At 46.9% G+C, this 143,829-nt stretch overlaps 2 protein-coding genes and 1 long non-coding RNA gene across 7 annotated transcripts; 2 read left to right on the forward strand and 1 right to left on the reverse strand.

Annotated features, from left to right (window-relative positions):
- Window positions 1–4,677: 4,677 nt before the first annotated feature.
- GRXCR2 (glutaredoxin and cysteine rich domain containing 2) lies at window positions 4,678–12,675 on the forward strand. The gene is made up of 3 exons (XM_029051365.2): window positions 4,678–5,153; window positions 9,501–9,728; window positions 12,394–12,675. The coding sequence occupies exons 1-3, from the start codon at window positions 4,710–4,712 to the stop codon at window positions 12,574–12,576; spliced, it is 855 nt and encodes a 284-aa protein (XP_028907198.1). The 5' UTR covers window positions 4,678–4,709; the 3' UTR covers window positions 12,577–12,675.
- A 10,260-nt stretch (window positions 12,676–22,935) lies between these two features.
- Window positions 22,936–87,984, forward strand: PRELID2 (PRELI domain containing 2). 4 transcript variants are annotated; one of them, XR_003754591.2, is made up of 8 exons: window positions 22,936–23,056; window positions 36,012–36,069; window positions 41,305–41,378; window positions 43,210–43,370; window positions 57,924–58,029; window positions 82,273–82,342; window positions 85,204–85,309; window positions 85,858–87,984. XR_003754591.2 is itself a non-coding variant. In XM_029051613.2 (7 exons), the coding sequence occupies exons 1-6, from the start codon at window positions 22,982–22,984 to the stop codon at window positions 82,330–82,332; spliced, it is 534 nt and encodes a 177-aa protein (XP_028907446.1). In that variant the 5' UTR covers window positions 22,936–22,981; the 3' UTR covers window positions 82,333–82,342; window positions 85,204–87,984. The 4 variants fall into 4 exon arrangements, 3 of the variants coding, with proteins under 3 accessions (XP_028907446.1, XP_028907447.1, XP_028907449.1); XM_029051613.2 differs by having other exon boundaries at window positions 85,204–87,984; XM_029051614.2 differs by lacking the exon at window positions 85,204–85,309.
- A 27,307-nt stretch (window positions 87,985–115,291) lies between these two features.
- Window positions 115,292–120,053, reverse strand: LOC114806383. Of its 2 annotated transcripts, none has more exons than XR_003754413.1 (3): window positions 119,898–120,053; window positions 117,833–118,022; window positions 115,292–115,496 (listed from the first exon to the last, which is right to left on the reverse strand). It is a non-coding gene; the product is annotated as an uncharacterized LOC114806383 (long non-coding RNA). The 2 variants fall into 2 exon arrangements; XR_005659468.1 differs by lacking the exon at window positions 119,898–120,053 and adding an exon at window positions 118,381–118,423.
- Window positions 120,054–143,829: the final 23,776 nt, after the last annotated feature.

The raw sequence follows: 143,829 nt of genomic DNA on the forward strand, positions 1-143,829 counted from the left end.
ACCACTGACGATGAGGAGGAGGATAAATGCCATTGATGATGACGACGAAATAGCACTGATGATGAGTTTTCCGCTGTGTGTCATTTAGCGAGAAAGCAACCCTTGCTTTATAAGATGAGTAGGTATGCCCCAACAGGGCCCAGAAAAATGACCAAACAGTTGTCGCGGAACCGTGATAACTTCCTAACACAACATCCGCAGAGTTCATTTTTAGCATAATTCAGTTCCCATCTGGGTTGGAAGCCCATAAATCTCATTTAATGGAAGTCATGTATTTGGAGAAGAGGAGAAAGCAGTCATTAAAATCATGTCCTGCCCATTCATGTGTGGAAAACGCATCGAGGATTTTTAAGGGAGCCCGTTAAAGCCATTTCTTGTGGGTACTTGTTAATCGACTAAACTTCGTGGGCGATTGGAACTCCGCATTAATTGAGGGAGCATCTCTGGGACTCAAGCTCGGATAGCCCGCGGGCTCCAAATGAATTGGTAGTCATTCATCAGCGATCAGTCCCCAGAGTTGGCCTTTTCAAGTTTCTAGGAAGATGTCTTTTTAATAAGCGTATGAGAAAACCCATTTTCTGAGATCATCCGATTCCCAAAGTCCCATTTTCCTTCCAGGTGGGGAAGAGGACAAGCAGTGGAATGACATCCAGTTCCAAAGGCTGAAATGGCAGCCCCTCGATGGAAACACAGAGACGGTCCGGTGAATCTTCAAGTTGCACGGGGGAAGTACAGATGTCCTTCTGGAGGAGAAGGAAGAAGAGGTAGGAATGCGAATTGAACGGGACACATCTTTACGTATAGCTTGTGGTCCTCTCCAGTGCTAATACAGTGCCTGGCTCCTAGAAAGCGCTTAACAAATTCCAATTTTTTTAAAAAAACAACTTTGAAGATGGGTTGTGGGTTCTAATCCCAGCTCTGCCACTTACCAGCTGTGTGACTTTGGGCAAGTCACTTCACTTCTCTGGGCCTCAGTTACCTCATCGGTAAAATGGGGATTAAGACTGTGAGTTCCACGTGGGACGACCTGATTACCTTACTATGATTACTGATTACTATGATTACTACGTGCTTGGCATATAGTAAGCGCTTAACAAATACCATCATCATTATTATTATTATTATTATGCCGCCAATAAAGAATGGGTGTGTGAGTGGGTCACCCAGATCTGATCAGCCTCATCTACTTAAGAGGATCATCTTCTATTGTGTAGTTGTGTTAACTGTTGGCAGTGCTCTGCCCCATGTCAGTTTGGGCCTTTCTTTCTCCTTTCTTTTAAAACAAATGGTATTTCTTAAGTACTTACTATGTTCCGGGCACTGTACTAAGTGCTGGGGTAGATACGAGCGAATCAGAATGGACACAGTCCTTGTCCCACGTAAGGCTCACGGTTTTAATTCCCATTTTACAGATGAGGGAACTGAGGACCAGAGAAGTTAAATGACTTGCCTGAGCTCACACAGCAAACGTGGTGGAGCCGGGATTAGAACCCAGGTCCTCCTGACTCCCAGGCCCAGGGCTCTATCACACTTCGCTGTTTATCAATCGCTGCTATTTATTGTCTACTGAGTATCCGGTGCTGTACTATGCACTTGGGAGAGTACTTCAGCAGCAAAACAAAAGTTCCCTGCCCTCGAGGACACAGACTACCGAAGGAGGAGGTGGACAAAAATTATTTACAAATCATATGTGTTGGACGATCTAACAGGATAGAGCTAGATCGGGGTGAAATAGAAGAATAAATAATTGAATATACAAATAAGAGTCCAGATAAAAACCTAAAGCGTTGAGATCAGGGAAGCCACTGACAAGGGATGCTGGGGTTCACAGTTAATGGAAGAAAAGAGTCTAATGACAATTTTAGCAAACTGGAAGACAAAAATCCAGGGCATACTGAAGCTGTGGCCCGCTGGCTTCCCAGGAAGAAAAAGGGCAATCTTCCACATGTAATTGGAAGGACAGGGCACATTTGTTGGGGTTCCAAATTTCTGACCTCCTTAAAGCATCCCCTTTAAACGATCCGGCTTTCCTGAAAGCTGTGAGCCACTTGACCACTTACCCGATGGTCTTGGCCCCCTGAAAACCCACCTTGGCCCAGGAGACAGGCTGCCTGCTTTGCTTTCTATATTTCTATCCGAGGACCTACCCTCACCTGCCGTACAACCTCACCTTTTCACCTCAATCTCAGCTCAACCTGCTTTCCTTACACTTAGTAGGTCCTCAAATGGATCTTTTCTTCCCTACCAGAACCTTTTCTTCTTGCTAACTTTCCCAGCGTGGCCTAGGAAAGCAACATGGCCTAGTAGAAAGAGCTCGGGGCCCATGAGGCAGAGGATCAGGGTTCTAGTCCCGGCTCTGCTGCTTGCCTGATGTGTGACCTTGGACAAGTCACTTAACTTTCCTGCTTAAGGGGGATTCAGTACCTGTTCTCCCTTCTCCTCCCCGCTACCAGTTAGGCTTGAGCCCAGTGAGGGAAAGGTGCAGTGTGTAGCCTGATTATTTGTATCTACCCCGGTGTTTAGAACGGCACATAGTAAGGGCTTAACAAATTCCATCATTATCTTGTCTTATGCTGTCAGGTTGTCTTCGACCCATAGCCACGCCATGGACGCATCTCTCCCATAACGCCCCGCCGCCATCTGCGATCCTTCTGGCGGTGGAGCCATAGAGTTCTCTTGGTAAAAATACGGAAATGGTTTACCACTGCCTCCTTCCACGCAGTAAACTTGAGTCTCCACCCTTGACTCTCCCACGTCGCTGCTGCCCAGCACAGGTGAGTTTTGAGCTAGCCACCGGCCAAGCTAGGGATGGAATGAACAGGCCTCCGCTCGACTCTCCCTCCCATTGTCGAGACTGGTAGAGTACTGGAAACTCTCGGGGTGCGAACCTGAGAGGAAATTCCATCATTATTACGGTATAATCACTGGTGACATCAATGTCTTCTTCCCTGTCTCCAAGGCCTCCAACATTAACACTATCTTTTAATTTCCCCTCCCACCCCCAACTCCCGCCACCCCCTCTCATTTATCCCTCACAGTCAGGCTGGCTCTAAATCCTGCTGGAACGTCCTCTTTAATATTTCCAGCTCTGCCCCTTCCTCTCAATTCAGTCTACCACCACCCTGGATCAAGTCCTCATCATCTCCCTGCTCTAATAATAATTATTATGATGGTATTGGTTAAGGGCTTACCGCGTGCCGGACGCTGTACTAAGCGCTGGGGTGGATACGTGCAAATCGGGTTGGACACAATCCCTCTCCCACGTGGGGTTCACAGTCTCAATCCCCATTTTACAGATGAGGTAACTGAGGCGCAGAGAAGTGAAGTGACTTGGCCAAGGTCACACAGCGGACAAGGGGCAGAGCCGGGATTAGAACCCGTGGACCTTCTGACTCCCAAGCCCGTGTTGTATCCACTGAGCCGTGCTGCGGTTCCCACACAGATTTCCCACTGATTTAGCCTCTCCCGTCTTGAGTCAATCCTATGTTCGGCAAATTATGGAAATGTTAATGTCTGTGGGACTGAGGGAGGGGTGAATAAAGGGTGCAAATCCAACTGTAAAATATGCCTGTTTACGTGTATTCTCTTGTGACTCGTATTTAGATCTATTCTCTCCTTCCTTTAGCGCTATCTAGATTGTCAGCTCCTTGAAGGCAGGTAGTGGGTCCATTCGTTCGCTTTTATAATAATGATGGTATTTGTTAAGGGTTAATGAGATGTCCATCACCCTGTTTCTATTTATTTGCTATTGTTTTAATGAGATGTTCTTCCCCTTGATTCTATTTATTGCCATTGTTCTTGTCTGCCCGTCTCCCCCGATTAGACTGTAAGCCCGTCAAGGGGCAGGGATTGTCTCTCTCTGTTGCCCATTTGTGCATTCCAAGCGCTTAGTACAGTGCTCTGCACATAGTAAGTGCTCAATAAATACTACTGAATGAATACTATGTGCCAGGCACTGGACTAAGAGCTGGGGCGGTTACAAGCAAATCAGATTGGACACAGTCCCTGCCTCACGTGGGGCTCACAGGCTCAATCCCCATTTTCCAGATGAGGGAACTGAGGCACAGAGAAATGAAGTGGCTTGCCCAAGATCGCACAGCAGACAAGTGGCGGAGGTGGGATTAGAACCCTTGACCTTCTGAGTCCCAGGTCTGTACGCTATGCCATTTTAAGCTCCCCAAGGGCCCAGAAGAGTGCTTGGCTAACAGTAGTGCTCAATCAAGCATGGCCTAATAGAAAGTGTTCTAAACCCGGCTGTGCCTATTGCTTGCTGTGTGGCCTTGGATAAGTCACTCAATTTCCCTGTGCCTCAGTTTCCTCACTGTAAATTGGGGATTCTATGCCTCTTCCCTCTCCTAATTAGACTATGAGCCCTGTGTGGGAGAGACACTGTGTCCAACCAGATTAACTCCTCCGTATCCCAGCGCTTAGAACAGGAAGGGCTTAACAGATGCCATAACAGAATAGAATCAATGCTGTGTTTAATGAGTCTGTCGATTTCCTCCCATGCCGAGTTAACCTTTCCTCGTGTGTAGAAGCTGCCCCATCCTTAGGAAAGCCCAGAATATCTGGTCTCCATCGCCTTGACTCAGTATCCATAGCCCTTTCCATGGCCTCCTATTAATGCTTAATGGACGGGTGTCCGTTTCAGTGTAACGCGAGAGTGCCCCAGCCCCAGTCTGAATTATACATAGAAGGGGAGCGATGGAATGACTCTTCCCCCAGCTCGGTCCAGAGTTTCACCGGCTAAGGTGCGCGCTGGATCCCAGAGTACGGACTCTCAGCGGATGGAGCCTCTTGAGGAGCAACTGAGCCAGAAGGGCGAGGCAAGGCCCCGGAAGGTGAGATTCAAAATCTCCTCCTCCTCCAGCGGCCGGGTCCTGAAGCAAGTCTTCGAAGATGGCCAGGAACTGGATGTCCCACACGACGACTCGCCTCCCCGCGGCTGCCTCCGCCCGTCCTTTGGTCCGGCGGGCGATTTTTCTGAGGCCGAACCAGTCCCCGAGCCCCGACTGTACTCGTCCACTAAACTGACGGCTCAGCGGCTCAGCGCGTTCAGAGAAGGCGATTCCTATTCTCTGGCAGGACGTGATCCCCTCTTCCACGATTTCCCGGCCAGCGACCTTGGAGATTGCCCAGCTAGAGAGCACAGGGTAAGTACAGAGAGGCCAGCCGAACTGTAGATTGGTAACAATAATAATAATAATAATAATAATAATGGTGATGGTATTTCTTCAGCGCTTACCAAGTGCCAGGCACCCCGATGATAAGCCTTGGGAGTGGATACAAACGAATCGAGTCGGACACAGTCCCTGTCCCAGGTGGGGCTTCCGGTCTCAATCCCCATTTTACAGATGAGGTAACTGAGGCACAGAGACGTGAAGTGACTTGCTCAAAGTCACACAGCTGACAAGTGGCAGAGTAGGCATTAGAACCCTGACTCCTAGGCCCGAGCTCTATCCCCTGTGCTCTGCTGATTCTCATAATGATAATAATAACTGTGGTATTTGTTAAGCACTTACTCTGTGCCTGGTACTGTTCTAAACTCTGGGATGGATACAAGCCGGTCGGGTTAGACGCGGTCCCTGTCATTCATCCAATCATTCGATCGTATTTAGTGAGCACTTGCTTTGTGCAAAGCACTGTACTGAGTGCTCGGGAGAGTCCAATCCAACAGACATTCCCTGCCCACAACGAGCTTTCAATTCCCATTTTACAGATGGAGTAACTAAGGGACTTACCCAAGGTCACAGAGCAGACACGTGGCAGAGCAGAGATTAGAACCTACGTCCTTCTGACTCCCAGGCCCGTGCTCTATCCACTAGTTGGTATTTGTTAGGTTCCTACTAAGTGCCAGTCACTGTACTAACAACTGGGGTGGATAGAGGTTGTTTCAGAGTGGATGAAGTTCATGTCCCTCATGGGTCTCACTCTCGGAGCTGACTGTCCACAAAAGGGCATTCTGAAAATGCTCCCCGTCATTCCTTATTCCAAATGCCACCTAAACATCCGAAGCGTAGACTGAGGGAAGATTCAGTTCCTGACTGCTAATTCTACTGTACTGTACTCCCCCAAGCACTTAGTGTAGACAGTAGGCACTCGATAAATACCACTGATTAATTAAAAAAATAAATAAAATAAAGTGAGTTGAATGAGATGAGCCAAAACCACATTTGGCAGGTGAACACAAATATTAACCTGCTGTTTGACTAACTGAAAGCCCATAAGTAGATCATCACATTCCACTGAGGGGGAAAAAAAAATATTGCTGTTCTTGTTCATGCAGATTCCCTTGGGTTTGGGAGGTGCGTTTTCTCCTCTGCAGGGTTACTTTTAGAGGATTACAGAAATGGTGGTCTAGCAGGCCCGGCGCCTTATCCCCGCGAATAAAGCCCAACTCACTCCACTCTACATTCGTGACTCAGGAATGGATAATCCAATTCATGGATTATCCGGGTCTCCCCTGCCACTCCTTCTCATCCATCTTTTCTGCTCAGCTCCGCCACTCGTCTGCTGCGTGATCTTGGGTAAGTCATTTAACTTCTCTGTGCCTTGGTTACCTCATCTGTAAAATGGGGATTAAGACTGGGAACCCCACGTGGGACAGGGACTATGTGTAACCTGATTATCATATATCTACTCCAGTGCTTAGTTTGGTGCCGGCACATAGCAAGCACTCAACAAATACCACTTAAAAACAACCACAGAAAACCCCCACCGACTTTTGAGCTAGATAACACCTCCACCAGAGACTGGGTGGAGTGGAGAAAGTCAGCGTAATTCGGGTCAGACCAGTCTAGTATCAGCTAGCTGCCCTTGGGAAAAAATTTATTTGGCAAGGAGGTTGACCCTAATGCTGAAGTTAGAGATTCTGGATGATTCAAGAATTCCAATTATTCATTCTATTCCTACCCTCATTGCCAAGGATAATTGGATTTTTCCAGGCTCCAGGGGATATGCCAGCTGCCGAGAAGAGCACCCAAATCCCAGTGAGTATTTTGTTTGCTTTGGCGTATATTAGGATGAAGCAGGGTGCAAAATGGAAGTGAAATACCTGCTCTCCCTCCCTCTTACACTACGTCCCGTATGGGACGGGGGCTGTCTGACCTGATCGTCTTCTTCACTGTATTGTATTCTTCCAAGACCTTAGTACAGTGCTTTGCACACGGTGAGCGCTCAATAAATGCCACCGACTGATTTGCTTGGCACGTAGTAAGCACTTGACACAGACCGCAATTATTACTGCTATTGTTATGATACTCAAAGAACAGCATTTCAACATCTACCTGTTAGTTCAACAAATTAAATCTAATGTTTTCTACCCGGCTTGGTGCCCGGGGATAGACTGAGATCACCGAGTTTTACCAGGGTCCCCAGAGACTGCCTTTTTCAAACGAACTGCCAACTGGAAAGAACGTCAGAGAAACAGAAGCCCTCGCGTTTCAGCTGGAAGGGTAGGCGCAACCTTCAAAAACGCCGCAGGTTAGCTCGGGTTGGTGACCATGCTTAAAACTGTAAAATGGTGAATCCAACTTGGATGAAACCTGGCCTGGGAGTCAGAAGGATCTGGGTTCTAATCCTGGTTTTGCCACTTATCTGCAGTGCTCAAGTCACTTCGCTTCTCTGGGCCTCAATTACCTCATCTGTTAAATGGGGATTAAGACAGTGAATCCCATGTGGGACGTGGACTGTGACCAACCTTCTACCCCAGCCCTTAATCCAGTGTCTGGAACGGTGTAAGTGCTTAACAGATACTATGAAAAATTCAAATAAAACGATAAGAAGTGAGAGCTGCTACAAGATCCCTCAAGAAGAGCTAGTGGAAACTGAACTAAGAAAGCCACTTTGTGGTTTTAATAAGTATTCTTGGCATGCTCAGGGTAGCTATGAAAATCATTCCAAGGGGATATAGAATCCGGGAATCCCTCTCCTAAAAAGGGCTGGTTTTAATGTACGGCCTCTTTGAATAGATCAACTTCATCGAGCAATCGAAATGGGTCTTTTCAAAGAGCAATGTAGAAGACCAAGAGAAATATTGAAGCAGCGTGGTCTAGGGAGATAGAGCACGGGCCTGGGCTGATCCACTTGCCTGCTGTGGGACCTTGGGCAAGTCATTACCTCGCGTGTAAAATGGGGATTAAGATGTGAGCTCCTTGTGGGACACGGACTGTGTCCAACCCGATTAGCCCGCATCGACCTCAGCGCTTTGAACAGTGCCTGACATCTAGAAAGCACTTAACAAATACCATATTACTACTACTAATAACAATAAGGAAGGTTTTCTTAGATTGGCATTTATATTACGGAGCAAAATAATGATGATAATAACTGCAGCATTGGTTAAACACGTATTACGTGGCAAGCCCTGACACAACTCAGACCCAGTTCCATCACACATGGGATTGACATTCTAAAGGGGAAAGAGAACAGACTCTGGGTCTCTATTTTACAGAGGATCGAACTGAGGCCCAGAGAAGTCAAGTGACTTGCCTAAGCCCACACACAGACTTGCCAACCTCTTGCTCTTTCCACTAATTCAAGCTGCTTCTCTATTAGAGTTTCAAACATAACGGACTTCTGTTCCAGTGAGTTTCACTAATGTCGTATTTATCGCTGTCCCCGGATTATCTCCGGGGCTAGCACAAGTTCAAAAAACTCACTCCACTTGGATAAACAGCACCAAATGGGCCTCTATGACCAAATCCAAAGTTTTAGCTACAAAATCACACTGAAGTATCAGTTCCCCGACGAACAGAAGAATCTTTCCTCCGGGACCCCTGCTTCTCTTTCTGGTCAGGACAGCAATGAGAAAATAAGTTATTCCTCCTTCTGTGAACCAAAAAGCAAGGAGAGTTTAAGCTTGTGCCTGTTTCCAAAGCAACTGCTCGCTGTCACAAGAGAAGCAGCATGACCCAGTGGATAAAACAAGGGCCTGGGAGTCGGAGGACCTGGATTCTAATCCCAGTTCTGCCACTCGTCTGCTGCGTGACCTGGGGCAAGTCACTTGGCTTCTCGGTACCTCAGTTACTTCTTCTGTAAAATGGGGATGAAGACTATGAGCACCGGAAGGGACAGGGACCGTGTCCAATCTAATTACCTTGTATCTATCCCCGCACTAAGTACAGGGCTTGGCGCAGAGTAAGCACCTAACAAACCCCGTAAAAAAAAAAATTCTTAAAAGGAATTGTGACTTCCTTAAGCTCTGCAGAAAAAAGGGTCAGGGGACCTGGTTTTCTTGGTTTGGGAGTCAAGCTTGTCTTGGGCAAGGAACACGTTTCCCAACTCTATCATGTTGTACTCTCCCAAGAGCTTAGTAAAGTGCAGTAAGTGCTCAATAGATACGATGGATTGATGAACTGAGAGTGCAGTAAGATATCTCCACCTGTTTTTTTAAAGTCCGCTGCTCTACAGTTTTCTCGTGCCAAATTTGCTCCTTCTGTTGCTCCCTTGCTGGATGGTGGTCTGGTGCTGCCGGGGCCCTGATGTTGTTCTTTTGATAGCCCGCTCCCATTCTAGATTTCGGCAAGATCATCATCTACACGAAGAACCTGAAAATCATCCGCGCTCCAGTGGACAAGAGAGACTTGATGAGAAAAATCCTGCAGAAGGGAGAGGACGCTGAGGATTGGTCAGACGGGAATCCAGGAAAGCCGGCTGGTTGCAGTGAGGAGAACCAGACGTGCCTGCTCAAACCGGAAAATCCCTCCTCCCTCAATCACTACATCCAGGTACGGCCAATGCTGGGGAAATGGGGCTGGCTCTTCCACCTACGACCCTTCGGATTCCCTGGATTCTTCTCATTTTCTGTATTTTGGACCTCTTGTGTTTTTTTTTAAATATATTTGTTAACCGCTTACTGTGTGCCAGGCACTGTATTAAGTGCTGGAGTAGAAACAAGCCTATCAGATTGAACACCTTCATTCATTCAATCATATTTATTGAGCTCTTTCCGTGTGCAGAGCGCACAGAGTTCCGTATAATAATAAGCAGACACATTCCCTGCCCACAGTGAGCTTCCGGTCTAGAGGGATGAGCTTACAGTTTGGAGGGGCTCATAGTCCCACGTGGGGCTCTCGGTCAATCCCTACTTTACAGATGAGGGAAATGAGGCCCAGAGAAGTGAAGTGACTAGTCACACAGCAGATGAGGGGCGGACCCGGGATCCGAACCCAGTTCCTCTCATCCGTGATCGAGTCATCTGAACGAAAGCTTTTTCCGGGGATGGATCACATCCAGAGTCCAGAGGGGGAGACAGATTAACTAATAAATAATGTATTTAGATGGATAAATAATCTATAATATATGTTTCATTTGAGATATTTGACTCAGAGGTCAATGCATTTATTCAACACATTTATTCTCGTTTTCCATAAGAGGAAAACTAAGAGATAAACGAGCCGGGAAGACTGCTGTTTCTTCGGTGATTCGCTCGGCCCCCGCAAGCAAGGAAACCAGGTGGAAAATGGCTTCTAAGAAGAGCTTCTTTCTGTAACAGAGCGGACTGCTTCCTGAGCTGGATTTCCCTGGGTCACCAAAGGCCGCTCGTACATCAGACCGTAACCTTCACTGAGCGCCGAACACTGTACTAAATGCTTGCACTGCACTACGCAGCAAGTATCGAACCACTGTTTACCCCCAAAGAACAGGGCGGATCCCTAGAGAAGGGTGAGACGCACAGGGGCACGTAGGAGCTGGAATGTTTTCTTTTAATTCTTTTTTAGTTCCTAATCCTTTCCAGGTAACAGGAGATGAGTTTCTTTTAGACAGGCAAGACTTCTGGCAGGAATAGACGGAAAGAGAACGAACCGTTGCCGAATTGTCCATTCCAAGCGCTTAGTACAGTGCTCTGCACATAGTAAGCGCTCAATAAATACTATTGAATGAATGAACTGAAGCCTCAGAGAGCACTATCTGAGGGGGAGGTGGTTGAAAATTTGGAAGTGACCGTCTCCAAGTCAATCAGTCGATGGATGGTATTTATTGAGTGCTCACTGTGTGCAGAGCACTGTATTAAGCGCTCGTGCAATATAACAGAGTCGGTCGGCACACGCCCTGCCCCCAACGAGATTGCAGTCTAGAAAGGGAGACGGACTTTAATATAAATACGTCCATAAATGAAATAAAACAAAATAAAAATAGATTCCCTAAAGAATCCCACGGGGAAGTGGGAGAGGAACCCAAAAGCTTTGGAGCAAGGGTTAGGGGGAGCGTCTGGGTTGACGCCTCTGCCCCCAGAGAAATCCTCGAGGTTTGAACGTACCGGCCACCGGCAAATCACGTTAACGTACTGATGTCATTTAGAATGGGGGAGGGAGGTGTCAAATTGTCCCCCCACCCACCCTCCACGGATGGTCAGACGTCTGAAGGCGGTTCTGCCTCCTTTGGGCCGAGTCGATCAGACTGTAGGCCCGTCACTGGGCAGGGATCGTCTCTATCTGTTGCCGAATGGTCCGTCCCGAGCGCTCAGTGCAGTGTTCTGCACATAGTAAGCGCTCAATAGATACTATTGAATGAACGAATGTCTAATAAGTTACACTTGTAAGTATATAATATGTTAGGTTACATTAACTTATAAGTTAATAAGTCATCATCGTCAACAGTGGTATGTATCGAATGCTTTCTGTGTGCAGACCACCGGACTAAGCACGTGGGAGCAGAGATGGTAGGCGTGTTCCCGGCCCACAGTGAGTTTGGAGTGGAACTGGACGTACTATTTTCTGTGCCTCTTTCTAAAATAGCCACTCGGCGGTTGAGGGCTGGGATAGGGCCAGAGAACAGTGGCACAGGCCTGGGAGTCAGAAGGGTCTGGGTTCCAGTCCCGGCTCCGCCACATGTCTGCTGTGTGACCTTGGGCAAGTCGTTTTACTTCTCCGGGCCTCAGTTACTTCATCTGTAAAATGGGGACTAAAGCGGTGAGCCACAGTGGGATAGGGCCTGTGTTCGACCTGATTGACTTGTACCTACCTCAGCGCTTAAAACAGTGCTGGGCACAGAGTAAGCGCTTAACAAGTACTATTCTTATTATTATCAAGTCCTAGACGGGGGTTCAAACCCATCTCTTGCAGGCAAAATTTTCCACGTAGATCGATAGAGCAATTCTCCTGAATCCTGGAACTGTTGAACTCAGTAGCGTAGCGATTCCCTAGTGTCCTCCTGAATCCTAGAACCGTTGAGCTCACTTACTGAGTGCCCCCGAGGGCCGTGTACTATACTAAGCACTCGGGAAGCTCACCAATCCGAGTTACCCGTCCCCGAGGCCGCTCGCCACCGAAGATAACAAGGAACGCAGGTGCCCGTGTACTCCGTTAGGAATTTTGGAAGGGGCGATTCCGAGGGGCGCGTACTAGGCGCTTGCACGGCGGAGCCGTGAGCCATTCCGATTTTCGTTTGCAGGGGGAGGATGGCGCGGAGCACGACTGCTTCCGGTGCAGAGGATCCGGCCGGGCCCCCTGCTCCTTGTGCCACGGAAGCAAGTTCTCCATGTTGGCAAACCGCTTCAGAGAGTCCTACCGAGCACTGCGATGCCCGGCGTGCAATGAGAAAGGCCTTCAGCCCTGCCAGATCTGCAACCAGTGATCTGCACCTGGACCGAGGCTGGCTACTGGTGGTGGTGGTACCCTCCTCTTTCTCCTCTCGGTCCTATTTATTGAGTGCTTACTCTGCGCAGGGCGCTGTTCTAACCTCTTGGGACAGGACAATACAACAGTTGTAGGAGACAGAATGACTCCTTCTCCTCCTCCTCCTATTATTACCACTATTCCACGAGTGTTAGTGGTTAGAGCCCCGACGGGCCTGGGCGTCAAAATGATGTGTTTTCTAATCCCAGCTCCGCCACTCCTCTGCTGTGTGACCTGGGGCGAGTCACTTAACTCCTCTGCGCCTCGGTTACCTCATCTGTAAAATGGGGATTAAGATGGTGAGCCCCACGTGGGACAGGGACCGTGTCCCACCTGATTAGCTCGTATCTACCCCAGCGCTTCGGACAGTGCCTGGCACGTAGTAAATGCTTAATAAATACCTCGGTCATTACTGTAGTTCTTATTGCTCCTTCTATCACTGCTAACGGTGATGTTTGTCGAGTGCGTACTAGGTGCCGAGCGCTGGGGTAGATGCATTACAATCAGAGAGGCGGTGTGGCCTAGTGGAAAGAGCACGGGCCGGGGAGTCAGAAGGACCTGAGTTTTCATTCATCCCGGCTCTGCCATTTGCCGCGTAGCAAAAGGGGGAGGAAACGTGGATTAAGCCCGTGAGCCCAGTGTGATTTGCTTGTATCTACCCCAGCACTCAGTACGGTGCCTGGAACATAGTAAGCGCTTAACAAATACCACAGTTATGATTATTAGCTCGGACTCAACGGCTCCCAGTCTAAGAGGGAGAACGGGTATCTTTCCCTCTCTTTCCACATGAGGACACCGAGTCACAGGAATGATCAGTGACTTGCCCAAGGTCACGCCGCAGGCAAATAGTGGAGCTGGGATGGGGACCCAGCTCTCCTGACGCTCAGCCCCTTGCTCTAGGCCTCACTGCTTCTCCAAGGGATTCCCTGAGGGGCTCGTGCCCTTTGGTGAAATTTTTCTTTTTGCCAGTGCGCGTCTTGGTTTATTTTAACTGGCAGGGGGTCCTGTAGTTGTAATCCTCCGTTGGACCGGTTAGGCTACGTTTCCCCGACATCTCCGGCCGGGCAACAACTCCGCGTGAGCCTAAGTAGCCCGTCCGTTTGCAGATTACCCTCTGTTTGGAAACTCGTTCGGAAACGATCCCCCTTCCCGTGACATACGCATTTCATTTGACTTAGCTCAGCTCTGCCCCTGAGGTAGAGAACAGACAGACGCACACTTCAGGTAGCAGCCGGTCGAAGCCATCTTCCGGTCGGGAGCTGTTTCGGAAAATTACGCAGCGCCGAAGGAATAGAAAGCACCGCGTTTTGATGAACGCGGCTCCCGTTGCTTATAACGTATCCCAAATTGTTATTGGTGAAATTGAAATTCTAATTAGCTAGAAGAGGCAGGGATGCTGAATGCCTAGCGGGCTACAACCAGGAACACAAGAGTTGCACAAATAAGGCAAGCAAACAGAGGACACCGCTTTTTCCCCGGCCATTAGATTATTACATCTATTGGGCTTGGGTAATATCCATATAGGCGGCGTAAACACAGACTCGAAAGGCAGCAGAGTGGATTACTTCGGAGCAGGCCTGGCCCCTTTTCCGCTTGTCTTTCGGGGCTCGTCTTCCTCCCCCAACCTCACTGCACCCCTTTCTTTCTCCCACTTTCCTACCTTATCCTCTCTTTCTCTCTCTCTCACCCAATCAATCCTTCAGTGGTATTTGTTGAGCGCTTACTACGTATAGAGCACTGCAATAAGGATTTGGGAGAGTACAATAAAACAGAGTTAGCAGACACGTTCCCTGGCCACAGTGAGTTTACAGTCGAGACCCCTCGGTCCCTTCCCACCCTCTCCTTTCCTCAATCCCTTCCCACTTTTCTCCTTTCCCCTTCCTTCTCGGCCATCCTCCCACGATAACTTCAATCGATCAATCAGTGGTATTTAAGGAGAAGCCCAAGAAGCAGCATGGCCTAATGATAATAATGTTGGTATTTGTTAAGCGCTCACTATGCGCAGAACACTGTTGTAGGCAGGTTGGCCCACGTGAGGCTCACAGTCTTAATCCCCATTTTACAGCTGAGGTCACTGAGGCCCAAAGAAGTGAAGTGACCTGCCCACAGTCACACAGCTGACGAGTGGCAGAGCCGGGATTCGAACCCATGACCTCTGACTCCCAAGCCTATGCTCTTTCCACTGAGCCACGCTGCTTCACGCTGCCTAGTGGAGAGAGCCCGGGCCCGGGAATCAGAAGGACTGGGGTTCTAATTTCAGCTCCACCACTGAGCTCCTGTTGACCTTGGGGAAGTCACTTCCCTGTGCCTGGGCTGCTTCATCTATAAAATGGGGATTTAAGACCGTGAGCCCTACGTAGAACATGGATTGTGTCCAACCTGATTCACTTCATTTACTCCAGCGCTTAGTACAGTGTCCGGTACATACGAAGTGCTTAACAAATACCGTTAGAAAAAGGAAATGAGGATGATCGTGTGGTCTGGACCGAGGAGAAATTTAGAAGACGGAATCTGGTTGGGAAGGAAGACGAGGACTTCAAATAGAAGGCTGAAGTGAAGCGTATTCGTTCTTTCATTAGGCCCGCTGACTGTATTTTACTGAGATCTCTGTATCATTATCTTTCTTTCTGTTTCTTCTGAGGCTCGGGTCGCAAGGTCTGGGATTAATTTCCATGGCTGCTCTAACTGTAAGTGTGTAATTGAGGTAGTCAATGCCACAGCACTATACGTAAATCCAACGCAAATAGTTTCGCAGAAGTTGCCTTTGTAACTTATCATTATTACAGTTCTTCATTTTCCAATTCAGCAGGATAATTACGAGTGCACATACATGCAATTATGTTAGAGGGGAATGGAATCATGTCAATGTTATAATTATGGCATATAATTACAGTGTTAAAGAACCTGTGAAACAGTGAAGAAATATCTCGGAAAGACAATGTGAAACGCTGATCATTTAGATGGAGTTTATTGGTCAAGTAATCAAAGGCACTATGAGTTCCCACATAATCACATTTAGAAATATTTGAACGCCTGTAATATAGAAAGATATAGTGTCCAGAGCCAATTTAGTGAACCCATGGAATTCAAAACTCAAATCGGTGATTGTAGGGGTTTGCGCTATTATAGGTATATACTGAGTACAAAGTATTTTGACTGTGACTGATATTATAGGTATATACTGAGTACAGGGTATTTTGACTGTGACTGACAAGTTACAGTTCCTAATCACTCGTTTACAGTCGATTCCCAGACTAGAATCTAAATCTCTGACACTCCAGATGCAATAGACTGAGACGCAGTGTGGTCTAGTGGGTAGAGCACCGGCCTGGGGAATCAGAAGGACCTGAGCTCTAATCCTGGCTCTGCCACTTAATAATAATGATGGCAGTTAAGTGCTTACTATGTGCCAAGCACTGCGGTAAGCGCTGGGGTAGATATAAGGTGATCAGGTTGTCCCACGTGGGGCTCACAGTCTTAATCCCCTTTTTACAGATGAGGTCACTGAGGCCCAGAGAAGTGAAGGGGCTTGCCCAAAGTCATACAGCTGACAAGTGCTCCGCACATAGTAAGCGCTTAACAGATACCGACAGTGTTATTAAGAGGCGGAGCCGGGATTAGAACCCACGACCTCTGACTCCCAAGGCCGTGCTCTGCTGAGTGACTTTGGGGAAGTCGCTTCACTTCTCTGTGCCTCAGTGACCTCATCTGTAAAATGGGAAACGAGACTGTGAGCCCCATATGGGGCATGGACAGGGTCCAAGCTGACTAGTTTGTATCTACCCCAGCGCTTAGTATAGTGCTCGGTATATAGTGAGCGGAAGAAGGAAATGGCAAACCACTTCTGCATTTTTTTACTGAGAAAACTCTACGGATATGCATAACAGAACCACTACAGACGTGGCAGAAGATAGGACGTTCTGGAGAAGATGTGTCCGTAGACTCACTGTGGATAGGAAATGACTCAGTGGCATTGGATGATGACGATGACAAATACCATTAAAAACAAAATAAAAAAGATACACTTAGAAGAGTGAACTCCCGGATCTGCCACGAGCCCTGGGTACAAGCTCTGGTCAGCTAGAGATGGTCAATAAAATCACTTCCTCTCACTTTTTTAGTGCCCTTTTTAAAGAAAGTGTAAACTAGTAGACAAAATACATATGGCTTTTTGAAAGACTTTTCATTATTATTATATCATGTTATATATCATTCCATATCATATTATATTACACACAATCACAATCATATATTATTATATATTATACTATAATACGAATATACAGAGAGCGCAATACTATTTACTGCTCTATAAGTCTGATTTAATAATAATAATAATAATAATGTTGGTATTTGTTAAGCGCTTACTATGTGCAGAGCACTGTTCTAAGCGCTGGGGTAGACAGAGGGGGATCAGGTTGTCCCACGTGGGGCTCACGGTCTTCATCCCCATTTTACAGACGAGGGAACTGAGGCACAGAGAAGTGAAGTGACTTGCCCACGGTCACACAGCTGACAAGTGGCAGAGCCGGGATTCGAACTCATGACCTCTGACTCCCAAGCCCGGGCTCTTTCCACTGAGCCACGCTGCTTCCCGATATGATATAATCTAATCGATTTGTCCATTCCAAGCGCTTAGTCCAGTGCTCTGCACATAGTAAGCGCTCAATAAATACTATTGAATGAATGAATAATATACTATGATATAATATGATACAATATGATATAATATGATATAATATATAATACCATATGATATAATAATAATAATAATAATGTTGGTATTTGTTAAGCGCTTACTATGTGCCGAGCACTGTTCTAAGCGCTGGGGCAGACACAGGGGAATCAGGTTGGCCCACGTGGGGCTCACAGTCTTCACCCCCATTTTACAGATGAGGTCACTGAGGCACCGAGAAGTGAAGTGACTTGCCCAAAGTCACACGGCTGACAAGTGGCCGAGCTGGGATAATGTAATGACATAATATAAAATAGTCAGATTTCTCTCACTTGGCTTGTGAATTCCTTGTAGGGTCCAGGGCCGGTGGTTTTTTGATTTTCCTGTCATTAACCTAGCACTTAATAAACATCAGTTAGAATAAGAAGAAACCAAAGGACAGGCGGATCATTTTGGAGGTGAAAACGGAGCCCCCCTAGAGTCGATCTTTTTTTAGCATCTTCAGAGATGACCCGGAAGAGGGATATCGCAGTGATATCTGTGAAGTCTGCGGATGACACCAGGCTCTCCTGTGAGTGAAAAGTTATGCGGAGGGCGGTAACTGCTGGATAGAGATCCTGTCCAACCTGATAAATTTCTTTCTACCCCCAGCACTTAGTGCATGACACACAGTAAGTACTTAAAAAATACCATACCATAAAAAAACTGCTGGTGAACTACATAAAAGAGAATGAGTCAAAAACCGGAAAATGATTTTCAAAGCAAAAACCTGAGATTACCGATATTTCTAACAATAATGACAATGATAATTTTAGTGCTTGTTAACGTTTACTGCGGGCCGAGCACTGTACCAAGCGCTGGGGTAGATACGAGATAAATATCATGGATTGATCGACTGTGTAAAGTGACTCTCTGAGTTCATCGTGCTCAGTGAAACGTTACAAAATGGGTGAGGGGCAGAGGACCCCGGACCCAATCAATTAATCCATCAGTGGTATTTATTGAGCACTTGCTACGTGCAGAGCACCGTTCTAAGCGCTTGGGAGAGTACAAGGGAATTAGCAGACGTGTTCCCTGCCCATGCTGAGCTTACAGTCTAGAAGGGGAGACTTAAGCACCTGTGGACAATCTAATAATCTCCCATTTCCTCTGTGTGTAATTGATTTTAATGTCTGTCTCCCCATCTAGGCTTTAAGTAATAATAATATTAGTATTTGTTAAGCGCTTACTGTGTGCAGAGCACCGTTCCAAGCGCTGGGGGAGATACAGGGTAAGCAGGTTGTCCCACGCGAGCCTCACGGTTAATCCCCATTTTATTCATTCATTCAATAGTATTTATTGAGCGCTCACTATGTGCAGAGCACTGGACTAAGCGCTTGGAACGGACAAATCGGTAACAGAATTTTACAGATGAGGGAACTGAGGCCCAGAGAAGTGAAGTGACTTGCCCACAGTCACACAGCTGACAAGTGGCAGAGCCGGGTTTCGAACCCACGACCTCTGACTCCAAAGCCCGGGCTCTTTCCGCTGAGCCACGCTGCTTCTCCTGTGAGATGAGATAACTGAGGCACAGAGAGACTGCAAGCCCGTCACCGGGCAGGGATCGTCTCCGTTGCCGAATTGTCCCTTCCAAGTGCTTAGTCCAGTGCTCAGCCCATAGTAAGCGCTCAATAAATACTATGGAATGAAGTGACCCGCCCAAAGTCGCACGGCTGATAGGTGGCGGAGCCGGGATCAGAACCCACGACCTCTGACTCCCAAGCCCGTTCTCTTTCCACTGAGCCACGCCGCTTCACGCGGGCTTTACGTATTTCAGTCAATCCATCCACCAGTCGATCCATCGTATGTATTGAGTGCACGCTGTGTGCGGAGCACTGTAATAAGCGCTCGGGAGAATGCGGCCTGGCCGAGTTGGTGGGAACGTTCCCTGCCCTCAACAAGCAAGAGAGGGAGACGGATATTAAACATAAATCAAAAAATTTCGGATGCGTACTTCAGGGCTGTGGGGATGAGGGCCGAGTAAATAAAGCGTGCAAATCCAAGAGCCCCCTTTATTGTATAGAGTATTTCGAATTCCAGACTCATTTGATTTTACTCATATTTCTCCGGAGGTGATTCACTATGCTCCGGCTTTATTATTATCCACGGGGTAGGCGTTTGGTAGACTAAAACTGCCATTTAATAACCGCTGACCTTCAGGGCCGGCATAAAACGCATTTTTTCTTCCAATCGGTCGTTCCCTTAATGGAGAGCATGTAATGATGATGACTTTTAGGGAAAAAATGCCTTCAATTGCTATCGCGGCTGCCGCTTCTGCTTCTGTGAGTATTTTCAGGCTCGTTCTTCCACCCCGAGGGGGGTTGTTCATGGAAGGTGCACTTTTACGAATGGAAATATGAGATCGACGGATTGGACCGTGGAACTGCCAAGGCGGAGGAGGCAGAGTGCGGCTCGAAACGCAATATAGACGGCAACCTACCTCAGCGTTAAAGCTGGAGCTCTGAGGAACAGAAGGTTCCCGAGACTTTGGGCCCTCTGTCCTACCCCGGTGCTTAGAACAGGGCTTGGGACACAGAAAGTCCTTACGGAGTCCCCAGTGATTATACCTCAGACCTCGGATCATACCAGAGTTACCTCAGCCGATCCGCGATGTCACCGTTTTCCATCTCTGCCGTAGCGTCGGACCGTCTCGCTCAACTTCCCGGGAGAACGTTTTCCAGCGACCCTGACCCTTGCCTCTGTCAAAGCGGTGGTGGTGGATGGGTTTAGTTTCCACGACGGGCAGGAAGAAACGCTACTACTAATAACGTTGGTATTTGTGAAGCGCTTACTACGTGCCGAGCACTGTTCTAAGCGCTGGGGTAGACACAGGGGAATCCGGTTGTCCCACGTGGGGCTCGCGGTCTTCATCCCCATTTGACAGATGAGGTCACTGAGGCACCGAGAAGTGAAGTGACTTGGCCACTGTCACACAGCTGACGGGTGGCAGGGGCGGAATTCGAACCCGCGGCCTCTGACTCCCAAGCCCGTTCTCTTTCCACTGAGCCACGCTGCTTCTCATATAATAATAATAATGATAATGTTGGTATTCGTTAAGCGCTTACCATGTGCCGAGCACTGTTCTAAGCGCTGCAGTAGACACAGGGAAATCAGGTTGTCCCACGTCAGACTCCCAGTCTTCATCCCCATTTTACAGATGAGGGAACTGAGGCACCGAGAAGTGACTTGCCCACAGTCACACAGCTGAAAGGTGGCGGAGTCGGGATTAGAACCCGTGACCTCTGACTCCTAAGCCCGGGCTCTTTCCACTGAGCCACGCTGCTCCTCTAAGAAAGCATTTCTTGTGCAAGCCATGTTCACCTGCAGTGTGGCCTAGTGGAAAGAGCAAGGGCCTGGGAAGCAGAAGGACCTGGGTTCTACAGGGTACCGTGTTGTCCATTCCAAGCGCTTAGTACAGTGCTCTGCACATAGTAAGCGCTCAATAAATACTATTGAAGGAATGAAGTGCAACACTGGAGCCCGTCGCTGGGCAGGGGTGGTCTCTCTCTGTTGCCGAATTGTCATTCCAAGCGCTTAGTACAGTGCTCCGCACCCAGTAAGTGCTCAATAAATACTATTGAATGAACGAAGGAACGAATGAATGAATGAAATGCGAGGCTGGAGCCCGTCGTCGGGCAGCGATGGTCTCTCTCTGTCGCCCGATTATCCATTCCAAGCGCTTAGTCCAGTGCTGTGCACACAGTAAGTGCTCAATAAATGCTACTGAATGAATGAGAGAACGAGGGACAACCCGATGACCTTGTATCTCCCCCAGCGCTTAGGACAGTGCTCGGCACAGAGTAAGCGCCTACCCAGTGCCTCCGTTATTATTACGAAGTGAGGATTTTCGACATCTGGGGAGGGCTGTGGTTTGCCAAGGAACTTTTCCTCTCAGGCCGAGGACCGGCTTCCCGCCCAGGCCGGGGGTGAACCCGTCGTTGGGCAGGGACGGTCTCTCTCTGTTGCCCAATTGTCCATTCCAAGCGCTTAGGGCAGTGCTCTGCACACAGTAAGCGCTCAATAAGTACGATTGAATGAATGAATAGATCTATGATTCTATTTATCTATTTTGATGGTCTTGATGTCTGTCTACTTGTTTTGTTTCGCTGTCTGTCTCCCCCTTTTAGACTGTGAGCCCGTTGTTGGACAGGGATTGTCTCTCTCTGTTGCCCAATTGTCCATTGCAAGCGCTTAGTCCAGTGTTCTGCACATAGTAAGCGCTTAATGAATACTATTGGATGAACGAATGAGTGAATTGTCCATTCCAAGCGCTCAGTCCAGTGCTCTGCACATAGTAAGCGCTCAATGAATACTACTGAATGAATGAATTGTCCATCCCAAGCGCTCAGGACAGTGCTCTGCACATAGTAAGTGCTCAATAAATACTGAGTGAATGAATGAATGACTTTTCCATTCCAAGCGCTCAGTCCAGTGCTCTGCACATAGTAAGCGCTCACTAAATACTGAGTGAATGAATGAATTGTCCATTCCAAGCAGTTAGTCCAGTGCTCTGCACATAGTAAGCGCTCACTAAATACTGAGTGAATGAATGCATTGTCTTTTCCAAGCGCTCAGTCCAGGGCTCTGCACAAAGTAAGCGCTCAATAAAGACTATTGAATGAATGAATGAATGAATGAATGAATGAATGAATGAATGAATGAATGCGGCCTGAGGCCGGGCCGCAGGGGCCTCCCGCCTGTCCGCCTCGCTGGCGGAACAATAAAGTTTTCAGTGGTTTAAAAAAAAAAAAAAAAGAAAAGAAAAGCGCCCTCTCCCTTCCCCTCCCCCCGCCCCGCGCTGAGGCCGCCGCCCTTCCCCTCGCTGTCCGCCAGGGGGCGGGGACAACGACGGACACGCCCCCTCGGGCCCCGCCCCCGTGACGTCACCGCCGCTCCGGCTCCGCCCCCTCGCCCGGCCTACGTCACTCTCCGCCCCCCGGCCCCGCCCACGTCAATCACCGCCCCTGGCCCCGCCCCTCCCTCATTCATTCATTCAATAGCATTTATTGAGCGCTTACTATGTGCAGAGCACTGGACTAAGCGGTCACGCTCCGCCCCTTGGCCCTCCCCCTTTCATTCAGTCGTATTTATTGAGCGCTTCCTAGGCACCGTACTGAGCGCTTGGAATGGGCAATTCGGCAGCAGGTAGCCCCGCCCCTTGCCCCGCCCCCGTCAATCACCGCCGCTGGCCCCACCCCTTTCCCCGCCCGCGCCAATCATCAGCGCCCCCGGCCCCGCCCCCTCGCCCCGCCCACGTCAATCAGCGCCCTCGGTCCCGCCCCCTGGGGCCGCCCACGTCAATCATCGCTCCTTGTCCCGCCCCTGGGGCCGCCCACGTCAATCATCACCCCTGGCACCGCCCCTGGCCCCGCCCACGTCAATCAGCGCCCCTGGTCCCGCCCCCGTCAATCAGCGCCCCTTGTCCCGCCCACGTCAATCAGCGCCCCTTGTCCCGCCCCTTGCCCCGCCCCCGTCAATCACCGCCCCTGGTCCCGCCCCCGTCGATCAGCGCCCCTCGCCCCGCCCCCTGGGGCCGCCCCCGTCAATCAATCAGCGCCCCTCGTCCCGCCCCTCGCCCCGCCCCCTGGGGCCGCCCCCGTCAATCAATCAATCAATCAGCGCCCCCGGCCCCCTCGGTGCCGGCCGGGCCATGGGGGTGACGGTGGACGTGCGGCAGGTTTACCGTTACCCCTTCGACCAGGTGGTCTCCAGCTTCCTCCGCAAGGTAGGGCGCCCCCCGAGGGGGAGGGCAGGGGAGGGCAGGGCAGGGGAGGGCAGGGGAGGGGGCGGGGGTCCGCCCCGGCCCCGGCCCCGGCCCCCTCCACCCCCCGGCCCCGGCCCCCTCCACCCCAGCTCAGCCCTTCTGGCCGCAGCCCCGGAGGCTCCGTGTCCACACACCCATCCGCACACGCCGATTCACACAGACTCGGACAGACGGTGTCTGCCGGGGACAGGTCGGACGGCGGGGACGAGGCAAGATGGGCCGGGCCGTCGGGGAGCCCCCCGAAAGACCTCTAGGGAGCTTCTGCACATTCGCCTTTCTGTCCCTTCTCCACCCCTTCTCTGGCCCTCCTCCTCTTCTCCGCCTCTCCACTTCCTTCCCCCTTCTCTGGCCCTCCTCTGCTCTTCTCTGGCCCTCCGATTTCCCCTCCTCCGCCCCCTCTTCTGTCCCTCCACTTCCCCCTTCTCTGGCCCTCCTCCGCCCCTCCCTTGCCCCTCCAATTCCCCCTTCTCTGTCCCTCTTCTGCCCCTCTTCTGTCCCTCCAATTCCCCCTTCTGCCCCTCCAATGAGCCCTCCAGTTGTCTTTATTAGGCACTTACTGGCGCTTAGTGTGCTCAGAGCACTGTACTGAACACTGGGAAAGTACAATTCAGCAACAGAGACGATCCCTACCCAACAATGCCCCTCTCTGGCCCTCCACTTTCCCCTCTCCGTCCCTTCACTTTCCCCCTCCCTGTCCCTCCGGTTCCCCCACCCTCCCCCTCCGATTCCCCCACCCTGTCCCTCCAGTTCCCCCTCTCAAGCCCCCTCCTCTGCCCCCATCCCTCCCCTACCCCCCTCTGTCCCTCTTCTCCCACCCCTCTTCCACTCCCTCTCTCCCTTCTCCCCCATCCCTCCTCCACCTCCTCTCCGTCTCTTCTCCATCCTTCCCCACCCCCTCTGTTTTTTAAAAATGTGTTCGTCACGTGCTTAGTATGTCCCAGACAGTGTACTGAGTGCCGGGGGTAGATGCAAGAAAGGCGGGGTTGGTGTCCCACGGGGGGCTCACAGTTTTAATCCCTGTTGTATCCGTGAGGGAATCGAGGCACCGAGAAGTTGAGTGACTTGCCCAAGATGACCCGGCCGACAAGTGGCAGAGCTGGGATTAGAACTCAGGTCCTTCCGACTCCCGGGCCTGTGCTCTTTCCACTAGGCCCCACTGTTTCTCTTCCACCCCTGGCCCCCGCCCCCATTAACCTCCTCCGCTCCGCATCTCTCTCCTCCACCCCCACCCCCCATCTCTTCCCCCATTTTTCATCCCTTCTCCCTCTCGTCAAGTCGCCTCGACCCTTCCGGGGCCAGACCAGGGTGGAGGCTCCTTGGGGAGGGATTTCAGGGTGTAAACTGAGTCACTTGGAAATAGGATCGACGCCCTTCATTCAGTCAGAATTTCCAGTGGGTTTAAGGTGATCTCATAGAGTTAGTAGGATATCCACCCCCACCTCCACCCCCCGCTTATGAAACTCCCACTTTGCCCGTAAGGACGCACAAGTGACTAATTGCCACCCCTTGGCCTGCCTTCGTCTCAGAGCAGAGGCGGTGAAGAGCGTTTTAGGAGGTTTCTAAAACGGAATCATTTCCGGTTATTTTGGGAGTGGACCTTTTTAGGCCTGGAGTCATTTCGTCCATGAAATCTTATATTCCCGCATCCTCCAGGTAAACGGAAAGCGGTTGAACCATTGAAAAATGGGTGCTAGGAATCTGCCTCTTTGTGAAATGATTATTTGAAGTATATTCTGGAGCCACACAACCCCAGACCTTGTATCTATAATGTAGACTATAATTCTACCTTCTCCTTGGACGCCGAGTCCCCGCAAGAAACAGTGTGGCCTGTTGGATAGAGCACAGCCTCGGGCGTCAGAAGGGCTTGGGTTCCAGTCCCACCCCCGCCACTTGTCTGACATGTCACCTTGGGCAAATCATTTCTTTTCGGTGCCTCAGTTATCTCATCTGTAAAATGGAGATTAAGACTGTGAGCTCCAGGAGGTAGATGGACTGTGTCCAACCTGATAACTTGTCTCTACCCAAGCGCTTTGTACAGGGCCTGGGACACAGCACGTGCCTAACAAATACCGTTAAAGGAAAAGGGATCTGCCTTTTGCTTTTATACTCACGCTGTAATAACGTTGGTATTTGTTAAGCGCTTACTATGTGCCGAGCACTGCTCTGAGCGCTGGAGTAGGTACGGGGTAATCAGGTTGTCCCACATGAGGCTCACAGTCTTCATCCCCATTTTACAGATGAGGGAACCGAGGCACAGGGAAGTAAAGTGACTTGCCCACAGTCACACAGCTGACAGGTGGCAGAGCTGGGATTCGAACCCTTAACCTCTGGCTGCCAAGCCCGTGCTCTTTCCACTGAGCCACGCTGCTTCGTAACTCAGACCTCGTTCCCCTCCTTCTGCCGCATCCTCTTAGAATTTTATTTGTTGTGGGTTGGTCCTACGTTGCCTCCAGCCCGACGGCAAGTGGCGTTTGGGTTTAAGGGTGGGAATCGGGGGGAAAAAAGCAACTCAAACTGCCCCCAGTGGGGTTTATGTGTCAAGTGGTCTGGGAGAAATGGTTTAGGCCGTCATATAAATAAAGTTGGAGTAGTCTTGGGCGAGCTGTTCCTGACCTAAAGTGCTTCAGATGGAATAAACTGGTCTTGGGCTCTTGGGCCTCGCCCGCCATGGCCACATTTCCGTAGGTAGATGGAGTCTCAGAACACAAAACCCAGCTCCAATCCACCCGTTCGTCACCCACCGTGGACCATTCTGGGCCCAAACTATGGCAGCCCCCGCCCCAAATTAAGCAGGGCAGATAGATCCACGGCCCTTCCCAGCCTGCGGCCTGGTGGCCGGACAAAATAAGTTGGTCGCCTTTGGACTTCGTACCCACCCCGAGGTTTCCGAGGAACTCGTAATGGTTGGCTTGGTGGTGCGCTCCGTCGTCTAGGCAGTAACGTATCAGACTATCCAGCGGCTCCCAGCGATCGTTTAGACATACGAGATCGTATTAGTGTGTCATTAGAAGAGTCTTGGGTAATTGAAACCTTTTCCTCGAATGCCTTCCTCCCGCCAGCCTGTTCTATTTTGTTTTCCTTTTCATTCAGTCCAAGGAGGGAGCCTCTTATAACTTCCTCCTTTTCCTGGTTTACTTCTGCGATCCAGCGGGAGTTTCCTCTGGCCTCGCCTCTCCGCTGTGCCTCTAAGTTCTTGGTTTAGCGGTTTTGCAAATTGCAGATTAGCCGAAGCGGTAATCGTACGGCAGGGCTCGGGATCGTACGCCTTTTGTGTTTCTTGATTGAAATAATAAGGATCCAGGGGCACGTGCAATAGAAATGCCGCGATTTCAGACAGAGAATCAATCCTCTTGGAGAAGCAATTTTGTTCACGCTTTTCGCAGAGCTTCATTTTTTTTTTTTTTAAAGGAAAGTTTTGGCACCCAAGACATTCATTCACTGTCATATTTATTGAGCGCTTATTGTGTGCAGAGCCATGTACTTATGCTTGGAAGGATACGCTATAACAGTAAACAGACTCATTCCTTGCCCACAAGGAGCTTACAGTCTACTTACGTCCCTAGGAAATTAATTGGTTTAATTTAATTTTTTTTTAAGCCTTTGGCTCCGTTAAGATGGAGAGAGATCGATTGAAAATTAAAATGGACCGTGCACTAGCTCCTAGAATTCCGTCTCTCTTTCCGAGTCATAATATACTACTATTTTTAAAACCTGGGTGGAGGGTAGTTCTCCCCTCTCCTGCCTGAATCGTGTCACTGACAGAATCGGCCGCCTACATCGAAACCTTAGTGGTATCTTTAAAAAAAAAAGTTATCTGTCCCCAAAGTGCTGTGTCTCTGAACTAAATCTCATTGTAAGGGAGGAATGGAAGCGTGCTACGAAATCCAGAAATAACTTATTCACTGAATGCTAAACTGCTCTTTTCATCGACCCTGGTGTCCGGGTATTTGACGAGTGTGCTGCGATCTCTTCTTTTTGCTGACTGTCCCTTCTCTCTTTTTCTTTCTGTCATCTACAGCTGTTTCCTTCCCTAACAAAAATCACCTGCAAAGCGATCTACAAAGTTGGGTAAATGAATATATGTACGGAAGAAGGCTCTCGGGCTCGCTCAAACGGCCGTATTTAATAAGCTTCTCTTTCAGGAGTTTGCATCCCGGAGGATAAATAAGAAATGGATATGCATTCAATTATCTGTGTCTCCAATCTTTGGTTACTTCAGGCATGTCAGCCGAGGGTCAAAGTCCTTTGGCTTGTTTTCTCAAATCAGACAGGGCCACGTATAACTTGTTTTCTAAGAAGTTACTAGTGTTGATCGGTTCGAGTTGGAACTAAAGAAACATTGTAAATGGAGTATTATTTTATATGGGGTAATACACTATCTGGCTTAGATTAGTCCGAGGGTAAGTAACATGTATTTAATTTGGGGAGCCTTCTTAGAGTAGAAGAAAGGTTAAAATAATTCCTTTTCTCCAACATAATGGCTCAGAACATTATTTATTCTCGTAATTGTGAACCTGATGTTCTCCAGTAAAGTGTTTGAATGATTGCAGCTAAGCACATAAATGGGATTTATGAATGGCATTTCCATTTAGAGTAGAAAGTTGATTGGATGCCTAGGAATGTTTTCCTTTTTCCGATATTCCTTTTCATCTTGCAAATACGACACCTCTATGCTACAAAGAGCTTTTGAACCTTACTTTGAAGAACAGGGCCTGCAGCTGTAATCTCGGCTCTGAGAACCCCCGAGAGTCCAGGGATTCCCCAAATCCGAGACTTGGAAAATAAAAAGACGTTGACCCCCATATTGGCAGTATGGTTTGTGTTTTCTGCCCCATTGGTCGGGTACAATTTAATCAATGAGTGTTCAATCGATACCGTGTAGTTAGGGCTTACGGTGTGTGAATAGTAGTAGTATCGTCGTCAGTGGTAGTTATTGAGCGCTTACCGTGTGCAGGACACTGTACTAACCGCTTGGGAGAGTACGGTAAAACAGAGTTGGTAGATACGTTACTTGTGCAGAGCACTACGCTGAGCACTGGGAGCACTGTATTCAGTATTGGGGAGAATACGTGGACATTAGGCCCCTCTCCCTTTTCTTATTTTTAGCTTGTGAGCCCCCCCGCCCCCAGGGACAGGGGCCATGTCTAGTTCCCACCTAGGTATTCTTTCCCAGTGCTTAATACGGTGTCCTGCACAAGATAAGCGCTTAATCCATATTATCGGTCCTATTCACGTATCGTAAATCCTGGGTCACGGAAGGCTCACGGTCAAGGTGGGAAGGACAAACAGACAGGGGACAAATAAGCTAAATCCAACAATTCAAAAGCAGCACCAGGTAAAGCGTCAGTTCACACCGGGGAATTGCTATCACTTTTTTTTTATGGCATTCGTTCAGCACTTACCGTGTGCCAGGAACTACTAAGGGCCGGGGTCGATGCAAGTTAGTCAAGTAGGATGCAGTCTCATCCCACATAGGGCTCACAGCCTTAATCCTCACTTTACAGATGAGGTACCTGAGGCACAGCGAAGATGGGTGACTTGCCCAAGGTCACCCAGCAGACTGGTGGCAGAGCCGGGATTAGAACCCAGGTCTTCCGATTCCCAGGCCTGGGCTCTTTCCTCTAGGTCACAGCGCCTCTCTTGTTCCCACCAACCTTGCCTTCTGTCCCACCATTCTGGCCCTACATTCCGTGCCGGAGCTCCCGGGGCGTTGTTCCACTAATCAATCAATGATATTTATCGTGTGCTTACTATGCGCAGAACACTGTACTGAGCACTTGGGAGAGTACAATACAACAGAATTAGACTTACCATTAGATGCACTTTCTAACTCCTGCCCTGCCTAGATCCAACCAGATTTGGAAGCCGGGAGTCTAGCGGATGGACTTTCCGATCTCACCTCCTCCAAGAGGCCTTCCCTGACCGAGCCCTCATTTCCCCTCTCCGTTTCGCATCCCTTTTGCCCCGGATCTGCACCCTTCGAGCACTAGATGGTCACCCTCCCCTCAGCTCCACAGCACCTAGGCATACCTTCCTATTTGATATGATTCCAGAGAAGCAGCGGGGCTCAGTGGAAAGAGCCCGGGCTTGGGAGTCAGAGGTCATGGGTTCTAATTCCGGCTCCGCCCCTTGTCAGCTGTGTGACTTTGGGCAAGTCACTTCCCTTCTCTGGGCCGCAGTTACCTCATCTGTAAAATGGGGATGAAGACTGTGAGCCCCACGAGGGACAACCTGATCACCTTGTATCCCCTCAGCGCTTAGAACAGTGCTTTGCGCATAGTAAGCGCTTAACAAATACCAACATTATTATTATTTTGGTTTTATGCCCATCTCCCCTTCTAGACTCTAAGCTCTTTGAGAGCAGGGATCGTGTCTACCAACTCCGGCGTATCGTACTCTCTCAAGCGCTGCATAGCGGCGTGTACACAAGAAGCACTCAATAAATACCATTGATTGCTTGGTCGATTGAAGTGGTCTCTGCATTTTTCCTTTGGCTGTTCTCAACCCCAACCGTCTGTGGCAGGAGCAGGGAACAGTCACCTCAGCACTGTAAGTTCCTTGCGGGCAGGGAATATGTCGGTTACATTATTCTATGGTACTCTCCCAAGCGCTTAGTACAGTGCTCTGCACGCAGTAAGCGCTCAATAAATACGATTGACGAACAGTCACCTCTGGACTGTAAGTTCATTACAGGCAGGGAATATGTCGGTTATATTATTCTATTGTACTCTCCCAAGCGCTTAGTACAGTGCTCTGCACGCAGTCAGTGCTCAATAAATAGGATCGACTGACTGAATGACTAAACTGTGCTCGTTAGCTTTTGGGCAAGCGGCAGGCCCGAGTATTAATGATTTGAATCATAATAATAATAATAACGATGGTATTTGTTAAGGGCTTACTATGCGCCAAGCATTGTTCTAAGCAGTGGGGTAGATACAAGGTTATCAGGTTGTCCCACGTGGGGCTCACAGTCTTAATCCTCATTTTAATAATAATAATGTTGGTATTGGTTAAGCACTTACTACGTGCCGAGCACTGTTCTAAGCGCTGGGGTAGATACAGGGGAATCAGGTTGTCCCACGTGAGGCTCACGGTTAATCCCCATTTTGCAGATGAGGTAACACAGATGAGGTTACCGAAACACAGGGAAGTTAAGTGACTTGCCCAAAGTCACACAGCTGACAAGTGGCAGAGCCGGGATTAGAACCCACAACCTCTGACTCCCAAGCCCGGACTCTTTCCATTAAGCCACACTGCTTCTCCAAGTCACGCTGCTTAGGTTCAGAACCTCAGTGGTGAGAAATGGTCTGAAACGCTGTTCCAGGCAGTTTCTTTCTTCGGGTGTGTACCTTAGGTCCACCGAGCTGAAATCATTTCATCAATTTTCACCTCCAAGGTTGTAAAAAAATTAATAGAAGATTTAATGCCTCAGGAGGGCACGAGATAAAGATCGAAGCCTTAACCGTATAAATTTTTTTACTCCTAAATTGCTTGGAGCGCCGATTCTAAGATAGCAGATCTCCCTGGCCTCCGCTTAGGTTGGAAGCATCTTCTTCTGTTCAGACCGGCCCTGGCCGCCCTCTGCCCTCACTCTTCTCTGCTGGAGATTGAAATGGTATTTCTTCCGTGCTTACTATGTACCAGGCACTGTGCTACACGCTGGGGTAGATACAAGCTAATCAGGGTGGACACAGTTCACGTCTCACGCGGCGCTCACCGTCTTACTCCTCTCGTTTTGCGGATGAGGGAATTGAGGAATAGTGAAGTGACTTGCATCAGGTCACACAGCAGACAAATGGCGGAGTCGGGATTAGAACCCAGGTCCTTCTGACTCCCAGGCCTGTGGTTTGTCGGCTAGGCAAGGATTTGCTTCCCTCCCCTTTTCCCTTGATGTAGCCGCCAGCCCTGGGGCCTTCTCTAGGCCACTGGTGTGCACATCTGCCACACGGCCAAACTCGGGCCTACCCAGATTTTTATAGGTGCATTTACATATATAATAGAGATTCATTCATTCAATCAAATTTATTGAGCCCTTCCTGTGTGCAGAGCACTGTACTAAACCCTTGGAAAGTACAATTCGGCAATGGATAGAGACAATCCCTACCCAACAACGGGCCCACAGTCTAGAAGGGGTAGGCAGACAACAAAACAAGTAGACAGGCATCGGTAGCATCAAAAAAGATAAATAATATCAGTAATAATAATGTTGGTATTTGTTAAGCGCTTACTATGTGCAGAGCACCGTTCTAAGCGCTGGGGGAGATACAGGGTAATCAGGTTGTCCCATGTGAGGCTCACAGTCTTCATCCCCATTTTACACATGAGATAACTGAGGCACAGAGAAGTCAAGTGACTTACCCACAGTCACACAGCTGACAAGTGGCAGAGCTGGATATATACACATCATTAATAAAATAGAGTAATATATATATTCATATAGACACAACTGCTGTGGGGCGGGGAGGGGGGCAGAGAAGTGGGAGGGAGTTGGGGGATGAGGAGCAGAGGAAAAGGGGGCTCAGTCTGGGAAGGCCTCCTGGAGGAGGTGAGCTCTCAGTAGGGCTTCGAAGGGGGGAAGAGAGTTAGTTTGGTGGAGGTGAGGAGGGAGGACATTCCAGGTCAGAGGTAGGACGTGGGACAGGCGAGAAGGAGGCACAGTGAAGAGGTTAGTGGCACCAGAGGAGCCGAGTGTGCGGGCTGGGCTGAAGAAGGAGAGAAGGGAGGTGAGGTAGGAGGGGGCAAGGGGATGGACAGCTTTGAAGCCAAGAGTGAGGAGATTTCACTTGATAGGAAGGTTGATAGGCAACCACTGGAGATTTTTGAGGAAGGGGGTGACATGCCCGGAGCGTTTCTGTAGGAAGATCATCCGGGCAGCAGAGTGAAGTATAGACTGAAGTGGGGAGAGACAGGAGGTTGGGAGGTCAGAAGGGAGACCGATGCAGTAATCCAGTCGAGATATGATGAGTGATTGTACTAACAAGGTGGTGGTTTGGATGGAGAGGAAAGGGCAGATCTTGGTGAGAGAGATCTTCTCTCGCTCTCTATTATATATATATATATGCATATATTTGCATAGAAACAGCATGGCTTAGCGAACAGAGCACGGGCCTGAAAGTCAGAAGGACCAGGGTTTTGATCCCGGATCTACCACAAGTCTGGTGTGTGACCTTGGGCAGGTTACTTCACTTCTCTGGGCCTCAGTTACCTCATCCGTAAAATGGGGATTGACTGTGAGCACCATATGGAACAAGGACCGTGTCCAACCTGATTAACTTGTATCTACCCCAGCGCTTAGAACAGTGCGTGGCACGTAGTAAGTGCTTAACAAGTATGATAAATCGTTAATTATTATTATATATATCTTCAAACACAAAATACACCCATCGATATGTCTGCATCCATATTTCCAAACTGTTGGACAAATAGACTCCTCGTTAAATTTAGAGTCCTTTTTAACTCCCTTTATAATGAATGACTATATGATCTCATCGCACCTTTTATTTATTTGAAAAGCAAGGAGAGAGGTGGCTAGCTGGTTTGTCATTGAGGAAGCTTCTCGTCTTCCAGAGAAAAGCTGCTGCATGTACTAATTTTAATGCAATTTTTAGGTCTTTGATCTTGCCGTTTTGCAGACCCATTTGATTTTAACATTAAATCAGCTTCTCTTTTAAATTGAAATCCCCTTCATTGAATATTTCCTAGAAATAATCCTGCATCGATTTCTTTTGGCAGCTAAACACAAAATCTGTTTTTAGTAGCCTAATCTTCCTGGGTTGACTACCTTCCCCTAATGTTGCTAAAAGATATTTTGGTACCCTTCACTCATTTTACTTCCTTCACATGCTGTGCCGGACTAATAAGACAGATAATGGATCGGCTACTTTATGATCTTTCAATGATCCATTTGACAGTGGATAAACAATGATTAGTTCTAGGAATATAAACGGGGTTTTGCTATTTATGGAAGGCAGTGGATGGATTTCAGTGGCTTCGGAAATGCTGACGCTTAGTAACTGTCAGGTTCTAATAAGTGCCGACTACTTGAAAATACATGGCTTGTTTTTTTTTTTAAAAAAAAAGCACCACATAATAAAAGAAGGCTGTTATATATCTACAGCAGTTCACCATGTCTCCCAATCCGGAACTGAAATGCTTGGCGAGGGGGAGAGAAGAGAGAGAGGGAGTGCTTTACTGTAACCAGACTATTGAAAATAAAGTATGTCAGACTGAAAGATTCAATTTTCTGGATCTTTCCCATCCATTTGTAAAAACTCTTTACATTTGTCCCAACAGCATTAAAAATCCGTTTAATCCCAAAGTTTGTATTGGTGGTTGTACCTGAGGTATTTAACTCTTACCGAACAGAACCGCACATGTAGGCATTGCCTGTTGACACCCCGTTTTCCCTTGAAAATCTAAAAGTACTCTCGCATCTAGCCAGCTCCAGGAACACAAGATTCCACAAGATGGCATCAGATCATTTCAAGTATTACTAGCGAAAGACTCACTTTTAACTTTTTGTAATGAAGATGATGTGCTTTTCATTTCATGGTTTTTAGCCATCAGTAGATACATTTGTTGAAAATAAGCCCCTAAGCCTAATTTTTATTTTTAACTCTACTGGGTGGAAAATTAGGTCCATTTTTGCTTAATATCTTTGGCTCTTCAGTGAAAAGATGTGTGTAACTAAATTACTTTTATCTTTGAAGTGATTGTGCTGGAGCTTTGACTTGGGTTAGCTTTGGTTGCTACGTATTAATATTAAAGCTAATTTTATTTCAAAGTAATTTGCATGAGGTTTAAGTATTTCATTTTATATATCCTCTGTTGTAAAAACTCACCTGAAGCTTCATTAAGCACCCACTAAAATACACCCACGCAATTAAAATAGTATCCTGTTTAGGAGCTTGATGCTAGCACAGGCTTTATGTCAGAATTTGAACAGTCTTGTAGGTGATCACTGAATTACTGTACTGCTCTGTTAGACTGTAAGCTCGTTGGTGGTGGGAAACGTGTCTACTAACCGCGCTGTGCTCTCCCAAGCGTTCAGTTCAGTGCTCTGCACCCAGTAAGCGCTCAGTAAATACCATCGATTGAGTGGATTTGTTTTCCAAGACCGATTTTTACTTACATTCTTCTCTAGCACGTTTAGTGTTTCCTAAGTACTGTGAGCGTTTGGCCCCACTTTGGAGAAAGACTCCAGAGTTCAATCAATCAGTGGGATTTATTGAGCGCTTACCATTCATTCATTCAGTTGTATTTATTGGGCACCTACTATGTGCAAAACACTGTACCGTGTGCAGAACACTGTACTAAGACCTCGGGAAAGTACATAGAATTAGTAGACACATTATCTGCCCGTAACGAGTTTACAGTCCAGAGATTCTTAGGGAAAAGAAATTACTCTTGTTTAACTTTTTGAAAAATTGTACTTCAAGGAAACTGTGGGGCTTAAAATGTCTTCTTTATTTAAAGATTTGCCCTATTTCACCAGTTTGATCATTAAGGCTTTTTTAAGGCCTTTAGCGTGTGTCTCAAAGGATCAGACACTCACCTTTGTGTTGAGCATGTTAAATTGCTCATTCTTTGTTACCTGACTTTGAATATTAGGTATTCACATAATAATAATGATAATAATGGTATTTAAGTGTATATTATGTGCCAAGCACTGTTCTAAGTGCTGAGTGAGATTCAAGGTAATCAGGTTGTCCCACGTGGGGCTCACAGTCTTCATCCCCATTTTACAGCTGGGGTAACTGAGGCCCAGAGAAGTTAAGTGACTTGCCCGAGGTCACCCAGCAGACAAGTGGCACAGCTGGAATTAGAACCCACAACCTCTGACTCCCAAACCCGGGCTCTTTCCACTAAGCCACGCTGTCCTGCAGTTGGAGCAAGTGCCTTCTCCTTGGATTATCAACCTATCAGTGGTATTTATTACTTAATGTGGGCAGAGCTCTGAACTAAGCGTGAGTACGAAAGAATAGAGGAGTGGACGCAATCCGTGCCCACAGGGAGATTTACAGATTAAAGTTGACAAGTCACCACTCCTTTAGTAATAGTAATAATAATTGTGCTATTTGTTAAATGATTGCTTTGGACCAAGCACGGTTCTAAGCAGTGGGGAATGATATAAGAAAATCATTCATTCATTCATTGAATAGTATTTATTGAGCGCTTACTATGTGCAGAGCACTGTACTAAGCACTTGGAATATACAATTCGGCAACAGATAGAGACAATCCCTGCCTAGGTTGGACACAATGTCCATCCCACATGGGACCCAGAGTTCAAGTGGAGAGAACAGTAATTGAATCCCCTCTCCACAGTTGAGGAAACCGAGGCCCAGAGCAGTGAAGTGACTCTTCCAGTAGCTTTCCACTTCTTCGATTCCTTCGCCATTTACTTGAAGGAATCCTTCCGGCCTTGAGTTGAGGAATTTCCTTGGGCCAAAAAATATACCTGCCGTCCTCCTCTCAAGTGAGACTGGAAAATTTAGCTCTAATTTGCTTGTGGCTGGGGTTCCAAAGCCACGTAAATACAAAGATGTCAGGTTGGAGAATACGTACCGCACCCGAAACAGAATGCAGAATGGGTCTCCAAAGGGGAATTTTCACGTATCCACTTTTCTGGAGGTAGACTCTTTGCACAAAAACTTTCGGAGCTTCGATAACTCTAAATGTCGTGGAGACTAAAAGGAGTCGTTGCTAAAAAGGGAATAGATTTAAGTCTGTGAGGGCCCGGGCCATGCATCTCCTCATTTTCAGCTAAACAGTCCATTTGAGACCCTTGATTTAAAACTGGCCATTGCTGTGAGACTGCTTTGAAAATGCTTATTGATTCTGCAAGCAGGAATGGTTACTAACATTTCACTTCGGTATGCGACAGACAGTAATTCTCACCCTCTGCTCTTATTTAGTATCCCAACCCTATGGATAAGAATGTTATCGCTGTCAAAACCGTGGAAGAAAAAACAGGTGAGCCCGATACTACTTCTAAATTCAAGGATTGATTTCTTTTCTTTTTGGGATAGACTTGTGGCTTAATGGTCTGAAGTGTTTTAAAGTTGGCAGATGAAATGTTTAATTGAAAATAAAAATTCTAAAGGCTCTATTTTAACTCTATACTGGTAGGAGCAGGGGGAAAATGGAATACTTTTCTTCTGATGTTACATTCAATCAGAAATATGGATGGAGTGCTTATTAAACTCTGCAGAGCACTTTACTGAGGGCTTGGGAGAGTACATATAGACTCAGTAGACACGATTCCTGTCCTCCAGGAGTTTACAACTTGCTACATTTAAAGAGCTACAATAGAGTGTTTTATTTTTCAGGACACAAGACAGAGAGCACTCAGTGGTGGATAATTCACATTAGTCCCCTTATTTTGGACTACCACATTTTAATGGAGTTTTCTTGCACCCAGTGGAGAGGACAGGTTGTTTAATCAGCCAGTCAATCAGTGGTATTTATTGAGCGTTCCTGTGTGCAGAGCATTGTCCTAAGCATATGGGAGACTACAATCTAATCGGTTGAAGTCTTTACCGCTCTTACAGCAAAATGTATTCCCAGTGCAGGAATGAAGGAAAAAACCCAACTTCCTTAGCTCAGTGACATGTCCTTCATCTTTTGGAGTTAAAGTAAAAGTCACCCAGTTTATATTGAAAACTCCTTGAGGGCAGAGGATCATCAACCCTGTTGTGTTGAATTTTCCCAAACACTGCCTTTGGTGAGTGCTCAGTAAATACAACCGATCGATTTTGGTTTAAGTTTTTCTGTTCTGGATTAACTTTATTCTGGATTTAAAAATCCCGGTATCTATTTTGTGGAGGCACCACCCGTGCTTACAGAATTACACGTTTCAAATAGGTTTTGTATGCAGTAGTAACAGCATTTATTGAGCTCTACGTAGCAGTGCTCTGGACTTGTCCCTTAGGAAGTTCGGAGAAGCAGCGTGGCTCAGTGGAAAGAGCACGGGCTTTGGAGTCAGGGCTCATGAGTTCGAATCCCAGCTCTGCCACTTGTCGGCTGTGTGACTGTGGGCAAGTCACTTCACTTCTCTGCGCCTCAGTTCCCTCATCTGTAAAATGGGGATTAAGACTGTGAGCCCCACGTGGGACAACCTGATTCCCCTATGTCTACCCCAGCGCTTAGAACAGTGCTCGGCACATAGTAAGCGCTTAACAAATACCAACATTATTATTACAGAATAATAATGTGGCAGATTCCCTGCCCACAGAGAGTGAATACTCTTCCTGGGGAGACAACCACAACAATAGTTACCACACTGTCAAAAAAACCAAAAACTGACCAAATACAGTCACGTGGACACTAAGGAGGGTGTCTATCAATTATTCAATCAGTGATATTTATTGAGCACTTACTAGGTGCAAAGCACTGTATGAAGAGCTAGGGAGAATAAAACAGTAGATATCCAGAACAGAATTCCTCATATTCCCACCCAAACCCTGCCCACCCCCTGAATGTCCCATCACTGGAGACACCAGAACAGAATTCCTCATATTCCCACCCAAACCCTGCCCACCTCCTGACTATCCCATCACTGGAGACACCACCACCATCCTCCCTGTCTCACAGAGCTGTAACCTTGGCATTTTTCTGGGCTCCTCTCTCTTATTCAACCCTTATATTCAATCTGTCACCGAATTCTGTTGGTTCAACCTTGACAACCTCATTGAAATCCACCCTTTCCTTTCCATCCAGACTGCTCCCACGTTAATCCAAGCACCTGACCTTTCCTGCTTTGACTACTGAATCAGCCTCTTTGCTGACCTCCTTGCCTCCTGCCTTTCCCCACTCCAGTTCAATCTGCTGCCCACATCATTTTCCTGCAAAACCCTCGGTCCATGTTTCCCCAATCCTCAAGAAACTCCAGTGATTGGCTGTCCAACTCTACATCAAACAGAAACTTCTTACCATAGGTTTTAAAGCACTCAATCAGTTTGCCGTCTTCTGCCTTACCTCCCTGATTTCCTACTACAACCTAGCTTGCCCATTTTGTTCCACTAATACCAACCTACTCCCTCCACCTCAGTTTCATGTATCTTGCTGCCTACCCCTTGCCCATGTCCTGCCTTTGGCTTGAAATGCCCTCCTTTTTCATATCTGACAGATCACCACTCTCCCGACTTTCAAAGCCGTATTAAAAGTGCATCTCCTCCAAAGAGGCCTTTCTTGACTAAACCCTCATTTCCTCTTCTTCCACTCCCTTCTGAGCCATCTTTGCATTTATTTGGATTTTCTGCCTTTATCCACCCCTCCCTCAACCCCACAAAACTTAAGTGCATATCTGTAATTTATTTTACTTATGTCTGTCTCCCCCTCTAGACTGTAAGTGCATTGTGGACAGGGAATGTGTCTAATAATAATAATAATGTTGGTATTTGTTAAGCGCTTACTATGTGCCGAGCACTGTTCTAAGCGCCGGGGTAGACATAGGGGAATCAGGTTGTCCCACGTGGGGCTCACAGTCTTAATCCCCATTTTACAGATGAGGTCACTGAGGCACCGAGAAGTTAAGTGACTTGCCCAAAGTCACACAGCTGACAAGTGATAGAGCTGGGGTTCGAACCCATGACCTCTGACTCCAAAGCCCGTGCTCTTTCCAGTGAGCCATGCTGCTTCCCGTGTCTAACAACTCTGTTGTACGGTACTCTCCTAAGCACTTAGTACAGTGCTGTGTACACAGTATGTGTTCATTTAATATGATTGATTGAGTACAGAATAACAGAGTTAGTAGATGTGCTTCCTGCCTAAAAAAAGGAGCTTACAGTTTAGAGGGATAACTTCAAAATTTACTCCCTCAGAAACCGTACAGTTGTATATTTGGCCTGGTGAATATGTCTTCCTGAAAGGAAGGGTTTCTAGATTTGAGGGAGTAAATGTTGAAGTTATTCCTCTAAACTGTAAGCTCCTTGTAGGCAGATATATATAATATATTTTTTTTTGCAGGGGTGGGAGGGCAAGCTTTATGCCAAATACCTACCTGCTGTTCTGTGGTGCTTGAGCTATGTAGACAGAATCAGTCAATGGTATTTATTGAGCACTTTTTGTGTGCAGAGCACTATACTAACTACTTGGGAAAGCACATTGGAGTTGCTAGACAGGGTCTTTGCCGTCAAGGAGCTTACCAGGTTTTTGGAGCCGGTACCGCAAAGCTTGATCTCCAAGCTGGTTGTCCCCGGAATTGTGCTTTCCCTACATCCACCTAACCGATAGGCAGAATTTCAGGTGTGTCGAATCCCCAGCCATCTCCTTGCCTGGGTGGCCATCCCCGCACACGGTAAGCGCTCAGTAAATACGATTGAATGAATGAATCCCTAAACTCCAGGGTGGTTCATTCTGAAATGCCCGTCAGCCAGACCCTAGGGCACCATCTGCTTCTCACACTGGTCGAACAGAAGACATCAATCAGTGGGATTTATTCATTTCTTAATAGTATCCGTTAAGCGTTTACTACGTGCCAGGCATTGTACTTCACCCTGGGTAGATAAAAAGTAATCGGGTTGGACACGGTTCATATCCCTCTTGGGGTTCACAGGCTTAATCCCCATTTTACAGATGAAGGAACTGAGACCCAGAAAAGTTAAGTGGCTTGGCCAAGGTCACACAGCAGAGAAGCAGCGGAGGGGGGATTAGAATCCACCAGGTCCCTCTGGCTCCCAGGCTCTGCTCTTCCCAGTAGGCCAGGCTTGTTTATCGAGCGCGTACTGTGTGCGGAGCATAGCGGCACATTCCCAAGGATGGCCTGAAATTTTTCAGTTCTCCAGGATTTGGCTTGATGAAAAATACTAATGCCTAGCAGCCCTGTCGGCTAGCCTGCCATTAGCTCTGTTAAGATACTTTCTGCAGCCAACCATCAGGTTTGCCTGATGTCTAAGTTGCAGGAATAATTGCTGCCGGGCTTCAGGCAGTTGAGTATTAGCAGGGCTCCGCTCTTGTTGGCTTCGTTCCTGAGCCACACAAAATTTCTATTCCTGGGATGCTCCTTGCCTCTGTCCGCCTGTATTGTGTTTGGCTTAACTATTTGTTTGTTTTTATTTGTGTGAGCTTATCTCAACACCTCTCAGCCTGCTGCTATGTTTGCTAAATACTCACAAGATTAGTGTTCATCGGTCCTGATTTTTTGCTTCAGGTATATTTCGAGTGCTTTGGGTGGTAGTCAGATAGCAACCTCGGGGTCATAAAATGCCCATGGAACTAATTATAGCTGTAAATGTTCAGAGCTTCTTCCCCAAGGAAAACATTTGTTTCCAGAGGCAGGATGGAGAATCGAATGGAGTTTGGGTTTTTTTAAACTGGATTTTGTCTTTCTTGCTCTGGTTCTGTTAGACTCCGTCAAGTTAAGGCTGGTGGTTGGAGATATGGAAGCTGGAAGCCCAAGGCAGAGGTTTTTATCCCCAAGACCGCCTTTTGCGGAGTCGTCGGGTGGCGTTCGGGCCATGAAATAGCTGTATCCACCTCAGCTATGGTTCCTTTTCAAACTGGGGTGGTGTGAGTTAGATTTTCTGAAGTTTGGGTTGGGGGTGAGGGGCATGGCCCAGCAGGAGGAACACGGCAGGGAAGAGAATGCGAGGAGTCCCGGGGTACCCAGTCACTTTAATCGATTTCTCCGTGTGGATTCTCAGTCCTGAAGCATCAGAACCGAGGTTCATCCACCATCTCAGGCGGTCCACATCATCATTATTATCACCATGAGGAAATTGCCACCGGGAAACCTCTGTTCAGCTCCCCTTTAGACTGGAAGCTCATTGTGGGCAGGGAAAGCATCTGCCAACTGCATTATATTGTACTCTCCCAAACGTTTAGTTCAGTGCTCTGTGCACAGTAAGCAGACAGGGAACACGATTGATTGATTAGGAACAGGCTTCAAGCCGACATTTAGCCAGTCTTGCAGTTAGACCTATGTTTGGAAAGCAATAGGCTGGTCCAGAAAGAAATCAGTTTGGGGCCCAGATCGAATTTTACTAAAAATAGACAGGAGTTGGCCCTGCAGAGATTCTTGTGCTGTCTTTTTTCAGCGTAGGATTGGCCCTTTTCCAGGCCGATGGATTTCTTGGAACGTTGCTCCAAAGTCGGTAAGTTAGGAGGTAGGATCTGTTCCGCTCTTATTACTGAAGTGGGAAAACTCCTTGCAAAAACACATATGATTTAGGATTTTTAAAAATGAATCTCTGGATGTCATTCTTTCAGATGGCTCAACCGGCATCATCTACAGAAAGAGGATAGCAATCTGTAAGAATGTGGTTCCGGAAATTTTGCGAAAGGTACGTTACTTTCCATCTAGGCTGGCGTTCTAGTCGGTACGATCAGGGATTCAGAGTTCTCGATGGGCCCTTGATGTCTTTAGATCCAGTCTCCTGCCTCCTGACAGGATTTGTTCAGACCATTTCAGAAACACAGGTGTCCATCCAACAGCCAACTCTTAAAGTTCTCCAAGTTGGGAGCGACACCCAATCCCTTGGCCATGAACTCGTGCAACTCACAATCCTGACAGCTAGGAGAATATTCTTTGGGTCTAACCTGAATCCCTCCAGTCATGTCTTGAGGCCATTTCCTCTGGTCCTGCTCCCTTTGGAGTTGGTTTGGCCCAAATTGATCGTGAGAAGACATAATGCATGTACACGAGTGAAGCCAGAAAGTATTTATTTTTAATGAGTGGGGGAAAAATATGGAAAGATTGTACAGATTGGCCTGAAATTTGGCTAATGATGTTTAAAAAATGAAACTGATCGAGGTCCAGGGTGACCCAGGATGATTTCAAGAGGCATGATTCTTCTTGCTAGTATCTTTGTTTCTGTAAGTTACCGGATTTTGAACAACGCCTTCATGAAAGCAAAATTGTTTTCTCTCTTTGAAACCCCTCAAAGCCCCCTATTGCCACTTTGTCAGAAAAAGGTGAGTGGACTTTTGGGTTTTGTTGTTGAATGACTTAAATATGCGTGATGTAGATTTGTGTGTGATGTAGTTATCAGACATAGTTTGCTAAAAATAAATTGCTGGCATTAGGTGATCCACATCCCTTAGTACTGCACCCCCTCTTGAATGCCATTTAAAATCCAAATCGACTGTGTGGGATTAAAAAAAAACAAAACAGCTCTGCGCCCTAAATGATCGGTATAAACATTGAATTACTGTGTTGTATAAGTGGGTTGAGAAGCAGGGGCAACGTCGTTTCTTAATGGCGTATTCTGTCCTGAAGGGAACACAAGAACATTAAGTAATTCCAGTACTTGGTCAGGAAGATGGTTCAGCCCGTCAATATTCCATCCCTGACAGGGATAACGGGATTATGTATGATGGTTGTCCTCCTAGATATCCACCCTGGTGGGTTAAGGATGGCCCATCTCACATCACTAACTTTCCTCTCTCCCTTCTTCACTGCCCACCTCGAGACCCATTTTGAACTGCTTGCCGGTGGATTTATCCATACCTGCCTGGACTTCCTGGGGTAACAAATTCCATGTGCTTAATACACTCACTGGGTAATGAAAGTGAGCTTTCCTTTCGTTTTGTTGGTGCAGCATTTTGGAGTTGAGGACTACAGGGAATGCCAAATTCAGTATTCAGAAAGGCATATACCTTCATCTTCTAGCGCGACCTTTAAATTATTTAAAGCTTTCTTTCCCTTCTCTCTATTTTTGTCTTTTTCCATGTCTCCTTCACCTAAGAAGGCATCTATTTTCAGGTACGGGGCAGAGACTGAACCGAAGAAAAGATTTTACCTGATAGCATCTTGCGTGCAGTGGTCTAAGTAGGTTCTATTAGAATCCATCAACTTAAGTAGGCCATCACCAACTAGAGCTGAAACATAAAATTGCCAGATAATTTACTTAGTGTTTAGCAGTTAAGCAAATCTGGCTGGAGACTGCACAGCTTGCATAAATCTTTGAACATTTGCATGTTCCCACCAGCATTCATTAAGGTCAAAGTGGTTTTGATTTCAAGGGCCAGCAGCACTTGGGATGGTTGTTATCCTTATCAGCTGTTATTCCTATTTAACAATCAGCCTGCCTCTTAATTATCCAAGGCTGAAACTGTTATTGTCTTTGAGGAAGACTGACTCAAGTGACCCTGTCCCATCCCTTTGCTTGACAGGTGAGCATCTTAAAGGTGCCAGATATTCAGCTGGAAGAAGAATCGTGGCTCAATATGCAGGAGAGAAATATGGCTATTAGAAGCCAGTGCTTGACTTGGACACAGTATGCATCAATGAACGAAGAATCAGTCTTCAAGGAAAGTTTGGAAAATCCAAACTGGTAAGGCTGCCCGGGTGTTGGGGCGGGGGAGGGCAGGGGATGGGTGGGAGAAGAAAGCACAGACCTCGTCGGGGGTAGAGACAGAGAGAAATGATTATCCTCATTTTGCAACTGAGAAAACAGGCTCAGAGAGGTTGAGTGATTTACGGACGGTCAGGCGGCACGCCTCTGCCAGAGTTGGAACTTTGGCCTCTCAGACCCGTGTCTTCCTCTAGATCGGCCCGGTGCAAGTGCCGAGGGTTGAACTCTTAACACTCAATTAAAACTTCTTTCTTGCCTACTACTTGATTTCTCTGTGGCCTACCGTGAATCTTTGTTCAAGGCTGAGCCCTAAGGGGCTGGGGCTGGGATAATTTCCCTGCCCGAATTGGTGACCTTCTTCATTTAAAACCGTCAAGTTTCTACCCATTAGCAAGAATGCCTTTGCTACTTTACCTGAAATCCTGGGGAAGAAAGGGAGTTTTCAGGCTTCTGATTCCTTCAGTCTCTCACTCTTTCTATCCTGGAAAGACAGACATTTTTTCTACTTAGTCTGGCTCCCTTCCTCTTCCTGGCCTGAATTATTTGGTTTCCCATTGCCCATCGAAGTGTAATAGCTCCTACTGTTTAGTCTCTGTTCATTGGCTTCGGTGGCCTCTACTGGGAAATGTGAAAAGCCATATAAGGGTTCCCGAGGTCCATTACAGCTCTGAAAGTGCTGGCCCTAGTGATTCTTTATGTGAAACAGCGAACTTCTGCCTCCACCAGGCTCAGGGAGGGAAAATGGTCAAGAAAGCAGCAGCAAAAAAGGAAATTTAATCCTCTTGCCCAAATACAGGACGATTGACTTCTAATTCATATTCCTGGGTTCAAAATGAGAGCTCTGTAGCACATGGATTTCTATGGTTTGTGTGTTTTTTGGTGTATGGATCTTGTGAACGGTGAAAATAGTTGTTGGGGGAAGAAGCGTGATCGCCTTTATCGATTCGTGGGAGGTCGAGGCCGATTTAGCCCCTATCAAGACATTTGTCTAGATGCTTTAAATGTGATATTCCGAATTACAGATTGGAAGCCAGGGACCATGTACCCACTCCTGCCTTTTTTTTCCCTGGACTTGTGAGAGTAATGACTAGTCGTTTCCTGGGACCAGAGGATAAAACATGAACTTTAAAAAAAAGAAAGGGGGGTAGGGGGGAAACTGTCAAGGCTGCTAAGCCTAAAATTAGATTTACAAGCTGTGTGTTGGTTAGCAGGTGTGGGTTTGTGACTTGAAACCAAATGTCACCCTGTCCCTGCGCTCTGCCTGTCTCTTTGAGTCAGAGATAGATGTGAAGTGGGTTTCCACACTTATTAGGCCCATCCAGGCCCAACTTACTTTGGTAGAGCCAATCCCGAATCTCTCCTGCCAAACCCCTCATTCCATTTTTGGATTCACTCCAGTTGTAGTACGCCCCCCTAGCGTATAAATCTTTCCGCTTCTCTGTCCCATCAATTCTTGCCACCTAAATACTGCCTTCAGACCCAGTGACTTCTCTTCCTCGCCTTTCCTTCCCTCCCCTGACTAGGAAGATGATCGAAGCTACTTTTGGATTGATGAGACACTGTTCCTAATTTGGGGGAGCACCCAAAGAGACCAGAGAGCTGTTCTCAGAACAGGTTTAGTCAACATCACTAACATAGATGGAAAGATTATCGATCAGGGTGGTGTTCTTGCCTCCAAAATGTCCAGCGTTAGGGATTTTGCTTGCTGGGGTGCCATATTGACCGTTCAGGAGAAAGCTGCTATTTTCCCTGCCTGTGGCGGTTGTGTTATGATTCAGGAAGTTTTCTTTTTTTCCACCCTGTAGTTAGGGTTAATGAAATTGGCAGAAGTTGAACTTCAGGCCACCCTGAGCATATGGGTCTTGAAATCCACTTCTCTTCAATTAGAGGTGTCTATTCTTTTATGCCATCCCTACTTTCCCTTTTCAGACATTCCTCATTTTATGTGTACCGGACATTTTCATTCGTTTACATTTCCCTCTCATTAAAACATTGAGAGAATGGCTTAGTCCACATCACACTGTTGAACTTTTGGAGGATAATTTTCCAGAATAGATTCCGTTTTTTATGGTGTTTTTAAGTGCTTACTATGTGCCAGGCCCTGTTGGACATAGACCGTGTCCCACATGGGGCTCACAGTCTTAATCCACATTTTACAGATGAGATAACAGACACAGAGAAGTTAAGTGACTTGCCCAAGGTATCGCAGCAGACAAATGGCAGAGCCAGGCTTGAATCTGGCCATCACTCTCTTAATGCTAAACCCCCCCAAAACTCTAGTGAGGATCACAACATTTAGACAGGAGAAATATTTTTGAAGTCACCTCTCACGAGCACCCCTTCACATCCACCCTAACCTCCCTGATGTCAACACATCCGCTGGATTGTCAGAGAACTCACTAAAGGCCCACACTCTCAGGCCATTGTGTTTCTCCCCACTGCCCCCCTCCATCCCCAATGCCCTCGCAGCTGTTTCCAGAGCTCAAGGAGACTGGGGGTAGTGCCGCCAGCTGCCAATCAGTCAGATTCTTGGACCCCCAGCATCATATCCTAATGGACAGAGCATGGGCCGTGGAGTCAGAAAGACCTGGGTTCTAATCCCGGCTCTGCCACGTGTCTGCTGTGTGACCTTGAGCAAGTCACTTAATTTCTCCGGGCCTCAGTTACCTCATATAGAAAATGACGATTAAGACTGTGAGGCCCGTGAGGGACAAGGACTGTGTCCAACCGCATTTGACTGTATCCACCCCAGCGCTTAGAACAGTGCTTGGCACATAGTAAACATTTAACAAATACCACTTGCTAGCCCGATTGCACAGCAGTCCCTAGACTCCAGTATCCATTACCTCAACCTAATGTGTCAAAAGACACTAGAAGCTGTTCGTTTCAGCACATGCCACTATCATTAGACAAAGAGTCAGATAGTGTTAACTCAGGCAGATACGCCATTTTGTTTGCCCCATGGAGATTCAGCTGACAAATCACCACCTCAGCTGAGGAAACTGAAGCGTCATTTTGTCCCATGCCCTAAATGGTCTTCTGAATGACTCAAGAGACTTTTGTTTTGTTTCGGACCTCTACCTGACTATTAGGGAAGGCCGTGGGCACTGGAGCAGAGGAAACTCATTATAGATCTTCTTGCCCTTTGAGTTAATGGAGAAAATGGGATTTGAACTCCCAATACCCGTCTTTCTAGTTCACCGTTCGCCCCAATGAGCCTCGCTAGAACACCCAGGCTCGGTCGGGAAGGCCTTTCCGAAAATCATGCCCAGCTTCCCGAGTTTGTCAAACCAGCGAACCGTGGCTGACTTGCTCCGTTGCCCGAGGGTACTTTGTCAGACTCGGGAAGTAGAGCAGAACTTTTACATTTAGATAAAAACTTAAAAGAATAGCACCGGGAAGGATGAGTTGCAGTTTGAGGTAGCAGACAGTAGTTCTATTTGCATATGTATAATGAGAGGGAATTAACTGCAAAAGAAATCCCAAACTGGGCTGAACAGTTGCCCCTGGAACCCAAGATTGTGTCTCCCTAGAGTAGCACTAAAGGATTTGGAGGAGCAGAACATACAATAGAATAGGAATGAAACATTCAACATGCCTAGCACATTTACTTAATTAACTTGTATCTACCTCAGCACTTAGAAAAGGCCTTGACACATACCATAATTATTATTATTATACCCTCCCTCAGCACTTATATATCTGGTAGATTGTATGGTCAATTATTTATAATTTCCCCCACGTGTAACTGTTTCCTACGCCTGTCTCTCCCTGTTAGGATTGCTAGCTCCGTGAGGACAGGATACCTGTTAATCACGGAACCACTGGATTAAAGAATTATTATTTTTCACCTCACCTATAACTCTTAACTTCTCTGACCTCAGCACTCCCCTCAATCCCCTCCCTCTGATCAGCCTATCCCTGTCTACCCTTTACTGCACTCCTTGTCTTCCCCCGCCATCCAACCTCTCCTCATCTCTGTGTCTCAGTTACCTCATCCGGCTCTCCCCAGATGGAGAGCCACTCCATCTCTCCTGCCACTGTCTCTAGAGGGGGCCTCATTTTCCCCCACTCTTCTAGACTCAGTGGGAAAGGAGGACTTGGCTTCCTTTTTGTTCCTCAGTGTTGTTTTCACACCATTCCACTTCCCCTAACCCTCTCTTTCCCTTCATTTAAAGCCCCATACCATCTACCTTTACCATCTACTTCAGTTACCAGTCAGGGTCATGTACCGCATCAGTCTTGTCCATCTCGCTGCCGACTCCTTGCTCCATCCCGCCTCTGGCCTGGAATGCCCTCCCTCTTTATATTTGACCGACTATCACTCTCCTCGCCTTCAAAGCCTTATTGAAGGCACATCTCCAAGAGGCCTTCCCTGACTAGGCCCTCATTTCCTCTTCTCCCATTCCCTTTCTCTATCTCCCTTATATTTCGATTTGCACCCTGTATTCACCCTTCCTTCAGCCCGACAGCACTTCTGTAAATATCCATGATTTCTTTATTTATATTAATGTCTGTTTCCTCCTCTAGACTTTCAGCTCCTTATGGGCAGGGAATGTATCTACCAACTGAGTTGCCTTATACTCCTCCAAGCGCCTCGTACAATGCTCTGTACACAGTAAGCTCTCAATAAAAACAATTGATTGGGTCAAGCGCTAAAATAGATATGTGATAATCAGTTGAGACCCAGTTGCACATGGAGCTCACCATCGAAGCAGTAGGGAGAGGCAGGTATGCCTATTTCATAGACGAGGAAACTGAGGCACAGTAATTTGGTCAAAATCTCCCAGCAGACCAAGGGCAGAGCTTGGTTCTAGAACCCAGTTTTCCTGACTCCCACGCTACCTCCTCAGCTGACTTACAGTTGCAGAAACTCTCACAATAATGCTTTAAAGCTCTCTCCGAGTAGTTGACTGGTTCTCTCTCTCGCATATGTGCTGAGTTTAGTTAGTGGCCAGATAACAGATAATCTTGTTTCGGACTTATTTCTCCATAGGAGATGTGAAACTTGGCATCGGGGATGAAAAAGACATCAAACCTCTGAGGACTTGCTCAAACTCTAGTTTACATTTCCAAATGCCAGAAAGCTTTCCGTTTCTTTGCCCACAGCTGATTTCATTTTTTTTTCCTCAAAAGACTGCGAATACTTTGGCTGTGGAAGCTTCACTCTGGATTTGTTTTCCTACCTTGATGCGGAAAGCTCAGCGGGATTGATAAATGCATAGTGGGGTGATCTAACACCTCTTTTAATACCTCCAAATCTGCGACTAAAGCAGTCTTCCAGTAAATCACGTCGCTGGTGAATCCCCACCAGAAGACACGTTGCTTAGTCTCCCACACCCATTCTGACCTCTAGATCCTAGTTCCCAGCAGTGGCGCTGTGATTAAAATATCCTGCGGCTCCTGAAAGCTGAGAACAGGACGTATTTGTGGAAATCAGAAACGAGGCTTGAAGGCTTAATTGTTCATTTACCGCCTGCTTCATTGGTATTTTAAGCTGACGTTCCCATTTCGTCAGAGGATTTTCTGTTTGGCTCTTGGTCCGTTATTCTGTCCTCTGGCTCCCCTCCTCCGCTGCTCTATTTTTATTCCGCAAACAAGATTTAATAAAAGTTTGTCCGATTGATTTAGACTCGGGATCCAAAGCGCCTAGAAACCTTGCGATTGGAAGTTAGACTAGACGGTAAGCCCGTCGAACGGCAGGGACTGTCTCTATCTGTTGCCGACTTGTTCATCCCAAGCGCTTAGTACAGTGCTCTGCACATAGTAAGCGCTCAATAAATACTATTGAATGAAAGTTATCGTCATGTACAGCCCATTTTTTCCTGACATCACTGGGACGAAGCTCCTTCATTAGAGTATAAGTTCCTTGTGGGCAGGGAAGGGGTCTCTCCTTTCTGTTCGTATCTTCCCAAGAGTTTAATCCAGTGCATTAATGCACCCTGTGTTTACTCAATAAATACCATGACTCCTATGATGACCTGAAAGATTTCAGTGCTGCTGGAGGAATGATGCCCTGATCTCTAAAACCGATCAGAAAACAAACTTCCGCTGGTTAAACGCCAGCCTTTCCCATTCTCTTTACAATCACTGACACGCTAAGAATGATCAAACCCCTAGCCCTTTCCCTAACTATAGGTAGCGGTAATCAAAGCCCTAGCACACTTTGGTGGGGTGGGGGAGGAGATCGATCTTGTTACAGTTGAGCTTGGAGTTTTAAAATTGCAGACGAAATGTCCTTGATAATACTTGATTTTCACAGCACATCGTTAGGCGGTAATTATGGCCACCCTCTTCTTTCTAGTAAGAATGGCCTTTTCTCATACTGTCGTTACATTTCAAAGTGAGGTTTCTCGATCAAGTGTTTGAAGAGTACACTCGGTTCTACCATAGAGCGTGTTTTCTGTAAGTGCCTGGGGTAGGACACGATCAGGGAATGGGGACCGCCCTTCTGACCTCATGAGAAGCAGCGTGGGTCAGTGGAAAGAGCACGGGCTTTGGAGTCAGAGGTCAAGGGTTCGAATCCCAGCTCTGCCACATAGCTGTGTGAGTTTGGGCAAGTCACTTAACTTCTCTGTGCTTCAGTTACCTCATCTGTAAAATGGGGATTAAGACACTGAGCCCCAGCTGGGACAACCTGATTCCCCCGTGTCTATCCCAGCGTTTAGAACAGTGCTCTGCACATAGTAAGCACTTAACAAATACCAACATTATTATGAACCCATTTGGGCTCGGCAGGCCGTGTTATTGAAAAAGGCACCCGTGGACTTTTGTACGGTGTAGGAAGGGATGAGTGTTATAGCGCAAGTTTTCTTTAGCACGGGGCTTGGCAAGAATTCAGCGTTCATGTTATAGAAAAGCCGAGTGAACCCATTTTTAAAAATAAAGCAGTAGTAGTGACAGTAAAGGTATTTATTGAGCACCCAGTGGGTGTGTTGCACTATGCTAAGCACTTGGGGGAGTACCAAAAAAGTATTTGCAAGAAGCTTACATTCTATAGGAGAAACTGATATTATTGGCAGTGTGTGGAAGAGCCCGGAGTTTGCAGGCAGATACTTGTGCTTAGTGTACTTAACGGTCAACGTGTGAGAACTTTTTTTAAAGATGAGCGATACTGATTTTATTTCGATCGTATTTATTGAGCGCTCACTGTATACAGGGCTCTATTCTAAACACTCGGGAGAGTAAGCACAACAGTGTAAAAGACACACTCCCTCCCCAGTCAATCCATCAGTGCCGAGGACCGTACTAAGTGCTTGCAAGAGTACAATATAACAGAGTTGGTAGACACGGTCCCTTCCCGCGACGAGTTTGCAGTCTAAAGGGTAAACAGACATTATTAGAAATAAATTATAGGTATGTACATAAGTATACATACGTGCGTAATTATGCTGAGGAGATCTTAAAAACGAATTAAATTCAGCACATTTTTTTCAAATTCTGGTGTCCGCGTTCCATTTTCCTTTTCATTTGAGTGTTCTACAGTGCTAATGGTAATTACCTTTAATTTCCTTAACTACAGTAAATTCCTTCCCTAATTTTACATTTTTTTTTTTTTGCAAAAAGCCGAAACAATCATTTTATTTATTTTTTTTGCTGCCCACCTTCCCCCACAACCCCCAGAAAGGAGAAGGGCTGGAAAACCACCGTCGAAAAGTTTAGAGAAGTCGAGTGGTGGCACTCTTGAATCGGTGCAAAAGGGAATTTATTGGTGGATGCGATAGGTACGGAAACATGATGAAGAGAAAACCTTAAGTGATCCCGATGAGTAACAAAATTGCACAGTGTCCTAAAGGGGCATGATATATGAGATTGAGACTGCAGAATAGAGATGCCAACCTCCAATTTTTTTTTTTTTTCAAGTATAGAAAAATTTACTGAGGGGTTGATTTCTTGTGCAATATCTAGAAACTCCTCAAGACAGTAAAACGGTGAACATAATGCCAGTGCAGGAAGAAATGGAATCATGGTCCTCAATCAAGTCGAGAATCTGTGTCTGGTAGCTAAGACTGCCAGCTTCGTAATCAACATTAATGCCAGGAGGAGTCAGGAGATGTGTAGCAGAGGGGAGAGATAGAGTTCAGCTTTCTAATCTGCATTGGGAGCAGAATTTGTAGCCTCCTTAGGTCCCCAAGGCCACAGCGGCCATTTCCCGGAAATGACCGGCCGCAGAAGTCCAAATGGAAAAGAAATTACACACTTGATGCTATTGTATCTGGATTGTGTCTATATATTGTAGTGTCCCAAGCGCTTAATACAGTGCTCTGTACACAGCAGGCAAGTGGAGGGGCCGGGGTTAGGACCCAGGTCCTTCTGACTCCCAGGCCCGTGTTCTGTTCCACTGGGCCATGCTACCTCTCAATCATCGTAGCACTTACTACAGTGTTCTCCACCCAGGCAGCACTTAATAAATGCATTCTTTCATTCAATAGTATTTATTGAGCGCTTATTATGTGCAGAGCACTGTACTAAGCGCTTGGAATATACAGTTCGGCAACAGATAGAGACAATCCCTGCCCAGTGACGGGCTTACAGTCTAATCGGGGGAGACAGACGGACAAAAACAAGACAACATAATCACGATAAATAGAATCAAGGGGATGTACATTAACAAAATAAATAGGGTAATAAAAATATATACAAATGAGCCCAGTGTATGTCCTCCCATCCTGCATTTTGACTGAGCTGGCTCTTTTGCTCCCGCTATTGAGCGTTTTTCCATGGGTTTTCTAGCAAATTGTCCCCGTGGAGGTTTCTAAAGGGTGGATAATGTGACAGCATTTCCAGCTCAATCATTTTTCCGGGAACCAAAGCTACCCTTCAGGATAGATGGGCATTTTAGTCAAAACAGCCAGTGGAATCTAAGTATGGAAATGTACCTGATAGGGAAAATCTCGCTAAAGGACCTTGAATGAAAAGCAGAAATAAAAGCTTTACTCCATATGGGGCTTTCATAAGGAACAGGAGTGCTAAGCAGTCTCGCCAGAATTTGAATCGCAACCCTGAGTAGATATCCTGGGCCACTAAGAAGCTTCTGGGGAATATTTATGAGAGGAAACTCACAGACACAACAGAGTAGTAGCAAGCAATATAATTTACTCAGAGACTATTTACTTCTGGCAAGATCTACTTAGTGAAGGTCGGAATTAAAGAGGGAAAAGCTAGAATTTTAATCTAGAAAGCGGAAAACCAGCCGGTGATTGCTACAGCTGATCTTCCCACAAGATTGTTTAAGTGATAATTACGCAGTTTACCCATAGCGGTGTTGGTTCCAGGATAAGCAGCGTGGGCTAGTGGAAAGAGCCCCGGCCTGGGAGTCAGAAGACCTGGGTTCTAATCTCCGCTCCGCCATCTGTCTGCTGTATGCCCTCGGGCCAGTAACTTCACTTCTCTGTGCGCCTTAGTTGTTTCATCTGTAAAATGGGGATTAAGACCGAGCCCTATGGGGGACAGGGACTGTGTCCAACCCGTTATCTCGCATCTTCTCCAGTGCCCGGCACATAATAAGCACTTAACAAATACCAGAAAAAAAAATGGCGGGGGTAGGAGTAGAAACTGGCAGGAGAAGAAGAGGCAGAGGGACAATCCCAGGCCTGGGCAACACCTTTTAAAAGCTTGGCTCTATGGGAGCAAAGTGATCTGGGCCTTGCATTCATACTTTTTTTTTTCAGACTGTCCCCTCTGAGCTGTTTTGCTTCTAGACCAGCTCGATCGCCTCATAACCATCTTGTTTAAGTGAACGGAAGTAACACCAGTGACTAGAATCCCTGGAATGGTAGGATCCCAAGGGGTGGAGCGCGATGGGCCTTTCTGTGTGGACTCCATTTTGTCTGGCCAAGCCGCCATTTACTCAGAGTGGGCACTTCCCTTATTCTCCCCTCCTTTGTTTCATCCTGTCCAAATGTCTGCTTATCGGGAAGCTTGGATACCTGGGTCTTGAGACAGGATGGAGCCATTCCTCCCTTAGAAGAGGCAGGACCCCTGGCCAGCTAACCGAGTAAAGATTTACTGCTGCTGTGCTTAGAAGCAGCAGTACTGTGCTTGCATAATGCTCTTGGGTCATGCGAGAAGCTCAGATGCTTACCAACTATAGGCAAAGAAACTCTGTATTCACTCATTCATTCATTAGTATTTATTGAGCGCTTACTATGTGCAGAGCACTGTACTAAGCACTTGGAATGGACAGTTCGGCAACAGAGACAATCCCTGCCCAGTGACGGTCTCACAGTCATGGAGTTGAGCTGGTTGAGCTGAGCAAGATAGAGGAGACCCTGTCAACCTCTGTACCCTACTAGCGCTAGTAGAAATAAACTTGTCTCTGACTTACCCACTTAAGCACAATGCAGAGTCCATGTAGTTTTCTTCGACAGCTCCTTTCCCAGAGGGTGGCATAAACTGCGTCCCCAGTGGCCTTTGGGTAATGGAGGCAATTATTCCCGTGGCCATATTGGGAAATGTGGTTTTTACCTTCCCTGTAATTCCTTATCTCCAATCCCCTTTGCCTAAATCTAGTGTGGATGCTCTTTATGGGGAGGGACCGTGTCTTCTAACTCTGTTACATTATACTCTCCCAAGTGCTTAAAACGATCCTCTGCATAGGGTAAGCACTCGGTAATCGCTTTTGATTTGTTGATCTCCATTATGAGGTGTGATTGGGTATAGCTCTAATAGGAGATTTAATTGGCTGCTTTGCTATACAGCAGAATCTTACATATATACATATATGTATATATACACATATATATGTATTTGATGGTACTAATCACTTACTAGGTACTATATACTGTGCTAAGCCCTGGGGGAGATAGCAGAAAATAGATCAAACAAGTACCTGTCTCACTCAGAGCTCTCAATTGAAGAGGTAAGGAGAGCAGGTGTCCTTTTCCCATTCTACAGATGAGGGAAATGAGGTTAAATGATGTGGTCAAGGTCACACAACAGGACAAAGGTCTCCTGACTCCCTTTCTCATGCTCTTTCCAGTAGGTCATGCGGCCTCTTGGTATGGTAAGATTATGCTTCATCTGGGCAGAAATCATCAGCAGCACACATAGAGATAGCTGGAATTATTTTGGACCGTGAATGGAAATATTTTCTTGGTGGTTTTAAAAAAAAATTTAGCTTGTTGAAATTTCATTTTATTGAGCATTTCTCTAAGCTGTCTGCTGGCATGAACCTATCCCGTCCTTTTCAGTAAAATTTCTACCTCTCTGTGTGCCATTCAAGAACCCAACTTGGTGATAATTCTGCTCACCAGGCTCTGCCTCCGGTCCCTTTAAAGCTCTCGGGAAATTCAGGGGAGAGGTGTCAGTTCCGCAGCCTGGTTTCCCGCTCCATTTCTCGGAGAAAGGAAAGGAACTTCTCCCGAAGACTGTGAGCCCTGCCCAAAGACCGTTAGCTCCTCCGGTAGCCTGGGAACCCCTCCTGTGGATAGAGAGAATCTCCCACTGACTGTGAGGAACTTCTGCCGACTGGTAGGCTGTGATCCTTGGATATTCCCTTCCCAGGTCTGTCCGCTGCCTTCCGAGAGAAACTGCCTTTCACCGTTCCCAGACAAATAAGAAAGTCCCCTAGAGAAGGCGACTTTTTTTTTTTTGTATTTCTTAAGTGCTTACTATGTGCCAGGCACTGTACTGAGCACAGTGGTAGATAGAAAGTTCTGCAGCAACTCTGGAGCTCCTTCATATTCGATTCATTTTCTCAGTTAGGGGCCAAGGGGCACCCATTTTTTGCCATATCTCAGGGGGACAACTGAGGGGGAGGAAAAATAGTCCCGTCCCTCCCGTGTCCTTTCTTCCCCAGATTTCTCCTTTGCCCTCTTCATCACTGACCCATGACTTATCTTGGAAGCTCACTGTAGTGTCAGGAGTGTGAGCTTTGCTATATCATCCCCAGTAGACAAGTAGGCAGTGGAATGGGCCCCTGAAGCAACTCTGAACTTTTTGAAAATACTTCTCTCCCTTTGGAGCGCCTCCGATTATTTATAACTTCTGAAAGCAAACCCAGTGAAGGCAGCATGAAAGATCCCGGGTATTATCTGAACAGGAATATTGCCAAGGCTTTTAGAACAAAGACCCTTTAATTAAACCCCTATCACGGAAACAATTAGACCAAATTTGCCATACTTAATTTGTCAATAATTTCGTAATGAACTCTCATTAATAGATTGTTTTTTTTTCCTCCCTGAATTCTTTACTCTCCATATCCGTGCAAGAATGCAGACAGGCTGGCCTTGTCTTCTGGAGATCAATCGGCAATCAATATTTTTTTCACGAACTTTTTGTCTTTCAGAGCTCTGGAAAAGAAACAAGGCTCTAATTAGGTGCTGCAAAGTTAGATGCAGGCTGATTCTTTTTTTTTTTTTTTGCCCCACAGCTTGCTGCCTCAAAGCCATTTCTAGGGCTCAGGATGTTTTGTCTGCTTTGGTCTCATTTTGTCTTATAATTGCACCAGTCCGGTACAAAACAAATGGATATGACACAGCTACTAATGCTTGGGGAGTCGGTCTGACTAAGAGGGTTGGCTCATACCCCGTCTCTGTGAGGCCATAGCGTTTATCCTTGAACTCTTCAAAGTCGTACTTTCTCAGGCTCTGGTTACCTGCAGTGGAAACCCGTGGTACTATTTCCAAAGAGACCGAAGATAAAAAAAAAAAAATCATCAGTGGAGAAAACCGCACAGGAAAAGACCTTGGGTATCTCTGTGATTCGGGGTTTCTGAGGGTGAGCAATAGAGATTTGGACGATGGGCTGGGATGCAGGCTCGTCGAGGTTCCCGACTGGACCAAACGATGAGAGGGCGGGGGGTGGAGTGAGAGGACATTTACAGGGAGTACCGGTGATGGAGAGGACTGGAAATTGGAGAGGCCACAGACAGAGAGACTGGAGAGTCAAAAGAACAGATATGGTCCTTGGGTAGTACTTGATGAAAAAAGACAAATTCTACCAACTTGAGATGGAAAGGAACTGGCCAAGCATAAAATCCTTTCGGTGGCCAAATGGATCACCTGGGTCAGCAGTGAAAGCTACTAAATTCAAGGTTGGTTTTGGAGCAGTACGTTAAGTACAAGGATTATATCCATCAGTCCTCCGGATTTAGCTTGGGGCTTAAAGAACCTCTCCTCATCCCTCCAATTCAGTTATGGAGACGTCCTTGACTACATTTGGAAATTATGCTGAATTATATGGGTTAAGAAGAAATGCTCAGTGTCGGGGGCGGGGGGGTGATTTGAAATAATCAAATTATTTTCAATGAACACTACAATTAAGAAACTCAAGTCATTTTGCGTAGCCTGTGATAATGTTTTTTGGAACATAGACTGGGATGACCGGGCTGTTTTTGCATTGTGTAGGTATGCAGAGGTTTATAACGAGTTTCCGAACCCCATGCTTTCTCCTTACATATCTGAATCCGCCATTCCGCCAGAGGAAAGAATTCGGTCCAGGCAAGGCCACAGCAGTGCAGACCACGAGAACCCAGCTGTTTTGATAGAAGAGAAGATACTTTCCACAGAGACTTTGTTTTCCATTTTCTCCCTCCTGCTTTTATTCACTCAGCTGTGTCTTTGATCAGGATGGAGGCGGTGAAGCAGAAAACCCTTCTGCCCAGAGTTCTCCTGAGAGAAAATAGAATGGTTGGAGGAGGTTGAGGGGTGCTTAGTGGCTCCCACAATTGGGTATGAACTATTTCGTCTTGTGGGACGTAAGCTTGAAGCCAGCTGCTGCTGCTTCCTAGATATTGGTGACCAAATCCAAGCACGTCAGTCTTCCCTCCAAGTGCCCAGATGCTCCAATTTCATTTAATGCCGATCAGGGCCTATTGACTCAGTGGATCAGGCCACAGGCAGAAGTGTCATACAGATGAGTTGCCTTTGATCCCTCAAAATGCTCCTTCTGGGATAGAGCCTCGTCATATTTAGGGTCCAGGGAATGGGGTTGTAGGGCAACCCCTCCCCTCTGGATTTAATAATAATACTACTACTAATAATGGTACTTATTAAGTGCCTATTCTATGCCAAGCACAGTACTAAGCACTGGGCTGTAAACAAGATGATCAGGTCCCACGTGGGTCTCTCAGTTTAAGTAGGAGGGAGAACAGGTACTGAATTCCCATTTCGCAGAGAGGGAACTGAGGCACAGTGAAGAGACTTGCCCAAGGTCACGCAGCAGAAGAGTGGCGAAGCTGGGATTAGAACCCAGGTTCTCTGACTCCCAGGCCTGTGCTCTTTCCACTAAGCCACGCTGCTTCTCGTACGGATTCCAGGCTTTGGGTCCGTCCAGATTTATTTAGAATTGTATTTGGGAGAGACAAAGTGTAGCGTTTCTTGTTTCCTTCTATCGGACTCAGAATATGAATTTGCTTTCACCTCTACTCCAGCCCTCTCTTAAAAATCCACAACCCTGGCCCATAAGCAGTGAATTATGACAGAACAACGGCGGTTGCTGGTTGCTAAACGATAATTGAACCATTGACTTATTTCCAGCCTATCTTTACAGAGAAATAAAATTACATTAGAAATCCACATTCTCTTACAGGACAGAGTTTATCCAGAGAGGCAAGATATCAATCACCGGAGCGGGGTTTCTCAACTGCATTTTAGAAACATTTGCCAGCACATTTCTCAAGAAGGGGGCCCAGAAGGTAAGCTTCTTTTCCTCTTCCCAACCACCCACAATCCCCATCCCGATCCCGTCATCTTTAAGTGTCTTTAGACTTCTATGCATTCTGTTAATCTCACTTTGTATTGCATGGGTGCACTGAGATTTGAAATTGCCTTTTTCAGCTCCGGCAAGAAAGATCTTGGCTGGCTTTTCGTTTGCTTTCGATATAAACAAAAATAGACTCTGCAATACACCCCCCGTCGTCATCTTCTGATTTGTCCAAGTAATGGTCATGTGATTTTGAAGCTGGAAAGCGCTGTAGCCACGCGAATCTCCTTTACTCCATCTTACTTGGATTTGCTTAGGAGGAAGAACATATTTTTTTTCCGTTACTACTGTTCTGCTTTCTCCAGATTTCTCTTCCTGAGTTCGGTTTAATTTGTAAGCCCTTCACATTTAACCTTTGCCCAGTTTTGGTGTAGCCTCCCAGTTAAATTCAGCTCATTTTTTGTGGTTTGAGTAGGTCAGAAAAACTCGGTTTCCTCTCAGTACAGGATCACGCAGTCAACCAGTGGTATTTATTGAGCACTCACTGTTTGCTGGGCACTGTTCTAAGTATTTGGGAGAGTGCAGTATGAGTTGGAACACACACAGTTCCTGTCCACAAGGACAAGAGAAAGAGATGGATATTTATATAAATCCATGAATGATGGATATATATATATATTAATGCTGTGGGGCTAAGGGTGGGGTCAATAGCAAGTTCTTCAAGGAAGCAGATCCAAATGTACAGGTAACACATCAGCGAGAAGCAGCGTGGCTTAGTGGAAAGAGCACGGGGTTCGGAGTCAGAGGTCGTGGGTTCTAATCCCAGCTTCTCCACTTGTCTGCTGTGTGACCTTGGGCAAGCCACTTAACTTCTCTGTACCTCAGTTCCCTCATCTGGAAAATGGGAATTAAAGACAGTGAGCCCCCCGTGGGGCAACCTGATTACCTTGTATCTATCCCAGCGCTTAGAACAGTGCTTGGCACAGAGTAAATGCTTAACAAATACCGTAATCATTATTATAAAGGAGAGAGAGTTGGAGGGAGAAGGTGGCCTAGTGGATAGAACTCCGGACTGGGAGTCAGAAGGACCTGGGTTCTAATTTCTGTCACGCCACTTGTCAGCTGTGTGTGACCTTGGCCAAGTCACTTAACTTCTCTGCCTCAGTTACCTCATCTATAATTAGGGATTGAGATTCTGAGTCCCATGTGGGACATGAACTATATCCAAATGGACTAGTTTGTATCTACCCCAGCATTTACTACAGTGCCTGGCACACAATAAGTGCTTAACAAATACCACGAGGGAGGGCTTAATCGGGGAAGGCCTCTTGGAGAGATGTAATTTTTATGAGGGTTTTAAGGTATGTCATATAAGGAGGGAGAGGAGAGTTCCAGTTTGGAGGGAGCACATGGGCAAGGCCTCGGAGTCGAGATGGATGGGATCAGGCAAGTCAGGTTGCTTTAAAGTCGAAGAAGGTATAGGGCTTCTTTTTGATCAGCATCTAATACTGAGAAGTGGGATGATTCTCCTGGAGCAGGAGGATTGAGCCACCATTTGGGAGAAGCCAAAGCAATGCAAGACTTTATGGGTAGCAAATAAAACAAGGCAGCAATGGACAGTGTTTATGAAGACACGTGTTTTTTAAACAAACAAACAAAAAACAATCGTATTTATTGAGCGCTTACTGTGTGCAGAGCAGTGTGCTAAGTGCTTGGAATGTACAGTTCGGCAGCAGATAGAGACAATCCCTGCCCAACAATGGGCTCACAGTCTAAAAAGAAGGCTTTGGAAGGTTTTAGAAGGCTATCAGTTAAACGTTGTTCTGATCCGCAACATACACTCATGGATGCGATTCCACTGCCAGCAGTGTCATCTTTAAATCCCAAAGGCCACCTGGTTAGCCTTTATTCATGAGAATAATAGTTTAAAATCACTGACTGTGTGCCAAGCAGTATGCTGAATACTGGGGTCAGTCACAGCCCCTCTCCCTTAGGGACTCACAATCCAAGTAGAAGGGAGAACAGGGAGTCAGTTCCCATTTTAGAGATGAGGAAACTGAGACATAGATTAGTTAAGTGACTTGCCAAGGTCCCCCGGAAGGCAAGCGACAGAGCTGGGATGGATTAGAACCCCGGTCCTCGGACTCCCAGGCCTAACGTTTTTCACTAGGGCACGAGCTTATTCTAACAGTGTCACTATTAGGGCCCAACTATGCATCCCGAAGTTGTGTGGCCCTGCTTCCCCTCCTTCCACCTGTAAGCGTCCCAAATGGCCACGCGGTTTATGAGGGGTCCCCTTGCTTCTCCTTCCTTTCTCTATCGATCGGTCATATTTATTGAGCATTTACTGTGTGCAGAGCGCTTGAGAGAGTCCAGTATAGCAGAGTTGGTAGATTAGTTCCCTACCCACAAGGAACTTTCCTTAACCATCTCTGTGGCCTCCGGCTTGGTCCATGCTCCCTGCTTCCGCTTGGGGATTAAGGGAGGGGAGGTCGGCTTTGGGCATTCTCTGAGAACCTCTTATTACCATCCTCCCTCCCCGTTCTCTTTCTGAAGATCGGCTCCTTTCCCTGTCCAAGTCAGTCTATCAATCGGCGATATTTATTGAGCACTTACTAGGAGCAGAGTAAGTAGGTGGAGAGGCTAACCTACCTGTCTCTCCAGCAGCCCTGACCCAGCCCCGGTTTGTTTGAGCTGGATTGAAGAGAGCCACCCTTGTATGCTTTCCAAGGTTTTAGAAGGATATCAGTTATACGTTGTTCTGATCTGCAACATACACTCATGGATGAGATTCCACTGCCAGCGGTATCATCTTTAAATCCCAATCAAACGTTGGTTGATTTTCCATGCCTTTCCAGCCCTTTTCCCTTCACCTGGACTGCTGCATCTGAAAGAGTTCCCCCTGAATAGGCAGCTGTTCCACACAGCGGTTCAGTGTAACAGTGAGTTTTAGAGCCTCTAATTCTGCCGGAGGGATCCTAGCTTGTCTTACGTCTGCGAATCGCTTCTTTTGATGGGAAACCCGGACTTCATCTCTACGAGGTAATTTCTAATAGGTAACGGAGCTGGAGAATCATTTTTCTCTTGTGCTTCTTTGTCAGCCTGGCGTGTATGTGACCTGAGTACCTAAAAGCCAGAGCAGGTAGAGGCGTGAAGCTATTCTTTTATATTCACGTAGCCGTTTCGGCTTCTTCGGTCTTAAAAAGTTAGGGAAAGTCATTTACATAACGGGGCAAAAATCATCTTTTGTTCTTTCTCGCAATCACCCAAGAGGGCCGAATGAATATTCTCTGATTGTCAGTACGGCAGCGGCAGAAAGGAGAGACTGAATTTAGAAATGAGGCTTAAATCCCTCCCCTCCGCGGTAACGGTAGATGACGGGTGGGATCGATCCGGTAACGTTGCAGGGTTGAAAGCAGGCTGCTCTTTACTAAGTAAACCCTTCATAGGTGTGGGGTCACTGGTGACTGCTGTGGGTCTTGAGCCTGTGCCGCCCCTCCTTTCATTTTAGGGTCCCTGGAGGCTCTGGGGCATTCGTTCGATTCGTTCACTCATGTTCTAAGTCGCAGCGGTCTTTGGGGAAAAGTGCACGTGGCAAACATACCCGAGAGATAGCCAGTCCACTCTAGACCCTAAGCTCGTTGTGGGCAGGGCATGTGTCTGTTTACTGTTATATTGTCCTCTCCCAAGTGCTTAGTACAGTGCTCTGCACACTGTAAGCGCTCAATAATGTGACTGAAAGAGGTAATAATAATAATAATGTTGGTATTTGTTAGGCGCTTACTATGTGCAGAGCACTGTTCTAAGCGCTGGGGTGGACACAGGGGAATCAGGTTGTCCCACGTGGGGCTCACAGTCTTCATCCCCATTTTACAGATGAGGTAACTGAGGCCCAGAGAAGTTAAGTGACTTGCCCACAGTCACACAACTGACAAGCTGGGATTTGAACTCATGACCTCTGACTCCAAAGCCCATGCTCTTTCCACTGAGCCACGCTGCTTCTGCAGGTATGGCGGCCAACTGCGAGGGTACTACGAGGTCCCACCACGTAGAGATGCAGCATGGCCTAGTGGATAGAGTGCCAGCTTGGGAGTCAGAAGGACCTGGCTTCTGATTCCTCCTCCACTTGTCTGCTGAATGACCTTGGGAAAGTCACTTCACTTCTCTGGACTTCAGTTGCCTCCTCTGTAAAATAGAGATTCAGGCTCTGAGCCCCATGTGGGGCATGGATCGTGTCCAACTTGCTTAGTCCAATGCCGGGCACATAGTAAGTGCTGAACAGATACCATTTAAGAAATTTTTTAAAAAAGGAGTTGAAGGAGTGGAGCCATAGAAGAGCGCTGAGGAAGAGATCCTTTTTTTGACTCTGTGCGGGCACTGGGGAAGACTAAGCACAAAGAGATAATACCATTTTCCCAACCGATCCAACAACTCATGATCAAATAGGCAGACAGTTAACTTGTCCTGGAAGAGAGAAATCTTGTCCAGAAGTGGAGCTTGGGTGTTCACTAGGCAGGGTCACTTTCTTTGACACAAAACCCCACGGATAAAAACCATGTTTTCGTCAGAATTTACTCTCCATGCGTTTTAGACGAGGAGTTAGGTGGGTCGGTCTATATTTTAGCTTGCTCAACATCAGATACTTTCCCTTTCATTTAAAGAAATGCTCGCCGTTGCAATAGAGAACATCAATTACAACAATTTGGCTGGAAATAGGTCTGCATTCAGAACCATGTGTCTCAAACAGTAATTTTTGGAAAAAAAAAAAAAGTAAACCTGCCATTTGAAGAGGTCCTTAAATATAAAAGACAAATTTGACATAAAAGCACTCCAGTATCGGCAGAGCCACTCCATCTATTGGACCATTCCTTCGGTTTGTCATTCCCACGAAACAACCCTTTCAATGTGGCCCCCTCACCTAACTCCACTGATGACACCGATGAAGAATGGTGATTCTTTGCACTATGGGGAGGTTGGTTTCCCAGCCTAAATCCATTCCCGGGCATGGAACTCGATAAGATATTTACTCATTCTTAATAAATCGGCAACCTGTTTCTCAGCGCGTTTTCAGTCTCGCTAGATATCGAGTATCGAAATAGATTTGTCCTGCGTATTTTTAGACCCAAGAAATTGTGAGGATAAGTCAAGTGCGTCAGGATTTTAATGAGTCTCTTTTTTTTTGGTCAGCACTTTCATTTTTCAAAAAAAAAAAAAAATCACGCCTTCTCCTATCACAGATATCTTCTTCACCTCCTACCTCAACTCCCCTGAAACAGGAGATTTTGACCCGGTTGGATCACTGAGGGAGGTTCAGAGCTCGAATTTGAAAGTAGGGAAAGCTTTTAAAAAAGCTGAAATTCCAGGATGTCGTCCTATATAAAACTGGTGAGACGGGAAAGTGTTGAGCTCTTAAACGAAAGCACAGAGAATAGCACTGTCAGCCTCCAGAGAATGCAAGAGTGTTCCCTTTGCCTTCATGATTTAATGATTTCTCTGTTTGCTCGTTCCATAAGTATAGTAAGTGAAATATTAATTACCCCTCACGCCTAAAGCGGTTCTTTTAACAGCTATGAATAGGACAGTAATTTTGAGTTATTTTCATGGTACTCTCCCAAGCGCTTAGAGCAGGGCTCAAGATATGCACTGATTGATTTCGATTTGTATGGGTCTGCTTTTCTCAAATAGAGGAATACTAAGTTCTGCTAAGAGGTGAACTTCCCTTACAATGTAAAATTCTTATAGTCCCTCCTTGGGGTCAGGGATGAGGGGTCTCAACTCTCCTGTATGTGCTCTCCCAAGCGAGTAATACAGTGCCCTGCCTACAGCAAGCTCTCAATAAATACCATCGATGGACTGATTATTCGATAGTATTTATCCAGCGTCCCCTTATGCAGTGTATCGTGAAGACGATGTCCCTCGTCAGGTCTGAGAGACGAATCTCGGTCCTCATCTGTGGGCAGGGAATGTGTATGTTATACTGTTCTGTGGTACTCTCCCAAGTGCGTAGTACAGTGCTCTAATGGTGGTAATAATAATTACAGTGTTCTGTGCACAGTAAGTGCTCAATAAATACGCATGAATAAATGAATTGTGGTATTTATTGAGCGCTTACACTGTGCCAGGCACTCTTCCAAGCTGGGGTGGTTACAAGCGTATCGTGTTGGGCACAGTCCCTGTCCCATGTGGGGCTCAGTTTCGATCCCCGTTTTACGGATGAGGTCGTTGAGGTCCAGAGGAGCAAAGTGACTTGCCCAAGGTCACACAGCAGACCAGGGGCGGAGCTGGGATGAGAACCATGACCTTCTAACTCCCAGACCTGTGCTCTATCCAGTACGCCATGCTGCTTCTCACGGTACACAGCGTGCTCTGCACACAGTAAGCGCTCAGAAAATTCAGTTGACAGACAGACCAAGAACATGCGTGAATGAGTCGATGAGGGTTGTCACCGTGGGTGGAGTTCCTAGGAAATCAGAGAGTGCGGTAAGTGAGAAAGGTCAGATGGCCAAGTGAGGGTGGCATACTGTCAACTCTGGGCTGCATTGCCGTAGCCCAGCCTTGGTAGCCACGGTGGCCCTGGCTGCTGCCAGCTTGCCATGGGGTTTTCAGGATACCTACTGAGTCTGTCCCCTGTGCGAGATACGCTGGGTAGTTGTTAGGGGAGAAACCTCTATCTAGTGGATGGAGCACGGGACTGGGAGCCAGAAGTCCCTTGGCTTCTCATCCCGGCTCCACCACTTGCTTGCTGTGTGACCGTGGACGGGTCACTCTTCTGGGCCTCAGTGACCTCCTCTGGAAAATGGGGGATTAAGACTGTGAGCCCAGGTGGGACAGAGAATGTGTCCAACCTGATTAGCTTGAATCTACCCCAGTGCTTAGAACAGTGGGGAAGCAGCGTGGCTGAGTGGAAAGAGCCTGGGCTTCGGAGTCAGAGGTCGTGGGTTCGACTCCCGGCTCTACCACTTGTCAGCTGTGTGACTGTGGGCGAGTCACTTCCCTTCCTCTGTGCCTCAGTTACCTCATCTGTCAAATGGGGATTAACTGTGAGCCTCACGTGGGACAACCTGATTAACCTGTATCTACCCCAGCGCTTAGAACGGTGCTCTGCACATAGTAAGCGCTTAACAAATACCAACATTATTATTAACAGTGCCTGGCGCATAGCAAGCTCTTATTAAATGCCATTAAAAAAGCCCAACAACAACAGCAACCAAAAAAATGCGGCCTTTGATGGCAGAGCTCCTGCCGGCTTTCTCTGACTTGCAGAGCCGGGCCTAGAACCCGGGTCTCCTGAGCTCTGGCGCCGTTCTTTTCCACTGGATCCGCAGCGGGGCCGATAAGTTCAGCCTTCTAAACAGTCGATGTTTTGGGAGCATCCCAAGAGGGTGTTGTGCGGGAAAATATGAGCCCTATATTAGGTGCTTGGAAGAGCACAATAAAAGGTAAAAGGCACAGATTGTAAATAGGGCTTACAATCTAATGGGGGAGCGTACAGTTTAATGGACGAGTTTACAGTTTAATGGAAGAACTTAAACTCTAGTAATAAAGACAGTATTGCATTTATTTGGGAGGGAGCTACATTTTTAAAATCCTATTTTTTTTCAAAAAAAGTAGTAATCTCGGGAGCAGCTCCGCGCAGGAAACTGGAGATGTGATTGTTAGAGGGTAGTAACTGGTGGCCTAGGGGTGGCTGTTGTGGAGGCCAACTTGAGGTAAATATATTTGCCACTTTTAAAGGGCCAAAAGGGAATGCTTCTTGCTGTGCACTCTCTTCTCGCTCGATAACGTTTTCAGTCGCGGTTAGTGTTCGGTAGCGCCGGACCGCCACTCGGATCATCTGAAGGGTTTGTGGTACCTAATAATAAAGATAATAATAATAATAACTGCGGTGTTTGTTAAATGCACACTCTGTGCCAGGTACTGTACCAGGCGCTGGGGTGAATAGCAAGCAAATCAGGTCGAACGCAGTCTTAATCCCCATTTTACAGATGAGGTAACTGAGGCCCAGGGAAGTGACTTGCTCCAAGGTCTCACAGCAGAGATGTGGCAGAGCCGGGATTAGAAGGCAGGTCCTTCTGACTCCCAGGCCTGTGCTCTATCCACTGAGCCACACTGCTTCTCTGGCTCTTCCTGAAATGATGAAAAAAAGATCTCGGGAGCGGGGTGGTAATTAGAGTGGGGCAACCTGGCCTTCACTTCCCAAGAGCTCTTGCTCCACTCTTAGTTTCCCATTAGGAACGGAGATCGGCGGTCCTGCCGCATTCCGCCTCCCGGACTTGCCGGAAATCAATTGCATCTGCCGTGGTCTATTAGCGTTATCTCACGCCTCCTTTAAGGCACCGGTCGGAGGTGTCTTTATGGGTTCCAGATCAGGGGTGGGTAGTTATTCGGATCGGAGGTTCTTAGAGAGCTTATAGAGTAGCCGGCCAGGGCCAAGCACATACCGTATTCGATGTTCACGGTATCTGTAGATGGAACTGTCGTGGTATTAGGTGTTTTTTTTAATGGTATTTATTGAACACTTACTTTGTGCCAGGACCTGGACTAAGGGATGTGGAAGGTACACGACATCCAGTCAGACACAGTCCCTGTCCCACATGGGGCTCACACTTCATAGGAGGGAGAACAGGTGTTGAATCCTCAGTTTAGAATGGGGACACCGAGCCGCAGAGCAGCTAATTGATTTGCCCGAGGTCACGCAGCAGGCAAATGGCACGGCCGGCATTAGAACGCCGCCCTCCGACTCCCAGTCCCATGTTCTTTCCACGGCGCCACGCTGCATCTCATTTATTGCCTGTATCTGTTATATAAAGGACGCTCCGTGCCATTTCCGCGTACGTTTTCCCTGCTAATAAAGCTGCACATGAACTTGCTACAGAGGAGTCGTGGACAATGATGGTATTATAAGGACGGTGACTTTTGCTGGACACAAAAGGTAACCGGGCAGGGTCTGTTGACAGGCAGGGTGTGCCCAATCTGCTCACCCTTGCCCTAGATGTTAAGGGCAGGAAGGAGGAACAGTAGCCCTTGTTAGCCTTTGACCTTCTGGGCCGACGAGGCCGACGTGGATTTGTTCTGCCGGACACCGGGTTGTGGACGGCGTCTGGGTCAGAAAGCAGGAGAGTGACATGTGCGCTGATGGCCTCCTGCCAGACAGAAGGGGAAGAAAAAGTGTTCCAAAGTGAAATTTCTAAGAGCTCAAAATATTAGGAATGCAGTTCTTTATGATTAATGGATTCATATGCTGGCATTCTGGGTGAATAATTAATAACGATAATAACGATGATGCTGGTGGTACTTCTTAGTGTTTTCTATGTGCCAAGCACGGTTCTGAGCACTCGAACAGATGCAAGAATATCATATCCACATGGGGCTCACAATGTAAGTAGGGGAGAGAACAGGTGTTGAATCCCCGTTTTACAGATGAGGGAACTGAGGCACAGAGAAATGAAGTGGCTTGCCCAAGGTCACCCAGTAGGCAAGTGGAAGTGGCAGAATTAGAACCCAGGCCCTCAGACTCCCAGCCCCGTGCTCTTTCCCCCAGGCTACACTGCTTCTCCATAAGGGTGCGACAAGAAGCCCATGAAGCTTGTCATCCACTAGCGTGGCTCAGTGGCAAGAGCCCGGGCTTGGGAGTCAGAGGTCATGGGTTCAAATCCCGGCTCCGCCGCTTGCCAGCTGTGTGACTTTGGGCAAGTCACTTAACTTTTCTGTGCCTCAGTTACCTCATCTGGAAAATGGGGCTTAAGACTGTGAGCCCCACGTGGGACAACCTGATCACCTTGTATCCCCTCAGCGCTTAGAACAGTGCTTTGCACATAGTAAGCACTTAACAAATACCACCATTGTTATTACTAGTCCTGATTCCCAAGCTCTTCTACTCCCCAGATTTCCTCTCTTCCACAGTGGCACTTTTTTCCCTGCTTTTCCTTTCCAGGACCCTCTCCTCTCCCGCTCCCTCCCAGATCCAATCTGGCCGAGAAATCAGCGGCACATGACGTCTGGCTGCCCCCGCTCCTGCCCCTCTACGTTGTTAGACTGTAAGCTCGTTGTGGGTAGGGTGGTGTCTACCCACCCTGTCCTGTTGCACTCTCCCGTTCATTCATTCATTGTTGTGTTTACTGAGCACTTACTGTGTGCAGAGCACTGAACTAAACGCTTGGGAGGCAAATGCGGAGGGAGCGTCTCCCATCTCGTCCCGGGCCCGTGCCGATCACCCGAGCGGAAGTTGTAGAGGAGCCTTCGCTCCTCCGTGCTTCCTCTTCCCCTTTTTCTATCCTTCTCTTCCACCCTCTTACATCGTCTCTCTCTCTTCCCTTTCCCTCCTCCCTTCCTCTCTGTTTCTTCCCCCCCCTTCCCCCTCAAAGCTAACGCGGTCTAATGGAAAGAGCACAGGCCTGGGAGTCAGGCAGTGGTATTTATTGGACCCGAGGATCTGGGTTCTCATCCTGCCTCTACCTTCATTCATTCATTCATTCAATAGTATTTATTGAGCGCTTACTATGTGCAGAGCACTGTACTAAGCGCTTGGGATGAACAAGTCGGCAACAGATAGAGACAGTCCCTGCCGTTTGACGGGCTTACAGTCTAATCGCTCTTACCTGCTGGGTGACCCTGGCCAAGTCAAGTGACTCTGTGTCTTAGTTTCCCTGGCCAAGTCAAGTGACTTTGTGTCTTAGTTTCCTCATCTATAGAATGGGGATTGAATAACCGTTCTCCCTCCCCTTTAGATTGTTAGCTCCATGTGGGACGGGGCTGAGTCCAACCTGACTGTCTTGTATTCATCCCGATGCTGTATCGTATTTTCCTAAGGGCTTAGTGCAGTGCTCTGCACAGGGTAAGGGCTCAAAAAATACGATCGACTGACTGAATGAATGAAAGCTTGGCACATAGTAAGCCCTTAATGTGACCTAGTTGATAGGACATGGGCCTAGGAGTCAACATGCCTGGGTTTGAATCCCCGCCCCACTTGTCCGCTGCGTGACCTTGGGCAAGTCCCTTCACTTCTCGGTGCCTCGGTTTCCTTATCTGTAAAATGGAGATTAAGACTGTGAGCTCCAGTGTGGGCCAGGGACCGTGTCCAACCCAATTATCCTGTAACTACCCCAAGCCTTAGTACAGTGCCTGACACATAGTAAGTGCTTAACAAATGCCAGAAAAATGATTATTATTAAAGCTTCACCTCCTCACCGCACCCCCTCCTGCCTCTCAAATGGCTCCTTCAACCAGCGACGACGCTGCTTTTATGAAGCACATCCCCGACGGGTTTATTAGTCATGTAAAAAAAATTCCTCCGAGGCTATTAGTTTTCTGTGCCCGTTAGCTGGCCCTGTCCATGTTCCCCCGAAAATGGCAAAGTTGACAACAGACAGAAAAGAGAAATTTATGCCACCTATAAATCTTCATTATCCAGGGCAGACTTGAAGGCAGACACTCGTTTCAGTCTTGTGCGGTCCTATGACTGGAAACAGATACCAGAAGCACCGGCGGGTCTCAGAGCAACATTAAAGAAACTTGCAGTTTCAGCTGCCTCTGCAGATTTTGCATCTGATGGATGAGCCTGGTATCGATCAAAGAGACGCGCTCCCGTGGCATCGATCCGCGTAGGTTCAGGTTGATGATGACACGTCATCACTCGCTCCGTCCCGAACTTTTACTAGCGAGAAAACCCGGGAATCGCAAAGTGACATTGACACGCTCTAGACAGCTGAACGGCAGGGATCCCTGGAGGGAAAATAGCCACAGCGTGCTTCCCGGCAGCATCGGAGCAACCCCATCGGTGCAAGAAATCTCATCCGCTTCCGCCAGTGCGACCAGTTTGGTGTCTGTGAGACACCCGTAGAGGCACTGTTCACTCCGTGTCATTTACTGTGTGACTGTGGGCAAGTCACTTCTCTGTGCCTCAGTGTCCTCATCTGTAAAATGGGGATGAAGACCGTGAGTCCCACGTGGGACAACCTGATCACCCTGTATCCTCTCCAGCGCTTAGAACAGTGCTTTGCACATAGTAAGCGTTTAACAAATACCAACATCATTATTTATTTCCCCTCTAGACTGTAAGCTCGTCGTGGGCGGGGAACGTTTGTACTACCTCTGTTATGTTGTACTCTCCCGAACACTTAGTACAGTGATCAGCACACAGGGAACTCAGTAAATACGACTGATCGATTGAGCCCTCTACTCTGTGAAGAGCACCGTACTGAGCGCTCAGGAAAGTACAATACAATAGAATTGGTAGCCTTGATCCCGGCCCACTGTTAGTTACCGAGATTAACCCTGAAAAATAGCATTAAATCGCATTCCAGATGGGCACAGCGAATGTGATCTTTCCAGCATGTCAGGCTCTGGAGAAACGCAGGAAACCACATCAAGCCCTCTCCAGAGTAGAGAAACAGCGTGGCTCAGTGGAAAGAGCCCGGGCCTGGGAGTCAGAGGTCATGGGGTTCGAATCCTGGCTCTGCCACTTGTCAGCCGTGTGACTGTGGGCAAGTCACTTCACTTCTCTGTGCCTCAGTTACCTCCTCTGTAAAATGGGGGTTAACCGTGAGCCTCACGTGGGACAAGCTGATTACCCTGTACCTACCCCAGCGCTTAGAACAGTGCTCTGCACATAGTAAGCGCTTAACAAATACCAACATTATTACTACAAAAGGACGACGCAAGGTATGTGTCCCCATTCATTCATTCGTTGGTGTTTATTGAGCGCTTACTGTGGGCGAAGCACTCTACAGCAACAGACAGACACATTCCCTGCCCACAGTGAGCTCGCAGAAGTGGACCTGGTCTCTGGCAACCTGCTGAATACATTTTCCTGCCCTGAGAAGTTCATTTTGATCTTGAAGTTACTCTACAATGACCCCGTTGGCTTTTTGAAATTGCAGGGGTCTTGTCTGACATTTTCCCGGTTGCAAAGAGCAGTGCAGAGTCAGGATCAGGTCCAGTCTTGTTCAACTGATTCTTCGCGACCAGGTGATGAATGCAGCAAAGAATTTCAAATCTGGTATTAAGGCATTTTTCTGGTATTCTGCAGCATGGCTTAGGGGAAGGAGTACAGGCCTGAGAGTCTGGAGACTTGGGTTCTAATCCTGCTCCTCCACTGGCCTGCTGTATGACCTTGGACAGATCCCTTACCTGTATCTGTAGAGTTTTCTGGGGTAAAGATATGGAAGCGGTTTTCCATCGCCTTCTTCCGTGAAGGGATTCATAGAAGTTGAGAATTCTATAGGAGGACAAGAGCTAATCCCGGCAAAGGTTTGGTTCAAAAAGTTACAGAGCGTTGGAAGGACGAGAAAAGTAGACTGGTCCCTGGGAAGATGAGAGAGAAGTTTTAAAGGATCACAGGACTGAGTAAGTGAACAGCCAGAAAAATATTAGTCAGTCAGTAGTATTTATTGAGCATAGTACTGAGTGTTTGGGAGAGTATGAGGTAACAGACACATTCCCTTCCCACAATGAGTTTACAGTCTAGAGACAGTCATAATAATTGTAGCATTTGAGTGCTTATTCTGTGCAATTGAACTAGGCTCCGGGGTTAATGCAGTCTCGGCCGATTGGACACAGCCCTCATCCCATATGGGGCTCACAATCTAAGAGGAAGGGAGATAGGTATTTAATCCGTCTTCTGAAAAGAAATTGTGCCTCACCCACGGTCAAACAGAAGGCGAGGGGTGGAGCTGGGATTAAACTCAGGCCTTCTATCATCCAAGCCTGTGCCTTTTTCAGTCCTCGTCTCTTTTCTCCCCAGGCCTGCATCACTTCCCACAGTTAGCCTTGACGTGACTCTTTTAGGATAGAAGCTGCGAGAAGGCCAGTCACCCAAGGGCAGAGTGGCAGGCTTTGTGGATGGCGAAGGTGACAGCACAGAAATGGTTACGTTTTCCATGCCCACCGTGCGGAAGGAAGGGTGGGCGACGCGTCTGGCCGACCAGCCGGATCACGCGGGGATAAAATCAGGGCCGCCTCGGAACGCCAGAGGGCCATCGGACGCGAGATGAGCTCGTGTTCTTTATGGACTCAAGTGCTCAGGTTCCCGAGGCAGCTGATAAAAGCCGTCTCTCAGGGCAAGTGTTTGGTTTCTCCGTTCCGCAGATAACAGTGCTTCTTGAGGCCTCCGACAGAAGCGGAAGATTTCGAAAGTCCCCGAACTGTTGCAATCTTGATTATTTTTGAACTTCAGTGATTTGCAGCTTCAGTCATCCTAGGAATCCAGTTTTGTCGAGCATCTTCAGGGAGCAGATTGGGCCCTGGAGAGGGTGATCAAAGTGAGCCGATAATCATGATGGGTGCCTGGGGAAACTCTGGGACGTGACCGTTGAAGAGAGCTGAGATTTGCAGTTGGGAGGGCTTTTGCATCTCTGGAATCCTGCCTTCTCCCGCGGTACCTTTTAGCCCCTCTGCCGGACATTTTCCGGGGCGGGAAGTCCGAGGAAAGGAAAAATCTGGATTCGTTATTTTATTGTTTATCTGAGTAATTCTTGGCGGCCTGGGATGCCCCAGAAAATAAGGCTACACCCCGGATGATCATTCATTTTTGGAGAAATCACTGTTCAGATTTTTTTCTAGACATAATTTCATGTTGGAGAGAACTTCCAGAGCTTTAATAGCTGTTTTATTGCCTTTTAGGAGGTAGAGCTTTAAAAAGAATTAAGGTCTAATAAACTTGGGGCATGTGGTGAAGGTAGCGCTTCCCATCTTGAGGAAATTTGAACAATTAATCAAAGGCCCGGGCCCTTCTCCCTGCATGGGAAACCAGGGGTGAATACATTAAGAACTGTGTCTAGCAACAGGTCTCTGTGCTTCAAGCTAACCTGTGTGATTTTGGATTCCCAAATGAGCGTTTTGATTCCGGTGGTCGTCTCTCTCCATCCCTCTACAGCACTGCCCCCCAAAATTGGGTGTGTCTGAGGGAATTGCTAATCCAAAGAGAACCGAACGGCGATTGTTCAGATGTACTGCCTCGGCCTCCTCTCGGGTCTCTTTGCCTTTTGCTTCCAGTCCATTTTTCACTCTGCCGCCCGGGGCATATCTTCAAAACATTACTCTGCCAGCATCTCTCTCCTCTCCTAAAAACCTTCCAGTGGTTGTTTCATCTTTTAATCAACCAGACACTCTTCACCACTGGCTTCAAGACATCCTGTTAATTCTCTCCCTCTTATCAGCTGTCTTCTCTCACTTATCATTCTCCCCAAACTCCTCTCGACGTGCCCCGGTCTCAACCCCTTGTTTCCACCCTTCCTCCTCCTGAAACTCCTTCCCCCTTTTAATCCACCGGCCCACAGCTTTCCTGAGTTTCAGAGCCGCCCAGGAAATCCACCTCATCCAGGAGGTACTCTCCAAATAGACTTCACTTTTCCAGGTCACATATACCCAACAGCTGCCCTCAACGTTGATGAAGCCGTGCGGCCGAGTGGATAGAGCAGGGGGCTCGGAACCGGAGACCGGGGTTTTAATTCCGGCTGTGCCCCCGCTCATCTGCTGTGTGACCTTGGGCAAGTCACTTTACTTCTCCGTGCCTCTGTGATCTCATCTGTAAAATGGGGTTTGACTGTGAGCCACATGTGGGACAGGGACTGGGTCCAAGCCAATTTGCTTATATCTACCCCAGTGCTTAGTACAGTGCCTAAGAAGTCAATTTACTTAATCCCCTCTTCTTATAAGGTATTTGTTAAGCTCTTACTATGGTAATGATAATAATAATGGTATTTATTATATTGTGGTATGCCTGACACATAGTAAGCACTTAACAGATACAATTATTATTAGTCTCTGCATCTATCCTCAGCACCTTGGCATCTTCTCGACTTCTCTCTAGACTGTAGGCTCTTTGTGGGCAGGGGATATCTCTGTTTATTGTTGTATTGTACTCTCCCAGGTGCTTAGTACAGAGCTCTGCACACGGTAAGCACTCAATAAATACGATGGAATGAATGAATGTCAACTTCCACCTCTGTTTTTCCCTCTACGCCTCTGCTCTCTACTGCTACGGGCAAGACTTCTCATTCCTTCTCCGACTATTCGGGAATGGCTTGTATCTGTCGGTCTCCCCCGTTAGAATGTGAGCTCTTTGAGGGTAGGGAGCAGTGTCTTTCTCCATTGTTCTCTCCCGAGGACTACATCTGGTATGCTGTACATAATAATAATGTTGGTATTTGTTAAGCGCTTACTATGTGCCGAGCACTGTTCTAAGCGCTGGGGTAGACATAGGGGAATCAGGTTGTCCCACGCGGGGCTCACAGTCTTAATCCCCATTTTACGGATGAGGGAACCGAGGCACAGAGAAGTGAAGTGACTTGCCCACAGTCACACAGCCGACAAGTGGCAAAGCTGGGATTCGAACTCATGAGCCCTGACTCCAAAGCCCCTGCTCTTTCCACTGAGCCACGCTGCTTTGGACACTCCATGAATAGCACTGCTCGGTCTTAAGCCCCACGATTGGTTTGTGATTGAAACAGAGGGAGAATATTCCTTAAAACACTGGAGGGTTTTGGTTGGTTGAGGAAGAAGAAGCCAATTTACTTAATCACCTCTTTTTTTAAGGTATTTGTAAAGCTCTAACTATAATAATGATAATAATGTATTTTTATATTATGTTAATATTATATTATTATGTTATAGTATGCAATATATAACATAATTATTATTATGTTATGTTAATAACGATGGTGTAAACGCTTACTATGTACCAGGCACTTTTCTTTTCACTGGGGTAGATACAAGATATTCAGGTTGGACACAGTCTTAACCTCATAATCTTAACCCCACTTTACAGATGAGGTAACTGAGGCACAGGTTAGTGAAACGGCTTACCCAAGGTCACACAGCAGACTTCTGACTCCCAGACCCGTGCTCTATCTACTAGGCCACGCTGCTTCTCTTTTCCTTCACCTCTAGACTGTGAGCTCCTTGTGGGCAGGGAATGTATCTACCTGTTCTTTTACACTGTACTCTTCCTAGAGCTTAGTATAGTGCTCTTCACACAGTAAGCGCTCAGTACATACGACTGATTGACTGGTCGATCTACCTCACACTCCCTGGTAGGAAAATGGAGTCCGTGGTGGGAGTATATTATCACAAAGTAAGTTGGAATGCTTCAGTGCTCTGGTTGTTAGCAAGGGTTGTTAGTGAACTTGATATTAACAGGTGGATTCTTTTTTAATGCAGCTGCCTGGTGCGTGTAGAACTTTGCTTTTGTTCTTTCATAATCTTTTGGCAATTTTCCCATGTGTTGCTTCTGTTTTGATTGCTACTGTTAATTTAGAATGTTAAACTGTGATTTAAAGCAAAACAAAGCATCTCATCTCTTAGACCTTGCAGAATCGTCATTGTCTTGCCACTCTACAGGTAATTTGAAGACTGAGAATGAAGATGAATAATATTATTTATGTTGCTAGTTTAATTACAACACTTCGTTAGAACGCGATATCTTGTTTAACCCATGGCTTTGCCTCCTGGCCAGGGAAAGCATACAAAACTCCATGTGGTCTTGGGAATGGAATAGCAAAGCCCTATTCCAGTGCCGGTTGGGCGAATTAACCAAATACATTGGCTTGTTGCCATTTGTACCGAAATGAAAGTGCTTTCTTTACCCAGTTTGGCTTCTCCAGCCAAGAGGTGACTTCCTTTAGAGCAAAAGTAAAAATGAATTTACCTCTATTCCCCCAATAAATCCATTCATTAGTGAAACGGTTTACCCAAGGTCACACAACAGACAAGTGGCAGAGCCGGGATTAGAACCCAGGTACTTCTGACTCCCAGGCCCGTGTTCTATCTACTAGAATAGATTAATAATGGCCAGGGAAAGACATCAACCTCAGCCTGCTTTCAAGGGGTTCGAAGCAGGTGTATTTTCAGTGGATTCCCTGTTTGCTGAAATTTGAGTCAAGGATTCACATAATAATAATAATTATGGTATTTGTTAAGCGCTTACTCTGTGTGAGGCACTGTACTAATAATGTTGGTATTTGTTAAGCACTTATTAGGTGCAGTGCACTGTTCTAAGTGCCGGGGTAGATACAGGGCAATCAGGTTGTCCCACGTGAGGCTCACAGTCTTAATCCCCATTTTACAGAGGAGGTAACTGAGGCACAGAGAAGTTAAGTGGCTTGCCCACAGTCACACGGCTGACAAGTTGCAGAGCCGGGATTCGAACCCATGACCTCTGACTCCCAAGCCCGGGCTCTTTCCACAGAGCCACGCTGTAGATAGACGACACCTGCGTGCCTTATGTTGCATGCAAAATCGACCCATTTGGCGTTACCAGTCAGGACAAATTGCCCGCTCATGATTGAGTTTACAAATCCAACAATGCAGATCCTCTCGCTAACAAGCCTTCTGCCAAAGAAACTCTGATCGAAAGAGCGCTGGGCTCCAAAACCTCTGGATCCTCACTCAGAGATTGTTGTGGAAATCCATTTTGGCAGAAGAGATGGAATTTCTAGTCAGGGAGAGTTTCTGAACCCGTTTGGCTCACAGGAAAATGTGACTTGGGCAGCCCCAGCTCACGGTTCATTATAATGGAACAGTTGAGCTTGTACGTAGACCGTGAGCCCCATGTGGGACAGGGGTTGCGTCCTACCTAATTCACTTGTACCTACCCCAGTGCTTAGAACGGCGTTTGACACAGAGTAAGCGCTTAACAAATGCCACGCACAAAAAATAGTATGTGGCTTAACTTTGCTTTTGATTTTACTTAGGCACAGCCCATTCAGGTAAGGGAATGGGGAAGAGTATGCAGTTAACCAGAGTGGGTTGGAGATTTCTGAGCTAGCCTTTCTGCATCATTTGGATAAATGTTTATTTTGGGGGTTTAAGGGATTGAAATATGCTATCTTAGTTGTTCCCAAAGCGACGGGTAGTTTTTCAACTCGGTGATTCCATGGGGCAGTGTAGACTTGAGGCTTGGTGTGTTGTGGTAAAGGTTCTTGCGACTGGGGGATTTGGGCTGCCTGGTCACGAGGAAAGTCACAAATAACTCTGTTATAGTAATGATTTAAGACTTGCCGTTACCATAATCGGTGTGTTGTACCAGAACTGTTTAATAATTGCTTAAACTGTGAAAGCTAATGAACTACCGATACAGTGGAGAAGCGGCGTGGCCTAGTGGAAAGAACGCTCTCCTACTTAACAGGTTATGTGTAAACTCGTGGGCAGGGAACATTATTGTTATTATTATGGTTTTTTTTTTAAGCGCTTACTTTGTGCCAAGCAACATGCCTACCTACTCTGTTGTACTCTCCCAGGTGCAGTGCACACAATGAAGTAAATTCCCTTGATTGATTGATATATCCACCTGTGATTGTTATTATTAATAATAATAATGGTAATAATAATTGTGGTATTTGTTAAGCACTTATGTGTCAGGCACTGTTTTTAGCCCCGGGTTTGATACGAAAGAATCGAGTTGGACGCAGTCCCCGTCCCTCCCGACTCTCACGGTCTTAATCCCCATTTTACAGAGGAGGTAACTGAGGCACAGAGAAGTGAAGGGACTTGCTCAGGATCACACAGCAGACAAGTGGCGGAGCCGGGACTAGGACGCTTCCGTTAGGGCCGTGACTGTTTTTTATGTATCTTCTCCCGCCCTAAACTGTTGCATGTTTTCCTCCCTTGTGCTGGTTTGTCTTGCTCATTAGATCGCATCCCCCTCGAAGGCAGCTACCATGTCTTTTGTAGGTTCCTCGGGTGTCCGAAGCAGTGCCGTTCCCTCAGTAGGTCCTTAGTCGATACCGCTGCCTCCGATCGGGTTAATTAAATGAGTAATTCTGTTAGCGAAGAGATCCCCTTGGACCTATTCCAGCGGAACTGCTTTTGAAGTTGACGCTTTCGTGTTGGGTAGAAAGAACGTAGCGGCACCGAGGGTCCTCTTGGGTAATCCCGAGTTTATGCCAAGGCGGAGCCCCGTTGCCCCGGCTTTAGCTGGGTTTAGCTTACAGCTTCCTCACCTTCAAATTCCCTTTTTTCCCCGAGACAGCCTGTGAGTTTCCTCAGCGATTGATTGGCCTATCCTTCGGAGACTCCTTAAATCTGGGGAACCTAATAAAAAGTGGTTGGACTTTCAGAAGTCCGACAACTTTCACAGCTGCCAACCTGATAGATGTTGCATGCAGGTATTAGACAAATTAGCCGGCGAGATAGCCATGTTGGCAAATCGACAGAGATTGCTTAGTCATAAAGAAAGAAAAATTTTTTTTCCCAGGGATGAAGAAAGATAAAAATCAGACTGTTTTATGGTTTGTCAGTCCAAAAAGCCTTTAAGTCATATCTGTAAAGGTGGACAGCTTAATGGGTAGGCAATGTTTGCTCTGCATTTCGAGTACATCGTTGTATTATAACAAGTGTAAATTTAGCCCCTTTAAGTTTGTTCTCCTGAGGCTGAGATTTAAGTGTTTGAACTTTGTTTGAAAGAAGTATATTGATTAGTCTTTGATTCAGCCCTTCCTTGCTGAAAAGATACTGAGTAATAGCTTGTACTTCTCCTTTAGTATTTTTTTTTTTGTAAATTCACTTTATGGATTCTTTTTTTTCCTCTTCCCGACTATTCTGCCTAAAAGACTAAAGTGGCATGGGCGAGGAAAAAGAAAAATCAGCTGTCACACCGGGAACATAATTGATTCAATAAATAACGTTTTTAAATTCCCAAGGCAAACCTGCGAGGCTTCACTTATGTCAATTAGTGTTCTGCTCAGTAAATGGTGGCATTCTTAATGTAGACAGATGGGGCAGAGCCAGTCGACTCGCCCTGCCCGTGGAAATGGTGGGTTTGATTTTGTTGTTATTAAAGAAATACTACCTGCATTTTTGTGTAGAGCTTCAGAATGAAGCTCGAGAATTTTCCTCGGTAAAATCAATGCCGCCGTTTGGGCCCTGACACCTATAACAGAGCACATAATTACCAGTGTATGGGGGGAAAAAAAATCTAATGCCACGGAGATAATGACTAGGTCTGCCTGGAGTTTGTGTAAATCTACTGTGGCCTAGTGGAAAGAGCCCGGGCCTGGGAGTCCGAAGACCTGGATTCTCATCTCGGCTCTGCCCTTCATCTGCTGTGTGACCTTGGGCGAGGCGTTTCACTTCCCTGTGCCTTTCACTTCCCTGTGCCTCAGTTACCTCGTCGGTCAAATGGGGATTAAGACTGTGAACCCCATGTGGGACACGGACCGTGTCCAAACGGATTAACTCGTACCTTCCCCGGTGCTTCGTAAAGTGTCTGGCATATTGTAAATGCTTAACAAATATCATAAAAAAGAAATAGCAAAAGGCCACTACTAGGTCAGACCAGTAGTCCATCCAGGCCGGTGTTCTGCCTCTGTCAGTAGCACTCCATGGCAGTTAGATGACCGGTGTGATGACTGCTCTCCTAGGTACCCATCCCAAGAGTATGGATGAAACATCTGAAATCCTTAATTTTTCTCTCCATCCTAATTCTTGCAACCGATGAATGTATCTTACTGCCGTTTTATGCCAGCCAAACTTCCCGTGGAAATGAATTCTACCCACAGCTTCCGCCTACAGACTGTGTGACAGAGTGTTTCCTTTTTTTTTGTTTGGAGTGTACCACTTTCAGGTTTCATTCAGTCATTCAGTCGTAATCGTATTTATGGAGTGCTTACTGTGTGCAGAGCACTGTACTTAGCACTTGGGAGAGTATAATACAACAATAAATGGTCACATTCCCTGCCCACAGCGAGCTCACAGTCGGGCGTGGGAGAGATAGGCATCAATATAAATAAATGAAATGACAGATATGTACAAAAGTGCTGTGGGGCTGGGGGTGGGAAAAAGCAAAAGGATCAACTCAGGGCAACGCAGAAGGGAGTGGGAGATGAGGAAAAGTGGGGCTTAGTCTGGGAAGGCGTCTCGGAGGAGATGGGCCTTCAATAAGGCTTTGAAGGAGGGCGGAGTAATCGTTTGTTGGATTGGAGGAGGGAGGGCGTTCCACGCCAGAGGCGGGATGTAGGCGAGGGATCGGCGGCAAGGCGGGTGAGATGGAGGCACAGTGAGAAGGTTAGCACTAGAGGAGCGAAGTGTGCCGGCTGGGTTGTAGAAGGAGAGAAGCGAGGTGAGGTAGGAAGGGGCAAGGCGGTGGACTGCTTTGAAGCCAGTGGTGAGGAGTTTTTGTTTGATGCGGAGGTGGATGGGCAACCACTGGAATGAGGTTTGAGGAGTGGGGTGACATATCCTGAATGTTTCTGTAGAAAAATGATCCAGGCAGCAGAGTGAAGTAGGGACGGAGAGGGAAGAGACAGGAGGCTAGGAGATCAGCAAGGAGGCCGATGCAGTAATCCAGGCAGGATAGGATGAGTGATTGTATTAATGTGGTAGCCGTTTGGATGGAGAGGAAAGGGTGGATTTTAGCTATGTGGTGAGGGTGGGACCGACAGGATTTAGTGATGGATTGACTGGGTGGGTTGAATGACAGAGAGGGGTCAAGGATAACGCCAAGGTTACGGGCTCGTGAGACAGGAAGGGTGGTGGTGCCATCTATATGCCTTCCTTCCCTGGGGTGGTGGGTTTTGGGGAAGAACGGGACTTGGTAAATTTCAAACACATCACCGCCTAGCCTTCATTCATCCAGTCTGAAGATCATCGTCTGTCCTGCCGTCTCTCGCTCAATCGGTGGTGTTTATCGAGCACTTGCTGTGTGCAGAGCACTGTACTTGGAGAGAACAATATAACAAAGTTGGAAGACACACATTCCCCCTGCCTAGACTGTAAGCTCCTGGCGGACGGGGATCGTGTCGGCCGACTCTGCTGTATTGTGTTCTCCCAAGCGCCTACTACAGTGTTCTGCATGCGGTAAGTGCCAAGTAAATATCACTGATTGATTCTAATTAACCCTTTCTCTTCACTCTCCCACCTCAGTCTCATTGCTCCCACCTTATTCCCCACTGGAACTGTCCTTCCCCTTCAGCTTTCCCCCCACCGCCCGTGGAATTTGGTAAGCACTTCCTTTGTGCCGTTCACTGAGCTAAGCTCTGGAGTGGATACACGGTAATCGGGTTGGAGACACTCCATGTCCCACTTGGGACTCCCTATCTTAATCTGTATTTTACAGATGAGGGCACTTGGGCACAGGAAAGATAGGTGACTTGCCCAAGGTCACACAGCAGGCAAGTGGTGGAGCCAAGATTAGAACCCAGGACCTTCTGACTCTTGGGTCCCTACCCTATCCATTAGGCCATGCTGCTACAGCTTCTCCCACCTGGTCCCTCATATCCTTTAAAGTCCTTCTAACGGGTCATTTCTTCCTGGGACCTTCCAGTCAATGAATCATATTTATTGAGCGCTTACTGTGTGCAGAGCACCTACATAGACTCTTGGGAGAATACAATATAACAGACACATTCCCTTCCCACAATGAACTTCTAGTGCTTCCTAACAAATCATCCTTCTTTCTGCTCAGATTATTCCCCCGGCAACTTGGGGACTTCTGTATACACATCTGTTTACTTACTATCCATTATTGATATATTGCTCACCCTGGTATCCTTTTTATCTCTTCTGTCAATCTTTTATCTGTTGCACTTCCGTCCTTTCGTTCTGGCTCATCTTCTGCATTAAATGGTGGGCTTCTCGAGGCAGGGGTTGCATCCCGTATGTCTTCTCAGTCAGCATCCGCAGTATTTATCGATCACCACGTGGGGTGGAACACCGAACCAGGCACTTGAAGATAAATAAATGATCCCCGACTTCATCCAGTTTACAGTCCACTGGGGGGAAATACTAGCTATTCTAATGCATCCTTCCATCAGTCAAACAATCAGTGTTACTTATTGAGCGCTTAGTTGAATTTTACACTGAACTGTACGCTGTAGGGAAGCTGGATTGCCTAGTGGAAAGAGCACGGGCCTGGGAATCAGATGATTTGGGTCCTAATCCTGGCTCTGCCAAGGACCTTGGGCAAGGGACCTCACTTCTCTTTGCCTTTGTAAGTACTCAATAAAAACAATTGACTGACTGGATAGTTTAAGCCCTTTTGGGGTCCTTTTTTTTTTTTGGAATTTGTTAAGCATTAATGGGGCTCACAGATGAAGTAACTGAGGCTCAGAGAAACTTAGTGACCTGCCCAAGGTCACCCAGTAGACAAGCGGCAGAGCAGGATTGGAACCCAGGTCCCTCAGGTTCCCAGGCCTGTACTCTATCCACTAGGTCATGCTACTTCTCCACCTTAGAGGCTAAGTGCTGGAAAAACGGGAGCATGCCAATAAATACATCATTTTGTCTCTTTCTTTTGTCACAGGGTATTAGAATAATGGAAGCCCTCCTTCAGGAGCAGTGTGGAGCCCCCCTCACCAAATAAGGAATCATTGGTGAGTCGCCAGAGCAAAACCAGAACCGTTCCCCGGGCTTGTGTTGTATTTGAAATGCTTCCCGATTGACATATTCCCCTCGTGGGGTTGAAATCCAATGTTGCCTCGTGTTCCGCCCTCCATTTGGCTTTTCCAATATCCAGATCCTCCTCCCCCCCCTGCCCCCCCCCCCCCCCCCCCCCAGGGAACAAGACCAGAAAGTCGGTGCTGTTTACGAAGGAGAAATCACGGTTTTCCAAAAGAATAGGCAGGAATGGCTCCTCGACTTCTCTTAGGGACACCTGCACTTGGATAGCCCCTTGTGGGCTGACGGCTCTGGTTTTCCCATCCATTGGGCAACTTTTCAGGAAATGAAGAAAGACGACACGAATCTCACTTTCCCCAGAAATCAGCCCCTTTTCCCTGAGTCGTTTTACGGCTGTGCTTGGCATGGATGATCCAGGCTGAGAACAAGAAGAGGATTTTGCGATAGGAACGCTCAGCGGTGAAATCAAACCCTCGGCGAGTCAGAGGATAATTCCCCAGTGTGTGAATTACCCCGTGGTATTCATTCTCCATCGGCTGGGGACCCCTGTTTTTTCCCCCCTCGCCCTCGTTAGCACAAGTTAAAAGGGGTCAGGACTCGAGTCAGTCCACTCTCCTGTTTATTTGTCGGCTGAGTGTTATCCGGAGCCCAGAGATGTTCCTCCCCCTGTCCCCATTAGCGAGCACGCCCGAGGTTTTTTAGTCCCGTCTTGGAGTAGATCCGGTTCTTCGCTCACCTCCCCGGTCCTCCGGTCATCCAACAAGGAGAAACATCTGTTGTGTGATCGGAGTTGAGAGTCCTAAGCAGGCCACTGGCCCACACCTGGACTCACAGTCTTATTGCCCGCGGTTGCCGTGGGCGCCATCCCAAGGGCGGAGCCATTTCCATCACTTCCCTTCCTACCTACACGGCCTACTGCGTGGGCTCAGTGAGTGCTTGGGTAATATGTGCTCTTGGCTTAGCTTTGCAGATGGTTCTCTCGTGACATTAAAATTGTCACCTTTGTCCAAGGAGTTTAAGACCACGGGACTGTGCCCCACCTGATTAGCTGTATCTACCCCAGTGCTTACTATGAGACGCATGAGAAGCAGCGTGGCTCAGTGGAAAGAGCCCGGGCTTTGGAGTCAGAGGTCATGGGTTCGAATCCCGCCTCTGCCACTTGTCAGCTGTGTGACTGTGGGCAAGTCACTTAACTTCTCTGTGCCCCGGTTACCTCATCTGGAAAATGGGGATGAAGACTGTGAGCCCCACGTGGGACAACCTGATTCCCCTATGTCTACCCCAGCGCTTAGAACAGTGCTCTGCACATAGTAAGCCCTTAACAAATACCAACATTATTATTATTATTATTACACTGCGCTAGACAGCGTAATAAGCCCAGGGCAGAAGGGTAGATGCTATGCTGTCTGGCTCATAGTAAGCACTGGGGTAGATAGGGAGATACAGGACAATGATTGGACACAATCCCTGTCCCACATAGAGCTCATAGTCTTCAGCCCCGTTTTCCAGATGAGGTAACTGAGGCCCAAACGAATACTTGTTTGTATTCGTCAAACAAGTGGTGGAGCCGGCATTAGAACACGGGTCCTCTGACTCCCCAGGCCCGTACTCTTTCCGCAAGGCTACAGTGCTTCACCTCAACGTTAATCCTTTCATTAACCAACAGTGAGTAAAAGATCTGGGAGTTGAGGTGGTTGGTTAGGTCTTTGCGTTTTTAAATCACCCAGGTGCTCAGTTACTGGTTCAGGAGAGTTGACTGACTGACCCTCAGAGTTTGTCTGCTTATTTGTTAGAGTTTGTTTGTTTGTTAGAGAAGCAGCGTGGCTCAGTGGAAAGAGCATGGGCTTGGGAGTTAAAGGTCATGGGTTCGAACCCCAGCTCTGCCACTTGTCCGCTTGCCACTGTGGGCAAGTCACTTAACTTCTCTGTGCCTCAGTGACCTCATATGTAAAATAGGGATTAAGACTGTGAGCCTCATGTGGGGCAACGTGATGACCCTGTATCTCCCCCAGCGCTTAGAAGAGTGCTCTGCACATAGTAAGCGCTTAACAAATACCAACATTATTATTATTATTGATCCTTCCCCAGTTGGGTGGCTTCTCGGTGCCATCAGTGAGATGCTGTGCCGTGGATCACCACCCAACGCCCGGGGAAGCCCAGGCGAAATTTCTTCCCGAGGGCAGGGATTCAGCGTTCCTAGCATCCAGAATTGCCATCTCCTCTGCCCAATATCATAAAGAGTGGTTTTGGGGGAACTGCGATGTTTAGGGCCAGAATGAATGCATATAAATCTCCCTAATCAGTATGCTCGTGGCACGGCTGGAGCCAGATCTAGTGGATACATTTTGGATTTCTCGTCAGTTGGGAATAAAAAGCAGTCCTGACATCTGTTCACACTAGCTTCTGGCAGATAGGAGAACCGCTGCTATGCGAGATTTGAGACTACAGCCGAATGCTACAACGTCCTAGTGATTAAGACCTCAATTCTGTCTGTCTCTGATTCCTAATGGTCTATCACAGCAGGGTAATTGGTGGCGATGTGTGGGCCTTATTCAAGGCCTCACCGGCAGAAATCAATCAGTCGTATTTATTCATTCGTTCCATCGTATTTATTGAGAACTTATTTATTGGGCATTTACCGTGTGCAGAGCACTGTACTAAATGCTTGGGAGAGCAACAGAATTGGAAGGTACATTCCCTGCCCGCCATGTCATTTCATCCCGAAATGCCGAGCGCGAAAGGATTCAAGAGTTGCTTCGGGGAGAGAACAAGAACAACTAACTATCGATTAGAAAGCGTGTATTCGTTGGTAAACATTGCTTTCTTTGCCTTTCAGGGAGAGATGGCTTAGCAGAGACAGGGTTTAAAGTACAGTGGATCTTTGCATGACACATTTGCCCCAGAAAGAAGCCAAGTTTACCGACTGCTCCAGCGATTGAGATGTAAGACACAGTGTCGAGACGAGAACTTACTGCAGATATTTTTAAGCGAGGGATTCTCTGAGAACCAGGTCATCTGCGTTCACCAAAGAGCTCGTGGAATCACGGAGACGAGGCCTCCGGGAGTTTTTACCAGCGACCCTGTTTTTACTGTTTTACAAACAAAACCCGATTCTCTATCTTCTCCGCCAGAGCACAGTGCCCTGGTGATCCTGCTCATTTCTCCCGAGTTACGCCACGGAAACATCAAGAGAAGTTTCAGAATTATATTGCTTTCAAGGCAGGGGATTGAGTGGATTAGTAAAACCAAGTTATCCCCTTGCTCATGGAAGGAACTGAAAATTCCAGATCTCATCAAAACAGAAGATGGGACTGTGTGGTTACCTTAGGACCCCAACCATGTTGGGATTTTTTTTCGGGTGGGTAGAGGGGAACAAATCAGAAAATGGGATATAATTTGACTTCCTGCCTATAACCGTTAAATCAGACTCATTCAGCAGCTGTTCAGGATTTCTGCCATTTACATTTTAATGTTCTGCCTGTATCCACAGATTGACTTTTTCAGGACCGAACCACTGCATCGTTTAGTTATATAAACACTGCATTGTAATCCCATGGAAAAATAAATCCAGCCAAGAAATAAATAAAACTGGAGTAAATTCCCAACCGAACATTTGGAAGAAAAAGGTAACAACTTGGAATTCCTCTTCAAGGGACAGCAGAATTGGACTAGCAGTGAAAATTCTCCTTGATTGTCCCTTATATTTAATATTCGAGCATTTGTTTCAACTAAAGAACGCGATGAATTTAAAAGCACCTGCTGAATCTTGCGCTGCAGGTTTGCCACTGTGAACCTCTATTCAATGTGTATGGGTCCCTTGATTTTTGTTTCTTAGCACAGCTAGGAAATGAAGAGAAATTATTCCAAGTCTTCTGGTGGGGCCAAAAAAATGATAGTCCACAATGATCAAAACCAGGGTTTGTTTAGAGGGTTTTGTTTCTGCAGTGTAGTACGGGGGCTTTTGGAATAATAGGCTGTTATCGACATAACGTGTAAACGTGTATGGATATGAAAAGAAAATTCAAACAGGCACTTGCCAGCTACTCCTCCCCCAGCCAGAGAACCTTATTTTGGTTAAGCAGCTGTCTCCAAAGAGTTTGAGAGAATTTTCAAAGTATGCCTTCCAGACTCATGTATGCCAAGGGGTGAGGACTGGCTAGTGGGCTTTCAAGGGTTAGAGATGCTGTAAACGCCATCCACTGAACGCCCTCCTGCTCACATCCACCCCTCAATCCCCTCACACCCAATACCTTGTGGTTTGCTGTCCTTGGTTCTACCCAGCGTGCCTGGAATCGTGGAAGACCGGTGCTTCCCACCCTTCCTTCCATTCTGGGAAAGTGGGGAGGGAGAGGCCTTCAACTCTACCCCCCAGTCCGGAAACGGAGTCTTTGGCCCCGAAGGAAGGGTCGCAGGAGCCGTACTGAAGGCTCTGAGGAGAGATAATTCAGTGCCTTCTCCCCTGGGCCACCCCGTCTCGTGAATCCGCAGAGGGAAGCAACACCGTAGTCGTCAGCTGGCGGCTATGGGAATGTTGGGAAACTCAGTAGCTGGACTTTTTCGGTGCTAGGACTTGAGTAAACTTTCTTCAGGAACGAATTTCCCCGGTATGTGGTTAAAGATGAGCTAAGAAATCTTGAATCTTTAGAAATCTCCTCAGGCTCCCGCCCTCATATTTGAGGATTTCTCCTGTAGGCTTTAAACTGCATCCACCAGTCCACACCCCTCCTCAGCAGTTGCCATGCTTTCACCCTAGACAGGCGGACATTTTTTTTAACCGCCTCCTCTTTGCTTTCTGCCTGCACTGAGAGCTACATATTCAAATCTATTTTAAAATGGTCTGTTTTTATTGAATCAGTATTTTCTCCTTTATCGAAGTTAAATGCAGCTATTATTGCTTTTCTTAGGCAAAAAACACTCAGAAACCTCTGACTGGGTAAACAATTTATATATAGAGTGCCTTTTTACATTTTCAGTATATTAAAAATATCCACGTGTTGAAGAGATGGGAGGGGTTGGATTTCATTTATATTGAAGTTGGACTGGTTTATACCATCGAGGGGTAAACCTTCATTTAGAGCGAATTGAACCTTTTTACCTATATATTCAGACAATTTGTATTTCCAATTGTTTACGCAAGGTTTTATCATCAGTTCAGCGCTGGTCAAGTCGGTTGCTATCACAATATGATGGAAAACCCTAATTGTGAAATGCAATGATTTAAAATTCTCTTCTGTAATCTCGTGATTCATGCTGATGTTTTAGGTACTCAATCACACGTCGATGAAAGATCATATGAAATCTTTGGAATGTTTTATATCAGTTAGTTCATTTAATCTGTTGAACAGTTGTTTTTAAAACATGGTTTTAATAAGGCGTTTTGTAATTGCAAGGTCTTATAATGTGAAATTCTGACGTGCTGTAATTCACCTGAAAATGTGGCCTTCCGGGCCATTATGCACACTGTGAAGTACTTTTGAAGAGGTATTTTCGATTTAGTGTTAAAACATTGAAGGTTATTTGGGGGAACTGATGAGCTTGTGGCTCTCTGGACCCTGAAAACAGTCACCCCTGGCAGTTCTGTAGTGGCCATCGAATAAAGGTGCTCAGTGGCCGTTTGCGACTCTTTGTTTTTCGTAGTGTCTCAGGTCGAAGAGCTGGAAGGACTTTTTTCCTGCCTCAGATGTATTTTTTCCCCAGTCTTTCGTTTGAGCATTCTCAAGACTCTGTTGAGATCCCCCGTGTCAAGGGAAGACCTGGGCTGCCCCATTCCTCCCTTTAGTCGACCCCAGAGCGGGCCAACACCACGTTTTCCCAGCGAGGCTGCTGACTTTTCCTTCCTGTGAAGGCATCTAAATAGAAAAAATTGCAAGCTGATGGTTAACAGAAATTCAAAAACATTAAGATGGATTGGAGGGGCCAGTGTACAGTGTGAATCCATTTTAGGATAGGTCACCTCTTTCTCTTCACTGCTCCTAGAAAGAGGCAGCGTTGCCTAGTGGATAGAGCACGGGTCTGGGAGCCTAAAGGACAGGGGTTCTAATGCTGGCTCTGCCCCTTGTCTGCTTTGTGACCTTGAGCGTATCGCTTCACTTCTCTGGGTCTCAGGTACTTTATCTGTAAAATGAGGATTAAGACTATGAGCCCGATGTGGGTACAGGAACTGTGTCCAATCTGATTTATTTTTATCTACCCTAGCACTTAGTATAGTGCCTGACACATACTAAGTGTTTAACGAATACCTTTTTTTTTTAAAAAAAAAGTTCTTGCTTGTTAACATCCTTCTTTACTTGATTTAGATCACTTCTTATTGTCATTTTAAGTGGTGAGGCTCACCTCTTTTATCCTTCTCCAAATCGTGATCCTTTCAACCATTTACCACCGTTTCAGATTGGACGTTCTTAATCTGCTCACACATGCACCATATTTTTCAAGGAAAAGTGAATTCTCTTTGGAGTACCCATTACAGTTTTCCTTCTTTCAGTCTTTTGTTAAGAAAAGCCCTTTTATTTAATACCTACTTGTGTCCTTTAGGTGGACAGGCACTACTATGCTAAATAGCGTATTAACGCATCAGTGAAGTTCCAAGACAAATTGTGGAAAACATACAATCACTCAATCAGTGGTATTTATTGAGCACCTATTGTGTACAGAGCACTGAACTACGTCACTGAGAGAATATCATAAAGTCGACAAATCCCCGCCCTAAATTACCGGTAGAGGAAGAATCCGGTGTGGGGGTGGGGTGAGTGGATAAGTGTTTAGAAGATTTGGATTAAAGTGCACGGGTGAGGCAAAAGGGAGGGAAAATAGGGTAGAGAGATGAGGGAGATTAATCAGGGAAGGCTTCCTGAGGGAAGGAGATATGGTTTTAGTAGGGCTTTGAAGACGGGAAGAGTAGTGGTTGAGGGCTACCTATCCATCTTTCCATTTTTCCCTTAATAATTTTTCTGGACCTGTCTCTTTCAGTAGATGAGAAACTAACTGAAGGCAAGGATCTCGTGTTTTCCCTAGTTTTTTTGCTTTTTCAAGCTCTTAGCCCAGTGCTCCGTACACACTAGTGGTGAGTGTGATTTGATGTTTGACTCGAGAAAGATGCCTGAAACTGCCTGTTTGGCTGAGAGGCGAATCTCGTGGCAGGTGGAGAAAACTATAGGTGTTTTTCTTCTCCTTATGATCCGAGCACAATCTGAAGGACAACCATATGTGGGTATGTGCGTGTGTATAGAAGAAGTAATAGTATTAAGCACTTATTTTGGGTGTAGAGCACTATATTGAGTGCTGGGAGAGTACACATGAGGGAATGAGATACAGTCCTGTCCTCTCTCTCTCTTCTATGTAAAGAGCGAGCTTCCTAAGGGACACACACATATCTGAACACGCACAATATGACACTAGCCAGCAGCATTTTATCATAATTCAGCGTCGCAGGGCTTGAAAAGCGACGGGTCACCTGGCTGGTGGTGGTATTTTTGCTGCGCGTTTGCTGACGGAGAAGGAAGTAGGTGATAGTTGTGAATCCCCCAGCGCAGCAGTATGGATTCGATCCACAGCCAAAGTTGGATGGCCGTGCTTGCCCGGTGAACAACATCTGCAGTATCTGTCGCTGAAGGTTTTGGGTGGCGGGGGGAGACCTCAAAGACCAGATGTTAAATAGCGCACCTCGGGGGTTATCCAGGTTAGGAAAATATGCCGTGAGGTGGACGATCGAGAGAACATTTCCATCTCCATTCCGTTCAATGGGGCTCCGTGGAACGCTATTCTGTGGATTCTCGGGGAAGGTTAGGATTGCTTCCCTCCGACCATCTGTTCTGACTGCTGCTGTAACTTCGCTACCATGAGCGGGAGTGCCAGAGTGAACTTTCAAGGTATGGTGCGGAATCAGATTATTATCATCATTATTATTATTCATTCATTCAGTCCCATTTATTGAGCGCTTACTAGGTGCATAGCACTGTACTAAGCACTTGGAAAATACAGGTCATTATTACCGTTGGTATTCTTATCATTATCGCGTTTGTTAAGCTATGTGTCAAGCACTGTTCTAAGTACTGGGACAGATATGTGTTCAGCAGGTCATTCCCAGCCCCTATCCCACATGAGGCTCACAGTTTTAATAGCATCAGCCTATCGATGGTGTTTATTGAACACTCCTGGCTCAGTGGAAAGAGCCCGGGCTTGGGAGTCCGAGGTCATGGGTTCGAATCCTGGCTCTGCCCCTTGTCAGCTGTGTGACTGTGGGCAAGTCACTTAACTTCTCTGTGCCTCAGTGACCTCATCTGTAAAATGGGGGTTAACCGTGAGCCTCACGTGGGACAACCTGATTACCCTGTATCTACCCCAGCGCTTAGAATGCTATTATTATTATTACTAAGTGCCGAGCGGGAAGGAGAACAAATATTGAATCGCTATTTTACAGATGAAGAAACGGAGGCCCAGAGAAGTGAAATGACTTTCCCAAGCTCCTGCCAAGAGGCAAGTGGTGGAGCTGGGTTTAAAACCCGGGTCCTCTGATTCCCAGGCCTGTGCTCTTTCCACTAGGCTACACTCTTCCAGATGCGCCGCTTTCTTTCCCACCAGTGTTTTCCATCATTCATTCATTCATTCAATAGTATTTATTGAGCGCTTACTCTGTGCAGAGCACCGTACTAAGCGCTTGGAATGGACAAATCGGTGACAGAGACAGTCCCTGAGGGGAGTCTGTGAACAACAACATCAAGGACCTGAACTCTAAAAGGGCTCATCCATTTTCGTAGTGGTCCCGGTGGGAATGACTTCTGTCCAGTGTCCACCTGGGCCTCGGACAATGGGCATAGAATCCAAATGTCAGTTTATCGGCAAATGGAAAAGAAATCCCCGAGGGCTCCATTACAAGGGTGAAACAGGGAGGAGAAGAAAGGAGCAGGAGAAGGGGAGGTTCAAGGTCTAACTCTCTCAGTAGGATTTGAGGTTCTGGTGTGAAATCTTTATGGTATTTGTTAAGCATTTACTATAGATCAAACACTGTTCTAAGCGCTGGGGTAGGTACAAGTTAATAAGGTTAACACAGTCTCCAACCTGCATGGGGCTCACAAGTCTAAGTGGGAGGGAGAACAGATGGCCCCATTTTATAGTTGACGAAACTGAGGCACAGAGAAGTTAAGTGCCCAAGGTCACACAGCAAGCAATCGACAAATTCAGGATTAGAACTCAGGTCCTCTGTCTCCCAGGCCTGGGCTCTTTCCACTAAACCATGCTGCTGCTTCATTCCTTGATTTTCTTTCACAGATGCCGTTAGGGAGTATGCAGAAGTCCCCGGCTATGGTGCTTGCAGGGTCCACGTGAAGAGGAAGAAGCTTGGATCCCGCTTTTCAGTTGGCCACCGGGTAAGTATTTGTCAATCATTTGCAAGATCGAGCCACATCAGAAGCACTGTGTGGCCGCCATTTTCTATTTGATAATCATAATAATGACGGTATTTGTTCTGTGCTTACTCTGTGTCCAGCGGCGTTTTAAATGCTGGGGTAAATACAGGTTTATCTCTGTTCCACAGTCTCTGTCCCACCCAGAGCTTACAGTCTAGATAGGAAGGAGAACTAATGTTGAATCCACACTTACATATGAGGAAACTGAGGCACAGAGAAGTTACATGGCTTCCCCAAGGTTATGCAGCGGGCAAGTGGCAGAGCTAGGATTAGAACCGAGGTCCTCTGAGTCCAGGGCAGATCTGCTGCTTTAATTTAAATTTTAAATTGAAATCCAAGCCATGTTGCTAACATCCAACTGGTGGTACTCCAACATTGAAAGCGGCTTTGTGTGTGAAGAGTACATCTGGTTTATAACCTGCTGAAATCATCTCGAAAACCCTGTCTTTTTCTCATAGTCTGTTAATATGTTTGCATGAGCTCAGTCAGACTGATCGGAGAAGCAGCCTAGCCTATTGGAGAGACATCTTGGCCGAGTCACTTAACTTTTCTCCGCCTCAGTTTCCTCTGTAAAACGGGAATTCAGTACCTGTTCTCCCTCCTACTTAGACCGTGAGCCTCTTTTGGGACAGGGACTGTGTCTGACCTGATTTACTGGTATCTGCCCCAGCGCTTAATACAGTGCTTGGCACAGATTAAGCATTTAACAAATTCCACTGTAAATTATTATTATTATTGGAGACCGTCAGCGATTGCTGCTGCGCTTAGAGCTATTTCCATGGGAAAGGGTGATTCATGGTTCTCGAATAACCCTGTTACCCTCCTCTCTCTCTGTCTCCTTCTGACCAACTGAGGCTTCAGCCTGCTGAAGTCTAGGGATTAGGTCTTTCCATCTAGGGTCCTTCATGGCCAAGGGCTTTCAGGATGCAGCACTTATTTTGTATTTTGTAGGTTAGAATGGGGGACATCTCCTCGAAGAGACTAAGCCCTAATTTCCTCTTTTCCCCACTACCTTCTGCCTCACGCTGATTTGCTCCCTTTATTCATCCCTCTCTCGGCCCCACAGCACGACTGTACGTATGCGTAATTTAGTTGTCCACATTGATGTCTCTCTCCCCCTTTACTAATAATGTTGAGCGCTTACTACGTGCAGAGCACTGTTCTAAGCGCCGGGGTGGATACAGGGGAATGAGGTTGTCCCACGTGAGGCTCACAGTCTTCATCCCCATTTTACAGATGAGAAGTGAAGCGACTTGCCCACAGTCACACAGCTGACAGGGGGCAGAGTCGGGATAGACTGTGAGCTCGTTGTGGGCAAGGATTGTATCTACCAACTCTCGCGTTTCACTCTTCCAAGAGTTTATTACAGTGCTCTGCACACAGTGAGGACTCAATATGATTGATTGATACCAACAGGGACTGTGTCTGTTTATTGTTATGTTGTTCTCTCCCAGGCGCTTACTACAGTGCTGTGCACACAGTAAGCGCTCAATAAATACGAGTGAATGAAAGAATAAGACAAATATGAGTGAATGAAAGAATGAGCTACACTTACATCGTAAGTTCCTTGAGGGTAGGAATCATGTCTTCTTACTCTATCATACTCTCCCGAGTTGTTAGTGCTCTCCATAGAGGAAGCATTCAGTACATAGCATTTTTTAATGGTATTTGTTAAGTGCTTACTATGTGCCAGGAGCTGCCATTGCCATTCAGAGAAAACCCTGTCGGGGAAGTTCGTATCAGCAGAAGGGCACTCTCGCAATCCAAGATTTTCCGTAACCCTTGGGTCGACCTCGGTTAATCCTGGGAGTTGCTAAAAATGAGGCGGAGGCATAATCAGTCCTGAAGGGGCATAATAACCAACGCGATGAATAGAATTAGTGAATCGGCGTCTGATTCTTCGCTCTGTAATGACAGTGGAGTATTTTGTTTGGCTCTAGTGATGCCCGTTGGCGTTTCCACCCTAAATGGCTTTCCCGCTGTCTAGTCGCAGTTGCATTTTAGCTGTCATCGTATTGTGATTGTCAGAAGAAATGTACTTAGCGTTTGGGTACTAAGCGCCCGTAATCTTAACGAAAGCCCCTTCCCAGTGGCAATCCTGTCTTAATAGCAGTAGAGATTTCAGGTCAGGCCTCGGGTTGTCCCCCTAGAGACCAAAGCGAATCCTGAGGAAATACTAACTGAGGGCATACGGGTCTGTGGCAGGTTGAAGTTCTCATTCGCTAAAACTTAAAATGTAAATCACACATGCTAATTCCATGTTTATGAAGAAACTCAGGGGGTGGCATAAAGAGGAGGTTAAGGCCCTTGTCATCAGCTAATCATTTGCCATTTTTTTAACGGTATTTGTTAAATACTTTCTATGTGCAAGGGACTAAGCGCTGGATATCAAGATACAAGCTTATTGGGTTGGAAATGGTCCCTGTCCCACACGGGGCTCGCAGTCTTAATCCCCATTTTGCCGATGAGGTAACTGAGGCAAAGGGAAGTTAGGTGACTTACCCAGGTCCCACAACAGACAAGTGGCGGAGCCAGGATTAGAACACGGTTCCTTCTGACTCCCAGGCCCTCGTCCTGTCCGCTAAGCCACGTTGTTTTTAGTTGGTGCCCACCGTAAGCGCTTAATAAATACGATAGAATGAATGAATGAAGCCCGTCAGACCCGACACGTGTGGATTTGTGTGATCTATGTCGTGGGTGTCACACGACTGAACTCCCTCAAGGACTTCAACCCCCTCCCAGAGGATAGACCTGGGCCTAACCTAGCCACAGTTGACCCCAGCCGGAACTAAACCCGTCAATGGGCAGGGGCCGTCTCTATCTGTTGCCGATTTGTACATTCCATGCGCTTAGTACAGTGCTCTGCACATAGTAAGCGCTCAATAAATACTATAGAATGAAACTTCCCCAATCCAAACCCACTGGGGTTTACTCACCCTGAGGGTCTTGGCCCCCTGAACTCCTGTGGTGGGACTGTAAAAATAACTGTGGGATTTGTTAAGTGTTTACTAGGTGCCAGACACCGTACTAAGCCCTAGGGTGAATATTTAGGGTGAACTGGGTTGGACCCGGACCCTGTCCCACATGGAGCTCACTTTCTCCATCCCCATTTTACAGATGAGCTAACTGAGGCCCAGAGACACGAAGGGACTTGCCTAAGGCTTCGCAGCAGATAATCTCTGCCACTGATCTGTTGGGTGGCCTCTTTGGGCCTCAGTTTCCCCATCTATAAAATGGGGATTAAATACCTGTCCTCTCTCTTCTAGACTGTAAACCCCGGGTGGGAGAGGGAGTGTCCAAAGTGATTATCGTGTATCTTCCCGGTTCTTAGCACAGTGCTCGGTTCACAGGAAGTACTTAATAAGTACTATTTAATTATTGTCGGTGGAACAGGAGATGGGCTGGAGTATGAATTTTCCCTTCTAGTTAGGAACTGGAAGTCGTGTTGTTGGCTGGGGAAAAAAAAAATCACTGAATCTTAGCTACCACAGTGGTGAGCGGCATAACTCTTGGTCTCCGCACAGATAAAAATTGTATTTTAAATGCAAAATATAAAACCCTTGAATTCATGTTTCCTATTGCCCTGTTCACTGAAAAAAAACTCAAATGTTCCTGGCTCTGGAGAGGTGTTTCTCGAATCGCAGGTCACTAATGCCGTCCGTGAAGCGAATAGGCTGTAAATTTCCTCTGATTTTATTTTTGATTGTCAGATACCAGGCAGCTGAAATGTAAACGGCCTCAAATGTCACAAAATGTCTCCGGCTCCTTGTCTCAAGCAGCAAATATTTTAAGTCTTAAAGACACAGGCAGTACTTCTGGAGGTACCGGACTCCCAAGTCGGGAGTGTATTTTGTATCTTCCTGGTGTTGATAAGGGCCCTGTCCTCCCTGAGGCTCTCTCTCTCTCTCCCTCTCTCCCCCCCCCCCCGCTTCTCCCCTTCCCTCTTCTCTCTCCCTCTCCCCCTTTTCAAAGCCTTTTTGAAGGCACGCCTCCTCCAAGAGGCCTTCCTTGACTAATTCTCCCTTTCCTCTTCTCCCACTCCCCTCTGTGTCACCCTGATTTGGTCCCTTTATTCATCCTTTCCCCTCCCACCCCCCAAGCCCCACAACACTAAGTACATGTCTTTATATATATTAACGTCGGTCTCCCCCTCTCGACTGTAAGCTCTCCGTGGGCAGGGAGTGTGTCTGTTTATTGTTATATTATACTCTCCCAATTGTCTAGTACAGTGCTCTGCCCACAGTAAGCACTCAGTAAGTACGACTGAATGAATGAATAAATGAATCTCTCTGGACCACCTTGCTCCTCTTCCTCCTGGACTTCTCTTCACCCTACACATTTCTTCTCCTTCCTCTAGACTTCCCTTCTCGTTCATCCATTCATTCACATTTATTAAACGCTTACTGTGTGCAGGGCACTGTACTAGGCGCTCGGGAAAGTGCAATACAACAATAAAGTGACAATCCCCAACCACAACGAGCTCACTTCTCCTCGCCCTAGACCTCCCTTCTCTCCCACCCTCCTCCCCCCCGGACCCCAGGCCTTCCTTCTCTTCCTTGAGAAGCGGCGTGGCTCAGTGGAAAGAGCACGGGCTTTGGAGCCAGAGGTCACGGGTTCGAATCCCGGCTCTGCCACTTGTCAGCTGTGTGACTGTGGGCGAGTCACTTCACTTCTCTGGGCCTCAGTTACCTCATCTGTAAAATGGGGATTAACACTGTGAACCCTAAGCGGGACAAGCTGATGACCCTGTATCTACTCCAGCGCTTAGAACAGTGCTCTGCACGTAGTAAGCGCTTAACAAATACCAACATTATTATTCCTCATAGACCTCTCTGCTCCTCCCCCAGACCACCTTCTCCTTCTGCTCGCTCAGCTGGTCTTCACTCAGGCACCACCCAGATCCGTGACCCCGAAAGAGTTGGTCGTTTCGGTCGACACGGCTAGCACAAATGACTCATTTGGCCCGCGTGGACGGTCGGGCGACGCTCAGGCGACTTGAATCCAACTGGAAACCCCTCGCAGAGTAGGAAAAGCAGCTCGCAGTATGATTTCATGTGGGTAACCCTTGCCACTCAGAATATGCTGGGGGAGCCCGATTCAGCCCAGCACCAAGCTCAGGTTAGCCAAAGGCATCAGCAGCCGCTGTGGGGGGTGTTAGGCTGGATAATATATTTCTAAGTGGCTTCCCCCAATCCTCTTTTCAAGAGCCCGGCAGGGAGACCGGCTCATAACGACAGAAAAAGTTATTAAAGCTTTTCATCACGGAACACTGGGAGGGAAGATTCCTAGAATCAGTCGGGCGGTTCTCTCTTTACCCGCCCTTTACTATTCACCACAGTTCACGAGCACCAGTGCATAAAATTCTACTCCCACGTCAACACACGGACAACCAACACCTGCGGTTCCCCTTCCATCCCTGCCCCGGTGCAGTCAGAAGATCAGGGCTTTTACCTCAACCCCCAACCCCACTCCAACGGGGTGCGGTGATGACGATGATGGTCACGGCGATCTTGGCCACGGCAGTGATGGTGACGATAATAATAATAACGGTGGGATTTATTAGACACTTACTGCGATCCAGGTACTGTATTAAACCCGTGGTGGATCCAAGCAAATCGGGTTGGACACAGTCCCCGTCCCGCGTGGGGCTCACCGTCTCCCCATTTTACAGTTGAGAAGCAACGTGGCTTAGTGGAAAGAGCACAGGCTTGGGAGTCAGAGGTCATGGGTTCTAATCCCGGTTCTGCCACTTGTCAGCTGTGAGACTATGGGCAAGTCACTTCACTGGCCTCGGTTACCTCATTGGTAAAATGGGGATTAAGACTGTGAGCCCCACATGGGGTAATCTGATTGCCCCGTATCTACCCCAGCACTTAGGATAGTGCTTGGCAAATAGTGAGATCTTAACAGATGCCATCACTTTGAGAAGCAGCGTGGCTTAGTGGAAAGAACCCGGGCTTCGGAGTCTAATTCACTTCACACGGCGCCCACCCCCGTGCCCTCTCATCCTGACCCTCCTTTCCTCTGGGGCACAGATTGCCACAAGCGAAGAGGCAGGCAGGGGTGTCGCACTCTGAGAAATCCCACGTGACGTTTTAACATCCAGGGGCCATTCCCGTTAACATCCCTCCCGCTTCATAAGCGGTGGTATTTGTTAAGCGCTTACGATGTGCAAAGCACTGTTCTAAGCGCTGGGGGATGCAAGGTGATCAGGTAGTCCCACACGGGGCTCACAGTTTTAATCCCCATTTTACAGATGAGGTAACTGAGGCACAGAGAAGTGAAGTGACTTGCCCAAAGTCACCCAGCTGGCAAGCGGCAGAGCCGGGATTAGAGCTCTCACTCCCATTCCTGAATAAGACAGTAGAGGCCATGACAAGGCCTCATTTTCTCCCACAGCGTATCTTCCTCCGAAGCCTCCTGTCACCACGGCAGCTGGGAAGGCTTTTAACCTTGGGAGCCAAGAGGGTGACCATAGCACAGTGCTGGTGTTGTGCCTTGGGGCCAGATCCCGCCGGGTAATTTCCTCGGTAGCCATTTTGGTCTATTCCATCTGGGTTAGCCAGCTGTATTTCAGGATTCCCCTCCTCCCGGACCTCTCTTCTCCTCCCCCTAGGCCTCTCTTTCAGGATTCCCACTGGCTCTGTCCACTCACGGAAACCCCTAGATGGTTGTTTGGTGAGAAATCCTCGCCGCTGATGGCTGCAAGGGAGAAGACCAGGATTAGAACCCAGGTGTCCTGATTCTCACCGTCTTGCTCATGCTGCAGTTAACGGTATGAACGCCCACCTCTCCATCAACACACGGACACCATCATCCATCCCCGACACCTGTACGCTATCACATGTACCATCAAGACATGGAGACCGTCGGGTGTACCACCTCCCCATCCCCAAGTCGCCCATGTGCACCATTCGTTCACTCATTCAGTCGTATTTATTGAGCGCTTACTGCGTGCGGACCGCTTGTGTCATTACCCTGTCCCCATGCCGACACGTGTATACTATCTCTTGTAGTACCACCCCTTCTCCACGCCAACACACGTACACCATCCCATGTACACCATCGCCTTATCCCCACACCAACACGTACATCATCACGTATACCATCGCCCCATCACCACGCCAACACACGAACAGCATCACGTAGATCATCTCCTCTGCCCCACACCAACGCATGTGCACCATCGCGTGTCCCGCCAGCCCATCCCCACACTGATGCGTGTAGACGCACATCTGCACCCATCCCTACCTCCACGCCCATGCTCACATCCACACTTCCTCCACTCCATTCCCACCATCACCTTCTACATTCACACCCACATCCCCCCTCTGTATCCCTCCCGCTTTCTTCAGTCACCCCCGCCTGCCACAGAGAGGGAAGGGAGATCGGCCGGCCGCCAGGACTTCCGCTGTTGCCCTCTGCTCCCTCTCTCTGAGTTCATTCTGGTCGATCCCTCCCCCTTCATCCTCGCTCTCGCTCCCATTCCTGAATAAGACAGTAAAGGCCGTGACGAGGCCTCATTTTCTCCCACAGCTTATCTTCCCCTGAAGCCTCCTGTCAGCGCGGCGGATGGAAAAGCTTTTAACCTTGGGAGCCAAGGGGGTGGCCTCTGTCCATCCCCGGCAGCGAGTGACGGGATGCGGCATTCACTGATGTCTCGCGGGCAGGGAACTGTCCCGCCCGGGTCTCGGAGTCGCTGCCCCGGCAATTGTCCTGACCCCGGCTCGTCCTCGGAACCAGCGTTCTGTCTGGTATCAGCCTGGAGCCTGGGCGGTGGGGGAAGGGAGCGGGAGATTCGCGTCAGTAGCGAGACCTGTCCAAGTTTGTCTTTTCTCACCCAAATGAAAAGGACGCTGGGAGATTTCCGCTCCATCGCTGCGCGTTTCCCAGCCTGCCGGCGAGAGGCATCATGGTCTTGGCTCATTTCAGGTCTCCCCAGGGCTCAGTTGTGTCCGCTGTCAATGCGAAGTCGGCTTCCTCCACTGACACACTCCACCGTCCCACTCCATTCTCCCTCCATCTTTCCATTGAAGAAACAGAGGGGAGCCAAGGGAGGACCCCACTCAATCCCTCACTGGGAGCCAGTTCAAAAAACATAATCATTAATGCGGTGGGGGAAGACCAGTGTGCTCGGGGTCTTCCATCTTGAGGCAGGGGATAGGCTTGTCTGAATCTAATCAAGCTTGGAGAGAGAGAGAGAGAAAGAGAGAAAAAAAAGAAAGAAGGAAAGAAAGAGAAAGAAAGAGAAGAGAGATATGACTAAATTGGGAATGAACTCATTGTAGACCCTGGGAGGTCCCAAGATAACTTAGAAGCAGTATGGCCTGGTAGAAAGAGCACGGGCCTGGGAATCAAAGGACCTGGTTTCTAATCCCGACTCTGCCCCTTGTCCGCTGTATGCCCTTGGGCAAGTCACTTAATTTCTCTGGGGCTCATTTCCCTCCTCTACAAAATGGGGACTTACTGCCTGTTCTCCCTCCTATTTAGACTGTAAGCCCCAGCGCTTAGTAAAGCTCTCGGCACATAGTAAGCACTTAAATCTCACAGTTTCCTTATTAGAATTCTTATTATTATCATTCGGAAATCCCTAGTGTGGGACCAGAGTCAGGGGACTGGGTACTACGTCTGTCTCCCCTGCTTCTCCCAACACTGAAGGATTTAGACTGTAGCCTTGTTATGAGCGGGGAATGTGTCTGCTAATTCTGTTGTACTCTCCCAAATGCTTAGTACAGTGCTCTGCCCATAATAAGCGCTCAATATATACCACTTGTGGGTCAACTGATTGATATAAAGGCAGTATTGCCTCTTCTTGTCCCTCTTCCTTGCCCAGACATCCCTCTTTCTCCATCCTTCTCCTTTCTTCTCTCTGCCTCGCCCAGCTCTTCTCTCCTCTGCTTCCCTGTCTCCCCGGCTCTTTACTCCGGGCCACCTTTTGTTCTCCCTGCCTGGTTTTTATTTCTGGAACAGTGAAACTTGATTATAGTTGGAATCGCCGCAACCCCCAAAGTCACAGAGTCCGAATGAATGGAAGTCGTAATGTGATTTCGAATTCGAAAACTTGAAGAAAAATTGTAACTATCAAGCGACCACCGGCCTGTGGTACTATATCTTTTCACACGCCCTGTTTTTCTCACCACATTCAGGCAGGGCTACATCTAAAGTATCCTAGCAGGGAGCATCTGCCTCTTTCTTACAATCCTCCTGAGAGGTAAAACCTCTCCCTGGAACATCATCATCAAGAAGAGTATCCGTTTTTTATAGATCAATCAATCCAAGGTATTTGACTGCTTAGTTCTGCTGACAGTCCGGTGGAAAGAGCATCGAGCTGGGAGTCAGAAGACCTGAGTTCAAATCCCGATTCTCCTTGTAAGCTGGTTAGCAAGGGTGACAAGCCTTGGCTTGGCAAGATACTGCGCTCTTGCCTGCTTTACTGGCTCATTACCCTCTGTGCCCCAGTGGGAATGTGATCATGATGGGCGGGGAGGAGGGAATACAGCGTGGCTCAGTGGAAAGAGGCCGGGCTTGGGAGTCAGAGGTCATGGGTTCGAATCCCGGCTCGGCCACTTGTCAGCTGGGTGACTGGGGGCAAGTCACTTCTCTGGGCCTCAGTTCTCTCGTCTGTAAAATGGGGATTAACTGTGAGCCTCACGTGGGACAACCTGATTACCCTGTATCTCCCCCAGCGCTCAGAACAGTGCTCTGCACATAGTAAGCGCTTAACAAATACCACCATTATTATTATTATTACAAGTGACTCTGTGCAAAGCCATTAGCGTTATCATCAACTCCGCTGCGTAGATTCTCAGTTTTGAACTCTCATGATGGTGACGCGTTCACTCTTCAGGAAAGGAAACCACGTGAATCCGAACACTTAACCTATCCCGCCTTGATTACTATATCAGCCTCGTTGCTGACTTCCCTGCCTCCTGTCTCACCCCACTCCAGGCCATAGTTCACTTTGCAGTCTGAATCATTTTTCTACAAAAACGTTCAGGCCACGTGTCCCCACTCCTCAAGAAACTCCAGTGGTTGCTCATCCACCTCTACATCAAACAGAGACCCCTTAGTATCAGCTTGAAAACGGTCATCCACCTTGCGCACCTTCAAAGCCTTATTAAAGAAGCAGCGTGGCTCAGTGGAAAGAGCGCGGGCTTTGGAGTCAGAGGTCATGGGTTCAAATCCCGGCTCGGCCACTTGTCAGCCGTGTGACTTTGGGCAAGTCACTTCACTTCTCGGTGCCTCAGTTACCTCATCTGTAAAGTGGGGATGAAGACTGTGAGCCCCGCGTGGGACAACCTGATTCCCCTGTGCCTACCCCAGCGCTCAGAACAGTGCTCGGCACATAGTAAGCGCTTAACAAATACCAACATTATTATTATTATTATTGTTATTAAAGGCACATCTCCGCTCAGAGACCTTTCCTAAGTCCTCATTCCCTCTTCTCCCACTTTTCCGTGATGTCCTTGCTCCCTCTGTTCACCCCCCACTCAGCCCCACAGTACTTATGTACAAATCCTTAATTTATTTCTTTATATTAATGTTTGTCTCCCCCTCTACACTCTAAGCCCGTTGTGGAGAGGGACCGTGTCCTACCCACTCTTTTTTATTGTACTCTCTCAATCGCTTAGTATGGTACTTTGCACACGGTAAGCGCTCAGTGAATATAATTGATTAATTGAGACTCCATTGCCAGCATTTATTGAGCACCTGCTCTGTGCAGACCCTTTGGGAGAGTACACCAGAAGACACAGTTCCTACCCTCAAGGAGGTTTCAGTCCAATGGGGGAGGCAAATAGATATTAACAAATTATTGGAGCCTAAGAGAGAAAAAGGATATGAAGTGGCAGAATAAATATTTTAATTTATAATCGTATATTACAATAATTTGAAATCATACATAGAGCTATACATACAATGTGTGAGAAGTGAATATATGTACGTATCTACAAATTGTATATCATAAATTTATTTCCATTAATGTCTGTCTCCCTTTCAAGATTGTAAGGTCATTTTGGGCAGGGAAAGTGCCTACCAACTTTGGTCTGCACACAGTAAGCGCTCACCTATTAGTTGATTTGCCCCTCTCAGGGTCGCACCTGAAGAGTTTCCAGTACTCTACAGATCTCGACTACAGGAGAGAGACTCTAAGCGGAGGCCTCCCCATTCCATTCCCAATTTGGCCAGTGGCTAACGAGTGGAAGGCCATCTGCTACAAGCCAAAACTCACCTACGCTGGGCAGCGGCGGCACGGGAGAGCGTCCGAGGGCGGAGACTCAAGTTTACTGCACGGAACGAGACAGTGGTAAACCCCTTCTGTACTTTCTTACAAAGAAAACTCTATGGATCCGCTACCAGAATGATTACGGATGGAGAGCGGGGAGTTCTGGGAGAGATGTGTCCGTGGTGTCGCTATGGGTCAGAAACGACTCGATGGCGTAAGACAAGACAATTGATTGATATAACCACAGAAGTGCTAATGGTGACTCTTGCATTGGTCTGACTTGGAGGTGTTGGGAATTAATCAGGAAAAGCTTCCCGGTGGATTTGGAATTTTAGGAGTGTTTTGAAAATGGGAAGCGTTGACGTCTGTTTGATTGAGGGATGAGGGAGTTCTAGGAGGGGAAACTACTGGAGCCAAAGAGTCAGAGGCAGGAGAATTGAGAGCAAGGTTCAGTTAGAAGCTTGGCTTGGGATAGCAGAGGGTGAGCTGCAGGCTACCGGGTGAGAAGAGCCATGGCATGAGAACCTACTCATCGTTCGTTCATTCGTTCAGTCGTATTTACTGAGCACTTACTGTGTGCAGAGCACTGTACTAAGTGCTTGGAAAGTACAGTTCAGCAACCAAGAGAGATAATCCCTGCCCACAACGGGCTCACAGTCTTATAAGAGGGGAGTCAGACATCAAAACAAGTAAACAGGCGTCGATAGCATCAATATAAATAAATTGAATTATAGATATATGCACTTCAAAACAAGTAAACAGGAACTAATATAAATAAAAGAATTATAGGTATGTGCATATGTACAAAAGTGCTGTGGGGCGGGGTGGGTAGAGGAAAAGGAGAGAGTCGTGGTCTGGGGAGGGGGAGCTGAGGAAAAGGGGGCTTAGTGCCTCTCATCTCTTAATAATAAGAATAATAATGATAATGGTATTTGTTGAGTGCTTACTATGTGCCAGCCACTGTACTAAGTGCTGGGGTGGAGTTGGGAACAGTCCCTGTCCCATTGTCACAGTCTCAATCCCCGTTTTACAAATGAGGCAACTGAGACCCAGAGAAGGGAAGTGACTTGCCCAAGGTCACACAGCAGACAAGTGGCAGAGCTGGGATTAGAACCCGTGACCTGCTGACTCTTAAGCCCGTGCTCTAGCCACTGCACTTTTAATAATAATAATGTTGATATTTGTTAAGTGCTTACTACATCCAGAGCGCTGTTCTAAGCGGTAGGTAGATACAGGGTCATCAGGTTGTCCTACGTGAGGCTCACAGTCTTCATCCCCATTTTCCAGATGAGGGAACTGAGGCCCAGAGAAGTGAAGTGACTTGCCCACAGTCACACAGCTGACAAGTAGCAGAGCAGGGATTCGAACCCATGACCTCTGCCTCCCAAGCCCGGGCTCTTTCCGCTGAGCCACGCTGCTTCTTATTTTTGCTGTCAGCCTCTTGCTGACATCTTCCTTTCCGCCCGGAACTCTCTCCCACTTCACATCCAGCAAACCACTGCTCTTCCCATCTTCAAGGCCCTTCTAATATTTCATCTCCTACAGAAAGTTCCTTGATTCACCTCTTATTTCCCTGCCCTATTTCCTCCCCTTCCGCTACTTCAGTAATTCCAAGTCACCGGGACACTTGGTTACAGTGCTCTGCACACAGTAAGCGCTCAATAAATACTATTGAATGAATTACCGTCTCCTCACCTCCTGTAGCACTCTGGGAACAGATTCTAAACTCCGCTGCATCCTGTTACCTGTAATTTCTTTTAATAATTTTGGTACTTGTGAAGTGCTTACTCTGTGCCAAGCACTGTTCCAACTGCCGAGGTTAACTACAAGTTAATCAGGTTGGACACAGTCCCTGTCCCATAAGGGACTCACAATCTAAGTAGGAGGGTGTAGGATTTCACCCCCATTTTACAAATGAGGTAACTGAGGCACAGGAGGAAGGTCTGGCCGTGGCTCTCCGGTGAAAGAGATAGGACACGAACCCAAGTGCAGGGTACACGTGGAATTATTCTTCCCCGAATACCATCCCACCAGGATGAGAGGAATCTCCCCAATGGAGCTTGAAGGTATCAGGCTCAGAACGATTGATCAGTTCTATTTATGGAGCACTTAATATCAGCGGAGCACTTGGGAGGGTAGAGCTGATAGGCGAGATCCTTGTTTTCGAGAAACTTACGCACAAGGCAACCCTTCTTCACTCAGCAGGTCTGAAGTAGGTGGAATTTGTTCCCACAAGAAATTGTGCAGCTGAAAACATTTCCGGATTCAAAGGGGTCCGGGTACATTCGTGGACGGGCGGTCCATCGGGGGAAGCTGGGTGACTTAGGGGATCACGGGCCTGGGAGTCAGAACGACCTGGATTCCAATCCCGGCTCTGCCGTTTGGCTGCTCCGTGACCCTGGGTGAGTCACTTCCCTTCTCTCCGCCTCAGTTACCTCAATGTGGGACGGGGACTGTGTCCAAACTGTCTTGTACAGTGTTCAGTATAGTGCCGGGCTTCTAGTGAGCGCTTAATGAAATGAAAAAGTCACTAGATACAAAAAGAATCACTAGATGGAATGTCAAGGACACTAGATGGTTCTCTAAGCATAAGAATAGATGTCCAACCCTCTCTGGGTTTCTTCGGTAGTTGGACCATCCTTGGCAGAGGCAGATTCTTGGCTTTGGACGATCATGGCTCTGAACCAGTAAAAATATTTCTCATGTGTGAGTACCATGTGGGACGGGGACTTTGATCTGATTATCGGCGACTCCACCCTACCACTTAGTACATTCTTTGGCACATCGTAAGCATTTATTAGATACCGTAATTATTAGGATTAAATTCACAGGAGCCAGTGGAGACCTGGCAAGCGTCGTTTTCGAGGTCTGACTGAGGGTTGCGGTTATATCTTCGTGACCTGAGAGAAACAGGGGTCAGGTTATTTTTGTCTCAAAGTACAGCTGAGTGGGGACAAAGAAACCAGCTCTGGGGAAATCTGGCCAAGAACAACTTCAGATCAATTGTTAGTCAATCACAGGATGGAAAATTACAATGGCCAGCAAGAAGCTGCGAATTCCTGGCAGAACATTCGCTATGCTGGAAACAGCCCCCGCTCCTATGAGCCGTATTATAATGAGAAGCAAATTCTGCCTGATAATAGACTAATTTTGGGGATCATAATAATAATAATAATAATGTTGGTATTTAAGTGCTTACTATGTGCAGAGCACTGGGGTAGATACAGGGTAATCAGGTTGTCCCAAGTGAGGCTCACAGTCTTCATCCCCATTTTACAGATGAGGCAACTGAGGCCCAGAGAAGTTAAGTGACTTGCCCACAGTCACACAGCTGACAGGTGGCAGAAGTGGGATTCGAACCCATGACCGCTGACACCCAAGCATAAGCAATCCATGCCCCAAGAATCTAACTTTGACCCATTAGTGTCACAGTCCTCCTCAGTTGCTGATCCTCAATCTGGATAATGGAATAAAAGAACTAAACAGTTGGACTCTCATTTTATTTACAGCTTCACAAGCTCAGAGGATCAGCACACCCTTGTTCTGCCCACAGAAACTCCAAGACACAGGTCTGGGTGTGTGCACAGCTGGGTAATTGCCACTTTTTTATGGCAATTTTTATTTAGAGTTTACTATGTGCCCGGCGTTGAACTAAGCACCAGGGTAGATACAAGATAATCAGGTTGAATACGATCCATGTCCCACAGGGTGCTCACAGCCTTAGTCCCTATTTTACAGGTGAGGTGACTGAGGTACAGAGAAGTGACTTGCCCAAGGTCACACAGCAGACACTAGGCCACAGTGCTTCCCATTGCTTCTCTTTTCTGGAATAGTTCACCTTTGGAAATATTCTCTCTCCAGAAAAAGGGCTCTTCGATCTACATCTTTGGTTTCCAGTTCCATCATTTCTGTGAGCCTGGATTCTGACTAGTGGAAGCCCCTGGGGATTCTGGTCCCAGCTGTTCCAGAGGGGTATTTCTTGGGAGATTGCTTCCTCTAGAAAAAACATTATGATTATTAATAATAATAATAATAATATTTCATTATAATAATTGTGGCATCTGTTAAGTGCTTACTATGTGCCACTGAGTCTGGGATAGATACAAGCTAATCAGGTTGGACCCAATCCCTGTTCCACATGGGCCTCAAAGTCTTGATCCCCATTTTACAGATGAAGTTACCGCAGCGCTGATAAGTTAAATGACTTGCCCAAGGTCACATGGCAGACACGCGGCAGAGCCGGGATTAGAACCCAAGTCCTTCTGACTCCCGGGCCTGGGCTCAGTCCACTAGGCCACATTCCTTCTCTGATCCCTCCAAGCATCCTATTTCCTCTATAGACTCCTGGGTGGAAAGGACCGATTATGAGATTTCTTATGCTCTGTAAGATGATTTGTGAACTACGGGAATGGTGTCTATGAAGTGACTTCTCTCCAGTTCCCCATCCTCTTCTCGGGAATTTTCTCCAGTGAGTGAGGATTCCATGTAGGAAAACCTTCCCAACTTAATTTGCTGTTTAGAAAGAAACTGTGAATGAGAAACCTTCTCCACATTTCACTTTCCCCGGAGTGTCCAGAACCTCAGACGGTAGCATATAGGTCTCTTAAGAGGCAGGGATTCCGGAAGTCATAACTCTGAAACTCAGGTCAAGGGAAGTAATGAATGTTCCAGCCTGGTGCTCTTGAAAGAATCAATCGTATTTATTGAACGCTTACTGTGTGCGGAGCACTTTGGAGAGTACAGTGTAGCAGCACGTTCCTTGCCCACAGTGAGCTTACAGTCTGGAGGAGAGACTAATGAAAAGAATAATAATTGTCGTATCTCTTTAGTGCTTACTACATGCCAGGCACTCTCCTAAGCAGCGTGGCTCAGTGGAAAGAGCCCGGGCTTGGGAGTCAGAGGTCATGGGTTCGAACCCCGGCTCTGCCACTTGTCAGCTGTGTGACCGTGGGCAAGTCACTTCATTTCTCTGGGCCTCAGTCACCTCATCTGTAAAATGGGGATTAAGACTGTGAGCCTCACAGGGGACAACCTGATGACTCTGTATCTCCCCCAGCGCTTAGAACAGTGCTCTGCACATAGTAAGCGCTTAACAAATACCAACATTATTACTAAGCTCTGGGATAGATATAAGCCAACTGAGATGGACACAGTCTCCGCCCCACATAGGGCTCGCAGTCTTAATCCCCATTTTGCAGATGAGGTGACTGAGGCACAGAGAAGTGAAATGACTTGCCCAAGATCACAGAGCAGACAAGTGTCAGAGCTGGGATTAGAACCCAGGTCCTCCGACTCCCAGGCCTGTGCTCTTTCCACTAGACCACCCTAGACCCCCCCAACCCCCACCGCCGTTTGCCCTGGATGGCTTTGTCACTCACCTATCTGGAGGAGGGAAGTTGGAGGGTATAATTTCTCAGCTTCCTTTCCTACTCTAAGATTCTAGAATTCTAATACCTGATTATAAGAAACCCTTGTTTGTCATCGATCAGATCTGTTGGCTTCACGCTGACCAAGTTGATCAATCATAGCAACCTTCAAGTTCCCTCTGGATCTGTGTTAGGCAGTGACTTGAGTTAAGGGAACTCGATTATTGCACTCTTGTTCTAAGTGACAGCATGGACCCAAACTTAAAAAAAAAAAAAAAAGAAAAAACCTCAAAAAGCTCTATTTGTATTCCTTTTGTCCTCAGTTCTTCAGTCGACAGTGTGTCCTGCACTGACAAACACTAGGGAAATTAGACCAAATGAGGGTAAAATGTCATAAGGATACGGCAGCCCCACTGTGATGTATTTTTACAAAACTGTCGAACAAAATGTACTTTAAAAAAGTATCTTTTGGGGGAGATTTCTTATAAGAGCTGAACAAATGCTGCAGCTAATATATAATTTTCCTAAATACTGGGCTCTTCGTTACTTCGATGTGCTAGGAATCAACGCACCGGATTCTAAGATACAGGGAACTAGAATATCAGTATTCTTCGCTCGTGGTGGGGGAACTATGACTTCCTGCAGTTGGTTTCTAAATAGAATTAATTTTCAGGGATTCCTCCGTGAGGAGGTATGAGAAAATCACCAAGAAGAAACTTGCTTGGGGGGAAAACTCCTGAGAATGAACTTCATTCAGGGAAAGTCCTGTCCCTCCCCGACTCTCATTCTGGATTTATGTACCCTCCTCCTCTCTACGAGGGCGGCGGCATAATGATAATGACTGTGGCATTTGTTAAGCACTTATTATGTTCCAGGCACTGTACTAAGCACCGGGGTAAATACAAGTAAATTGGGTTGGATAAAGTCCCTGTCTTAGAGCCTTAATCTCCATTTTACAGATGAGGGAACTGAGGCCCAGAAAAGTGAAGTGACTTGACCAAAGTCGCCCAGAAACCAAGTTGCAGAGCTGGATTAGAATCCAGATCCTTCTGACTTCCAAGCCCGTGCTCTATCCACTAGGCCACGCTGCTTATGATTCGCTCCTTTCTGGATGTGGGTTCCGGAGGGTACCGGTGGACAGGAAATACAGTCGGGTGAAGCCTGGATGGGAGAGGAAAAAGGATGGGAAACAGCAGCACGATGCCAGGGCGAACCACGGCAAGCGGATCCTGGCTCGCGGCAGGGAGAAAGGCACCTCGGACTCCAATCTCCGGGAGGTTCGGGGCAACCCGGGGCTGAGGGGCAGGTGTGGGGTGAATCCAGGGAGAGCTACGGTGACTGGACATGGTTTGAAAGAGCCCAGGCGGGATAGGGGAGTCCTGACACCCACCTGAAGCTTGGCTTCGCCATCCCTACATTCCGGGCATAGCCCATGGAACTGAAGTTACCTTTTAGTGGACCCGTCTTTTAAAATGGTATTTATCAAGTGCTATGTGCCAGTCACTGTATTGAGCGCTGGGATGGATATAAGATAATCAGGTTGGACATCCTTGTCCTACGTATGACTCTAGACTGGAAGCTCGCTGGGAGGGAACCGGATCTGCCAACTCCATGGTATCGTAATCTCCCAAGTGCTTAGTTCAGTGCTCTGCAAATAGTGAGCACTTAATAAATGCCACTGAATGATGGGGGTAACAAGCACAGAGAAGTCAAGCGACTTGCTCAAGGTCCCACAGCAAACGTGGTGGAAGGGGGATTAGAACACAGGTCTTCGGACTCCAAGGCCCGTATTCTTTCCACTAGGCCATGCTGCTTCTCAAGACCCTTCGAACAGCTGTCCTCTTCTCTTCACTCCCCTCCCTCGACCCTCTCCCCACTTACTTTTTGCACTCGGTGGGGGGAATCAGGCTCTATTGTGCCCTAGTAGATTTTTAAACTTTTTTAGAGCGGTGTTCATACCTGTCAACTGTATTGTACTCTCCTAATAGCTCAGTATAACGCTCTGCACACGGTAAATGCTCACTGAATATCATCATTTCAGTTACTGATCATGTCTACCAACTCTATTGTATTGTACTTTTCCAGGCGACTAAGATGCTGTGTATGCAGTGGGTGCTTAATACATTCAGGGCCTAGAACGGTGCCCAGCACATAGTAAGTGATTAACAAAATACCATCATTATTATACCAAGCGCGACTCAGTGGAAAGAGCCTGGGCTTCGGAGTCAGAGGTCATGGGTTCGACTCCCGGCTCTGCCACTTGTCAGCTGTGTGACTGTGGGCGAGTCACTTCACTTCTCTGTGCCTCAGTGACCTCATCTGTAAAATGGGGATTAACTGTGAGCCTCACGTAGGATGACCTGATTGCCCTGTATCTCCCCCAGCGCTTAGAACAGTGCTGTGCACATAGTAAGCGCTTAACAAATACCAACATTATTATTATTATTAATTGTTTGATTGATTGAAGGCACAAAGAAAGATCATTAACTTCTTTGCGGGCAATGATGCTCCTTATTTAGCATCAGTCTGGCCTCCTGGAAAAGGCTTGGGTCTGGAATTGGAGAGTCATTAGTTTTAATGTCAGCTCTGCCACTCTCCTGCTATGTTATCTTGAGCACATTACTAACCTTGCTAGGCCTCAGTTTCCTCGTCAAAATGGGGATGAGATATTGTCTGTCACCCCCTTTTAGTCTGTGATCCCTGGGTGTGGAACAGGGACTGTGTCTGATCTGATTATCTTGTCACGATAGTGCTAGGCTCATAGAGAGCACTAATAAATCCCTCCCCACACCACCAAATTAAAAAAAAATGTATTTTTTTTCCTCACATAATGAATAGTAGTTTGAATGTAATCTCACCGTGGGCAGGGGACATATCTACCAACTCCGTTACATCGTATTTTCCCAAGTACTTAGTGCGGTTCTCTGAACACAGTAAGGGCTCAGTAAATGCCATTGATCGATATCTCTTAATCGATGTTTTTTCCCCCCATTAAGTATCAGATTTTAGATGGGTAATTGTCAGCTACCTATTGCTTTTTTGTGTTTTCCCTCCATTTGGCAAGTTCAAGTGGGGCAGGCACCTGCTTAATCAGTGGAATTTAGAAGCTATGAAATTACCGCTTGAGGGTTGGGAGGCAAGCTCTCAGTGAGCTGCAGAAAGGAGGCGATCACACCATCACACCGTGCTAATCGTCTGTTTGTCACAGTGAACCATTAGAACTGTGATTGTTGCTATTATTGTCTGATGACATATTGCCCACCTTAAATGCACCTTAGCCTGCAGGCTTGCCTCCCAACCCCCCATCTAGAATAAGGACAGATTTGGTTGACGGCTAACTTCCCGTCCTCCCCGGCAGCTGAATTTAATATAGATTGTCCTGGTGTATTATTACTGTTATGATTATTATCATTGTGGTATCTGTTAAGTGCTACTATACGTCAAGCACCGTTCCAAGCGCCGAGGTTAATACCAGATACAGTCCCTTTCCTACGTGGGGCTCACAGTCGAAGTATTTGGGTTTTCACAGTACCCGGAGACAAAACTTTCGTGGTATTAGGTGTTTTTTTAATGGTATTTATCGAATGCTTACTCTGTGCCAGGAACATTACTAAGGGCTGTGGTAGATACAAGATAATCCAGTCAGACCTAGTCCCACCTGGGGCTCACACTACCTAGGAGGCAGGAAGAGTTATTGAATCCCCATTTTACAGTTGAGGAAACTGAGGCCCAGAGAAGTTAAATGACTTGGCCAAGGTCACACAGTAGGCGAGTGGCAGAGCCGGGATTAGAAGCCGTGTCCTCTGACCCCAGCCGCCACCCTCCCCCCAGCCCACGCTCTTCCACTGGGTTATAATAATAATAATAATAATGTTGGTATTTGTTAAGCGCTTACTATGTGCACAGCACTGTTCTAAGCGCTGGGGTAGATACAGGGTAATCGGGTTGTCCCATGTGAGGCTCACAGTCTTCATCCCCATTATACAGTTGAGTGACTTGCTGACAAGGGGCGGAGCTGGGATTCGAACCCATGACCTCTGACTCCCAAGCCCGGGCTCTTTCCACTGAGCCACGATGCTGCTGACCTTTTGAAAACAATTTAGAGCGAATGTGGTGTGCTTAGTTCATCCGGCCTCTAAGTAGTGCTGCCTGGGGGGATCTGGTGTGATAGGATTTTATCTGTTTGCTTTTTTTTTTTTCCAAGCTACCGTTTTAGAAATAATCTAGAACTAATTCCCGTAATAAATACGTAATTTCCCCAAGAGCCCTGAAAAGCTAGGATCAGCATCTCTCCCGAAAGCAGTGATGAATGTAGTAAAAGGGCCTTTTAAAGTTCTTTCTAATTGGGCATGACGGAAAGGAGTTTTTGAAGTTCCTGCTGCCATCTTTTGAGCTGGCGGAGAAACAGGGTCGGCGGGAATGGCCGTTGTGCCCTGTTCATTCATTAGTGTTTCTTGAACGCTTACTACGTGCAGAGCACCGTACTAAGCGCTTGGAATGGACAAATCGGCAACAGATAGAGACGGTCCCTGCCCACTGACGGGCTTACGGTGCTGGCAGCTGGAGATTTCCCCTTGCCACCCGAGTGACCGGTAGGTGAAGCTGTACTCCATGTTCTGCAGCAAAGGCTCTTGACATTATTCATTCCTGTAACCTGTTCAGTCTTTTTCCACGGGACTAAAATCCACCAGATCTCTCCTCCCCGTCTCATGGGATTTCTCCAGGTTTCCTGGTAATTCACAGGGCTGGGAAGAGAAGCCGTGAAAATCCCAGTGAAAAAGACCAGCTCGTCGTGGACGGGGATTGTCTACCAACTCTGTTATATTGAAGCTGCGTGGCTCAGCGGAAAGAGCCCGGGCTTCAGAGTCAGAGGTCATGGGTTCGACTCCCGGCTCTGCCACTTGTCAGCTGTGTGACCGTGGGCGAGTCACTTAACTTCTCTGTGCCTCAGTGACCTCATCTGTAAAATGGGGATTAACTGTGAGCCTCACGTGGGACAACCTGATGACCCTGTACCTACCCCGGCACTTAGAACAGTGCTCTGCACAAAGTAAGTGCTTAGCAAATACCAACATTAATATTATTGCTATACTGTACTCTCCCGAGCACTGAGAACGGTGCTCTGTATACAGAAAGCAGTCAGTAACTATGATTGATTGATCGACTGAACGACCAGTGGAGTCGAGGCACGTGTTCCGGTCCCAGCTCTACCTCTTACTTGCTGCGTGACCTTGGGTGGGTCACTTGACCTCTCGGTGCCTCCATTTCCTCATCTGGAAAATGGGGAAAAGCTGCCTCCTCCTCTTCCCCCTTAGGCTCTGCACTTAAGAGGCAGTGTTGCCTCATGGAAAAAGCATATCAGAGAACTGGGTTCTAATCCCAGTTCTAACACTTGTCCGTTGTGTGAACCTGGGCAAGTCACTTAGTTTTTCTGCGTTTCAGTTTCCTCATCTGTAAAATGGAGATGAAATCCTCCTCCCTCCTACATAGACCGTGAGCCTCACGTGTGTCCAACCTGATTAACTTATATCTATCCCGGTGTTTAGTATAGTGTTTGGCGTATGGTAAGCACTTAATGAGTATCATAAAGAAAAAAATAGTGGACAGGGAGTGTGTCCAATCTGATATCATCTATCTGGTCCTGAGCTTAGTTCAGAACTTTGTTCATAGGTCATACTTAATTAATAGCACTGTTATTAATTTTCTTGGTTCCTTCACTGTGCTTTAAAGGGTAAAATAGGGCTTCAACGTTCTCTCTAAAGGAATTGAGAGCGTGAAATTACTCCCTAAAAGATAGTGGGCAGTGATCCAATATGTTACAGAAGGGTTTTTTTGTTGTTGTTGTAACAGAACAGCTTGTAACAAGATTAGCTTGTATCTACCCCTGCGCTTAGAACAGCACTATTGTTTAAAGGAGGCCAATTCTGTGAGGACTCTGGGGCCCAAGAAATGGGTGGAATTGAAGTCGGCAGGTCAAATCATTTCCACAGAGCCCTTCTTGTTAAAGACGATCCGACTTCAAATGACAAAGACGACCCTGCTCTCCGTCATCTCTGATCACCCTTTCTTCCTCAAACAACAGCCACAGGAAAAAAGTCAGCTCAGAGGCAGCCAACCTTCATTTGATTCATTAGGCATGATGAAAATTAGAGGGGGGGAAATGAAGATCAAACTGCGCAGCTTGGCCTGGATGAGTTCAGTAGGAGCGAGGTAGGGCCTGGAAGGAAATGCCAAGACACCAGAATCATGGCCTCTGAGGCTTTCAAGACTTTCCAGGTCCTTCCCATTGATATGCACAGTGCTTTTCTCTCCAATTATTTGTCAGACTTTCACATTCTCTGGAGGGGGACCAGTTAGATCTGTGTTCTTGAAGCCATTTTCCCAATACCGTCTAATCCCGGCTGCGTCATTTGTCTCCTTCACTCCTCTGTTCCTCAGTTCCCTCACCTGTAAAATGGAGATTAAGACTGTGAGCCCCGTGTGGGGTCCGGACTGTGTCCAACCTGTTTAGCTTGTAGCTACCCCAGAGTTTAGTACAGTGTCTGGCACATCGTAAGTGCCTAACGAGTACCATAGGAAAAACAAAAAGGGCTGGATGGTGTTGCGACTGCAGACAACACATTTATAAGCACCATCTCCTCGAGCCTTTTGGCAGGGTAAGAGACCGGTGCTCCCTCTCTGACTTGTGGAGGAAAGTGGATGAGGGGCAGCGCCAGAAAGAAAACGATCTTAATGATGTTCTCCAGCCAGGCCGACAGGCTCCACCCATTCCCTGGCCACAAACCTCGAAGCTTCTGCAGTCTTGCTATCCGAAGAGACTCTGCATGAGCTCTGAGGGATTTCGCTGTTTTCCCAGGATTGGAAAGGTTACCATTTCAATGCTGACCCAGGACCATAACGACTTCTTCAGTCGGCTGCTTGCAATTGATCGCATTTATTGAGTGCTCACTGTGCACGGCACTGTACTAAGTGCTCGGGAGAGTACAATATAACAGACATATTCCCCTCCCGCAACGTCAGAGGGAGGGATTTTAATTCTAGGGAATGGAGACCCCCGGGTATTGACAACCCTCGGTCCATTCTGCTCCCGGGGTTGAGTAGGGTAAGATTCCCTCGTCTGGTAGCTGCAACTGAGCTCCTGTGGGAAGCAAAGTAAAAAGAAAAAGAATTAAAATCCCAGGTCTAAACACCACCGGCTCCACTCTGCTCCCAGGATTGAGCAGAGTAGGACTTCCCTTGTCAGTAGCTACAGTTCAGCTCCTGTGGGAAGCGTAAAAAAAAGAAAGGCATTAAAACCCCAGCCATAAACACCTCTGGGTCCCCTCTGCTTTCAGGGTCGAGCCGAGTAAGGATTCCCTCATCTAGTAGCTACAGCTTAGCTCCTGTGGGAAGCAGAGTAAAAAAACATAAATATTTTAAACCCCAGGTATAAACACCCCTGGGGCCACTCCGCCCCCAGGATTGAGCAGACTAGGATTTTCCTCGTCTAGTAGGTAAAGTTTAGCTCCTGCGGGAAGCAGTGCAGAAAGAAAGGAATGAAAACCCTCTGCCTTTTCAGAGTCAGCCGTTACCTGTCTTGCTTTCTGTCAGTAGTAGGGTTTTCCCTCATCCTCTCCGATCCCATATAGCTGGATTGCTGTGAGCTCCATTTTATGACCCTCTAGCTGGGCCTCAGAAAGATTTGCAGCAGTTTTATGTGGCTTTTCTCCCCTCAGTTTCTAAACACCTTTCCTTTTTCTTCTCAGGCTCTTCCTCCTCCTCGTTATTCTGGAATGTCCTCTCTCTGACGAGTCACCTCATAGCCTCTCCCTGCTCCTTTCTTTTTCCTTTATATGTGGTATTTGTGAAGCATTTACTATGTGCCAGGCACTATACTAAGCACTATGTTAGAGGCAAGCTAATCGGGTTGGGCACAGTCCATGTCCCACGTGGGGCTCACGGTCTTAATCCCCGTTTTTGCCGCTTGTCAGCTGTGTGACCGTGGGCAAGTCACCTTAACTTCCCTGTGCCTCAGTTACCTCATCTGTAAAATGGGGATTAAGTGTGAACCTCATGTGGGACAACCTGATTGCCCTGTATCTACCCCAGCGCTTAGAACAATGCTCTGCAGATAGTAAGTGCTCAACAAATACCAACATTATTTTACAGATGAGGGAGCCGAGGCACAGAGAAATGAAGTGACTTGCCCGTATCACATGACAGGCAGGTGGCAGAGATGGGATTAGAACCCAGGTCCTCTGAATCCCAGGCCAGTGCACTTGTCTGCTGTGTGACCTTGGGCAAGTTACTTAGCTTCTCTGTGCCTCAGTTACCTCATCTGTAAAAATGGGGATTAAAAAAAATGTGAGCCCCACGTGGGACAATCTGATTACCGTATCTACTCCAGCGCTTGGAACAGTGCTCTGCACATAGTAAGTGCTTAACAAATACCATAATTATTATTATGATTATCCTCATGTGCTTCCTTAGATGTATGAACTTGTGCATTTTTAATCATGCGTGACTCTAATACTAATAATAATTACGGTATTTGTTAAGTGCTTACGGTGTGCCAAGCACTGGGGTAGATACAAAATAATCAGGTCAGAAACATTCTCCGTCCCACATGGGGCTCACAGTCTAAGTAGGAGGGGAGTAATGTGACCTAGTGGATAGAACACAAGTCTGGGATTCAGAACGACCTGGGTTCTAGGCCCGGCTCTGCCGCTTATCTGCTATGTGACGTTGGGCAAGTCACTTCTACGTGCCTCAGTTTCCTCAATTGTAAAATGGGGATTAAGGCTGTGAGCCCCATGTGGGACTGAGACTGTGGACCAGCCTGATTACCTTGTATCTACCCAAGAGCTTAGTAGAGTGCCTGGCAAATAGTAAGCACTTACCAAATACCATAAAACAGTATCAAATCCCCATTTAACAGATGAGTAAACTGAGGCACAGATCATTTAAGTGACTTGCCCCACGTGGGGCAGGGACTACGTCCAACCTGATTAGCTTGTATCTTCCCCAGCGCTTAGAACAGGGCTTGACACATAGTAAGCACTTAACAAATACCATCCTTATCATTATTATGCGAAGACAGTGCTCTGGCCAACGAAAACCTGAAAAGGATCAAGGCTGAGGTGCGGCCCGCAACGGAAAAAACCCGGAAATTGCGGCACTGCAGGGAACCTGAAGTGTTTTTTTTCCCATCGTGCAAGAAGTCTCACGGCAAAACGCGCCTTTCCCCAGAGCCCTTCACCTCTGCTGGGATGAGAGTGTCCCCCGGCCTCTCTCCAAACTATGGACAGAGTTAGAGGAGAGGACCACACTTAGATGATACGACTTGGAAGAAGGGGGTTCGGAAGAGGTTTGATGTGCGCGCCCCCCTAGCTGAGGCTTCGGCCACAGCTGTGACGTCTGGACTCTGCCGTGAGGAGCCCCAAATTATTTTCCGCCAGCCCTATCCCTCTTACCGAATATATAGTCATCACTGACCTTTATATTGTTTTTCTATCCTTATTGTTTCAATCTTCATTCCGTGTCTGGTGTCCTTCCCCCTTCGGCACACAGTAAGCGCTCAAAAAATACGGCTGAATGAATAAATGAATCCTCATTCTTGGGTTATGAGCCTCTTGACCACCACGGACCGCGTCAAATTTTCACCGGTGTATTTCTTTCCTGAAAGCTTAATCCAGACCGCCACACAAAGTAAGCGCTCAGTAAATACTATTACTACTATTTGGTTGACATTTGGCAGGTCAGTACTTCATGTTGATGATGCATCGATGCCTCAGTCATTATTCTATTGTTGATGATTCATCTTAGGTTAATCAATTATTGGATATTGTGCATCCGCACTCTCCTTAACAAAATCCCTACTAGCTCTTAGAATAAACACTCCAGATGTTCATTCATTGCCAAACTTTCCATTTCAAAAAGGTAGTGCCTGAGGGGTCAGTACTAAGATACCTTTTGTGAAAGCGTTATTTAAAACTCCAGTTAAATTTTGTTAATGAGGTGTATATCTCCTTGATTCTATTTACCTTATTGATGTTGTCTTGTTTTGTTCTGTTTTCCTTTTCTGTCCGTCTCCCCCGTTTAAACTGTGAGCCCGTCACTGGGCAGGGATCGTCTCTGCTGCCAAATTGTCCATTCCAAGCGCTTAGTCCAGTGCTCTGCACATAGTAAGCGCTCAATAAATACTATTGAATGAATGAACTCCCAGAGAGATGCAAGATACTGCAGACTAGCACTGCAAAAAGACTGAAACAATGTTTGGGGATTGATGTTTGTTTCTTTTCTTTTTTTTTCTTCTGATGCTGTTCTTAGTTAACTGAGGAAATACGATTGGGTGGAGAGAGAGAATGAGAAATCATCTTATTTCTCCATGTTTCCTAAATTTGCCTCAAAGGGGCATCTTGGGGAATCAGGCTCATTGTCAATCGACCGACACCAGTATTTATTGATCCCCTATTGTGGCACTTAAGTGTACTATTGTGTGTATTTAAGTGCTTGGGAGAGTTTACTAGAAGCACCAGCTTTCACTCTAATGGGGACGGTGGAAAGATAACATTACGGTTCAGTGGAAAGAGCCTGGGCTTGGGAGTCAGAGGTCATGGGTTCGAATCCCAGCTCTGCCACTTGTCAGCTGTGTCACTGCGGGCAAGTCACTTCACTTCTCTGTGCCTCAGTTTCCTCATCTGTAAAATGCGGATTAAGGCTGTGAGCCTCACGTGGGACAACCTGATTACCCTGTATCTACCCTAGCACTTAGAACAGTGCTCTGCACATAGTAAGTGCTTAACAAATACCATCATCATCATTATTATTATTGACAAAGAAAGGGAGGAGGAAGAGTAAGTTGTAAGAGTTGGAGGGACCCACATTTTCCATTTTGATGGATGGAAAGTCAGGATAATACGTCACAGCACAGATTGGTGTGGGAAGGAGGCTTACTGCCTGGTGCTTGGCAGAGAAGTTGGAGAGAGCCTTAATGATAAGGAAAGGATTCTGAATGTGTATCTTAAAAGTACACATATATTAAATACACAGAAGGTAAAAGAGGCAAAGCAAATCTACAAAGACAAAAGCAAGAATATGCCATAAATAAATGAAAAGTATATAAGCTGACAGAAACACAAATGCTTTAGTCGCTGATAGAGCTGTCAAGACCTGGGAGTTGGGAATTAGTGAGGGAATCCTTTCTGGAGGAAGAGATCTTTTTAAGAGGGGCTTATAGGAGAGGAGGGGTTTAGTCTAGAGAGACAGGGTGGGGAAAGGTTAAAGGTGTGAGGAGTGGGCTGGAAATGGTAGGGTAATTAACATGCTTCAGTTGGAAACTTTTCTGAGGGAGCTAATTGGGTGAGCTGGGCTGTGATGGAAGAAGAGAGCTGATGGTTGAGAGGGAGACAACTGGAAGAGAGCCTTGGTTTTATTTTTAGGTGAGAAGAAGGGAACGGGAAGATATTTCCACCAGCATTTTAAGAAGATGAAAGGAAAGGTGGCACTGTAGGATAGACAGAAGACTTCAATCAATCAGTAGTATTGCCTGAGTGTTTACCTTGTGCAGAGCACCGCACTAACTGTTTCGTGGTGTTACAGTTGGCAGACACGATCCATGCCTCCAAGGAACCGACAACCTAGTGGGGGAAACAGACAATAAAATAAATTCATTCATTCAGTCGTATTTTTTGAGTGCTTACTGTGTGCAGATCGACGTACTAAGCGTTTGGGAAGTACAATTCAGCAAGAAATAGAGACAATCCCTGCCCACAGTGGGCTCACAGTCTAGAGGTACCAGGTCTTTACAGGTATGAGAAGCAACAGAAGGTACGGGTTTGTACAGAAGTGCTCTGGGGGTGAGGCGAATATCAAAGTGCCGAGGGGGTAAAGACTTAGAGAGTTAAGCGACATAAAAGGTGCCATCCACTAGGCCATGCTGTATGCCCCCCTCCCTCTCCCCAACCTCAATGTCAGCCACCGTAACAATTAAGACCAGCTGCGTAGGACACAATGAGATGACATCACTGTACTTTATGGCTGCATCAAAACAACTGCTGTTTCTGAAGGCTGCAGGAGGAGGTAGGAAAGGCGGGGAGAAGGAAGGACAGACAGGGAAGAAGAAGAAAGAGATAAGAAAATGTGGGAGAAGGAAGGGAAGACAGAAGAGGAGAGGTGAGGAGAAGAGATGGACTCTCCCCTCATGACACTGTGTTGTGGGGTGATCTGGGGGGGGTCCCAGCCTTAACCCAAGGCACTGGGAAATGTTTTTACATGCCCGGTCACCACTTCCTGGATCGGGTCGCCTTTAGTTCCAAGAAGAATTGGTTATAGTTCCCAAGCCATATGTTGCAGATCCCTGAAATAGGAGATGGGAGAGGGAAATGTCAGTCCAGGGAATAAAACTAGATTAACTCATTAGATTGTAAGTGCCTTGAGGTCAGGGAATGTGTTTTTCTTCCAGTATTTCCTCCCAAATACTTCAATAGTAATAATTATAATGATGGTATTTGTTCAGCACTTACTATGTGCCAAGCACTGTTCTAAGCACAGTGGTAGATACAAGGTAACCAGAATGTCCCACGTGGGCTAACACTTTTAATCCCCATTTTACAGATGAGATAAGTGAAGCCCAGAGAAGTTAAGTGGCTTGCCAAAAATCCCACAGCTGGTAAGTGGCAGAACAGGGATTAGAACCCACGACCTCAGATCCCTAAACCGGTGCTCTTGCCACTAAGCCAGGCTGCTTCTCTGTTCTTCAAGTACAGTAGCGTTTCAGTAAGCATCACTGGATGAATAAATTAATGATAATGATGGTACTTATTAAGTGCTTACTCTGTGACAAGAACTAGGGCAGATAAACTAGGGTAGATAATTAAATCAGACACAGTCTCTGTCCTGGGGATTAAGTACCTGTTCTCCCTTCCTTTTGGATACTGAGCCTAATGTGGAAAAGGGACTGGGTCTGATCTGATTATCAGGGCCTCGTATAGTGCTTGGGACATAGTAAGCGCAGCAAAGTAATAAATACCACGGTAATTATCATTATAGGGTAAACAGGTTTCTTAGTCCCACTTCCTAAGCTCTTCATTTCCCTGTAGAAGCTAAGCTCCCTTTAGACTCATTTTGGGCAGGGAATGTGTCTACCAACTCTGTTGTAGTCTCCCAAATGCTTAATATAGTCCTCTGCACACAGTAAGCGCTCAATATATACCGGTGATTGATTGATTTCACCACTTTTATCCCTGTGAGTGGTAAAGAAGGTGTTGTATCAGAGTGGCCCAGCCAAGTCACCCTGGGAACGGTACCAGGATAAAAGACATCCAAGTTAAGGCAGAATGGCAAACACTCAGAGGCTTTGGTTCTTCATCACCGAGTTTTTCTCTCCTCGACAGTGCTGATTTTGGACTTTTAACGCTTTTAATAATAAAGAGTGAGAAGCGTCGTTCTCCCGACTGGGTTAAATATGCGGTCGAATGGAAGGGGAGGGAGGGAGGAGGAGAGAGACGAGAGAGATCTATAATAGGGAAAGCTTTGGGGTATTCCACGTGGTCAGAGTTTCCTGCTAAGAAGGTCATCTGGGGAATCACCTGGCTTCGCTCATGAGTCAAGGCATACAAAACAGTAATTGCTCTACTGCGGAGAGTGGAGTATCTAATAGGTTCTGACAGTTCTGGGTTAAATCCACGCGTGATGTTTTCCGGAAAGACCTCCAGATGGCAGAAGCAAAATATTCTACCTACTCTACACCTAGGAGACCTGCCTAGTCACTTGGGGACAGCTGAATATCCTTCTTATCCTCTTCCCCCAGCCCACAAAATACAATATTTAGACTCAGGAGAATTCCAGCTCATCTACAGTTGATTCAACCAGAGGCCAGGGCAGCTTTAAGTCACACGTTACCTTCTAACAGCTCTGAAGCCGTAGGCGTCAAAGCTGCTGCAAATATTCCAGATACTTAGCATCTTCCTCCAGGCCGATCGATCGACCGACTGTAAGCTTGTCGTGGGCAGGGAATGTTTCTACCTACCAACTCTGTTGTATTTTACTCTCCCAAGCTCTGCGCTCGGTAAACGCTCAATTTTCTGTTCTATTGTACGCGAAGCAGCGTGGCTCAATGGAAAGAGACCGGGCTTAGGAGTCAGGGGTCATGGGTTCAAATCCCGGCTCTGCCACTTGTCAACTGTGTGACTCTGGGCAAGTCACTTAACTTCTCTATGCCTCAGTTACCTCATCTGTAAAATGGGGATTAACTGTGAGCCTCCCGTGGGACGACCTGATGCCCCTGTATCTCCCCCCAGCGCTTAGAACAGTGCTCTGCACATAGTAAGAGCTTAACAAAGACCAACGTTATTATTATTTGTTAAGCCCTTACTATAATAATAATAACATTGGTCTTTGTTAAGCGCTTACTATGTGCAGAGCACTGTTCTAAGCGCTGGGGTAGATTACAGGGTCATCAGCTTGTCCCGAGTGGGGCTCACAGTCTTAAACCCCATTTTCCAGATGAGGGAACTGAGGCCCGGAGAAGGTAAGTAACTTTCCCAAAGTCGTACAGCTGACAAGTCCCCGGCACTTTTCGAAGCTCTGAGGTAGAAACAAGATATTCAGGTTGAATTCAGTCCTTGTCCCACATGGGGCTCACAACCTGAATTGCCACTTTACAAGACGAGGGAACTGAGGCACAGAGAAGTGAACTGACTGGCCCAAAGTCACACAGCAGACAAGTGGTGGAGCCGGAATTAGAACTCAGGTCCTTCTGTCTCCCAGGCCCACGTTCTATCCACTAGTCCATGCTGCTTCTCATTAGATTAATTGATTGGATGTGATTTTCCTTTAAAACCTTCTGCTGCATGAGGATTTTGCAGTGGAGAGAACAACCCACCCCAGTTCTTTCTTATAAACTCTGTTCTTCTACTACATCCGAATTCACATTTATATTAATGTCTGTTTCCCCCTAGAGATTGTACACTTATTATGGGCAGGGGATAATAATAATGATAACAACGATGACGGTTTTTGTTCAGTACTCTCTATGTGCCAAGCACTGTTCTAAGCACTGGGATAGATACAGAGTAATCAGGTTGTCCCACGTGGGGCTCACACTTTTAATCCCCATTTTACAGATGAGGTAACTGAGGTGCAGAAAAGTTAAGTGACTTGCCCACGGTCACACAGCAGACAACTGGTGGAGGCGGGATTAGAACCCACTTCCTCTGACTCCCAAGGCCGCGCTTTTTCCACCAAGCCAAACTGCTTCTGCTAATGTCCATTAATTCTGTCTTATTGCGTTCTCCCAAGTGCTTAATACAGTGCTCTACGCATAATAATCACTCAGGAAATATGATTGAGTGACTGACTGATCCTTCTTCATTAACCTTGGCACTGTGCCTTGTTCCAACCCTCTTCCCTCAGACCATTTGCTCTCACCCTTCCTCAGGTCTGAAACTGAGAAGCAGCGTGGCCCAGTGGATAGAGTACTGACCCGAGAGTCAGGAGGACCTGGGTTCTGATCCCAGATCTGCCACTTGTCTGTTGTGTGAACTTGGGCAAGTCACTTAACTTCTCTCGGCCTCATTTACCTTACCTGTAAAATGGGGATTCGGACTTTGAGTCCCAGTGGGGGACACGGACTGTGTCCAACCTGATTACCTCGTATTTACCCCAGTGCTCAAAACAGTGCCCGGCACATGGTGGGCGCTTAGCAAATACCATAAAACGAAACAAAATGGAAAACTCCCTCCCGCTTCAAACCTAGCAGACTGCAGCTTTCCCCATCTTCAAAGCTTTGATTTTTTCCTCTCCAACTACCACCAAAGAACCACCCTGCCACTTATTCATTCATAGCCACCTGTAACACTTTTGTACACATCTGTTTTTGTTTTCTACTATTTAAGCACTTATTTACCTATCATTCCATTCTCTTTTTCTTCCTATCTTTAAACCGTTAATTATCTGCCCCCCCCGTTCCAATGTAAGCCTCTTGAGGGTAGAAATTATGTCTTTTATCTCTACACTTCTCTTGCAAGGGCTCAGTTTGGTGATGTACATAAAGTAGACACTCCATAAATATGATAATTGATCAAGTGATTGACTGTCCTTCTTTCTGCCCTGTTGGCGTCCACTTCTTTTCCCTTGAAAGATCGCCCAGGGAAATGTTCCCTGCTGAACTCCCCCTCTCTAGACTGTAAGCTCGTTGTGGGCCGGGAACGTCACTGCTCGTAGTCGTATTGTACTTTCCCAAGTGCTTGGTACGGTGCTCTGCACAGAGTAAGCGCTTGATAGATACGACTGAATGAAATGAATGAACTGACCCCAGATCTGGCACGGATTGGCACTGCCTGTTTCTGGGGAGCTCTGCTCCAAGCAGAACCTGTAGTCGTTCGGACGTGCTCCCCGGCTTTGGGGACGAAGCGGGAAAATCCAGGTTTAGATATACTGCCCCTCTTCTCCCCTTGAGCCCCAGGGCAAAGTCCCAGCTTCAAGGCCCTCCAGGAACTCTTCCTTGAGTTATCCCTCTTTTCCCCACTCCATATCCCTGCTTCCTGCACTTCCGGGCCATCTAAGCACTTGGATACTCCTATACTGCAGTTACACTTCTGTACATTTCTCTCTATTCCGTCCCTCTACCACTAATTTATTTTAGTGCCTCCTCCCCGCGGTAGGTTGTAGGCTCCTTGGGGCAGAGGTCACGTCTACTAAATCTACTGTGCTCTCCCAAGCACTCTGCCCTCAGTAGATACTCCCTACCTAATAGTGATTGATTGATCAATTACAATGCGCACCCCATGCGGGACAGGGGCTGAGTCTGATTTGATTAACGTCTATCCATCCCAGTACTTAGCACATAATTAGTGCTTGATAAATACCTTAAATAAAGGAAAAGGAGCAGAAAAGGAGCTAAAGTCACAGTGGGCCACACACGCTGCTTGGAGTTGAGAAATTGCTCTTTCCATAAGGTCTTAAAGTTGGTTTTCCAGAAAAAGCTCAATACAGGGAGTCAGAAACCCCACTTTCATTCAACAGTTTTTATGGAGTGCTTACTGTGTGCATAGCACTGTACTAAGCACTTGGGACAAGATATTACAACAATAAACGGACACATTTCCTGCCCACAGTGAGTTTAAAGTCTCGAGTGGGGGAGACGGACGTCGATACAAAGAAATAAATCACAGATATGTACATAAATGCTGCGAGGTGTTCAATAAATACAACTGATCGATTGATTGAACGGCCTCGTTTCTAAAATGGGAATGAGCTTCCCCTCTCCCTACCTCTTGAATTGTGATCTCGTATGGGACAGGAGCTATGTCTGATTTGCTAATCTCACATATATCTCCACGCTTAGCACGGTGGTTTTGTACATAGTGAGCACAGAATTAAAAAAAAAAATGGTAAAAGGTCTTGCTCTGGCACACAAATGGGACTGCAGGGCTTGGGGAGGATGGAGTATTATAATAATGATAATAATAATTATAGTATTTGTTAAGTGCTTACTATGTGCCAGGCACTGTATTAAACACTGGAATGGATACAAGCAAATCGGCTTGGACACAGTCTCTTGTCCCACACGGAGCTCATAGTCTCAATCCCCATTTTACGGATGATGTAACTGAGGCACAGAGAAGTTGAATGACTTGCCCAAGGTCACACAGCATTGAGATGGAAGAGCCATAGAGGCAGGAACTGATGCTCTTCCAGTGTTGAGCCTTGGAGACCCCAGAATAGCTCCTGGAGTTTGGGAGCCTGGGGATCCTGGTGGTAACGGTGGGGGAGAAATGGGTTGTTACCCCCTGGGGCAGGAACTGTCAATCATATGGACCGGTGGGCCAATCAGGAGGTCTTCACCTAGATCCAATCTCACGTCCCAAATCTCTTGTTCCCCTAACTACCGCCTGTTGATTTTTTGTGCTAAACTGTCACAAGTCCCCACGTCCTGAGTTGCTAATGAGTCATTAAGACCCTAGCAGGTTCCATTAATATTTCTTTCCTCTGGCTGTTAGATTTTCCCTTCACTGACCCTGGCCCAGCCAGGGCCTTTTGAAAAAGCTACAACCCACCCCCAAATAGATCATCCAGTGACCTAATCTTCTAAGCCCTGCCTCTCCACCTCCCCTGGTACCCCGCTGATGAATTTAGAGAAAGGAGCCAGCAGCGTCTCGAAGCCTCCACAGGCAGGGATGGCTCTCTGTGAATCTGCTTCCAGGAAGAAACTTTGTCCTGTCAGTGAAATGAATCTCTCCCAGAATCCTTTGATGGCATCTCCCTAACTGCTTCCTCTTTGTAGGATTTTATATTTGAGTCTTTCTCCTACAGGCAACCCATTTTCTCTGCCTTCGGTCCCTGACGTTTTCATTCTTGTCCCGGGAAAGGCCTATTTTGAAAGGTTTAAAGGTGATTCTACCTCAGACCTAAATCACTCTTTTGTGTTCGCTATCCGTTCACAGAGATGTCTCATCCCAGCCAACCGAGAAACCTCTAATGAGACGGGGCCTGGTTCAGAGAAGTGAACGCGTAGAGGTGTTCTTCGGTGCAGTAGGAATTTGGGCTTTGATCTGATCCTAATCCATAATGATGTCTGGGGGTCACGGGGGTCACCGTACGGTATCCGGGATGGGGTTTTACAATGGGCATTTTCCCTCTTCAAAGAGGCGAAAGGACAACCCCAAAACTCATTCTCCTTCCTCCAAAGAAATGATTAGCGGTTAAAAGAGTGATTCAGTGGGCTACACCCCTTCCAGGCTAAATCAAAGAATATTCCCTTCATTAATGCAGCAAGGAAATGGGTTGGTGATTAGAAACTCCAGCACACGGGTCAGGACTTTCAGACAACTCGACCTCCGTCTTCAGCATGATCGGGGGGAAGGGGGAGGTGAGTGTGTGTGTATGTATTCTGATTCTGTATGTATTCTGTAAACTGATTCTCTTTCCCTCTTCAAAACCCTACTTAAAACTCACCTCCTCCAAGAGGCGTTCCCAGACTGAGCTCCTCTTCTCCCTCTACTCCCTCTGCCATCCCCCCTTTACCTCTCCACAGCTAAACCCTCATTTTCCCCTTTTCCCTCCGCTCCTCCACCTCTCCCTTCCCATCCCCACGGCACCGTACTCGTCCGCTCGACTGTATATATTTTCGTCGCCCTATTTATTTTGTTAATGAATTGTACATCGCCTCGATCCTATTTAGTCGCCATCGGTTTTTACGAGACGTTCTTCCCCTCGACTCTATTTATCGCCCTCGTTCTCGTCTGTCCGTCTCCCCCGATTAGACCGTAAGCCCGTCAGACGGCAGGGACCGTCTCTATCTGTTGCCGACTTGATCCCAAGCACTTAGTACAGTGCTCTGCACATAGTAAGTGCTCAATAAATACTATTGAATGAATGAATATGTATTCAAATGTTTATTCAGCTCTTTCATTCTCACATATTTTCGTGTGTCACAGAATGTGACTGGGGCAGATGGTCCCACATTCACCTTTTCATTCACAAACACCCATAGGTGGATTTCACTGTCGATGGCACCTTCTTGGAGTCCAGAGAAAAACTACACATTGTTTATTCAGCTATTTCATCCTGACATATTTGTACCACTCTCTATGTCCCATTTCTCTCTCCGGTTGCCACTATTTGCTAACAAATTTTGCCTGCTTCTTCTGTCATCCAATAAACTCCTTGAGGACAGGGACTACTTTTCTTATGGTTCTATTGGACTTTGGAAGCCTGAAGCTTTACACCCATTATGGGCTTAATTAATACTGTTCATTAGTGGATGCAATTGAAGGTCAGAGAGACCTCCAGCTGTCGCACCTTGGGGAGAGCTGCTGAGGAGACCTCCAGCTGATAATAAGAGAAGCAGTATGGCTTAGTGGAAAGAGCAGGGGCTTGGGAGCCAGAGGATGTGGGTTCTAATCCCGGCTATGCCACTGGTTTGCTGTGTGACCTTCGGCAAGCCACTTAACTTCTCTGTGCCTCACTTACCTCATCCGTCAAATAGGGATCAAGATGCGAGTCCCACGTGGGACAACCTGATTACCTTGAATCTACCCCAGCGCTTAGAACAGTGCTTGCAACATAGTAAGTGCTCAACAGATACCGTCATTATCATTATAATAATAATACTTGTGGTATTTGTTAAGTGTTTACCACATACCAAGCACTGGGATAGATGCAAGATCATCAGTTGCCACACAGGGATCAGAGTATAAGTAGGTGAGAGAACAGGTATCAGATTCCCATTTTGCTGATGAGGAAACTGAGGAATGGAGAAGTTAAGTACCTTGTCAAGGTCACACAACAGGTAATTGGGGAAGTTGGGATTAGAACCCAGGGCCCGTGAGTCCCAGGCCTATAGTCTGCCACTAGGACACACTGCTTCCCTAACTTCAGTATGTGTTTTAATCAAATCAATAGCATTTGTTGAGTACTTACTCTGTACTAAGTACTGTATTAAGCACTTGGAAGAGAACACTAACATTAGTAATAATAATAATGACATTTGCCAAGTGTTTACTCTATGTCAAATACTGTTCTAAGCGCTGGGGAAGATACAAGATAAGTAGGTACGACACAATCCCTGTTCCACATGGCGCTCACAGTCTAAATCTAATAATAATAATAATAATAATAATAAGGTTGGTATTTGTTAAGCGCTTACTATGTGCAGAGCACTGTTCTAAGCGCTGGGGTAGATACAGGGGAATCAGGTTGTCCCACGTGGGGCTCACGGTCTTAATCCCCATTTTACAGATCAGATAACTGAGGCACCGAGAAGTTAAGTGACTCGCCCACAGTCACACAGCTGACAAGTGGCAGAGCCGGGATTCGAACCCGTGACCTCTGACTCCAAAGCCCGTGCTCTTTCCGCTGAGACACACTGCTTCTCAAATCGAATCCCCATATTACAAATGAGGAAGCTGAGGCACAGAGAAGTTAAGTGATTTGCCCAATGTAACACAGCAAACAAGTGGCAGAGCCGGGATCAGAACCCAGGTCCTCTGATTTCCACGCCTGTCCTCTTTCCACTCAGCCACGCTAGTTAGTAGACATTCATTCATTCAATCGTATTTATTGAGCACTTACTGTGCGCAGAACACTGTACTGAGCACTTGGAAAGCGAAATTTAGCAACAAATGGCACCCAAAATCCCCACCCAAAAATGAGCTCATAGTCTAGAAGTGGGGAGGCAGACAACAAATCAAAACAATTAGACAGGCATCAATACCATCAATATAAATAGAATTGTAGATCTATACACATCATTAATAAATAGAATAGTAAATATGTAGATATATACTCAAGTACTATGGAGCGGGGAGGTGGGTAGAGCAGAGGGAAGGAGTCGGGGCGATGGGGAGGGGAGGAGGAGCGGAGGAAAAAGGGGGCTCAGTCGGGAAAAGCCTCCTGGAGGAGGTGAGCCTTCAGGAGGGCTTAGAAGAGGGGGAGAGAGCTAGTTTGGCGGATGTGAGGAGGGAGGGCGTTCCAGGCCAGAGGCAGGACGTGGGCCGGGGGTCGACGGCGGGGCGGGAGAGAACGAAGCACAGCGAGGAGGTTAGCGGTGGCAGAGGAGCGGAGCGTGTGGGCCGGGATGTAGGAGGAGGGAAGGGAGGCGAGGTAGGTGAGGGCAAGCTGATGGAGAGCTTTGAAGTCAACAGTGAGGACTTTCTGCTTGACATGATCTCTGACCTACAGGATCTGGCAATCTCACCGTGGAGCCAGACACTAAAATAAATTACATAAAGGGTGAAGGAAAAGAGTTTAAAGATATTTACCTCAGTGTCACCCAGGGCACCTCTCCCCTACTTAGCGGGTGAGTAGCCAACTGTGACAATCGGTGGCAGTATCGGGTGGGGAAAAGAGAGTTAAGCAGGGAAGTCCTCTGGGAGGTGATGCAATTTCAGGAAGGTTTCGAAGATGGGGAGAATAGTAGTAGGTCTGGTGTGGAGTGGGAGAGAGTTCCAAGCAGGAGGACGGGAACAAGAGGTTGAAGGAGAGACAAGAATGAGGCACAGTGAGCAGGTTAGCTTGGGAGGAGTGAAGCATTCCAACTGGGGTGGAGTGGGAGAGGAGTGAAGATAAGTGAGGGGGAGAGAGCTGATTAGGTGCCTTAGATCAATGATATTTACTGAGCACTTACTGTGTGCAGAGTAAATGCACCCTTAGGGGGTAGAGAGTGTAAATCCTTATGAATCAATTCATGCCAAGCAGAATGGACAACCACTTGAGGGTTTTGAGGAGTGTGGGGGATGATGGCTTAGAAAAAATGATCCCGGAAGCAGAGCGATATATAGACTGGAGAGGGGAGACGCTGGAGGCAGGGTGGTTTTCGATAAGGACCAGATCTTTTACAGTGCAAAAGGATTTCAAAGTCAGTAGAGAATCCAAAGCTAGGCTAGGTATTTCAGGCCCGGCGGTGGGAAGCTTCATGATGGGAGGGATTTGGGGTTTGAGGTTAAAGCTCCCCTGACTGTGCCCTAATTGTCTTCACTCAAGAGTCAGAGGACCTGGGATCAAATCCCGGCTCTGGCTGCAGAGTGAGTTTGGGCAAGTCACTTAAGTTTTCTGTGCTTCAGTTTCTTCATCTGTAAAATGGGGATTAAAAACTGTGAACTCCTGGGACATGGGCTGTGTCCAATCTGATTAGTTTGTGACTACCCCAGCACTTAGAGGAGTGCCTGGAACATAATAAGGGATTAACCAATACCGTTTTTAAAAGAACTGTAAAATTCTTCCTGCATTAACCCAGCCCCAGTGTGAAATCTGAGATAAATCTCCTCTCAAAGTGATCTGAAAGAACCCACCCCGAAAACATTTTAGGCTGGGTTCCTCATCTACAGCAGAGACCTGGGGGTAGTCACCAGAGGTAAGAGTTTCTGAATAGGGAGGAGAAGACCCCTAATGTGGTCTTTTGGATGTATTAGCCCTTCAAATCCCACCTGCCATTTTTTTATGTCAGTCTGTCTCCCCTGATTAGACTGTAAGCCCGTCAATGGGCAGGGATCGTCTATCTGTTGCTGATCTGTACATTCTAAGCGCTTAGCACAGAGCTTTGCACATAGTAAGCACTCAATAAATACTATTGAATGAATGAATTCCCAAGCACCTTCCCATTTGTCCACGCTTCCCTTCCCCTCAAAATTCCACCCCTTTTCCACACTCGAAATGAAAAGTTGGCACAAATGTCTGTGGTCACATATACCAAGTCCAAGCACCTCCTTGTGGGTACCTGATTGTTGGGTTAACTGCTGTTTCAGGATTTTGGTCTTGTTTGGTCATATTGAAAGCACAAAAGGGGTAGGGAGTCTAACTTTCTCATCTTTTATACTCAATCATTCTTGTCCACTGAGTGCCTACTATGTGCCAAGGACTGTATTAATCGTTTGGGAGGGTACGATTGAGATAAAAGGTACACTCCCTGGCCTTCTTGATGGTACTGTTTGTTATAGCGCATCAGAGATACCAAAAAAAAAATCTACACGTAGGCGGTAAATGAAAATGGAAAGAAGGAAAGATGAAAAATAATCATTTAAGTATTGGCATTTATTGAGCCCTCACTGTATGCAGAGTGAATGTGTTCTTAGATGGAAGGGAGTGCAAATACTTACCAAACAGTGGTATTTATTGAGCGCTTACTGTGTGCAGAATAAATTCATTCTTAGATGGTAGAATACAAATGCTTATCAATCAATGATATTTATTGAGTCCTGACTTTGTGCAGAGCGCTGTACTAAGTACTTGAGAGAATATAATACGGACATGAGAGTGCAGCGTTGGCAGACACGTTCCCTGCCTCTAACAAGCTCACATACAAAACCACTACAAATTGTTGTGAACGGATAAATTCTGAGGCGATCTTTGGGGAGATATGATCTGGGGAGGAGAAATGTCATCTGGGAATGCCTCTCAGAAGAGGTGGGATTCCAGCGGGGCTTTGAAAATGAGAAGAGCTGTGGCCCAGGGGATTTGAAAAGGAGAAGGAATTCCAGGAAGGAGAAGATACAGGTGCAAGAGTTCAGAGGCAGGGGAGATGAGGCCGAAGCCCAGGAGAGGAATGAAGCGTGCGAGCTGCAGGAGTTTGGAGAGCAGTCTGGGGAACCCACCTCAGGCTGGCAACAGGGTTAGGGGCCCATTAGGAGTAGCTTGGCCTAGTGGTAAAAGACCACGGGCCTGGGATCCCAAGTTCTAATCCCACTCTGCCATGTACCTGCTGTGTGATCTTGGGCAAGTCGCTTGACTTCTCTGTGCCTCAGTTACATCATCTGTAAAGTGGGGATTCAAAGCCTATTGCCCCTTCTTCTTAGGTTGTGAACGCTGTGTGGGGCAGGGACTGTGATTGACCTGATTTTCTTGTATTTTTCCCAGATCCTAGGAAGTGTTTTACACATGGATTCTATATATATATATATATATATATATGGATTCTATATATATAGAATAGATTCTATTCTATTTATTTGCTATTGTTTTAATGAGATGTTCATCCCCTTGATTCTATTTATTGCTATTGTTCTGGTCTGTCCTTCTCCCCCGGACTGTAAGCCCATCAAAGGGCAGGGACTGTCTCCATCTGTTACCGATTTGTACATTCCAAGCGCTTAGTACAGTGCTCTGCACATAGTAAGCGCTCAATAAATACTACTGAATGAATGAATGAACATGGCAAGCCTTAATACAATTATTATTATTACCATCATTATGGTTCTTTGAATAACTGACGTTCCTGCTCCTCTGTGTCAGGAGGTCTTCTCCAAAATTCCCCACATTGCTCACAGAGGAGAAAAAGAGGAGCTGCCATTTGTGTATCACAGTGACAGGACGCGGTTTAGTCTAATGGGACCAAAAGCCAGGAGCATCTGCTCGAGGACATACCAGTGCGGGCTGCTGTTGCTGACTTGACAGCGATGGACCACACTTGGACACCCAGTTCTTTCTGTAGGGAGCAGGAATAGCAAACAGCAGGATGTTCAGATTTTACTGATAGAAAGCTTCCTGACAGGGGGTCCAGCATCTTTGTCAGTCTGATGTACTGGCAGGAGATGACTGGAATTGTTTTTCTGGATGTCATGGAAGTCTCTCTCTCTCTTTTAATGGTATTTGTTAAGTTCTATGTACCAGGCACTGTTCTAAGTGCTGGGATAGCTACAAGCTAATCAGTTTGGACCCATATCCCATACGGGGCTCCCAGTCTTAATCCCCATTTTACAACAGAGGTAACCGAGGCGCAGAGAAGTGAAGTGACTCGCCCAAGGTCACACAGCAGACAAGTAGCGGAGCCGAGATTAGAACCCAGGTCCTCTGACTCCCAGGTCCGTGGTCTTTCCATGAGGTGACCGTGTTTGTTGGGGGAAAGAGCAATTGTTCACTGGATTTCATGGCTTTATTCCTGCGAGAAGTTCCATAGAGAAAGCAACAGGCCATTGAGTTCCCAGCCAAAACTAAGTTGTTCTGGTCAATTTGATTTTAACTCCTAATTTCCATTCTGCTTAGGATACAGAGTACATCCCATAGAGAGCCAACAGAGCAAGCTTCAAAACCAAATTATCCCAGTCTCTCTCTCTCTCCCTTTTATCCTTTCTCTCCCTCTCCCCTTTTTCTCTCACCTTCTCACTCATCTTTCTTTCCAACCATTCAGAGGCTTTAGCGTCGGGTGTGAGGTGTATTAGGTCACGATCGTTTTATCTCGTTCTCTTGGATGGCATTCCAACAGCTCTTCAACCATTTCATATTTTTGCTTTATTAGGGGATTATAGTGCTTTTTAATATCATTTTAATTGAGAGGCCAGATCATGGCTTAAATGATGGTCCTCCTGTCTTCCGTTTCCTATTTTCCTCACATAAAATGCTCAGTTAATAGCCTGAGATCATAGCTCACCCCGTAAGAATGGGGCCCTGTCAAGAAAGCCAGTGATGAAGGGATTATTTCAGCTAGTTCAGGTGATCTTTCAAAATCCCATTAAGTATGCAATTTTGGAGTACCCTTGAGGTTCACGGGGAAAAGGACTACGGCAAATAAGCCATTCTTTCACTTCACATGGAAAAATATCCCCAGGTTCCTTCTTGGTGCTTAATGCTTTTTATGCTGCTACAGGGTTTGCGAGAGAAGATGGGGTTTTAACATTCAGCTAGGGCACAATTATTGGTAGATATTGCAGTTGAGGAGCAGCCAGCTCTATGGGAGAGAGCACAGACCTGGGAATCAGGGTTCTTATCCCAACGACACCATTTGCCTGCTGTGTGGCCCTGTGCGAGTCACTTAAATTCTCGGTGTCCCTGTTTCCTCATCTGTAAAATGGGGGTTAAACACCCATTCTCCCTCCTACTCAGACTATCAGAGAGTCTACCAGCTCTGTTATATAGTATTTCCGAAGCACTTAATACAGTGCTCTGCACAGTGTAAGTGCTCAAAAAATACGCCTGATTGATTGAGTAGGCTGTGAGCCCCATGTGGGACGGGGATGGTGTCTCTCCTGACTATCCTGTATCTACCCCAGTGTTTAGAACAGGGCTTGGCTCATAGGAAGCACTTAAACACCATGATTATTAGCTGTCCCTCTCTCCTGGCATGTAAGAAAAAAAAAATGAGCGATTATGCAGAATATTCAGAGCTGAAATACCTAAGAGGTCATAAATAATAATAATAATCGCGGTTTTTGTTAAGCACTTCCTATGTGCCAGGCACTGTACTAAACTCTGAGGTAGATACAAAGTAATTGGGTTGGATATAGTCCCTGTCCCACGAGGGGCTCACAGAAATACACTTACCAGTTGCTCACCAAACATCCCTGTCAAGAAATTCTTCCATATGCTAATCTAAATCCCTCATACTGCAGTCTCATTCCATTTTATTTCATATACCCTCGGGGGAAATGCTGAAGAGCTGGATTACATTTAATGAATCAGGCAATTATAGATATTTAGGTGTTCTACTGAAATAATAGCTCACATTTGCAAGTGACAAACAAATATTGGTTGAAAAAAATTAGAATCCACGTCTCTTAGAGCTTGGAGGCCTTTTTTTTTTTAACCCAGTGAAAGGGAGATTTACCTTCCGAGCTGTTTGTCTTGCTATACTGGAATTATTCAAAGCAACTAGATGAGGTCATTCAGTTTTTTTTTTCCCTTTGGTGCAGTAGATTCTCCTTGATCCTTATCTGTTTTTTATTTACTCTCACTGGCTAATGTTTTCCAAGGGTTTCCAATTTAGATTTCATATCCCGAAGCTCTCTAGAGCCCAAGGAAGCCAGAAGGAGAGAAAATCAGAAGGAGAAGCAGCATAGCCTAGTGGAAAGAGCACGGCTCTGGGAGTCAGAAGGACTTGGGTTCATATCCTGGCTCTGCCAATTGCTTTCTGAGTGATCTCTGGCAAATCATTTAACTTCTCAGTGCCTCAGTTCCTCCTGTTCTCCCTCTTGTGTAGACTGTAATTTCCATGTGGGACAGGGACTGTATCCAAGTGTTGGGATAGTGTTTGACACATAATAAAAGCTTAACAGGTACCGTTAAAAAAAATAACCTAGCGTTTTCCACCAATAGCTCTCCACAGCTATCCATCAGAGGATCATCATCATCAGTGGGATTTATTGATGATGGCATTTATTGGGCGCTTACTGTGATCTCCTTCTCTGCAAGATCACATCTGCTCTGCCCCCAGGACAGCTCTACCTGGATGTCCCAGGTAGAGAAGCAGCGTGGCTCAGTGGAAAGAGCCCGGGCTTGGGAGTCAGAGGTCATGGGTTCTAATCCCGCATCTGCCACTTGTCAGCTGTGTGACTGTGGGCGAGTCACTTCACTTCTCTGTGCCTCAGTTCCCTCATCTCTAAAATGGGGATTAAGACTGTGAGCCTCATGTGGGACAACCTGATTACCCTGTATCTATCCCGGCGCTTAGAAGAGTGCTCTGCATATAGTAAACCCTTAACAAATATCAACATTATGTCCCACTGGTATTTCAAACTGAACATGTCCAAAAACTGAACTTTTTAACTTCCCCTCCAATCCTTGTCCTGCTCCTTGTCTTTCCCATCACTGCAGACAATGCCACTATCCTCCTTATCTCTAACCTTGGTGGCGTTCTTGACTAATCTACCTTATTCCACCCATGTATTCAATCTGTCTCCAAGTCTTACTGGTTTTTCTTTCAAGATATTGCCTAAAATCCACCCTTTCCTCTCCATCCAAACTACCACCATGCTCAATCCAAGCACTTATCCTATTCTGTCTTGACTACCGCATCTGCTTTGTTGTTGACCTCTCTGCCTCCTGCTTCTCCTCACTCCAGTTCACACTTCACTCTGCTGCCTGGAAAGTGTATTGTAGATAACGAAAATGTAGGCCAGTTTTAAATATGTTACAAGAGTCAGATTCATCCCATCTCCTCTCCTGAAATAGTTTTGAGGGCCAGAATGGGCTTCCCCGGCCTGAATGATCTCGGTAGATCTCTGGGGACAATCCCGCATTTTGCGTGGCTGCTGACTTTAAACATTTAGCCACTTGGAGATGAGGAGTCTGTACGATGATGATGATGGTGGCACGATGATAGTATTTGTTAAGCGCTTCCTATGTGTCAAGCACTCTTCTAAGTGCTGGGGTAGATAAAAGGTGGTCAGGTTGGACACAGTTCCTGTCCCACGTGGGGCTCTCGGTCTTAATCCCCATTTTACAGATGAGGGAACTGAAGCACAGAGAAATGAAGTGACCCAAGGTCACACAGAGACAAGTGGCAGAGCCGGGATTAGAAATCAGGTCCTTCTGACTCCCCCCCGTGCTCTATCCACTAACAATAATAATCATTATTGTATTATAATTATGTGCTCGGCACATAGTGAGCGCTTTATACCATCGTCATCATTATTATTATTATTAACCCAGGTTCTTCTGACTCCCAGGCTTGTGCTCTATCCACTACACCAGGGGTCCCCCTGTAGATATTATGCCAGGCACACAGGGTAAAGTAATGACAGTATATCAAAGTCCTCCGAAAGCCCCCAACGTACAGTGCTTCTGTGGGGTAACACTTGACCTTCGCCCTGTAGCCACTGCACTCCCCATTAGCGTCAACCCAGCTTCCAAATAGGCCAGAGGGAAGCTACGAACGGCCCCCGCCCCATTTTAACTGGGGTCACCGCTTCGGGCTCCTCACTATTCGCGTCTGCCTCACTCGCTCCCCTTTCTAAGCCGGTGCTGCCTACGTCTCCACCACCTCTCAGCTGGGCCAGCCTATGGCTACTAAAAATATACCTAGAGTTTGAATTTCCAAGCAATAATCTAAGGCAGGAGAGGAAATATGACTTTTAACAATGCCAATAAATATTTAGTACCAAGGTAGGATTTATAACAGCCATTACCATCTCCATGTTGATTCTTTGCTAGCAAGTTAATGGCCAGCTAGGTTTCACCTCAAGCCTTATAACTATTCGGGCACATCATTAGCGGGTTGTACAGGACCAATATGCTCTGTCATATTTTAAGACTGAAGAGGCGGTTGGACACAAGCGCTAGGGGAGAATTTATAATTCTCTTCACACTTCATTCTTTCTTTTTTTGTCCAGGAAGAATGAAGTGGCTGTTAGAAGGCAGAGCCCGTGTACGATTTTGCTCAAGAAGCCCTGCCTCCAGGACAGACCAAGTGCTGCTCTTGAGTCTGGTTTCTATTGTGACGAGGCTGGGGCAGCTGCATACGGGGAATCTGGGCCACGTTTGCTGGTCAGTGAGGTCCCAAACCCTCCTCTGGTGGACAGAACCTGTGGCTAGCTGGGCCTAAATGAGCCCATGCTGGGCTGCGCTGAAAAAAAACAACCAAAGGCAAACAAAACCTTGATGAGAATAACTTATCCAGGCACTTGCCTGCCACCAAAGAAACCGAAGCCTAGGAATAACATCAAATGCAATCTGCTCATCCGTCAGAAATACTGAGTCTTCAGCCAGGTGCTTAAACACACATCGAAGTTAAAACCTCAAGGGGCTTACCATCTAATGGAAGAAGAGGGCGGGTGAATATTATTTTCTAATAGTGGGAGCAGAAAGAGAAAACGTCAGGACCCGTGTGGTCTCCGGAAATTCTGGGGTCTCCTGGAGGCCTCCTCCCTCTCAAACATAGCTGCAGGACAGCAGACCCTTCCCAGTCAGGAACAGGGAGGTGGAGAAAGCTGCCAGAACACTGGTTGTGTTAGTGAAGCAAGGATTGGGGGTTCTGAAGCTGGGAGGAGCCTTAGGACTGGCCCTTCCAGGTCCTGTCGATCTACTTCCATTTTACCCCTGCTTTTGGATTGTTTATTTTATTTTTTTTATGGTATTTGTGAAGTGCTTACTCTAACCAGGCACTGTACTGAGGGCTGGGGTAGATCCACACTAATAAGGTTGGACACTGTCCCTGTCCCACATGGGGCTCACGGTCTTATTCCCCATTTTACAGTTGAGGTAACTGAGGGACAGAGAAGTTAAGTGACTTGCCCTAGGTCACACAGGAGACAAGCGGAGGAGTTGAGGTTAGAACACAGGTCCTTCTGACTCTATCCACTAAGTCACTCCGCTTCTCATTGTTTAAATGTTTTTATTGTCTCACTGATTGCCTGTAATTTTTTCCTGTTTTCCTGTGTTGGTCTCTAGACTGTAAGCTTCTTGTGTACATGAAACATGTCTCTCAACTCTGCTGTATGGTACTTCCCGAAGTGCTTAGTACAGTACTGTGCACCCAGTTAGTGCTCAATAAAGACCATCGATAATGATCGTCCTCTCTGATTTTGAGCTCCTAGGGGGAGACAGGAGCTGAACTGCCGCGTATCCAGTCCTCAGTCCTTAACCTTAATAAATACCACAACAAAATGGAAACTTAGATGTATATGGCAAAATGGAGGTGGGAAGAAATGCATGAAAAAAGTGAATAAAGAGCTGAATGGGTAAGGCGAGCAGGCCAACGTTTTGCTCACAACCTCTACTCTGCCTGAAACTCTCTCCCCCTTCACCTCTGGCAGACAACTACTCTCCCTATCTTCAAAGGCCTTTGGAAATCACCTTTCCTCCAGAGGGACTTTCCTGACTAACTTTTCATCTTCTCCACCTTTAAATCCCACCACTTCCCAGTCCCCTAAGGATTTGGGTACTCACGTCTCTCTTGCACTTATGTAAATATCTTTATACATTATTGTTCCTTCCTACCTGTAATTGATTATAGGTTCTCTCTTTTTCTTTTTTTTTTAATGCTATTTCTTAAGCACTTACCGTGTGCCAGCCACTGTACTAAGCCCTGGGGTAGATTTAAGCTAATCAGATTGGACCCAGTCCATGTCCCACATGGGGCCTCACAGTCTTGAATCCTTATTTTACAGATGAGGTAACTGAGGCACAGAGAAAATAAATGATTTATCCAAGGTCATACAACCGACAGACAGGAGTAGAATAATAATAAATAATTATGATATTTGTTAAGCAATTACTATATGCCAGGCACTGTTCTACGTGCTGGGGTAGATAGAAGATGGTTGGGTTGGACACAGTCCCTGTCCCACATAGGGCTCATAGTCTTAATCCCCATTTTGCAGGTGAGGGGACTGAGGCCAAGAGAAGTGAAGTGCTTTGCCCAAGGTCACACAGCGGACAAGTGGCAGAGCCGGATTAGAACCCATGACTCGTACTCTCAGACCCATGCTCTATCCACTAGGGAACGCTGCAGGTCCTCTGACTCGCAGGCCCTGTCTTCTTTCCACTAGGCCATGGTGCCTTTTTTTCCCACCAGACTGCACGCTCCTTGAAGGCAGGGATCATGTCTATTAAATTCTAATGTACTCTTCTAAGTGCTTAATACTGTGCTCTGCACACAGTAAGTGCCCATTAAATCCCCTTAATTGATCAATCCGTAAATGCTAAGGGTAGTTCTTGGAATTACTGGACCTGGGGAGATGGACATTAATCAGGTAGGGAAGACACAGTATAACAGACCTGAAGATTTGAAATATTCTGTACAATGTCATCTATGCATTTTAATCTGTGACCTTTGGACACTTGATACTCACCCCACCTCCATCCCCATGGCACTTATGTACATATCCTTATATATTATAAATTACTTATTTATTCATATTAATGTCTATCTCCCTCTTTAGATTGTAAGCGTCCTATGGTCAGGGAACATGTCTGCTAATTCATTTATATTGTACTCTCCCAAGTGGTTTGTACAGTGCTCGGCCTGTATTAAGTGCTCATTGAATACGATTGTCTGAATTTGAGTCAATCTCAACATCCAGAAAGGATCTTTAACTTGTTATCCACCTAGTTTTTTTTTTAATGGTATCTTTTAAGTGCTTACTCTGTGCCAGGCGCTGTTCTAAGGGCTGGAGCACATACCATCTAATCAGGTTGGACAAAGTCCCTGTCCCACATGGAGCTCACAGTCTTAATTTTATGGATGAGGTAATTGAGGCACAGAGGAAGTGAAATGACTTCTCCAAGGTCACACAGCAGGTATGTGGCAGAGCCCGGATTAGAACCTAGGTCCTTCGGACTCCCAGACCCGTGCTGTTCTCCACTAGGCCATGCTGTTGCTAAGAAAAGTGGCTTCCAGGAGTCATAAAAGATGGGAAACTGTTGCTCTAAATTCTCCCGGTCTTAGGGCTCCATCGTACTGATCTATCAAGAGTTGACACTGTCAAAGTAACAAATTCTAATTATATGTGTTCAGCAAGGTTAACTTTACTAATGTGCTTGTGTTTTCTGCTATGTATTATTTTTTTGGACCATAAGTGCCCCCGATTTGCATTAGGTGTCTGCCATCCATCTTCTCCACAGACTGCGAGCACTGACAAACGGTTACTCGCTGAGGGAAGGAAGAGGCAAAGCCAGGCCGGGCGGGACTTTAGCATTCAGCTTCTCCGACCCACTGCCTTTTCATGCTGCTTCCCAAACTGGATACTAACTCTAAAAGTGCTGTTTGCTGAAGCCCACCCCAAACTCTTCAGTGCAAAGCGAGCCACGCACTGGGTTATCTCATATTAGGAGTTTAGCAAGGGATGAAATTCTAATTTACTGGCAAGAAATTAAGCCCACGTAGGTGGGTAACCTGTATGATGTCAGCTTTCTTCGGTTGACCGTTTCAAGGTACTGTTTGAAATTCTGGGCTAGGGACTCTGTGAGTATATTACGCGCTTTGGAGAAGCCACACCCATGGTCAGGATCGGACTTGGAATCGCTGAGACTCATTTTGATCCAGCGGAACGAGCACCGGCCTGAGAGTCGGAGGATTTGGGTTCTTATTCCGGCTCTGCCGACTGTTTGCTGTGTGACCCTGGGAAAGTCACTTAACTTCTCGGTTGTCGCACAGCAGACAAGAGGCAGAGCTGGGATGAGCTGGGGTTCTTTTCACTCCCAGGATGGTGCTCTTTCTACTAGGTCTGTGCTCTTTTCTGCTGGGGAAACTCGGGAAAGTCACTGCGCTTCTCTGGGCCACAGTTCCCTCATCTGTAGAATCGGGATTAAGACTGTGAGCGCCATGTGGGATACGGACTACACCCAAGCCAATTTGCTTGTATTCACCCCAGTGTTTAATTCACTGCCTGGCACATAGTAAGCACTTAACAAATACCTCTATTATTATTATTTATTGAGCACTTACTCCACGCGGAGCGTGCACAGTTGGGAATTAGGGTCAAGGAGAGGAATGAAATAACTCTGGAGTAAGCAGGGGGACCAGATACCCCTAGAGCAGCACTCTAGATTCTCGTATGCTCCCTCAAAGTGACCTACTTGACATCATCATGTTACACACTGGATGCCCAGTTGTAACTTGTGTAATGTCCCAGAAGTCGCCTCATCTCCTGTCCTCCAGGGGCCGGGGCTTCCAAGAAGAGGAGAATTCACAACTCCCACCCACACGACACATATGCGCATCAGTTCCCTCACTGGGAGAGCACACACCCGAGGAAGTGTGAAGCATTTTCAATAACAGCTTGTTAAAACATTTTAAAAATCGCTTGCCAGGCAAGTGCCACAGACATAACACAGAGGCCCGGAGATCTGGATTTCTAAGTGAGTTTCTTGCTTTTTCCTTTTCTTTGAGGGGACAAGGTGACGGGGAGAAAGAGGAGCACAGCTGGAATTACAGAGTGGAGACATCCTGCGGGGATGAAGGATGGGTCTCATTCAGTCACCCAATCATATTTCATGAGCACTTACTGCGTGCAGAGCACTTTACTAAGTGCTTGGGAAAGTACAATATAACAATAAACAGATCTATTCCCTGCCCACAACAAACCCACAGTCTTAAAAGATCACAGTCCTCTCCATGGCTCTCAGAGAGAAACGATCCATATAATGCCATCCTTAATGTTTCACATGGTTTGGGGTGAAGAATCCTGCATTTACTGAGCAACTATTAAGGACAGATTTCTGCACTAAGCGCTTGGGCGACTGTAACCAAAATAATGGAAGTTCTGAAAGAGCTCTTGGCATGATACGGAAAGATGGGAGAGAAATTCTTTCTAAGGAAAGAAGTAGGACGACGAACCAGAATATGGCAGGGAGAAGTACAGATAGTCCATAATGAAACAGGTGGATGTATTGCATGTGAAAATAAGGATGAGTAAATACACCAATAAGTATCAGTACAGTGCTCTGCACAGAGTAAGTGCTCAATAAATACCATCGATTGATAAAATATATCAGGTCAGGAAAGAACGCTTGCCATCTTATTCACCATCCCATCTGCACTCGGGTTCATCACCACTGATCATTTACTCCACCTTCAGCCCCATAACACTTATAATGATTGTGGTATTTGTTAAGTGCTTACTGTGAGTCAGGTCTGTTCTAAACTCTGGGGAAAAAACAAGACAATCGGACAGTTCACGTCATACACAGTGTTCACAGTCTAAGTAGGAAGGAGAACAGGTTTTGAATCCCAATTTACAGATGAGTTAAATAAGGCACAGAGAAGTTAAGTGGCTTCCCCAAGGTCACATAGCAGACATGGAATGAGAAGTCAGGTCCTCTGCTCCCAGGCCTGTGTATTACATATGTACTCTTATGTACTTATCCTTACACTGTGCTGCTTCCTCTATCTGCAATTTATTTTATTACCTGTCCTCCCTGCTAGATAATCTGTTCCTTGAAAGCAAAGATCATGCCTACCAATTCTACTGTATTGTACTCTCTCAAGTGCTCCGCAAACAGAAAACCTTTATTCACAATAACAACTGTAGTATTTCTTCAGTTCTTACTGTGTGCCAGGCACTCTGCTAAGCGCCGGGGAGAATACAAGCAAATTGGGTTGGGAACAGTCCCCGACCCACATGGCGCTCACAATCTGAATCCCTCTTTTACAGATGAAGTAACCGAGGCACAGAGAAGTGAAGCGACTTGCCCAGGGTCACACAGCAGGCAAGCGGCAGTCGGATTTAGAACCCAGGTCCTTCTGACGCCTGGGCCTGGGCTCTAACCACTAAGTCATGCTTCTCTAAATTAGTTAAATAAACACCATTGATTCATTGACTGCGGAAGGCACGTCTGTTCAT

This window comes from Ornithorhynchus anatinus, chromosome X1, assembly GCF_004115215.2.
Source record: "Ornithorhynchus anatinus isolate Pmale09 chromosome X1, mOrnAna1.pri.v4, whole genome shotgun sequence".
In the NCBI taxonomy this organism is placed as follows: Eukaryota; Metazoa; Chordata; class Mammalia; order Monotremata; family Ornithorhynchidae; genus Ornithorhynchus; species Ornithorhynchus anatinus.

What these genes read in the sequence shown, in the direction of transcription:
- GRXCR2 (XM_029051365.2), top strand. Translation starts at nt 4,710, where the DNA reads ATGACTCTTCCCCCAGCTCGGTCCAGAGTTTCACCGGCTAAGGTGCGC. An exon ending in GCCCAGCTAGAGAGCACAGG is followed by an intron (nt 5,154 to 9,500) that starts GTAAGTACAGAG and finishes TTCTTTTGATAG; the next exon opens with CCCGCTCCCATTCTAGATTT. An exon ending in CCCTCAATCACTACATCCAG is followed by an intron (nt 9,729 to 12,393) that starts GTACGGCCAATG and finishes TTTCGTTTGCAG; the next exon opens with GGGGAGGATGGCGCGGAGCA.
- PRELID2 (XM_029051613.2), top strand. Translation starts at nt 22,982, where the DNA reads ATGGGGGTGACGGTGGACGTGCGGCAGGTTTACCGTTACCCCTTCGAC. An exon ending in TCTCCAGCTTCCTCCGCAAG is followed by an intron (nt 23,057 to 36,011) that starts GTAGGGCGCCCC and finishes GCTCTTATTTAG; the next exon opens with TATCCCAACCCTATGGATAA. An exon ending in TCAAGAAGGGGGCCCAGAAG is followed by an intron (nt 58,030 to 82,272) that starts GTAAGCTTCTTT and finishes CTTTTGTCACAG; the next exon opens with GGTATTAGAATAATGGAAGC.